The sequence below is a fragment of the Tenrec ecaudatus genome, chromosome 3 (genome assembly GCF_050624435.1).
Source record: "Tenrec ecaudatus isolate mTenEca1 chromosome 3, mTenEca1.hap1, whole genome shotgun sequence".
Classification (NCBI taxonomy): Eukaryota; Metazoa; Chordata; class Mammalia; order Afrosoricida; family Tenrecidae; genus Tenrec; species Tenrec ecaudatus.
This window is the reverse complement of record NC_134532.1, coordinates 44,150,317-44,294,495: the sequence shown is the minus strand read 5'-3', so window position 1 is coordinate 44,294,495 and position 144,179 is coordinate 44,150,317. Positions and strand designations below refer to the sequence as shown.

Here is a 144,179-nt window from a genome sequence, read left to right as displayed (position 1 = left end):
ACCTGAATCCTTATTTACCGGGTTTGCACTTAGTGATGAGAAACCAAGACAATAACTTCCAATGAAATGAACAAAACTTTCCTGTGAAATGAAATCATCCCCTCAAGAGGGGAGGTTAAATTACCTTGGTATGTAGTCTTTGTGTGTAAGTACTTCCATCATCATCTGCAGAGACAGTGACAAGAACACAGTTATCCGCAAATGGACAGTTACAAAATAGAATACATGGCTGTCTATTACTCTGTGAGAAAGAGAGTGAGAGGAAGTCAATGTGATCCCAACACAAAACTCCCTGCTGGGAAAGAGTTAAGCTGCAGGGGCGCTCAGGTTCCACAGATCACAGGATATGCCCTGAAGCAGGTGCAGATGGACAGTTTCAGGACTGGTTCCGGTTGGGGTCTGGGGACACTTCTCCATGTCACTGTTTTCCCCAAGGAATTTCTCTAATTGTATGGCTCCTGGTCTACCATTGATATCTATGAAGCAAAAAGTTGTAACAGGAGAAACTATTGCCCAATGCAAAGAACCAGTGTTTGATGAACCTTAGGAAATCAGGGATACATTTCCAAACTCATCGAGGGCACCTGGAGGCACTTGATGGTGAAAACAGTGAAGCACTGGAATACTAGTTGAAAGCTAGAAAACTGTTCTGTTGACCTGCTTCGGAAACAGCAGACTCGCTGTAGAGATCTCATTGTTTTACTCCAACTAGCACACTCTTGGAGTTACTGGCGGGAGTCAATAATGTGTAGTTAAGGGTCTGTAAGAGGTCAGAAAAGACTGACATTCACATCTGACCCTCTTCCCTTGAACACAGATGGGTCGTTGCTGGAGTCAACTATGACCTGGCATCCCTTTTTATCCTAGTCGGTTTTCTTTCTAGTTCAGCTGTGTTATCTCCTTTACGTTTGTTACACACTTTATGGTTCATGCTCTCAATGTAGACACATTCAAATTATCAAGACATCTGTACACATACACACACACAAATACTGTATGCTACTCTGAGTTGTTCCAGTTCAAACAGCACGGTATATTGTTTGTTTGTTTCAGTTTGTACTATTGTTGTTAGATGCCATCAAGTGGCTTCTGTGCATCAGAACAATGTACTGCCTGGACCTGGGCCATCTTCACCATCTGTGTTTGAGTCTGTTGTGGCAGCTACTGTGTCAATCCATCCCACTGGGGGCCTTATATTTCTTCACCACCGTATAGTTCACCAGTCATATGACATTCTCCAAGGACTGTTCGCTCTTGATCACATGTCCAAAGTACCGTATATACTTGAGTACCAGCCAAGCTTTACAGCACATTTTCAATGCAGTTTTTGTGGTAAAATTAGATGCATCCATGAATATTCGGGTCGGATTATACTCGAGTATATACATGGTACATTGGATGATGTCCTGCCATGCTCACCTCTACAGAGAATTCTGGCTGCACTAGTTCCAACACCAGTATGATTGTTTTTTCTAGGAATCTACTAGGTATTAAGTATTCATCACCATAATCATAATTCAAAGGTATCAAATATTTTCAGTTTTAACAATTTAAGGACAAGCAAAGACTTTTGCAGGTGTATATCATTTAAAATACTATGGCTGTGTCAGGTGCACATTATTCCTAAAGGTGACATCTTTATAATTTACACTGTAAAGATATCTTTTACAGTAGATTTACCAAATGCAATGTGCTTTCTAATTAAATTCCTTGTGGGCCACGGTAAAATCAAATCTTGAAGGACTTCATGGTTTGCTTTCTAGTGGCTGCATGAGTACACATATAAGTCACTGGAAATTCTAGTGTGGGAGGTGTTCTTTACCTCATTTGTTTTATTCATTCAATCATTTACTTATATGAAAGGCCTCAGAAATATTGATTTTTACACTTCACATTATGAACCAAAACTATGTTGTGTTTTGTTATTCGTTAAAGTTGTCCAACATTTTGTTGTATTGAGAACATTTGATTCCATTTCTCATTGGGCGTTTTCATTTATATAGTTTTCAATTATATTGTACATGTGCAATGATTTCATATTTTGAGCCTTATAGCCATAGAAAAGGAATTTGTAAGGCAGAGAGCATGGTGCTGTGTGCACTTATGTTGGCTTTAGGTTTACAGTCTTTGGTCACCTTAGAGTTATGTATGTTAGCATGGTGTCCCTGCCAACTTCAGAGAGTTGTCTCATACATATTTAATAATATCATTTTAAATTTGATTTCTATTGTAAGATCCCTAAGCTTTTATTTTTATTTTTCCAAAGCTAAGGCTGACTCATTATGTTGTGAAATTTTCAGTGCTTTTATGAATCAAAATGTCATATTTATGCTATGGTGGTAACAAGTAGAAAGATTTTGGTACTGCAAAAAAGTGCCTATGCCTCCCCGATTGAACACCATATTTCCTAATTACTGACAGTCACTGATCTGTTTGTCATACCTGTATAGGATTCTCTTTTTAACAATTTTATTTCAAAGCCATATGATAAATTCTGTTTTTTAAGGTCTACTTCAAGTTAAGATTTATCTAAACATTTCCATGGGTTGAAAGCTCTTTAAAATAACATTATTTGTATTTATTGTATCACAGACTGTTTATTTATTTATATGCTGAAGGCCACGCTGGTCATTTCAATCTGGGTTCACTGTGTATAGAGCTGCTATAATTCATTAGTGCACGGTTTCAGGGGGACATGTATTTTCAACTCATCGAGGCAACCACCTGGAAGCATGTTTCAGGATAAAATGGTAAAGCAATGAGAGGCTTTGTAAGACACTGTCTGATTGTCTCTCAAAGTAGCTGAACCACTTTACATTCCAGCAAATGAGTCACGAGAATCCCTTGTCCTGTGCTCACTTGCGAGAAAATGACTTTGTAAGGTTTGGAGATGGAAAACATTTTATTTATTAGGTCAGTAAAATAATCTTCTTGTTTCATTTTGAATTTTCCAAAATGAAATTATTTGAATTTGAGTAATATGCCCATGTATTTATTTTTAGTTAAATTCTTCTTGGTTTGCATATTTGATCAGATATTCTGGATATTTTATTTTTATTTTAAAAACGTATTTACATAAAAATAATTTGCCATATTAAATTAAAGTTAATTGACACAGATTCTGCAAACCTTTACCAAGTATGTTGCATGCTTTTCATTCTCTTTTAAGGGACTTTTTTCGCCACAGTTAGAATTTTTTAAATCTTGATCTACCCTCGTGATCAATCTTTTATTATGTGTCCGTGTTCTCATTGTGATGTATCTAAAAAAAACCCTCTCATTACAAAGTGTAAACTCATTCATATTTTCTAATTTTATAGTCTTATTTACATTTTGGTAAGTGGTCCATATTATTTTATTAGTATTATTGCTATTGTTATTATAGATGCTGTGAGGTATGTGCAGGACCTCATATTGTTGTTGGACTGGAAAGGGTGTGGGGCAGCCTGTCATAAGCAGAGACCAGGTTGATTTGAGACATTCTAGGTTTATTCCTGCTAGGGCTTACAGAAGGAAACGCCCAGTGGACTGCTTCACAAATCCAGTGAGAATCAAAGAAGTTATAGACCCCAAACTTCCTTTCAGGTTGCAGTGGGGGTTGGTTTACAAGTTTACAGTCATCAGAGGATAAAACGGAGCAAAGTTCACAGAAAGAATTTACATTTCCCCAAGGGATTACGACAGCATCAATTTCTGTCTTCATTACTCCAGGGACTGTCACACCATTACCCCCTAAGGTTTCAGTCTCCTTGCTCCTCTAAATGGTCATGCTTCCCCTTCCTGAATTAGGAGTATCTGGAATAATGAACAGGCTTTTAACTAAGTTTAAAAGGAATTTAATGGAGGGGAAGGAGCTGTTATGTTCTTGATCCCTTTTAACAAACTAAATCTCAACCAATTATGATACATTTTCACTGTTGATTAACAACATGCTACCACTTCCCCTTTCCTATATCAAGAGGGATTTAATTGCTCCAACTGTTCCATTCAGGAGAAGATGTGGAAGAGTGCGTATGCTCATTGTGCCTCATTTTGTACCCAAACCATTATACCACAATTGCATTGAGTTCAGTGTGTATTTAGTGATAATAATGTCAACCCAGGTATTCTGTCATGACCTTACTAAGAAATTAATCCTGCTTTTAAAACACAGAACCTGTAATTCATTTTCTGATAAAGTGATATTATGCCTTTTATTATTCACCTCTATGTCATTTTAATGCTCTCCCTGGTAATTAACATATCTAAAGTGCACAAGTGAATTTGTATAGCTCAATAAATTTTAGCTCTGTATACACGTAAGCTTTCTACTCCTGTGAAGATTTACAGTCTTGGAAACTCACAGGGGCAGTTCCACCTTGTCCCATTGGGTCACTATGAGACAAAATTGACTCGATGACAGAGAGTTATTTTTTTTATTAGCATGTATACAGTTCAGCACACACGGTCCCCATGCGTGTTTGACCACTCTCCACAACCTTACCCCATCCTGATTATCTTCATCTGATAATGGTATTAATCAAGCTCAGGGTGGAGTTACCTCACCTTACCACCTGTGGCAATGACCAGGTCACAACCCATGGGTGGATGATCTACATGAGCACCCCTAGCTGGCCACACCGGGGGATCCCTCTTCTTACTTATGAACTTTTGAGCAGAAGGAAGAACATTAACAAGGGTAGAAAATCGAATTAACCCAGAATTCTATTGAAGTTGAAGATGTTTGCTAATTTTCAAACACAACCTGTGAGTGGAACTCAGAGTGAGCCCAACACGAAGTTCCCATGCAGACAGGGCAAGTCTGGAGGGTGGTTATGATGCTTGAAGTATAGGAACCCACCTAACCGAGGGTGCAGAGGGCAAGATCACTATTATTGTTCATTGATACAGGGTTATTCTCACATAGCAAGGATTAACATAGAGCAGTGATTCCATTCCTATTTATTCCTTGAGTTTTCATAACTTGTATCCAATGATATTGCATTACATTTTATTAATTAAGATACCGTGCTTTCTCAAGCAAAACAATATTCTGGTTGTTAGTTTTCATTAAATCGGTTGTGAATAATAGTCTCTCTGTACAATACACTGAAACAGCGGTTTGTCCAGCACCATCCTCATAGTCTTTCCCATGTGTGAGAGCATTGTTGTAATCACAGTCAATCCATCTTGATGGCCCTGTCCTTTCCCAATATTAGTGCCTCCTGATAATATATCCAAAGTTTGTGTGACAAACTTGTCATCTTAACTTCCAATGAGAATTCCGGATGTGCTGCTTCTGAGACAGGCTTTTTTTAAATGATAGAAAATGAACTCTGATCATATGAGAAGGCTGCTTTGTAAAAAGAGGGACACACCTTGCTCCCTCCCCTGCTCCATTCAGAAATATACTATTTAACATGCTCATTGTTGTATGAATCTTACCATACAGATTGGCGACACTTTTGAAGACATTGGAGTCTATTGTATTCTGTTTAGCATGCTAATCCAGAGACCAGAAATATGGGTTTATTTACAAGTTCAGCCCTTTTGCATGCCTGGGAATACTTAACAGTCTGACTTTAGGCGAACACAAAGGGGTGATGATTCTGCTAGCATATACATATAACTTATATTAGGTTCGTTTAAATAATAAAATTAAAAACCATGAAAGGAAGGTCATCAGATGCCCCAATACTCTCAATATATCTTCAATTCTTTTTTTTTCATTCATCTACATTCCTTGTATGAATATACTGTATTATACTGTGCCAGAACTTTGTATGAATTTGTGTAAGTATAAGTTTTCCAAGATGTTGTCTCCTGGGTATTATGTGTGTTGAAGTTGTTGTTTTATTGTTAGGTGCTGTTCATTCAGGTCCAACTCATAACAATCATAGACACAAAAGAACAAAACACTGCCCAATTATGTGTCATCCTCAATATAATTCTTAAGTTTGACCCCATTATTACAGCCACTATGTCAGGCCATCTCAACGAGGGCCTTACTTTTTATCACTGTCCTCTACTTTGCCAAGTATGATATGTTATCTCACTCCCTTTTCCAAGGACTGGGTTCTCTTGATATCATGTCCAAAGGGAGTGAGGTAACATATCACCATCCTTGTTTCTAAGGAGCATTCTTGATTCATTCTTCCAAGAAAGATTTATTGGTTTCTTTGGCCAAATCAAAAGCAAACTCACTGCCATCATGTTAATGCTGACTCATAGCAAGTCCCTGTGGGTCCTTGTGGATATCCAAGACTGTAACTCTTTATAGGAGTAGAAAGTCCAGTCTTTCTCTTAAGGAGCCATTGCTGGTGGTGCAGGCGCACTGGTTAAGCATTAGGCTAAGATCACATGGTCGGTTCCTTTGACAGACCATGGTAATGCCAATATTCCTTGACAGCACCACAATCCAAATGCAATGTTTATAAATCCTATTTAGTCAAGGTTCAATTTTCATATGCATATGAAGCAATTGAAAATACCAAATACCATCATCTGAGTTATTCTTGGTATGATGATACCTAGCAGTACATTTGTTTTTGGCAAAGACATGTTTACCAAATATAGTAATATTTTTGGTCATTTGGAGGTTGTGTGACAACAATGGTATATTCACATGTGTAAATATAGACTAATGTAGGTGTCATGAATCAGAAGAGTTATGGCCTGGTTTGTAGTGAATATTTTAATTTATTATCTATTTATATACCTATTTACCCTCCTGTGGGTCCTACATGGTTTGTCTATCTCTCCCTCTCTTTGGATATCTCTATCTATCTATCACTGGAAATAAGAGTCCTTGATCTGTGGCTGCATAATGCTCCCTGAACAGAATGTATCCGGGTGAAACGAAGAGCTCAGGGAGAGGAAGTTATCATAAGGGCACTGCCAGCATCATTGTTTGAGTGAGAGGAGCAGGCCTAGGGACCTCGCTTTATCCTGTAGGCCTTTATGTACAAATGCACTTCCCACATGCAAATACCTCTTAGGCAGCCAGATGAAACCACAGCATGAACACACTTAAATTCTGACTCCTTCTCACCCTGGTGCGTGTTCCCTGGGTATCATGGATCTTATGGACATGAAGGTCAATCATGTGTGGGTTCTCCTATTTATCGTGGCAACTCCGGAAGGTGAGTGCTTCAGGGACTCATACATGAAGTCTGGGGATGCAGCATCTGACACATGACTCACTGGGATTCTCTTTATCCCCAGGTGTCCTGGCCCAGGTGCAGCTACAAGAGTCAAGCCCTGGACTGGTGAAGCCCTCACAGACCCTGTCTCTCACCTGTGTTGTCTCTGGATTTTCCTTAACAAGCAATGCAGTGAACTGGATCCGCCAGGCTCCAGGAAAGGGACTGGAGTGGGTCGGTGATATATGGAGTGGTGGGAGCACACACTATAATCCAGCTCTCCAGTCCCGAGTCAGCATCACCAGGGAAACCTCCAAAGGCCATGTTTATTTAAAACTGAGCTCCGTGAATCCTGAGGACACAGCTAGAGACACAGTGATGGGAAGTCAGTGTGAGCCCAGACACAAACCTCCTTGCAACAGGCCATGGTTTCAGCAGATGCAGGCAAATGAAGTGTTTTTCTCAGGATGCTTTCCTCTCAGAAGCTGTGGTTTCCCCACCTTGTCAGCACCTCTCTTGGGATCACCATGCACAGTGATTCTAGGGAACCTTCATATATCTGGACATGCCTTCTCTTCATTGGAATGGGCTTTGTCTATCTTTGAACATCTATCCAAAATCAGAGTGCACAGTAATATGGCTTGATGATATCTATTTTCAATTGACTATATTAACCAGTATCATTTATTATCAAAGCTAAAAATATTCCAAATATCAAAACTCATTATTCCTCTGTGGGTTTCTGAGACTGTAACTGTTACAGGAGTAAAAAGCCCCTTCTTTCTTCTGCGGTGCAGCTGGTGGTTTCTAACTGCTGACATGCAGCCCTCATCCCAAAGCATAACCACTCCATCACCAGTGATCCTTGTGGAAATATTAATGCAGGAAAATATTCTCATGTGATTCCAGATTTTTCTCCAAGCCATCAGATAGCTGGCCAATGTATCATTCCAGGGAATGCTCACGAATACACATTTATGTAACAATCTTAACTTAGAACTAGATACTCTTGCCCATGTTGGTATTGTTTGGTACCCTTGAGTTGGTTTCAACTCCCAGAGAGCCTATGTACCACAGGATGAAATACTGCCCAGAAGTGCACTATCCTCACAGTCATTCCTCTGTTGCACCCATCATTGCAGCCTGAGTGACAATCCACCTCCTTGAAAGTCTCTCCCTTGCTCATTGTCATTCTGCTTTACCAAGCACAAGACCATTCTCTGGGTACCAGGTCCTCATGATGACATCCCGCAATAAGTGAGATAAAGTCTTACGTGAATGCAAGAAATATTTAAGATGTGCTTAATCCAAGACAGACCTGCTTGTGCTTTAGGCAGCCCGTGATATATTTAATATTATTCTCTAACACCGTAACCCAAACGAACCAATTCTTGGATATTGCTTATAGGGTGTTTGGCCATTATTGGAGTCACTCTTAGTTTCCAGAACCACGGAAGGTGTTTCTGGTACTACAGACAGTGCCCTGGGTTGCTATTAAAATTTCACATCCAGGATTACTTTGAGTCTCTAACAGCCATCCTGTGCCCTAACCTTGGATGCTTACAGCTCTATAAATAGGTGACAAGACTTTTACTACCAATAATTAGCCAAGACACAGAGAACTTCAACATAAGAACGCTGATAAAAACAGTGTATTATGATATACATTTCCTTTTGCTAGGTGTGTTTCCCTCATAAAACATATACCCTAACCCCTTGCACTGTCATTCCACCTGGGAAGAATGCCATGTGTTATTTATTCATTTTTGATGGTGTTAAGTGATTCAGTTCTCGGTGATTCAATGGAGAACAGAACTAAATAATAGCTAGTTCAGCCACATAATCACCATTAATATTTTGAGCTCCTTATTACAGCCACTGAGTCAATACATCTCATGATGTGCCTCCTTCGTCACTGATTCCCCTGCTTTATCGTGGATGAAGTCTTTCTCAAGGGACTGGTGTCATGACAGCATGTCCGAAGTACAGGAAACAAGATCTCACTGTCCTTAATTCTGAGGGACTCTCTGCCTCTACTCCCTTCACAACAGATCTGTGTGTTTTATTGTCAGCCCACCCAGGCACTTTCAACATTCTTTGCAAGCACCATAAGTCAAAAGCCACCATTGTTTTCTATGGCCCTTATTATTCTTATTCCAGAGTTTATATTCATATAATAATATGGAAAACATCATGATGTGGGTTCTCAAAGTTATATTAAAAAAAAAAAACCTGTCATGTACGACTCTTGGTGTAGAAATAGAAAGAGACGTGATGCTGTGGCGGAAAAAGTATTATGTTGCTCAACACAAGATCCGGAATTCAATCCAGGCAATGGTTCCTCCTGAGTCAGGTGAGGTTGTCTATTCCTGTAAATATTTCCAGTCAGAGAAAGCCTAAGGAGCAGTTCTAATGAGCCTTATAGAGGTCCTGTGAGTCACAGTAGATGCACTTGCAGTGAGTTTCACTTTTGAGGATAAGACTGCCCATATTTCTATCTCAGTTGCTTGATTTACTAATTTTCCCTCAGTGTTGAAGAATATGTGGTCTGTTAATAGCTCTCAGACCTCACAATGAATAAATTAATGTGTGAATTAGTGGATGCATTTGTTCAAATTAAACAATGCAGGCACACTTTAACCTTGGTGATTTTATTATTGCAAATGTTGGGTTCTGGGGAGGCTACAAATTCAATGTATACCTGTGGGTCAGACACATCACTCCCATCTTTGACATCTGAGTGTCATCAAACTTGTTCAAGTACAGTCTTTGGGGACTCTTCCTTGTGGACCTGTGGATCATGCCCATTAACATGCTATTCAGTCCCCACCTCTTATACACCCCCTTTTGCCCCCAAATCACGGGATCAGAACCTACTGAATCAGGGACTCTTTGGCACAGAAATGTCTGCCTCTTTTCTCCTTTACCTTCTGATGATGCCGAGTGTCCCATCTGGCTGTGTCCTAAAGTTTCAATCCATTCATTTGCAAAGGGACAATATTTTTGAAATTGTCTTCTGAGATCTTCGACCTTGGATTAATTAAGTAGACTCTGTTGTCTGACCATTGACTGTGTATATAGATAAATCAATTCTGGTATCTTCTCTTGAAACTGGCTAATTCACACCCAGAAAACCTAAAACATAAGTGAGTCTTTGTTCTGGTGGACATATCTGGAGGAGTGTCTTAGGGATTCAGAGACAAAAGTCTAGAGATAATCCACTTGAAAATATGGCTCAGGATGATTGTCCTTTGTCCCATAGATTGATCTCAGGTGCAGTTATAGGGACTTCCCTCCCATGCCACCAGTTCTCAAACATTCAACTTCCTGCTGTTGAGTCGATTAAGATTCATAGCAGCCACCCAGGACAAATCATAACTGCCCCTTTGGATTTCTGAGAATACAACTTTTCAGCATAACAAAGCTGCATCTGTCTCCAGAGGAGTAGATGGTTGTCTTGAACTGTAGAACTTGCAATTAATAGTGTACTGTGCAATCCCCTACACAACAGTATCTCCAAGATATGGAGGGGTAGTTTTGACCGTGCTTATTCTGGGTCTATTTCATTTCTTTTAAAACTTGATGGGCAATTTATTTAAAAACTTAGAGAGTAATTACTATGTACTTAAAGAAAGGTGCTGGGATCTGAACCAGAATTCCATCACAATTATGGATCACTTTGGGTGTGTTTTTTTTTCTCACAAAGTTAAGAATTCCTGTTCATGAACATGACCCCTTTTTCTAATTAGGTGTGTATGTTTTGGTATCTTATAGTACTGCTTTTTTAATAGTTCTATTTGTATAATATTCTTGCTTCTATGCTTAGGTTTATTACTATTTATTTTACTTATAGTTGGCTATTGTAAATGGTAGCATTCTTGATAACCTTTTGAGAGCTTTCTCTATAGGTATGTGGGAATCAAACTTATTTTTCTATGCTGACTTTATAACCTGTGAAATTGCTTAACCTTTCAATTAGTTCCAATAATTTTCTACTAGGACTTTTGGGTTTTCTATGTTTAGAGTAATATAGTCAGCAATTATAGAGAGTTTTACTTCTTTGCTGCCATTTTGGATGCCTTTATTTTATATTATATGATTGATAGCTGTAGTTAAGGGTTATAGTACCATATGAAACAAGATTGGTATTAAATGGTATCCTTATATGGTTCCAATTTGAAAGGTGAATGCTTTTGTTTCCTCTCCATTGAGTGAAATGTTTGTCATTGACATTTCACTTTGCTGTTTTGAGTCCTATTAAATCTGCCTGAAATCACAGCAACACTAGAGAAAACAGAAAGGAGCATAGGTCTTACTTCATCCTCACAGTTGTCATGTATGAGGCCTTTGTTACAGTTACTGTGCCACTCTATGATATTAAAGGTCATCCTTATGCATTATCAAGCACAATATCTGGAAACATGTTCAAAGTCTTGAGATGAAGTAATCACACTCTTACTAGTTAGAATTAAGCATTATAATGTCAAACATTACGCTCACTGTCATGGGATTCACTTGGAATATCATGGCTTTCACACTCAGAGATGGAGGTGAGCTGGACTAGTGTGCAGCTGCATCATGATGTGAAACTTAAATTGGTCTGCTAACCTGCAGTAATGAGATAACTTTGTTCTGGAATGATCACACTCAAGTAATGCCATACCCATCTGCATGCAAAACTGAACTAATTCAAGGAACTCCCATGGCAAAATATTAGCTTGTCATGTGCTTGAATTCCTGGATCATATGGAAAATCAAGAATTATTTTTGAAAAAGCTTATTCTCCTCAGCAAATTCTGGCCCAGAGAGGTCAAGTGACCACCTACTTGTGCTTGAATTTCCCCCATTGACATATGCAGTTTAACCATACAGTAAATGAGTGGTGTCAACTCTAAGAATGGAGAAAAATGTTTGTGATCTTTGATATCAATGAGAACGAAATCTGAATGGGCATAACACTTTTAACATGTATAACTAGAGATAGTGCTAGTGATTTTATGGGCAATAATATGAAAAATATTCCAAATTCAGAAAATATGTGAGTGTCTGTAATAAATTCAAGGTTGTGATCCCTGAGCAGTTTGTGGGGAATCATAACTAAATCATAAATAGAGAGGAAGACTTTAGTTGTATGTGCTCAAATTTCAGGTGACCCAGAGTCCTTGGGTAAGGGACATTTAAAAATGGCTGTGCTTATTCCACAAATTTTGAGGACCTGTATGGACTTCATTTAATCCAGAGTGCCTTTAGGTCTCAACTCAACATATTTTGGTTCAAGATATGAAATACTGTCCTTGGCTCATATCCTTACTTTGCCCTATTAAACAATTATTTCCCACTCCCTTCTCTGATGTAACTTTTTACTTTAAGTCATGGCACTTGACAGGTTTTACACTCTTTGGAATTCTCATTGCCAAACAAAGGGTCTCTCTTCAGAATCTTGCAGTTCTTATAGAGTACAGAGTTACAACCTTGTCTTTTCTGGGGCTCAACTTTTCTGGGTAGCAGCTTCTTCTTACACTGAGGTTTTCCTTAGCCATCAGGCAGTGGGATGTAGTGATAGTGGTGCTTGTAAGAGCGGTGGGGTTTGTGATGATCATGGCCCAAATCTGGAAAAGACCTTGCTAATTCACATCAGTAGGAGGCCAATGCCTACTGGAGACATCCTGCCAGAGTCTCAGGGCATCTGTGCCTTAATAAAATAGAGTCCGAAGTGGAGGACATCTTCTAGACCCCGCATCTGGCTTATGACCACCTGACCTTAGGGATATGGACTGAAGTACACCCACCAACACTTGAGCATTTCCTCAAGCATTCAAGGGGTTTTGTTGGATGTTGTTGCAATTTACATTCAAGAAACACAAGGAAATATATGTAGGCAAGGAATAGGTGGGAAATGGTGCTGAATGACATCATGGAAGAGTTGGATATTTGAGGCATCATCAACCCCCAACTCCTTGGAATTGGTCTGGTATTAATATTACTAAAACATTTTATTACCACATAGGAAAATTGCCAAGGACTTTGAGGAGGTTGATTAAAAGTCATCCGTGCATAAAGAAAAATTGGGTTTTGGAGAGTGTGAGGTAATGGGAGATACTCTGGGGTGTACCTGCTGGTTCCAAGGAAACCTATACTGCCCAATCTCCAATGTACAGGATATATAAGAGCCTCAGTCAGGGCAGGAGCAATGAAGGGCTGGAGGGAGAGAATACTGGGCTCAGAAATGCTGGGATTTCCTTTGTCCATTCGCACATACCTTTTAGGTGAAGTGCTCTCTCATTGCAGACTAACACACAGATGAGTTCAAAAGAAGAATTACCCTACAATGGCTCAGAAGAAAAAAAGGAGCCTCTATTTATAAGCACAAGTCTCCCTGCTATGCAAATCATTCTTCAGGCACACGGTTAAAATCCCACAACTTGGGCACTGAAAGCTATCAGTTCTCTTCTGACAGGGCTGTCGATCTCTTGGGAAAGCACAGCTGAGGGCAAAAGATGCTGTTGCTATGTGTTCTCCTGTGCCTGGTGACAGTTCCCCAAGGTGAGGGTCTCAGATGTCGGTGTTGAGTCTATGGGGATGGTTGTGACTGCAAGTGACTGACAGAGATCAATTATCTTTATTTACAGAAGTCCTATCAGAGATGCAGCTTAAGGATTCAGGTCGAGGACTGGTGAAGCCCTCCCAGAAGCTGTCCCTCATTTGCACTGTCTCTGGTGTCTCCATCACAAGTAGGAGTTATGACTGGAGCTGGATCCACCAGACTCCTGGGAAGAGGCTGCAGTGGATGGGAAGCTTATGGTATAATGGTGGTACAAAATATAACCCGTCTTTCCAAAGCTGACTCTCCATCACCAGAGACACATCGAAGAATCAGTTCTTCCTGCAGCTGAGTTCTGTGGCTGCTGAGGACATGGCCCTTTATTACTGTACAAGGAACACAGTGAAGTGAAGTCAGTGTGAGCCCAAACACAAAACTCCCCTGCAGGGAAGACACTGGGCAGTAGGGGGCGTGTAACCCACTGAACATGGACACCCTGCCCTAGAGAAGCAGGCAGAGGTGAATGAAGGAGGATTTCCTGTTGGAATTAGGGCTTCCTCGCTCAGCTTTCAGCATCCCCAGAACAGGTTTCTCTTTTTTTGCCCCCTAAATGTTCTTCTCACTGCAGGCTTCGAAAGAGGAACTAGAATTCTCTGTTTGCAGTACAAATATTAAAAGTGACAATGATCCTCCATTGTCATCCTATGTGATTCATTTTCCTTCTTGACAAGCAGATTATCGTGGTCATTCTCACCTTGTTAGTCAAAGTATGTTGATGATGAAATACAGACATTTATAGATTCATGAGTAAAATGCATGATTTTAAAAGACCTGAGCTCATTGCTCTATTAAAGCCCAGGATAACACATCTCTGGATGTGTCTCTCTGCAATGTGCACTGTGGATACTGATTGATTAATATTCTTATGTCTGAGAAAATAATTGTAGTGACTTCTGATGCTAAACTTGTGACATGACTTTTGTGAAATTACTCTTTGGGGTCATAATGAAGCGAATACTCAATGGAAGGACAACTTTGATTCCAAAATAAAATAGCAGATGTGTCACAAGAAGAGGAAATGGCAGACCAATATCTCAGAATGCTCTTTAGAATTGAGAATAATGAGACTATTCACATATTTTGAACATGTTTTCAGGGCAACCAGTTCCTAGAGAAGAACATCCTCTATTGTAGAGTGTCAGCAAAATAGAAGAATACCCTGAATTAGATGCACAGACGGGGGTGGCTGCAAAAATGGTCTCAGACTTAGGATCCAATGAGGACGGTTCAGGACTTCTCAGTTTATGTATTTGTGCTGTTGTACACGGAGGCACGGAGCATAAAACTTACTCAAAAGTGATCAACAACATCCCTGATAATGAGTTGCAGGAATTGAGATAATTCTGTTAGCCAAGTGTGAATACCTAAAATATTACTATAATACACCTTTTCATATTTACTATTTAATATTTGATACATATACCATTCCTTATTAAGTTTACCTATACGTAGTTTAATATTTCCATTTTGATACACTTTTGCTTATTCTGGGTTTTAATACTTTCTGGATTTTTTTTTCATGTAGGGGTTTATACCTGTTGTATTTTGTCATTGTTGGTAGCCTTTTTGATTCCCTCTTATGTCTTTTTCTGTTTTTTGATTTATGAAACCCAAGATGGGTAAATCTACAGAGATAATAATTAGAATAAGGGTTCCCGGGGCCACAGTAAGGGAAATGGTGGTAAAATGGAGTGTGATTGGTAGATTTATGTGCCAATCTGGCCAATAGGAACATGTGGTATTAATAAGGTTGCAGTTTGATTGGAGAGCAAAGAGATAAATGGCTCAGAAAGGTCGCTGGTATCTCTCTTGCTTTCTGGTGATCAGACCAGTGTGTGGCTGCCTTAGCTTGTTCTCTTCCTCAACTCCTAAGCTACACTGCCTGTGGGGCTGACAACCTGTAGATCATGTCGCTAGAGCTTGAGTTTCCTTTGAGACTAGCTTCGCCACGTTGCTGTTGTAGACATCACTTGAGCTTGGGACTGTTGGAACTTGTCATCCTGATGATTGTTGTTCACCCACCCTGCTGTTTGCTGCCTGTGGCCAGACTGTCTGCATTGCTCTATGGAAGACTCAGCTCTCTGCTTCCTTGATCCTGGACCCAGTGGTCGTTGTGAGTTGAAGGCCTTCCAGTATATTATTTTTCCCATGGAAATGAATTGAACTGAGCCCTCTACACTGCTGTGTGGCCTAATTAACTGTTATATTCATACACACACACACACACACACACAATCATAAGTATCCTGGTTTTGTTTCTCTAGAGAACCCTGTCTAACACAGGGAGCTAATGTAAAGGATTTCAAGAAGGAAGAAAATGTTTTCAAACAGGTTGTGGTAGCAATTGTGAACACAGCTTGATAAGATTGAACGACAGAATGGTATGATGTCTAGATTTGATTCTAATAAAATGGTTTGAATGAGGGGAAAAAAAGAAAAGGTTTAAGGATCTTAGTTGCTGACAAAATGATTTAAAAGGTTTTTATTTTGTATACTTCTGAAAATAACTTCTTAAAATATTTCATATGAAAAATGTACTTAATATTGATAACATGCTGTTTCTAATACATATTTCATAATAAATTTTGCCAATTTCTCAGTTTAAAAAAGGCAGTGTCTGAAAATGAGGAGCAGCTCTATTCTGTCCTAGAGGGTCGCTATGAGTCAGAATTCACTCGCTGCTAGTGTGTTATGGTAATTGAGTTTCTCAATTTGTATCTTATTTTGGTTGCTGATCTCCATTAGTTTTTTTTCTGTGTATTCTGTATTTTGTCTAATCATAGTTAATATTATTGTCAGGAATTGCTCAATTCTTTCCATTATCCTGGTCTCCAAAGAAATTATTACATTCTGTTTTTATTTTAATTATGCCCTTTTTTTCTGTAACATCATTTATACTATTATTTATAATATTTTAATAACATGTTAATGGTTTTCCTTTTAAATATACATTTTATTGGTTGTTCTTCAATTTTTTATGTAACTTTATACAAATAAACTTATTTATCCTTCCAGTTGATTTATTCCTTTTTATATATCATTTTATTGGGGTCTTGAACAGCTCTTATAACAATCTATACATATATCCATTGTGTCAAGCACCTTTGTCCATATATTGCCATCATCATTTTCAAAACATATTCTTTCTACTTGAACCTTTGGTATCAGCTCATTTCCCACCCACTCCCACCCTCCCTCATGAAAACTTGATAGTTTATAATATTTTTTCATGCCTTACACCTAACGCTGTTTCCCTTCACCCACTTTTCTGCTTTTCGTCCCCCTGGGAGGGGATTATATGTAGATCATTGTGATCAGTCCCTCTTTCTCCGCCCCACCTCCCTGCTATCCTCCTGTGTCCCTACTCTTATTATTGGTCCTCAGGGTTTTATCTGTCTTGGATTCCCTGTGTTGTGAGCTCTTATCTGTAGCAGTGTACATGTTTTGGTCTACCAGGATTTGTAAGGTAGAACTGGGGTCATAATAGTGGGAGGGGAGAGCATTAAATAACTAGAGGAAAGTTCTATGTTTCATCGGAGCTATACTGCATCCTGACTGGGTCATCTCTTCCTTGTGAACCTGTGAGGGGATGTCCAATCTGTAGACAATTGGACATTCCCTTATTTTGTAATGTAAGGTCATCATAACAGTATATTTCTGTTGAACCAATTGAGAAGTCACCAGCAAAAGCACAGTTTACACAGAGGCGTTGGATGCAACAGTAGTTTGCTCTCACAGAGAAGAGATAGAGCTAGCTCCTCATCAGGAGTGGGCACAAATCTCCACAGTCAGTGGTTTCACCCTGGGGCCAGTGCAGGGATGGAGGTTTGCAAGCATCCCTCTTTTGTGCTGCAGTTGAAGAACTGTGTTCCCTCCACAACAGCAAAGATAAAGAAATGGGTTTATGCTATGAGCTCAAATCTTCAGGAAATAGTGAGTTTGTTTTGTTGTTGCTGCTGTTTTGTGTGTTCCATGTAATGTGCATAACAATCAGTTTGGGGACTGTTAGCATGGGTTCAGCCGAAGGTAGAGGGGGTAGGCTGTAGGACACCAGACACTAAGGAGTGTTTTTGAATACAGAAGCCCTGGAAAGGCAGTTATCCAGCAAGGTCATCATATCCCAGTAGCCAGACTGACAATTTTATGCTAATCATGTCTGGTTCTGTCATGGACTCCAGAGAAGGAGGCAACAGATTGTCAGCTTCCCCAATTTCCAATTCCTATTGGAGTTTATCTCAGGTATATTTTGTTGTTGCAGGTAACATTCTTGAATTTTTGTTTTATGTTTTTCTGTTTTACAGTAGATAAAACTTGGGATTGATAAACTTATAGAGAAAGCAAGTAGATTAAGGGTTTCGGTGGGTGGTGGCATGGGAGGACATAAACGGGAACTGAAGTCAAGGAATTCAAGAAGGAAGATGATGTTTTGAAACTGATTGTGGTAGCAATTGTACAATACTGCTTGATGTGAGTGAACTGTGGAATGATATGATATCTCTATTAGTACCCAATAAAATGGTTAGGGGGAAAATTAAATAAAGATTATTTATTCCATTGCTAGAAGTTTTTTGTAAATTCAAGTTCCTGGCTTATATCAAAATCTCTTTTACTGTTCATTATTTAAATGTTTGTTTGTTTGTTTTTTGAATGTTGTTATACTGGGATGAATTTCCATCAGTTTATGATTATGTGTGACTATCTGTCACTTATTTTTTCATGATACATATATGTAACAAAAGGCCATTTGCAAAATTCTTTTCATGCATAATTCAGTGACATTAGATTATCATTGTGTTAAACAATTACCAATATTTGCAAAGTTCCCTATCATACATATAACACAAACCCAGACAAAAGAATTCTGGCTTGATAATTTCCTCCTTGACATGGAATAAATAGCTATAAATCTAATACTTCAATTACTTTAAATAAAAGTCTGCTTCAAAAACTTTCCCTCCACCTTTGGAAAGAATAAAGCCTAAACTCTCTTCAATGTCTTTCAGTCAGATATCTTTTTTAATGAATACTTTGTTGTGGCATATCAAATCTATATAAATATCGATATCTATAGATCATACTTCCTTCCACTGCAACCAACTCAACCAATTCAGAGTGCTTGCAACCTTCAGTCCTTCACAAAGCTTTCACTGTGTGGGAGAGTCAGTGTGAGACCGGGCCTAAAACTAACCTCAAGAAGAAAGCTGTCCTGCAGGGGTGTTAGAGACCCACCCCCTCCTGGAGCAAGTGAAGAAAGAAGTGAGGACAGGAGCCTGGGTAAGGACTGCAGTGGCTGGTCAGCGAAAACTGCTGTGCTGAGCACTTTGGTAGCTCTACTGCCCATGGCAGGAAACTGGCTGAGAGAACTCCAGGGAACACCTCTGACAATGAGCACGAATGCTTTGGATCAGAGAAAATGTTTCTCTGTGGTCCCCAAAAGGTGGAAGACAGTGTAAGCTCATCGAATACCTATCCTGTGTGTGTGATGGGATGCTGTCAGCAGGGGGCTCTCAGAACACATCGAGCCCAACATACACCTGGGTACTACCATATATACTCGTCTATAAGCTGAGATTTTCAGCACAAAAATGTGCTGAAAACCTGGAGTTCGGCATATACATGGGTCAGTGGTACCCCAGTGAGGTGTAACATTTCGCTGCGCCCTTCACCCCCTGGTAACGGGATGAGCGCCCGTTATCGCGTGGGTGATTACCGTTTGTCCACTGTTCATTCAAAGCCGCGCTGACACTGGTCTTTGAATGTTTGTTTACTCACATTTAACCAATCACAGCTGTCCTAAGATATGGACAGCTCCAATTGGCAGAAGCACCCATACTGATTCAATTTCGCTGGCAGCTGAACTGGTAAGGATGTTTCTGTGGCTGTGCTTTGTCTCTCCCCTCTGGTGTCTATGCTAATTTACATCCTGCATGCCCCATCTACACAGACTCCCTCCCGCCCCTCCTACCATCTAACACATCGTGCAGGGGGTGGGGGGCAATACCATGAAAAATATTTTTCAAAGTCTTCTTTTATTATCCTATTAGATATGGATACTCTTCAACCAAAACAAAAACGCCAGTCATATGAGCCTGGTTTCAAAATGAAGGTTGTGTGAAGAGCAGAAGAGAGCAATAACAGTATTGCAAGTAGTGAATTCTATGTTGATGAAAAGCAAGTAAGGGAGTAGAGGAAAATGAAGGCTGACTTGAAACAGATTCCAAAGCTAAAAAAAAGCTCATTGTGGTTTAATGTCTTTTTGTGGGGCTCTAGAGAGTGAATTGCATAAATGGATTATGGAGTATCATCAAAATGGTTACTGTGTAACACGCATGGAAATCCACATACATGTTCTACAGATGGCTAAGGATGACAAATATAAAGCACCAGGCATTGAAAAATTTGTTGCATCAGCAGGATGGTGTACCCACTTCATGAATAGGTTTGGCCTACTATGTTTGAGACAAAGAACAAAGATTTCCCAGAAATTGTCACAAGACCTTGAAGAAAAAATTATGTCATTCCAGTCATTTATTATAAAACAAAGAAGGATTTATAACTTTGACCTGGCAGATATTGGGAATGTGGATGAAACTGCCATAACTATTTATCTTCCAAGCAACAGAACTGTGGCAAGTTTAGGAGAAAAAAAGACATTTTTCTCAAAACCACAGGAAATGAAAAAACAAACAAACACTTTACAGTTGTTCTATCATGTTTGGCTAATGGAACTAAGCTCCACCCTGTCATTATTTTTAAAAGGAAGACCTTGCCTAAGAAGATCAATTTCCCACCAAGAATTACTGAGCATACACATGTTAAAGGCTGGATGGATGAAGACGGAACAAAAAAAAATGCCTGGAAGAAATTTGGAACCGATGACCAGGAGCAGTCTTAAAGAAAAAGCCATCACTACTTGTTTGGGATATGTTCAGAGCCCAACTATCGGATGACATTAAAAAAAAATTGGCAAAATCTATTAAAGTTACTTTAGCTGTTATTCCAGGTGGGCTTACATCTGTACTGCAGCCTCTGGATGTATCTTTGAATAAGTCTTTTAAAGACCATGTGTGAAGGATGTGGCATGAATGGATGTCATCTGGCCAAACCTGACTAACAAAAGGAGGAAATCTCATGAAGCCTGACAGAGTTAAAAGCAAAGTGGGTACTAGATGCATGGGAAGACATTCCAGAAGATATGGTGTGATGTGCCTTTCAGAAATGTAGTATTAGTAATGCTAATGGCAGTGAAGACTGTGTTTAGTGTGAAAATGACAGCAGTGATGGTGATGACGGCGATCTCAGTGAGGACAGCGTCTATGATGACCTCACACCAGCTGAAGCTCTGCATTAGGATACGGATGATGATGAGGAATCCAGTTTTGAAGGATTTTAACTCTTTACATTTTAGCTAGGTTGCTGATTGAGCTCAGGGAATAGTACCCTTAAGGTATCATTGTTCATACCTTATTGTTTTTGTTGAACCTATTTTCCACTTACTATGTTGGTTTACTAAAATTAAATGACTTGTTGTCCTTTTATTTGTTTTTTACTTAAAATAAATATTTGAATACATTACCCCCACTGATGTCTCAGTTTTTAGTAATTTTATTTTCACTTGTTTTGATTATTGAAAGTCACCAATAGCTTCTGCATTTTCCAGCCTAGGCTTATACTCGAGTCAATCAGTTTTTCTGGTTTCCCAGGTAATTATTAGGTACCTCAGCTTATACTTGGGTCAGCTTATATTCGAGTATATACAGTAATTTTTCCTTTGGGGAGGAAAAATTAGCGTATTTCTGTGGTTTCTTTTAACACCTTAATCAACCTTGTTGTTAGGGTTTTTTGTTTGTTTTAATTCAATCTCTAATTCTGGATGAAAACTTCGAAGTACCCTTTACTCCTTTCCAAATATTCTGCAATATCCTAGGGGAAAGGAGCTTTAGGGATGACAGACAGGTGTTTCCCTTTGTGTTCAGATGTGTGAAGAGATTCAGGAAAGCCCGGCCTTGATTCCATTATGTTGTGATTATGTTAGAAAGGGTTCTCTAGATGAAAAAACAAACAAACAAACCAGAACATATGATTATACATCAATATCTATCTATTTCTCTCTATTTATATAACATAAGAAATAAACAGTTAATCTATAAAGCAGTGCAAATGGCTCAGTGCAACTCACTTCCCTACTGGCAGTCCTTCAAGTCTTGAGGGCCACAGGGTAGTCCTCTGTAGAGCAATTCAGATTATCTTGGCACAGGCAGCAAACAGCAAGGCAGTTGACAGGATCCAACAGTCCCAAGCTCAAGCGTTATTACTCCAGTAGTGTGGTGAAGCAGTTTTGAAGGAAACTCAAACTACAGCAACACAGTCCACAGGTTAGGTGTCCCACAGGTAGTGTAGCTTATAAATTGAAGCAGAGAGCAAGCTATGGCAACCACACACTGATCTGATCATCACAAAGCAAGAGACAAGAAAGGTGAGGCTCACCAAGACATTTACCTCTCTGCCCTTCAATTAATCCCACGTGTGTTCATTGGTCATGTTGGCACAATAAACCTACCTATCACAATGAGGATTTTCTCTATAATTTCACTATAGCATCTGGGTAATTATGATAGTAATGGATGTAAAGCAACATTAAACATAAAATATGAACAAATGTTCATATGATTGGTAAAGTGAAAACCTGAGAGAGAGGACTGTGTTCTCCCAAAGACAATATCCCCATCACCATGTAATTCCCAGAGCCAGGGGCCTCCATTGATCCCTTTTCAACTTTACATAACTATGTGCCTCCCACATGCAAATACCTAATATACAGCCATGTGAAACCACAGCACATGTACTTAAATTTTTATTCCTTCTCACCCTGGAGAGCATTTTTCTGGGCGTCATGAATCTTATCCACATGAACATGAATTATGTGTGGACTTTACTTTTTCTGGTGGAGACTCTGGGAGGTGAGTGCTTCAGGGATTCACACAGGAAGTCTGGGGATGCAGCATCTGAACACATGACCTACTGTTGCTCTTTTTATCTACAGGTGTCCTGGCTCAGGTCTAGTGACAAGAGTCAGACCCTGGACTGGTAAAGCCTTCACAGACACTGGCTCTCACTTGTGCTGTCTCCAGATTCTCTTTAACCAGCTCCGATGTCAGCTGGATCCGCCATGATTTCGGAAAGGGACTGGAATGGGTTGGTGATATACTGAGGGGTACTAGCACACACTATAATCCAGCTCTCCAGTCTCAAGTCAGCATAACTAGGGATACCTCCAAAAGTAAAGTTTATTTAAAACTGAGCTCTGCGAATCCTGAGAACACAGCCGTGTATTACTGTACTAGAGGCACAGTGATGGGAATTCAGTGTGAGCCCAGACACAAACCTCCCAGCAACAGGCCATGGTTTCAGTAGATGCAAGGGCTGAGGTCAGTGATACTTTCCTCTCAGAAGCTGTGGTTTCCCCACCTTGTCAGCACCTCTCTAGGGACACCATGCACAGACTCAAGAGAAGCTTCATGCCTCTGAACATGATTTATTTTCCTTGGAATGGGCTTTGTCTCTCTTTCACCATCTTCCAAAGACAGATTTCACAGTAATAGTAATTGATGAGATATCACTTTACAACTAGTTAGTTCAGGCAGGAGTCCTCAAACTACAGCCTGCAGGCCACATGTGGCCCACCGAGGACATTTATGTGGCCTGCCAGGTGTTTTTGCCCCATTTGTTTTTGACTTCAAAATAAGATATGTGCAGTGTGCATAGGAATTTGTTCTTGTTTTTTTAAACTATGGTCCAGCCTTCCAACGAGTCTGAGGGACAGTGAACTGGCCCCCTGTTTAAAAAGTTTGAGGACTCCTGTTTCAGGGTACCAACTAGTGCCATTTGTTGTCAAAGCTATAAATATTTCATGTAGAAAAAAATTCTCATGTGGAGTCCCAAATTGTCTCTATACCCTCAGATTTATCTTGAACCTTCTTGTAGTAAATAATCACAAATGTAGTTTTATGCAATCATTTTGGCTTAGAAGGCCCTAGAAAATATTGTCTATCTGAATATTGTTGTTTGAAAGCAAATAATAAGAAGATCCTCAGAAAAAGAAAATAAACTCACCCAAAAGTGAAAGAATGAAAGAACGCATACAAAGTATATAAATATATATATATATAAACATATAGACACGCATTCTAATATGACACAAGGATGGTGATACTTTATTCACATACTTTGGACATGTTGCCCAGAGAGGCCAGTCCCTGGAGAAGGCCATCATGAGGGCAGTGACAAGGAGGAAGGCCCTCCAGAAGATGGATTAACAATGGCTGCAACAATGAGATCAAACGTAAGAACAGTTGTGAGGACAGTGCAGGACTGGGCAGTGTTCTGTTCTTTTGTGCTTAGGGATGCTTTGAGTAGGAACCAGCTTGATGGCACCTATCAACAACAAATTCATAAACTGTGCTAAGTACTCTAGAATGTCCACCTTTTTTAGATTTTAAATAGAGAGGCTATCTACAGAGAAATCTATCTACTATAAAGATCGATAGACTGTCAAAATCCTATACAGGGTTGCTATGAGTTGGAGTATACTTTAGGGCAGTGGGTTAGATGTAAAAATATTGATAGACTGCCTTTTCCACTGAAAAGTAAATGTTATTTATTGGAAATCTATTAGGAGCCAGGTAATATTCTAGGCACCCTAGTCATCCAGGATGAAACAGTAAGTAAAGGGAAAAAAACTTCCTTTCCTCATGGATTGCCCATTGTAAATGCTCTTTATCACACTGAACATTATCAGTCCACTGTACAGCCCTCTAAGCTGCATAAAGTCTTAATTTTCAACCCAAATAAATTACTCAAGTTTGAAAACAAAACAAGAACAAATTATAAACCTAATATTTCCTGACAGTGTCCATTTATGTCTATGTAAGTCTCAAGTCAGTGTTTTCCTTTTTCGAACACTTTCTGAGGTACTCAAATCACATTCTTTTAAATGTTCTTTGCATTTGGGAGACAAAAGTAAGACTGAAGGAGTATATCAGGGGTGCAGAGTGCATGAAGTAAGCTTTCCTTACTTGCAGTCATTGGTACTTTCAATATCCTCCCCCCAAGCCATCATTTTCAGGTCATCGATTTTCCTGCAAACTTCCTACTCATTGTCTAGCTTTCACAGGCATATGAGGCAGTTGATCCTCAAGTGACATCACACAATATGTAACATAGGTTCTCAGAGCAGATGTATATATAAAGAAGACTTGGTGGTGAGTGGACTAAGCATTAGTTGCTAAACAAAAGGTTAGCGGTTCAAACCCAGCAGCTACTCCTTGGGAGTAAGTTTAAGTATTGTGTGCCAATAAATATGGAAAGTTCTGGAAACCTAAAGAACAGTTATATTCAGTTCTACGGGTTTGCTATGAGTCTGAATTGACACAATGGCGGTAGATTTACACTTTGAGGCAGAAGTTGTGTGTTTGCTTGATTGCTTGTGTGATTCATTCAGTGATTGTTTATTTTTTCTCCAGTGCAGAAAGTAATGGCATCCACCTTGATTCTCCTACCAACGATATCCCAGGTAAACACAGGCTAGAAATTGTGCATTTCTACTTGGTCTAGCATTTTAACTCAAGTAAATCAACCAACAAAAATGTGTAAGAATACAATTTAATAAATCCCCAATGTGAAATGTGAAGGCCCAAAGGTACACCAGTAGTGAATTTGCAGAAGGTCCTAAGTTGCTCTGGGTTTGTATCCTTGGTTTTCTTCTAGAATCACGTCCATGTGAAACACTGATATATGAGGTGCTAAAATCTAGGGGTCCGTGGTCTTTAAAAAGCCTGATCTGCAAAAGCAAAGTGGAGGAGAAATTAAAAAGTTGACGAAGAACGCTGAGGTCAGATGCCAAGATGAAAAAAAAACACACGATGAGTGAGACACATGCCAGTGGAGTGAAACAAAGAGGCAGCAGAAAGAAGGGTATGGAATGAACTGTTTTTTTGGGGGGAACAAAAGGCCAGGCAGGCAGGTCAGGAGGATCTGAAGCATGTCCATGCAGGGAGTGTCTCATCCAGATCAGGGGTCCCACATCCCAGCTCTACAAAGTGCCTTCAGCAGGTCAGGCACTCGGTGAGCATATTTTCACCGAATGAAACAGGAAAACTATAGTCCACGTGCTTTTGTGATACTCAAGAGCTACCAAGGCATTTGGAAAGGGAGACAAAGTGCCATTCCATTGCAACGTTGAAAAATGAAAAAACAGCACAGATGGTCACAGCAATGGGTGAGGGCTTGCAGCACAATATGACTTCTCTCCCACTGTGCATACGCATAGGGCTCTAACTCTACATTTTCCACTAGAAATATCAGACTACAGTGAATCTGATGCCACCCATCAATGCTGTATTTTCTGGAATCCAATGAAGCTCCCTCTGTCGTTATTCCATGTCAATGCAGAAAAACACACAGTGCCATTGATAAACTTTCCATCAGATTTATTATGTTGCACTTTTATTTTTCAACTTTTAGAAGGTAGAGAACAAAAATACACAGATGCTGCATTAGGCCAACTTGGGTTCAGGTGTTGTACTGTGGGCGCACACCTTGTAAAGGGAGAGCAGCTATGACAAAAGGTACTTGCTGACCAGATGTGTTGCCTCAACACACAACTGTGTCTACCTCTCTGGCTCAGCTGGTTCATTCCCATGACCTCTTACCACCACGTTAGTGAGGTAGCATGCCTTCTTCACTCTCACTGCTCCCTTCAAAAACCTAGAACCCCTGAAAGTGCTCTCTTTCTGAAAGACATCTGCCTCAAGGACGCATGGTGCAAAGAGTTACACATTATTGCAACGAGGAGAACTTGGAGTAACTAAAGTAACCTTACAGTATTTATAAACACAAGGGGCACATCATTTACTTATGTTATAATTGTAGTGATTGCCTACTACCCCCTGAATCCTCTTCATTGTCTTCTGATGAGTCATCCGATGAGCCACCAGTTAGCTTGCTGTCACTGGTCCTACTGCGCCACAGCAGGTTGCACTGCTCCCATGCAGCAGCCTCTTGGTTCTTTCCATGTGTTTTTGATTCCAATGATTTTAACCTTGTTAACTTGGCCAATGTGTTTGGTACTGGATTGCCAATATCCGGGCCAGCCAGGTGAAGGAAGATCATGCAGTGGTTAGTGGAGTCACTCTCATACACTTGGCCTGTGGTTGGCTTTTTACTCTCCGTGGATGCTAACTGAAACTCAGAAGAGCCCCTTCTCGGTTCCATCAATGAGTAAGACATTGAAGAAAGAACTGTACAGTCTACAACACCATCTTTAGGAACTCAGGGGCTCAGTTTTACAGAGCCATCTCCCTCCTTTACTATCTCTTGTTTGGATGATCTGAGTAGCACTTCAGATTCCAGGAAGTCTTGGACTTTCCTGCACTGCCTCCTCCATCTTCACTTCAGAATTGAGTTACATCGTAGAGCAGAGTCCAGGGAACTACAAAAAAGATGCAACAGGAAAGCCGCCTGCTCTTTGCTTTGGCATCGCCCTGTCCCTTCTGCACAGAACTGCCCCTTTAGGGTAAGAACTACCGCCCTGGTCTCAATTCTCTTGGCTACAGTGACCAGAGACTGGACTTGGAGGCCACCTTTACGCTCTCTTCCTCTGCAGATTCCCCTGTAGTGAGCGAGGAACACCATCGGAGCCTGCCAAAGAAAATCCTGCCACCTCCACTGACTTCACCACCACCAAGTCTCTTCACTCATCCACTCCGTCTGGAGAAATGTTCGTCATGGATTTTGTCTTCCTTGGATCCACAATCAAAGCTCATGGAAGCAGAAGTCAAGAGATCAAAATATATATTAAATGTGGTGAATATTCAATATTCTTCAGAGTATTGAAGAGCCAGAACCTCACTTTAAAGACTAAGGTGCACCTGAACTCCCCCAAAAGATTAGATAAAATAACTAATTCAGCATTCTATTGAAGTTGAAGTACATGTGATAATTCTTCAAACACCACTAGTGAATATTATTCAGGGTGAACCTAATACTCACCTTCGATGAAGAAGGGCCAGGTCTGTAGGGAGTTTTTAGGCTATTAGAAGAAAAAGGAAACCATCTAGCCTCAGGTGCAGTGGACAATTGTTGATTGCTCATGGAAAGTCATGGTAACCACTCACATAACAAGGGTTGACCTAAGGCAGTGATTCAATTCAATTGCTCCTCCAGGACTTCATTTCTGAATCTTCATTTTTTTTTCAAAATACCTACCATGACAGTCTTATTGATTAGGAATCACATTTCCTCAATACAAATGCTATTGTTACTATTGTCAGGTTTCATTGGTTTGGTTATAAATCATAGTGTTGCCATGTACAATAGAACAACACACTGCCTATTCCAGTGTCATCCTCACAGTCCTTGCTATACTCGATCTCATTGCTGCAATCACGGTGACAAGCCATCTAACAGTTAGAATCTGTACGCTACACAGCAGGCTGGGTTTTTTCTGTGTGCATTCGTCTATTGGTGTTAGAGCCTCTCTGTGGGTTTCTCAAAATAGCCTGTTACGAATGGGTGTCTACACTTTGTCCTCACTGCCCGTTTACTATTTCCCTGTCCCTAGTTGTTCTGCTCCATTCCAGCTGCAGGAAGCCCTCTGAGGACTGGCAAAACCTCCCAGATCCTCTCCCTAACCTGTACCGACTTCTCCACACACACCACGATCACTTAATATTACTGGAGCTGGAACAGCAGATACCTTTTGAAGGAGTCAGACTGACTGTTAACAATAGACCTTGGTTGTCGGAAGAAACTTCACTTCATTCCTGAAGAATTGACCCTCGATATCCAGAAGTGAGCCCACAAACTCCTTCTCTCTATAGTTAAAGTCTGTGACCACTGAAGACAAGACACTTTTACTGTATGGGATAGCGGAAGTCAGTGGTATCCAGACACAGACTACTGTAAGGAATAGGGCAGGGCTATACCAGAAAGGTGTGTGTACAGCGCACAGGACAAGTGACTCCCCTATGGCAGAAATAAGAGAGGAGATGTCACTTTGTAGTGAATGGGTGCTAAAAAGTTAAAGATGGCATTCTTTTTATTTTAACATTTTATTAGGGGCTCATACAACTCTTATCACAGTCCATACATATATATACATCAATTGTATAAAGCACATCTGTACAGTCTTTGCCCTAATCATTTTAAAGATGGCATTCTTAATGAACAACTCTGTAAAAAATTCATCAATGTCAAATAAAGGAGGACATATCTTGGAAGACCATGATAAGGATAATAATGTTCACCAACAAGAAACAGACACCAGAGCTATCTGTCATCATGTTCACATGAGGAGTAACCATCTGTGCGTCCACACTGAGGAGGAAGGATACATTCTGAACTCTCATGCCACAGAGGTTCTATTTTATGTATAATACTGTTTAAAAATGTAAAACATTATATCAAACATTGATAGCTTTTAACTATAGCAGCAGCAGTGCTTCTGAATCACGTGTATAAGCAGTCTTTATAAAAACCTCCATTTTCCTGTGAGGGTGCATCTGTTTCTTGGGTCATATGGAGAACCCCAACAAAGGTAGTCCACTCCTCTGCTACTAAGTGGAGGGCCACATGCTAATAGAGCTCTCTCTGTGTGCCAGTGAAACCTGTCCTGCTCCTTTCCTGGGAGCTCTGGGCATGAAGCCCCAGTACATTGGGCGTCTGCTCTTTCCATTTTCAGCTAACTCAGAGGACACATCATGAATTTTGGACAAAGTTGTGTTTATGTTTTGGCCATTCTACGTGGTAATAATTGAGGACAATGCTGTGTGGTTTTGTGTAGAATATTGGATGGGGTAGGCAGGGCAGTGACCTTATCACACTGTCTTTGTGATTGTAGGTGTCCAGTGTAAAGTGCAGCTGGTGAAATCTGGAGGTGACCTGAGAAAGCCTGGGGAATCTCTGAGACACTCCTGTGCAACTTCTGGATTCACCTTCAGTGACTATTAAATTAGTTGGATCCAGCAGTGTCCAGGACAGAGACTGGAACAGGTTGGTTTTATTAAAACTGCAACCAATGGTCAAACAACAGAGGATGCTTCATCTGTGAAAGGCAGATGATTCACTGTTTCTCTCCCCCCGCCCCATGATAGCATGTGCACCTCAGCCTCACTTGGTCTTCCACAGGGAGAGAGAGAGACCAGAGTTAAGGAGAGAAGGGAGGGGAAGGACGAAAAGGGGAAGGGGAACAGGGGAGTGAGGACCAGGGGAGGGGAAGGGGGTGCAGAGAGAGCTTTTATATTGCTAATCAAGTCTTATATATCTTTGGGGACATGCAAGCCTCCTAATTGCAGGTAAAGACCTATGTCACATGAAGGGGTTGCACTAATTGGACTACAGTAATGAATGGGGGGACGATCTAGGGGTAGCCACAAAATACGACGGGGAGGTATTGGGAGTACACATGTGACAAGATGGGTGGATCTTAGATTCAGAGAACCAGCTTAATTTTGGTTATCACTGAGCCAGTTTGACCTGTTCTCTTGCTCACTATTGAAACCATTATCAGTGGGGTGTGAACCCCACCAACAATGGAGCAGACTGCAGCCTGACTGCCTTCAGGGGGAATATCTCTGAGCATCTGACCTCCCACCATATGCTGGCAAATAGCCTCTAATGTTTGGCTTTCCAACTGAAGAGAATAAATGACAATTTATGAAAATGATACTTATGACACACTACCTTGACCAAATCAAACTAGAACCCTTAAAGTTTTATAAATACATAGATGGTATTAATAAATGCACAGTTGTATTTGTCCACACATTCATACATATTTTAGTGTAGCCAAGAAGAGGTATAGTTTATACAAGTGTTAGTCAAATAAATTCCACATTCTTGTGTTTATTCCAAATAAAACATGCTTAAACATTTCTCTGCTATCATTGGCTGTCTGTTGGCCATATTTTCTCAGTAACACACTTAACTTGGTTTCATTGGGTTGACTTAAAATACATCTGTTTGTGTGAGTCAGGAAACAAAGAAAGAAAGAGAAAGAAATAATGTAGGCCAACAGAAATTCTGTCTTCTGCACACTAGATACTTTTTAATTGGATCAAGCATCATAAAGAATATACTGAAAACTTCACAGGTGAGTCAAAGAGGGGGAAAAGTCAATTGGTACAAATGAAGAATCTGGATGACATGAAGTACTGGTGGAAGAAGTCTGTCGAGTTGCCATTGAGGAGATAACTAAGGAAGTTGGAATTTCACATGGTTCAGCATTTTCAATTATTTAGTCACAATTTTGGTTTCTTGATTGGTGCCAAAAAGCAATGCACAGGGATTGATGAGCTAAAAAATTGCTCCTGAAGAGCTGCTTTGTAGGAAATTGAAGTTAATGAAGCCAGTTTTGTGGAATGAAACTTAAGTATTGATAATTCTTTAATGTATCAAAATGATCCAGAGAGAGAGTTCCAATGAAAACAGTTAGATCTATAGGAATCATCTAGGTTGATATTCAAAGAATAATGGTCAATTCAGAATGTATGACAGTGATTTTGTGGATTCTAAAGGGCTAGTCTGGAATGAAATTCTCATAGAACAGAGAAAATCAAAAAGTATTATTATGAATAAGCTTCAAGAAAATGTAACATGGTATTAGTGAGAAAATGTCCTAGAATGTTGCACAAAGGATCTGTTTTTCTATCTATAATGACAATACACCAGCTCATTCTTCAAGAGTAAGAATGGTTGTCCATTGAGGATTTTGTTTAGAAACCTTAACAGTGGTTCTCAACTTTCTTAATGCCATGACCCTTTAATATAGTTCCTCACGTTGTAGTGATCCCCCAACCATAAAATTATTTTCGTTTTTACTTCATACTATAACTTTGCTACTCTTATGAATTGGCTGACCCCTATGAAAGGTCGCCCAACCCCAAAGGGATCCCGACCCTCAGGTTGAGAAATGCTGCCTTACACCATCCACATTAAAGAGCTGATCTTCCCCCTGCATATTTCTGTATTTTCCCAAAAGTCAGAGAACATCCCTTGAGTATTGTGGAACTTTCAGCATGACGTTCTGTAAATCAAGGAGCATAGAATATTTGGGGAAGGTTCATAACAATAGCTTTACATTTTGATTATTTTTTGTTTAGTGAAAATATCTAAGATAGTGGAGAAACGTATTTAACTACATTTGCGTATATGCATATATATGTATGCAATACCTATATCTTGGAGGAAGAACAAGATGGTGACCAAGCAGTACACATGGGAAGGACTCCACAAAGACCAGCGGAAAAGAACCAGGAGAGGGATATGCTACACTTCCAGAATGCAGGATTTTCAGCAGAAAGTTACATAACACAAATTTAATAAAAGATCAGCAACATTTGCTGATAGACTCCCCTTTGTCACCGGCCCTCAACAATAACCAACTGTGTGAAGATTCCCAAATTGCTAGAATTAATTTTCCTAGTCCAGGAGCTAGCTAGGATGGTGGAACTGCTGAGCTTCAGAAACATAGCTCTATGGAACTAGCTTGAGACCAACATAAGCACAAGTAGACTTGGCTTTCAACACAAGTCAATGGAGGTCTGGTCGGATGCCCTAGATGTCCTAAATCCCCAATAACCGAGATAGCACAACCTAACAGTGTAGTTACATAATCTGGTGTCACCTTTAGTCTAATAAGAGGAAAGAGGTGGAATTTAGCTTGTCAAATATGTCTCAGTTTGATGTCCTCATTTGGAGGGGCTATGGAGATAAACAGCTCACTAGAGGCCAGACACACTCTCTGCTTTGTCTTCCTGCAAGCAAGACATATGGAACCATGCTGATGGAGCAAGAGCGCTGAAGCTGGAGAAGCCACGTGGAGACCCATGCCAGTGCTGAGATGCTTCCACCACCACTGGATCCACAAGAATTTCTACCCACTGGCCTGGGATCTCCCTGCATTCAGTAACATTGCATGGATTCATAAGTCTAAAGAGGAATTTATGGACTAGTACTAAAATATGGGTTAATATCAGACTTATGGACTTGTTCTGAACTGGGCGGGGATGTTTTCTTAATGTACAATTGCTCTTTGATATAAAATTCTCTCTTACATGCATAGGAATGCTTCTGGATTTGTTTCTCTAGTCAACCCGGACTAACACAATACCCAAGAAGTGTGGCAATAACTCTACAGGGCAGCCTGCAATAGTCATAGATAGTGAATAGACTAACTCTCAGAAGCTGGGGAAGTTACAACTATTCCTCTTTCCAGGAGATACAGCTCTGCCCCTCCCTCCCCATCTTAAGATGCCGACCAAAAAAGCATGGATTAAAAAAATATTTCTATAGCAGTTAATACACACCTGGTTGATTAACAAGGTATTGTCCTCACAATACAAATAGAAATTGCAACAGTGGGTTTTAAAAGTATGGGCAGGGAATTTGGGCATATGACAAAGACTAAAAGGTTTAGGGCCAAGAAACTTCTCCTTGTTCACATACCTAGCTATTCATCAGTTGTCCCATAACTCCATCCCTGGTCAGCACCCCAAGCCACTCAGATAAACAACCTGCCCTTTGACTCGGTGTGGTAGTTACATAACCTGGTGTCAATTTTGTACTTGAGAGTATTAAGAGGGAAGGGTGGATTCTAGTCTGCCTAACATGTCATAGCCAATGAGGCCTCTGTGTGGGCAAGGCCTTCTCCTGAGGATTCTGGGAACTCCTGGATTTCATCTTTGAAGATGGGAGACATTCTCTCTCTCTTCACTCCCTGGGAAACAGCAGCTGACAAGATACATGGAACTATGCTAGTGCCCTATGCTGCAGAAGCCGTGTGGACACTCGTGCCAGTTCAGAGATTCTCACAATGTCATTGAATCCGCAAGATTTCACACCCACTGGCCTGCTATCTTCTTGCATTCGGCATCATTACATGTGTTTCCCGAGTCTGAAGAGGACGTTATAGACTGGTATCTGACATATGGGCTAATGTTGGACTTATGTACATATTCTGAACTGGGTTAAACCTCTCTCTTATACACATATGAGTGTCTATAAATTTGTTTCTTTAGTCTACCTGGATGAAAACAGTAGGCTATTGCTTCATTCCTCCCTACTAGACCAGCTAAGCAGGTGAAGGGTATAAAAGGCCCCCAAATGGATTTTTTAAGCTATGTATTTAATTTTTTTAAAATTTTTTTTACAAAACAACCTTATCACCTTCAAACTACTTGCCATTACACTTAATATATTTGTCAAATCTGATTCCATTTTTGGAAATACTTTTCAAATTTGTCCGTTGGGATTTCTGATACACCTCCCTCATTTTTTTCTTCACCTCTTCTATGTCATCAAATCGCTGCCCTCCTCAACTACCAACTAGGATTTTTTTTTCCCTTGGGATCACATGTTATGAAATCTTTTCAAAACCTCTAAATAGAAAGGGTAATTAAAGTCTGATCTGTTGGAATGAACTCCAAATGCACTATCCACCTCACAGTAAACAACAACAACAAATTTGATTTCACTTGATGAGCTTTCTTTGGTGTCTTCCACTGGTTCATATATCCTGATCAGGAAACATAATTTCAAAGCCACACACTGTACTCTTAAATTGGCCATCACAAATTCGAGGTTCAAGCAAAATTGCTTTCACGACAAAACTCACTGTGACCAGAAGGAATCTTCCCAGGAGACATCACTGGGTGAACTAACTCAATGCTTGCCTAATGGGGAAAAAAGTGCATATTACAAAAACTTTTCCCAGTGGAGCTTTTCCCGTTTCTTTTGGTTGTGTTTTGGGGTTTTTTTGGGGGGGAGGTACCCCCACAGACCCGTTCTTCCAGCCCTATTTAGTCACGTACATCATCCAGAAAAGAGAGAACCCCAACTACTCTGATCTTGTTTACTAGAGGTCTGTCATCTTTAGATATTTAACCTAAATCATAAAAATTCCGGAGTCTCAGCCATACCAGGTACCAAAACCATTTCACTAGTCTTAATATCAACCCTACTCTTACATATTATAACATCATCACACTACCAGACACTGTCCCCAACTGCTCAAAAACTCCTGATCCACACACCCTTAGCTTCCCCAAGGACAAGGTTTAGACAGCAGATGTTCTTTTGCTGGCATTGTTGTTGCTCTGTGTTCTATCATTCCTATAATCCCTCCAAATTTAAAACAAATTGTGCACTCTTCTTATAATTCATCCTTAATCAGGACTTCATTATGTGCTGGTATACGTAAGAACTGGGGGCGGGGGGTAATGTTAATTTACCTTTTTGCATTCACTTAAATTTTTTTTCCAGTTTTTGAACCCATCATCAATCCAGAAGTTAGCACCCACATCAGAGACAATGCTCCTGGGCAAAACTTAGAGCCCAAACAAACATATATAAAGAGTTCTCACGATTCTTATTCTAGTATCATTTTTTCTATTATTTTTTAAAACTTTACTTTTACCCTTTCCTTCTTTAATATTTAAATGTTGATTTCTTATCCCTTTTAACCTATCTTTTATTTGTCCCTTTCTTTTATTCCCTTCCAACATTTTCTTTCTATCTCATTCTAATGAAAATAAAATCTAACTCTATTCTTACAATTTATTATCTTTCCCCCTGATCTATTAGCATTACCCATTTTCTGGTCATAGCAACAAGTACATTTGGGAGACCTAATTTCCTTTCATTTAACCTACAAAATAACACTACAGGATCTCTCACTTTTTTTGCTTACTTTTTCTTTGTTTCTCCCTCCTCCAACACTTCGTCTTCTACATTTTAATCTACCCAAATAAAACCTAATCTAACACTCTCCCTCATACTGTTCATACTGTCCACTGCCCCTCTACTGTACTATCTAACAGAGTTAAACACACACACACACACACACACACACACACACACACACACAAGAAAGAGAAACAAACAACCAAATTCCAAACAGAACTAAATGCAATGTCTGAAATTGAACAGGCTATGGAATTACCAGAGAAATATATTAAAAGAATAATGATAGCACTCATACAACAGATGAAGGGAGAGACTGAGAGGAAAAGTAAAACAATAGAAAAAAGCTTGTAAGTTCACTATATACCACAGAATAAAAAATCAAACAAAATTAAACAATACAATAGCAGCATTACAAAACACTCTAAAAAGGAAGCAGAAGAGAAGAGAGAGAAACCTGAGTTAGTGGGCTTGAAGATAAATCTGTCGACTCCAAGTAAAATAAAATGCAAAAGAGAAATAGAAAAACTTTAAGAACAATGTAGGATGCAATCAAGAGGAACAACATATCTAATGGGAATCCAGAACAGGAAGGAAAAAATACATACAAACAAGGAATAGTATTAGAATTCCCTTAAGAAAATATTCCTCAATGTCTAAAGGATGAAATGATAATTATTCAGGAAGCCAAAAGAATTACAATCAGGAGAAACCCCAAATGGAAAACTACCCTGCACAACGTATTCACTATGTCTAATATCAATTGGTAAGAGAAGAAAATGTAAGTGAAGATAGCAACAACAACAAAAAAGAACAATTATATACAATGGGTCAAAATAGCATAACTTCAGATTTCTCAATGGAAACTATGCAGGCAAGAAGAAAATAGAGAAAAACTGTGAACTTACAATATTTTACCCAGCAAAAATATCACTCAAAGATGATGGAGAAATAAAAGCATTGTAAGAGAAGAAGAAATTCAAAAATTCACATATAGATTGTGATAAGAGTTGTATGAATCCCTAATAAAATGATATTTAAAAGAATTTAAAAGAATTCACAAGAACAAGACCACCACTCTGTTAAAAAAACAAACAAACCCAAAATCCAGTGAAATACTATGGCCATCAATAACACCATCACATTTATTTGAAACCAACATAAAGACAATTCCTAACAAAAATAAACATACCCAGAGCGACACTGAAAGCAATAAATTAATGTAGGAAAAACAATGAAACTATGAAAATACACATTAAAGACTCACACAAAACATTAACAAATGTAAAGAAAAATGTCGGTAACAAATATATACATGTCAAGAATCTCACTGAATGTCAATGGACTAAATTCACCCTTAAATGCATGTAAACCCCAAAGCTATCCACATCATCGATGAGAAAGCTGTAACAAATATAAGTATTCTATTGCAGCTCATGCAGAGACCACTAAGTACAATGAAAGAGGAACACACAGAGGAAGACAAGATAGATGACTAGAACATCTAGAATTACATCACTTATGCATAGTGAAATATTTTATCAGCAGATTAAAATGAGAGCCCACAAACTGGCATGGGGGTAAGGGGTTGCCAACAACATATCACACAAAGATATAATCTTCAAAATGTACAGAACTCTACAACAACTCAATAAGAAAATAACAAACTAACTAATTAAGAAGTGGGGAAAAGACATAAGTAGACATTTCTCCAAAATGAAGTACAGATGCTAACAAACACAAAAAATGGTTGTGATGACTAGTCATCAGGAAGATGCAAATTAAAACCTCAACAAGATACCACTTTATACCCATAATACTAGCCCAATTAAACAATAAGAAAACAAAACCCACAGGAAACAACAAATGCGGGAGATGTGTAGACGTTGGAACTAGTATTCAGTATAGTGGACTAGTAAATAAAGCACCATGGAAAATGATATGGCAGTATATACACAACTGGGAACGGAAATTCCATATGCCCCATCAATACTACTATTAAGTATATACCCCAACGAAATGAGACACAATATGTGTAATTGTATGCTTTCCCATATTCAAAGCAGCATAATTCACAATAGCAAAAACTGGAAGCAGACAAATGTCCCATAGTGGAAGCATGAATTAAGAAACTATGGTGTGTACACATAATGGAAAACAATGCATTCCTAAAAACAACAACAAAAACCAAAATAGTGCAAGGACAAGGAAGGACCTGGAAACAATTATGCTGAGCGATGTTGATCAATCACAAAAGGACAAATGTTGTATGAACCCAGTAATATAAGGAGAAATCCCAATTCAAAATATCTTAGAGATCAATTCCTAAACAAAAGTGCAGAAAGTTACCTACCAGCCATGAACCATACATCATCGCCCTTGTGTGCACTTTGTAAGAATCACCTCAAACAAGGAGACCTCACATTGGCTGGGTCACTCTGTCAAGAAAGGGGAAAAGGGGAAAGATTTTCCATTTGATGCTGTACAACAGTGAGAGAAGGCTCTGACAAATGAGCAGCCCCCCCACAGGAATGAAGGGAGAACCTTACCGGAACATCAAAGTAAGACCAGGGGACGGGGGCAACTACATTTGAAAGGAGGTGTTGATATTTTTGTTGCTGGGTTTGGTTGGTAAATGAGGAGGAGCAACCTCACTTAGTGAGGGATGCTAAACAATAATTGTTGGGAACCTAAGTGGTCAATAAACCTGATTTTATGTTCCAGGGTTGACACTAATATTATGTTTCTACCCAACCCTGGATGAACTATGCTATGGAGTAAACACTATGATGACTGTAGATGTTGGCCTTACAGGCCAAGGGCCACATCAGGAGGACTCAGAGTAGAAGCCCTACTGAATGCACTGAGCCATACCCCAAATCTACCTGTACCCTTGACTAAGGATTGAACTATTTTTAAGGCAGAGGAGGGAAAAACTGTGGAAATGTTGGTCATTGGACATCCCTGCTTAGTGGGTGTCCAATGCAGTGACACCGAGAACCACCAAATATTTAATACCTCAATGCGTTCCTTGCAATAATATGAACAGTTTTAATCTGATAGGCAAGTACCTGCACTTGTAACAATTGATAAAAGTAAATTTTCCCTAACACCAAGAATCATGCTCAGTGTAAGCAGAGGTCATTCAATTAAGAAATCTCTCTGTACAAAGCAACAACTCGTGGATAGCAACTCAAAGTTATATACTTGCATAAACCCCTCATATCAACAGTATCTTAAATTCTATGTCATTAGATAAATTATTGATGCTATCAATGCAATCACATCTGAGGGGGCTTTGTTTTACGCCTTTTTGTTGTTGTTGTTATTGGTGGTGGTGGTGGTGGTGGTAGTGGTGGTGGTGGTGGTCTTTTTGTCATAATATGACCACCAAAGTAAACCAGAGCAGATGGATTATAGGCTCCCACTTAACTCTATTCCCAATCCAAGAACAGTTAGTTCTGATAACAGGGCCTGCTCAATACTGACCTTAATGAAACAATCACTGAAGGTAAGGGAGCTACAGCAGTGTGGTGAAGAAAGCACATGGCGCCCAGCTATCAATTGGAATAGTGTCTGGGGTCTTAAAGGTTTGTATTCAAACAATCACTAATCTAAGTGAGGTGTCAACTAAGTCCACATGGATGAAGCACATGTGTGATGCAAAGATAACAAAATCCAAATATGGTGAGGGAAAAATAGCAAAGTTTAATTGTGAAAAACAAAACAAAAAAAATTATAGGAAAGTATGTAGGACAGTGGGGACCCCAAATCCATCTGTAAACCATCTAGTGAGAGTAAATCTCTGGCATATCCTCTTTAAACACAGGAAAGGGTCTAAAACAGTTTTACTATCAGCCAGAGATCATTGTAATCTTGATTATGGTCAATCAAACCATAGTACAATATGATACTTTTTCAGTTAACCTCTCTCTTGACTCAACATGAATTTGTGGTAGCTTCAAGTATTCCTCACTTTATCCACTACAGTAATTTCTTCTCTGGCTTTTAAGATGTTTTTTGGGGGGAGGGGCTTTTAAGATATTGTTGGTGGTATTTTCTTTATTAATCTTTATTTTTATCTTTATATTCTTTGTTTTGGTTTCTGTTGGGTTTCCCAGACTGTGAAGCACAGGAGTAGATGCATAGAAACAATAGGTAATGCAATGATTTAGGGGGGATGTGTGAAGGGGAGGCGGGGACAATGAGGGAATTGGGGGAGCATACAGTAAGTACAGGAGGGGGGAAGAAGCACTTGTAATGATTGTGATGATGTCTATGTAACTCATTTTAAAAGCAATTTATCTCTACATAGAAGCGTGTGATATTTGAATACTGTATGAAGAATATTGCTACTAAAACAAACAGATAGAAGCCAAACTTGACCAATGATTACCGTGGTTGAAAGAGAAAGCAATGTTGCTTAGGGATCATTGAGTTTAATGGTTGTGGATGAATTTGGAAAAGGATACGAATAATCATTGTACAACCTGAAACATTTTAATTAATGGCACTGAATTATACATATAGAAGTTGTGTAATTGGAGAATGTTTTGTTGTGTATATTTTTGCTACAATTACAAAACTTAATTCATGAATAATAATGAGTACAAGGAAGAAGAAAATGTTCTAAAATTGAAAGCGGTGATAACTTCACAACTATTCTTGACATGATTGAATTATTGAATTTTATGACATGTGGATGACATACTAATAAAACTGTTAGAATATTTATCCCTATCAATATCTGTCATATCTATCTATCTATCATTTATCTATCACTATCAGTATGGTAGTTACATAATTTCAAGTCAAATTGAAAATATATAATGTGGTGAAATCTAGCCTGTCACTGAGGTCACAGATTGATGGTACCTCTATGTGGGAATGGTTTTCTCATAGGAAGGAACATTGGAACCCACCCCCACCCCCAACTCTGTGTCTTCATCTTTATGCTGTAGAGACATTGGATCCACAAGAGTTTGCACCTACCATCATGTGATATTCCTGCATTCAGCATCATTGCATGTGGCTGCATGAGTCCAAAGAAGAACTATGGAATAGTATCGTACTCATGGACTTGAGTTGGACTGGGCTGGGATGTTTCTGTCAATATGTAATTACTTCTTCATATAAATCTATTTCTTACACATATTTGAGTGACTGGTTTGAATTCTCTAGACAACCAGGCCTAACACAAGCAATCTCTCTGTCAATTTGTCAATCTATCGTCTATCTACCTAGCACTTATGCCTTAACAGAAAAAACAAGTGTGCACCATACTGTTAGAGATTACGGGAATCAAGAACATTACAAAGATTATAAATGATAGGTAATCATCACAGCAACCAAATAGCTTCAACATTAAAAATAGTACCTAAAAACAATTAGTCTCCTGTCACTTTTATTTATTGAGTTTTAAGAACTTGGTTCATATTTTGTATATAAGGCCATTATCTCAGTTGGTTTCTACAAATATACCCTTTCCATGACTTTTGCTTTATATTTCTTAGAAGTGTCTTTCATAGAGCCCATAACCCAATGTCATTGAGTCTCTTCTGACTCATAGCCATGCTCTACAAATTTCGTGACTGTAAATATTTATGGGAAGAGAACAGAAAAACTTGATTTATCACACGGACAGTTTTTCAGTTAGCAGTCCAATGACTATGACACACAGATGACACCAATATGAAGATATATTGAGCACTCACTGATGGATACAAATGATTAGAGCCTTCAATGTGGTTTATATTTCATTATATAGAAATATTTAGTCCTCTCAAGTAGTTCCAAAAAATGTCATGAAAAAACAAGAAAATACTGCAGTCACAGAATTCATTTCACCTAAATTCACAATCAATATCAATATAAGAAGCAGGCAAGAAATACAAGGTAAAAGAAATTTCTTTAAAAAATCATTAAATATTTTAATGTCATTGTTGGGACTACGGTATGTCTTACCCCAGCCATGTCATTCTCTATCACCTAATATGGAAAATAAATCTTGACAATGAATTTTAAAAGACCAATGAAAACTTAATGTATATTTGAATGATGGTATTGGCAAAGATTACTGAATACACCGTAGGTTTCAAGAACTAACAAATCTGTTTTGTACTCCTGAGAATTTCCATAGAAGTAAAGATGAAGATAATTTGTTTGGTTTACTTTTGTTTTAGAGGAATAGGGTCCCCAATTTTTTTACAGAATTTATAGACCTGTGGAGATAAAACTATCTGCTTTTATGACTCCCATGTTCACAGCTCAACATGGTGAATTTATGTCACATAGTTCAACAACTAATCATTTCCCTTATGTCAATAGTTCTATCATTTTAAGTAGATTATAAAGGTATAGAGAGTATATATACACAGGCACACACACTTAATCTAATTCTTCGGAAATCTTCTGGTATGTGACATTTCTTAATAGTTCATCAGCTTCTATTGCAAGTTGGCACTTCAGAGAACACAAAGGTCAGTTTGAGAAATTATTTAAACACTGAAATTTGTGCGTGTAGTATAGTTTAAATGAAATATATATATCATTTAAACAATGTATATAATTTAAACTAACTTTCATTTTGTTCCTTGTCTTTCTCAAGGCGCACAGAAGCTACATTGGGAGGACACTCAGGAGAAAAAGCAGTGGTCCAGGTGTGCTGGAACAAGATTTTTGTCTTTAGTTATCACTTAGCTCTCATGCTACAGCCTCGAGTAGCAAGAGAGGTGAATGTATGAGAGTACCATCTTCACTCATCCATTAGATTCTCATGGAGACACTGAATGTGGACAGGGATGAGACTGTCTTCTTCACATAATGTCTTAATCACAGTCATGAAATAACCAAGTAGGTATACTTTTAAGCTGTAAAGAATTATTCATGATTTCTCTACAATAGTAGAAAAGTGGAATAAATATGATTGCCCTTTCATTGGGCCCATATTACTCTACAAATTCCAAATTGGAAAGTACTGAGAGCAACTGGATTAAATGACTGACCAAATATCACCCTGTGGCTTGGGGCAGTGGGAAAGAAATCCATGCCATTGAGTGTAAAGCTCAAGGTGTTGATTTCCATAGTCCAGGGAGAACTTTTCAGCTTATTAAGAATATTTGTAGCCCCCAGAGGAATTTATTTCAGTGGACAGCACTGAAGCTGCAGGTCAAGAAGGACATGTCTGAGCAGAGAACACAGGAGCAAATTAAGGGGGAGGAAGAGAGATAGTGGAACACATCCTGGCCCACCAGGTCTGGAGGACAATATTCCCGCTCAGAGCAGCCAATCCACAGAGAAGACCATATGTCTGGCCCCACTATGAGACACAACATCCCTCACAGACTCATAGCCCTACAGGGGACAACACTGGAGACACAGTGTGGGAATTTCACCCAATCTGGTCCCCCAACAAACGGAGGCAAAACACTAAGGTTGTGTAACAGAACAGCAAGGGGAACAGAGCAACAAAGTGCCCAGGGAATACCAAAAACAGACTTTGGGGTCAGGGCTTGGCACCCCATCAGACTTGACCAGAAAATACTCCTAAAGGCCAACAAACAGTCCTTGAATTAACCACAGGCTTTCTTTTGTTGTTGTTTTGTCATTGGATATTTTATTGTTGTTGTTTGTTCTTTTGTTACTTTGTTTTGCTTTGTCTTGTTTTTGTGCATGTTGTTATCTCCACATGTCTGTCTAAATAAGATAGGCAGGATGAACAATCTGGTGGAGAAAACAATGGGACTGACAGTTCCAGGGGGACATGGAAGACGTGGAGGTGGGGGGAAAGGTATTGGGGTTAACAAATCCAGGGCAAAGGGAACAACAAAGTGATCCAAATTGGTGGTGAGGAGGGTGTCGGAAGCCTGGTAAGGCATGATTAAGGGTAATGTGGCTGAGAAGAATTACTGAAACCCAAATGAAGGCTGAGCATGATAGTGGGACAGGAGGAAAGTTAAAGAAAATAGAGGAAAGAGCTAGGAGGCAAAGGGCACTTCTAGAGGTCTAAATAAAGGCACATGCATATGTAAATATATTTTTATATGAGGATAGGAAAATACATCTATGTGCATATATTTATAGGTTTAGTATTAAGGAGCAGATGGACATTGGGGCCTACACTCAAGTACTTCCTCAATGCAAGAATACTATGTTCTGTTAAACTGGCATTCCGTGATGCTCACCTTCTTGATATGATCACTGAAGACAAAGCAGGTGAATAAAAAAATGTGGTGAAGAAAGCTGATGGAGCACGGCTATAAAAACATATAGCATCCAGGGTCTTAAAGACTTGGAGGTAAACAATCAGCCATCAAGATCAGAAGCAACAAATCCCACATGTAAGAAGCACCTCAGCCTGTATGATCATGAAGTGCCAAAGGGATCAGGTATCAGACATCAAAGAACAAAAAATCATACCACTGGGTGTTTACCTTCCCAGTATGATCACTGAAGACAAATGGGTGCATAAGCAAAAGTGGTGAAGAAAGATGATGGTGTCCATTTATCACAAGACACAGAATCTAGGCTCTTAAAGGCTTGAAAGTAAACAAGCTGCCACCTAGCTCAAAAGCAACAAAGCCCACATACAAGAAGCACACAAGCCTGTGTTATCACTAGGCGTCGTAGGGATCAGTTATCAGGCATCATCGGAACAAAAAAATCATATCATTATGAATGAGGGGGAGAGCGGAGTGGAAACCCAAAACCTATCTGTAGGCAATTGAACATCCCCTTATGGAAGGGTCACAGGGAGGAGAAGAGCCAGTCAGGGTGCAGTGTAGTAACAATGAAACATACAACTTTCCTCTAGTTCCTAAAAGTTTCCTTCCCCTACTCCCCTACCCCCACTATCATGATTCCAATTCTACCTTACAAATCTGGCTAGACCAGTAGATATACACTGGTACAGACAGGAATTACAAACACAGGGAATCCAGGACAGTTAATCCCTTCAGGACCAGTGTTGAGAGGTGATACTGGGAGGGTGGAGGGAAGGTGGGATGGAAAGGATTACAAGGATCTACATGTAACCTCCTCCCTGGTGACTAACAACCCTAACATAGGTTAAGGGAGACATAAGACAGTGTCAGATATGACTAAATAATTATAATTTACAAATTATTAAAGGTTCATGAGGGAGGGGGTAGAAGAGAGGGAGGGGAACAAAATGAGGAGCTGATACCAAGGGCTCAAGCAGAAAGCAAATGTCTTGAGAATGATGATGGCAACGTATGTACAATGTGATTGAAACAATGGATAGATGTATGGGTTGCTATAAGAGTTGTATTAGCCCCCAATAAAATGACTAAATAAATTAAATGTAATTAGGAAAAAAAGAGTATTTTTAGCATGCGCAATAAGAACATTCAATTCAGAGGGATACTGTCATTAGGTTTACACTTCAGATTTCATGATCTCTGTCATGAACTTATCTGAGACAATCATGATCATCACATTTAGAGATGAAGGTGACCTGGACTAGTCGGCAGATACACATAGTCTGGGATTTAAGGTGGTCAGACAACCCCCAGCAGCAGATGGCATAAGATGGCACTTTGTTGAAAAGACCAGTATCAAGTGATGCCATTCCAGCCTATATGTGAAAAAAGAACCAAGCCTGCAATGTCTAAATGACACACACAAATATGACTGTGTTTAAGTATCTGGATATTGATAAAATATATGGCTCTTTCTGTCAAAGCAGTTACTTATTCCCCTCAACAGCATCTGGCTCAGAGAAGTCCAGGTGAATTTGGTTTAAATTTGGTTAGTTGTGATATAATACAGTGGTTATAACCAAGCAGAAAATGAGTTAGGGAGACCAACTCTAACTCTGGACCATTTTTGAGACCTAGGATATGAAAAAGAGAAATGAAAAGGGAAGCACTGTTGGAAATTAGCTTTAAAACGCTTGTTTTGAGTTGCTACTTCTTAATTGTCAATAATATGAACAATTTTCCATAAAGCTCAATCTGTGAGTTTGGGTAAGCAGCAATTAGAGTGCTGTGTCCAGAGCATAAATGGAGATACTGAATTTGGGGATGCTGACATTTCAGATGTACCAGCGTCACTTGTGTAAAGGGCATTTAAAACAGTGTCCATGGTCATTCTCCAAATGCTGAGGCCCTGTTGCCTGTGGGAAGTGCAGGCCTACATTAGAATCCAGAGTCTCTATTCAGTCTTCAGCAGGTGTCTTTCCATTGAAGATGTGACTTACTGTTTTGGGTCCTCATTCCTACTCTGCCCCTTCTGAGAGAGATGCTGGCCGCAGTACCCGCCTCCTATGAAGGCATGAAAGGGCTGGGGCCACACAGGGTGCTGAGGGAGATTCCAGCTGGAACACCTGCCTCCTATGCTGGCTACAAGGGCTGGGGTGGCAGGCTTAAAAGCTGGCACTGGTGACCGCACAGGGCACCCCATGCTTTGATTGGAGAGATGGCTCTTGTGGGGATCCCAAAACCGTGTCCTAGTCTCCCTAGGAGGAGGGAACAGTGGTCTTTTGAGCTGCAGGCACTGTGAACAGCACAGGCTCCACAGCAATGTGGGGCTAGCCTGAAAGGGCAGCAGTGGCTCCAACAGGACACAGAGGTCAATGGTGCCCACCTTCCACACTGGGAGGAGAGCGCCGCAGCAGGCAGGCTCAGAGTTCCCAGCTGCTGGCACTGCAAACCCCACAGTGCACAGGGGTGGACAAAGTCGGCTCTGCTGGGAACACAAAGTCATGTAGCTACCCTTCCTAATAGGCAGGAACAGTCACTGTTTGGCCAGCACTATGAACAGTGTAGGGTCCGGGCTCAGAGGAACATGCCTTGGTGGGCAGGTTTAGCACTCCCAGCGGTTGGTACTGGATACTCCATGGTGCACCAGGGCAGAAAGGGCTGGCTCTGGCACAGGGTCTGGGCTATGATGGCAGCCCACTCTACTGGGAGGAATGCACTGAGGTGAGGCAGGCTTAGCGTTCCAGGACACGGGCACAAGGCTCTGCAGTGCTGGGAGCCAGCCTGAAGTGGCTCCCCTGGAAAGGCAATGCAGTAGGCAGAAGTGAGATTGCCTCCAGCCATGGGCTCATACCTGCGGGAAGTGCTTCCCAAGCAGTGAGTGGAGAGACAGTTAAGCTGATGGATGGGCAAATGGGGTGCTGGTGGAGAGGTTTCAGGCAGCAATGTGGGTGAATCATCCAATGCGGAGGTTGCCCAGGCAGCCACTGGAAGAATGCAGGTGACTTAAGGGCCCTGGGTGAATGGAGGGAGGGACCCCAGCTCAAGGGCAGATCGCTGCCACATGGAGAGAGGGAAACTGTGGAAAAGGCAAACATCTCTCCTAGTGGGGTCCCATGAGTAGGCAACTGCTATCGGGGTTCCCGCCACGGCTGCGTGTCTTGGCAGAGCAGCCAAGCGACTCTAGGTGTGGAGTCCAGGTCTGGGGGTGGAGTGAGGCTACAGCTGGTCTCTGCCACGGTGGAGGAAGCCTGATGACCTGAGATGTCCCAAGAATGGAATCCTGACTAACCGAGGCCCTGACTCAGAACAAATGCATGGGTTGGGGGTACAGTTCTGTACCAGGGGGATCTTTCACTCACCTACTCTTTCCACTCGGCTAACTGGAAAACAAACCCACCTTTTTCAAAAGAGCCCTCAGAGTGTGTGGCTCACCTGGTGTGCCATCATCCCTCTCCTACTCATGTACATTTAAGAAGCAGAAATGAGGTGACGTTCACAGCATGAAAACAAAGAAAAGCATTAAACAAAGGCAACAGGTAACTGTGGAACCAGAAATGTTTTGTCACGTTTGTTCTTTCAATGTGTTGGCAATGCTCCAAAAGCAATTGGCAAGTAAATTCAACCTTAAGATTAAAAGGAGCAGTATCACATGTACCATAACTTGTAATACGAAAATCAAATTTAAAAGGAAGTGGACACAAGACCGATATAACATTAATAATTTGATGGATTTTTTTAAATCCTTCATGAACATAGGTTTATTATGCCTACAAGTAACAAATAATCAAGGGCAGGCATGCAGAATTGTCTTCCTAGTTAAATGAGACTTTTTCTAACAAATGTATCAAATGCAGTTTCTTCCATAACAGTGGAATGTGTGCAATGCTTTCTTGACACAGTGGGCCTGGATGACTGTTCTGCACTCTCCCGCGGCATTTCTCTTACTACTCTGAGAGAACAAAATAGATCTTATCAACATTGTGCCCAAGACAGATAAAAAGAAAGTCTAGTGAACATTTTCCTGACACTGATTAAATACTTTGATTATCAAGATCTCTGTATTATTTTCAGGCATGAATTATTTGCAAAACAACCTTTTCCCTGAAATGTTTAGTTAACACAGTAAGGCCCTGTGGCATAGATGGTACACACTGTGCCGCGGACTGCAACATCAGTTGTTTGATATCAACCCAGCTTAGGGGGAGAAAGATGAAGCTTTGAATACCTTTTAATCATGGAGACTCTTCTTCTGGCACTGTATTAGATAACACTCCATTATGATTCATGTTTTTCAGTTTATATTCCAGTAGTGGAACAACTCTTCATTACTGCTGATCTGCTAAGTTTTAAAGTTCCACAGATACCTGTTCACCAGGGGGTAATACTGGTAGTGATTGAAATACTTGTTCGGTAGACTGTAATATGTAAAAATTTGTGATCATGGGAAACCTACAATATAATTGTCCCAGAGACAAAATTAATTGAATTGTCATATTTAACGAGGTATTCCTCCTATCCCTTTGCCAATTGACTGGACAACAACTGGGTATATTTGGTATATAAGGAATTATTTTAGAATAATGAAGCTTTTCTTAGCAATTATAGCTAGGTTTGTGAAGGTCTCCACCATCACATCTCTGTAGAGTTGCTTCTGAGAATCATCCAGCAATGCCCATTCTTCTGGGGAAAAATCCAGAGCCACATTCTGAACAGTCACTGAATCCTAAAATAACCCACAGGATCTGCTTCATTTGAGGACTAAGCAGTCAAATATGTGTGAACAGAAAAATGAGGCATATAATCCTGAGAAATTTTCTTTATATTGTGATTTGACACATGGTTATGGGTTTTATAAGGTCTACCGTAGGGTTTGCCCATTATTCTAGTCATATATATTCACTTCTCCAAAAGTTTCATCTCATCCTATAGACTTATCAATATGAAGAACCTTCAATATTTTTTGTGAAAAATATACATTACCTTTAATTCCATTTTTTCATACTCACTGTGTAAAGTCTCAAGTTTTTAAAATAATAAGCTTATCACTGCTCACATGGACTTCTAAAATCGAGGGTACAACCTAACTCTAAGAGTTTATAATATTTCAGCAATTCTCCACTATAAACAACATATTCCATTATATCTCTCTCTTTCTATTTCTCTTCCTATATCTCCCTGTGGTATGTGAGAGATAGGTGGGGGTGTATTTATGGAGAGGAGGTAAAACACGTTCCACAGTGATCTCTCTCTTTCTATTAATATATATATACACACATATATTTATAGAAAATAAGTGAATGTTGAAATATTAACAATTAAAAATACTGCAAGACTGGCATCTTATTGGTCTTCCAGATTTTTTTTTGCTTCCCATTAACCACTTCATGAAATAGCATATGATTAACAACTGAAAGGCTTCAATATATAATTCAAATGTGCTCTGAAGTATTCCAGCTAAACGTGTCTTGAGTAATTGACTGAATACCAATGAATATGTTTAATCAAACACATGCAAATCTTGAAATGGTCTATGCTCTCGAATTTGGAAAACAAGTATTTGTCCATAGACTGGTGGTTCTCCATATTGTTGTGCATTAAAAAAAAAGGAGATATTTAAATAGATGTGAAATTTTTCAAACAATATTTTATGACACACATGCAAAATTCTGCTGAAACTAATACAAAATAGAGCTGCAATACTAGATCAACAGAACTGCTTGGCACTCAAGTAAATGGAAAACAACTTCTGGAATCAGAACTTATGATATTATGGGTGATATCAAATGGTTCCAGTAAAAGATTGGATTAAGAGTATACCATACCAATATTCCCCTGTCTTCTTGTCTTTATGGTAATTGTTACAGTAGGGAAAAAGGGAAGCTATTCAAAGAGAACAATGGGATGCTGCAAATTTTAAAATCAGGAAATGCCCAGTCTATATTTAATAATTTTTGAAAAAATCATCTAAACATTAAACATATGGATAGGAGACAATCACTTTAAAAAGCTGTGAAGTAGAAACTGATCTTTCTGGTTGAAAGTGAGGAGAATGTGAAGAAATAACTAATGAAGGTCAAATATTATAACATTGAGCATCATTATAACAACACACACAATTGAATTATTCAGCAACCCCAGCAGAGTTTGAGCATGATTTGAAATCAAGATTTATGTATTACTGAATCCATCATCATTATCCTTGGAACCAGCTATCAAGAACTCAAATCACCTATTTAATTGGGCAATCTTCTGCCAAGGGCCTACTTAAAGTGCAGAAAGCAAAGGTGCCATTTTAGGACTAAGGTGAGCTTGGCTCAATCCATGATATTTTCATCACCCCATATGCACGTTTTCAAATGGGCAATCAATCAGAAAAAATGTAAATTAATTCGTGTGAATTTTATGATATTGGTGCAGAATGTTGAGTATACCACAGACAGCAAGAAGAATAAACAAATCTATCATGGACAATGGAGCAATGGTAGTACAGTGAGCTAACTGCTGGGTCAGTACTTTGAAAGTATCAGTCATTTCACTTGAGAAAGACAAAGTTTCTATGCCCATACATACTTACAGTGCAAGAAACCTCCGGGGCAGTTCTACCCACAACTTTAAAGCTACTCTGTTTTGGAATCACTTCTTTGGCAGTGAGTTTGTATTTTTTTTTATTTTGGTCTCTAGGAATAAGTACAGGACAAATGGTATTAAAAATCAAAGATGATGAGGTATCATCCTCAATACATGGTACATGTTATGAATGGGATCCTCTGAAGAAAGAGACACAATTGTTTGATTTTTGAAAACAGTCAAGAAAAATAAAACCACCTTCAGTGGCTGTGTTTTTAATAACAGTACAATAATGGTGTTAATTATGTAAGGCAAGGTAAAGACACTGCAAGCCTAGGCAGGATTTCATTCTGTTGTACAAAGGGGCATTACCAGTGAGGAATGTTTTTACAGGGCTTACAATCACCATAGATAAATATAAAGAACAGGAATTCCCACTTATTGACCAAATGGACACATTTCATTCAGACTCATTCTTTTGATGAGGCCATGAGTAGATATGTCCAACAGTGTAAGAGCCAAATCTACCATCTCTAAAAATCTAAAGAAAATATTTCACTGGCTGATGGAATAAAGAAAACTGTAGTGAAGAAGCAATGGTCACTTTGAATGAGCTAAGAATTCATGTCCTTTGGTAGACCTTTATATCTAGACTCTACTCAGGAATTTTATTGCATATTTCCAAAAACCAAGGCCCAAACTGGGATGCTGATACCTTATAAAAGAAGCCTCAAGGCACATAAGGAAGACCATCACAGTTATTAGTGCTTGGAACCACATATGCATTTGATAGTAATAGACTGCTTCATAAAACTCCATCCCTTGACCCCCGCCCATCATATTTTTACCTTATAATCTAACCTCAGGTTTCCAGTGATTTTTATCTGACCTTACTCTGTATAATGAAAATGCCCTAGGTTTCTGTAGAACTCACCATTTTGTAGTACAGCTTCTGGAAGAAAAATCAATGCACTCTCTAAATAGCAAGCAGAGACACTAGGAAATTTGGAGTCAGGTGAATGGATTTGGTTCACAACCGTCCAGAATTTGGTTCACAGCCGTCCAGAAGTTCAAATCCTTGTGATGCTTAAGTGTGCAAGACAGCACTCCCATGTTTCTGGCTCCATAGACAAGACTGTATTTTGTTATGTGTGGCCAATCTGCAACCTGAAAAAGAAGAGGAGTGATCACTTAGGTATGTCAGAGTGTTGGCTTGAACTTCTTGCCCTAAGAGAGACCACCCTGAGCCCCTGAGCTGAAGATTAGGATCCAAACAGAGGTATTTGTTGTAAAGACAGGGCCCACGCTATGCTAATAATGTCCATTCTTCTCTTCGTCAGGTCCCCTTCATTGACATTCATGTAATAGAAGCAGGTATTTCCTAGCCTCAGAGGATGAATGGATTCCAGGTGTTCCCAAAAGGCAATTATGACCCTGGATTATTGTATAGCCTTGGGAGTTCAATGCTTAAGTTGAGTGTTGACCTAGGTTTTGAATGGTTGACTTCGAAGAGGAACCCACACACTTTAATTTGTTATCAAAATAGGTGAATTTTCAGGAAGAATCTGAAAATTTCAAGCCAAGTCAGTAAACTCATTGCTATAATATTCTTATGCTAGTTTTATTGCTATAAAAACATTTACAATGTACTTTAAAATTTTACAGAATTATGAGGTGTGATCAATGATTTCAGTGCTGATACTATCTGTGTACCTTTCTAACAACAATTTCTTCCCCTTTACATTTTTTTATCCTTTCCCCTGATTATCTCACTATAACACCCACATCTCACCCATAGTTTTGGACATCTAGGGAGAGATAAAAAGCTAGTATCTTGGCACAACTTGTGAAACTTGCTCAACCAGGAGCCCGGAGGGGTAGGAACACAAAACGAATGTGGTGGGAAGAGGCTAAGCTGTGATAAATTAGAGAGACATTAGCCTGACATGGCTAGTCGGATATCCTCCTTTGATGTCACTGACATTGCCCTTTTCAACCCTCAGAGAGTTTCTTAGTCAGGGAGTTGTGAAGTGGCAGTTATTTGACAGGGGTGTATGTTTGTGCCCCTATAAAAATAGTATGCAAGTCAGGTTACTAGAAAAATACACAATTTATCTTTGACTCTGTCATATCTAGTTGTTATAAATATTTGGAATATAAGGCTCACCATTCCCCTAGGCATTAAGTCCAGGTTTCAATCTCAGAGCTCTGAGGCAGGCTGGTTAAAGAACAAGGTTGGACGTACTTGATCAACATTCTTTCTTTTAAAAAAAATCATTTTATTATGGGCTCATACAACTCTTATCACAATCCGTACATACATCCATTGTGTAAAGCACATTTATACATTTGCTGTCCTCATTATTCTCAAAACATTTGCTCTTCACCCAAGCCTCTGGCATCAGATCCTCATTTTTCCCCTCCCTGCCCACTCCCCACTCCATCAGGAACACTTGATAATTTATAAATTATAATTTTGTCATAACTTGCTTTGTCCCATGTCTCCCTTCACCCACTTTTCTGTTGTCTGCCCCCCAGGAAGGAGGTCACATGTAGATCCTTGAAATCAGTTCCCCCTTTCCAACCCACCCTCCCAATTCCCTCCCAGTATTGCCACTCACACCACTGGTCCTGAGGTGATCATCCGCCCTGGATTCCCTGTGTTTCCAGTTCTTATCTGTACCAGTGTACATCATCTGGTCTAGCCAGGTTTGCAAGCCCATTTGTAGGCCACTGGACATCCCCTTACAGAAGGGTCTTTGGGAGGAGACAGGCCAGTCAGGGTGCAATGTAGAAACAATGAAAAATAGAACTTTTCTCTAGTTCCAAAAACCTTCCTCTCACCCCCCTCCACTGTCATGATCTGAATCCTACCTTGATCAACATTCTTAATCTAAGCTTGAGTAATTTTAACTCCTTCCAGGAAAGGTTAGTTTATGAACACCCCCCCCCCCAAAAAAAAAAAGCACTCTAAATGGTGATAGTAACAGTCAAGAGATCAACAGCTACATTGCATTGGATGTATCAGGGGAACAACACCTTTTTACAGTGCTGGAAAGATATTACCTTGAGGAAGAAAGCTAATGGTACCTTATTATCAAAAGATATAGCATCTGGGGTCTTAAAGGCTTGAAGATAAACAAGTGGCCATCTAGCTGAGACGTATCAGCCCACATGGAAGAAGTACACTAGTCAGTCTGAACAAGAGGTGCAAAAGGGACCAGTTATCAGACATCAAAGAACTAAAAATCCTATCAGTGGGTTCACACCTTCCTGATATGATCAATGAAGGCAAACGTGTGCATAAGCAAATGTGGTGAAGAAAGCTGATCTTGCCCGGCTATCAAAAGATATAGCATCTGGGGTCTTAAAGGCTCGAAGATAGAAAAGTAGCCATCTAGTTCAGAAGCAACAAAGCCCACATGGAAGAATATCAGCCTGTGTGACCACGAGCTGTAGAAAGGATCAGGTATCACGCATCAAGAAACAAAAAATCATATCATTGTTAATGTGGGTGAGTGCAGAGGGCACACTCAAAGCCCATCGGTAGCCAACCGGACACCCTCTTACTGAAGGATTGTGGGGAGGAGATGAGCCAGTCAGGGTGCAGGGTAGCAACGATGAAACATATAACTTTCCTCTAGTTCTTAAATGCTTGCCCCCCCTCACTATCATGATCTACCTTACAAATCTGGATTGGCCAATTCTACCTTACAAATCTGACTAGACCAAAGGATGTACATTGGTACACATATCAACTAGAAACACAGGAAATCCAGGACAAATGACTCCTTCAGGACCAGTGATGAGAGTGGCAATGCCTGGAGCGTGGAGGGAATGTGAGGTAGAAAAGGGCAACTGATTACAAGAATCTATGTATAGCCTCCTCCCTGGGGGGGTAGACAGCAAAGAAGAGGGCAGTGGGAGACATCAGACAGTCGCTGTGAAAGCTTGGCCACCACATGCCACTTATCCCTGTGGGAACTTTTCTGACACCTCCTGCTTAAAAGTCAATAGGTCAGAAGGATCACAAGTCTACGCTTTCATGGTCTGTATTCGTACTGAAAATCAAGATCAAGCTAGCCTTTTCACTGCCTCTCCACAAGAGTTTCTGTCCTCCCTGAGCTCGCCTTAGGACACCTGTGTTACCTTTTCCAGGTGTACCGTCCCAGTCAAACAACCCAGCTGACCCCGCTAAGTCCCTGCCCCATGGAGGGGCCCCAAAAGGATGCAGCTATGGCTCAGTGGAAGCACAGCAAGAAATGTCAGCGGAGGAAGGAGGCCTACTCTGTGTATTTGCACAAGGTGCTCAAGGAAGTCCACACGGACTCCAGCATCCAGGGTCATGGGCATCGTGAACTTGTTGAACAATGCCACCTTCATGTACATCACCCACATCATCTAAACTCCATATTCCAAACTACTTGGCAATCACCGCCTGGGACATTCAGATGGCTGTGCACCTGCTACTACCAGGACAGCTGGACAAGCACGCCATGGCCAAGGGCACCAAGGCCATTGCCCACTACACTAGCTCCAAGTAAATTGTCCTTCAGCCTCACAACGTTCAAATCCCAAGGGCCCGTTTCAGGGCCACTTCCATTTGCATCTCAGAGAAAAAAATCAAAAACGTGGGCACTACCTAGTGTTTGGTTTGCTTGTTTCGCTTTGGTTTTTGACTCATGCATAGTTTATTTAGTTCGTTAGTTTACATGATGGAGACCTTCTTTTTTTTTTAATACCTTTTGGGGAACTTAATACACATATCCCACAATTCAACAATTCAAACATCTCAAGAAGAATTGTACAATTTGAACAACAATCAATTGAACATTGTCTTTTTTCCCACCATGATTAAATCACCTTTAAATGACTTCTGTCATCACCATAGTTCTAGTGCTCGGTTCCCGTCTTCCTTCATTGTTTGCTCCCCAAAACGCCTCCCCTTCCCCAACTCAGACCCCACCTACCACCCACCCCAACCAGACATCCCCTACAAACCCTCCCATCATTTCTTATCTGTAGGCAGCCACTGCTGTGCTTCACAAACTGAGAAACCCAACAAAAAACATAACAAACTGAAACAAATTTTAGTGGAAAGGAAAAAAAAACAGTAAGATATAGATAAAAATATAAACATGGAGTAATAAAAATGCCACTATCAATATTTTAAAGCCAGCAAAGACGTTTCTGTCACAGACCAGCAAGAGATCTTGCCCCTAGAACAGACTCTGGTCGGGTCCAGTGGGAGGTCAGCAGAACAAGACACCGGGGCTCACCTTTGAGCTGAGGAGGAGCAAGGAATCTAGGGGAGGATGCGTCCCTGTGTGGAAAGAAACAAGGGAGGGGAATTAGGAGACCCGCAAAGAGAGAAACAGGGAACCCTGAAGCTCAAAACCCCAGGTGGGATCCCTTTTCTCCAACAGGGACTCCCACCATGAACCCCAACCATCCCGAAAGCGGGGAAATAGGACCGACCTCAGGGACACCGGCCCACCTCTCACCAAGAGAAGTGCCGGCAGGGTTCCTGGGGGGAGAGAAAAGGCGCTTGCACCCTAGTCAGCTGGACTAAAATGGCCTCTGCCCACATACATTTTCCGGGGCCCAGTGCCTCCCACCTGGGAGGGCCACTAAAGGGGTGGTCAGGCTGTGGGCGCTTCTCTGGCAGTGAGAGCAGAGAACGGACAGCAGCTTTCTTGCTCTGAGATATAGTTTCAGCTAAGACACCTCCTCTTCTGGCCCTTTCTGAGTGTGACCTGGGGTGGGAGGAGCTGGCGGGGTCAGGGAGGAGTAGGATCTCTGCCTTCACTTCCTCTCAAGGAAGCTCTTCCCCGCCCATTTCTGCTGAGGCAGCAACACAGGTGCCTGGTGATGGGGTGGGTGGGGCCTGACTGGCCTGGGGTGGGGCTGAGGGAGGGGCCAAGGAGAGGTGGTCCGCACCAGAGTGCCCACAGCTGTGGCTGAGACTGCAGCTGCAAAGACTCATATAACAAAGGCCAAGGCAGCAGTACTTTCCCTCATAGCAGACACAGTGCATGGGTGACGTGGGTGAAATAAAATCATGTACGTTGGGTGTGTAAGCCTGTGATCAGATTCCCTGGATGTGCACCCTCCTAACTACATGGAAACACCCAACAATCCAATCCTGCAAGGTATTAATGGGGGTCAAGCGATAACTAAGGCCCTTGCTAAACCTTGTGGTAACGAATTATTCTGCAACCTAAAGCACTGTAGTGTTTGACTGATTTTAAGGAAAAGAGAAGTATCTAGCATGCACATCTAGGTAAGTTATATGTCAGTTTAACAAAATTTAAAAATAAAAATTAAGCAAGAGCACTGAAAAGGGTATGGAAGAACGTAGAATATAGAATGGTTGTTAAACTTGCCTGTCCTTAGAGTTGGAATTTGTACTATCTCCTTGTTTGATTTTGTCATGAAGCTTTGGGGACAGTTAAACATGAGAGTTATGTTCTTCTATGGTGCTTATTATGATTCATGCACTCCGCTAATTTAATTTAAAATCCCTTGTGTTTCAATCGGTCCAAGAGGTCAAGTCTATGGACCGTGGGGAAGGCTTTTCCAAGTTGAGTTATTTTAAATTTAAATTTGTTTCCTGCAAGGAACTCTTGGCTGCCAGGACTCTCAGAACAAGTGTTTATGGGAAAGATGAAAGTGAAGTATTTTCCCGACTAACTTGCATCCATAAGGATTGTGCTTCTTTTATGCCTGATATACTTGGGAATTCCTTTATGAAAGTTCAAGTCATATTCCAAAGTCGCTGGCTGAAAATGGAGATAGGAGAATAGTAACACTGTGTTACATTTCCAAATATGGTCAGATAGTTCCACAGAATGTACAGAAAACTGTCACCTGACTTAATCAGGAATGCACAAACGCCACTTATCAGCCAATATTTTCTGAATAAAACTGATTTATGTTCCAAGTTCTGATGGAGCCATCTTATCAATAGATCTTGGGAGGTAGTCTAGATTTTCCAACTAAAGGGCGAATTCTCTGGAAATACCTGTTGTGTTAGACTGGGTTAACTAGAGAAAAAAATCCAGGGTCATTCAAATATATGTAAGAAAGAGATTTACAGCAATGACTAATAGGTAACAAGAAAATGTTACACCACAATCCAGATCAATCATAAGTCCGATATTAGCCCTCATGTCTGATACTGGTCCATAATTTCCTCCTCAGATTCACACAGCACATGCAACGATGAGGAATGCAGGAAGACCATAGGCCAGTGAGTGAAAAATCTTTTGTATCAAATTGTGGTAGAAGCATTTAGGGCTGGTGTGGGTTTCCATGTGGCTCTTCCAGCTCTCCAAGTGACTCTATAGCAGGAAGGTGAAGCAGAAAGAGAGGGTAGCCCAGCTCCAGGGAAAAAGAGTGGAAGTTTGCAGGCTCTACATGAGAAGGTCATGCCCCCAGGAGGCATCATCAGGTTGTGACCTGATTAACAGGCTAACCTCCACTCCTACAGTTATTTATCAAGTTGAAATGAAACTATGTAGCTACCACACCTGCTTTCATGTGAGTTTTCTGTTTCCATGGATAAATCTTTAATTTCCCTTTCCCCTACCCCCGCCATAAAAACCTTATTGTCATCAAGTCAGTGCAGATTCAGATAGATACTATAGGACAGGGTAGAACTTCCCTGGTGAGTTTCCAAGAATGAAAATCTTTACTGGAGTAGAACGCACATTCGTTCTCCTGTGGTGTTATAGGTGATTCCAAAGTGCTATTCTTAAAGTTAGCAGCCCAACTTATACCCTCCTCACAAACAGGGGTTTGTTCATTCATTGTAGATCCACCCCACCCACTATAGCATGCAATGAGAACCCAAAAGTTTCCCTCGTTTATACAAGCTACTTCCCATTGGGTTGCTGACCTACAGTTAGTGTTTGATCAGCAGAAGGAGATGTGCCCAGCCACCGCTACCAAATGCTCCAAAAGGATCCCATTAGAAAGTCCTGGAGAGAGTGGGGAAAAAATATGGACCCAAACTCAGACTCACAAAAGAGACCCTCAAGGAAATGGCCTTTGGTCACTTTCATGTCCGGAACTGAACTCACCCCCTGCTAGGCTACCCCATCATGTAAGTAAGATCAAGGACAGGATTTAGCAGATAGGGAAGAAGGGAATCACGAAAGTATTGAACAAATATTGTCTGACTCGGTTTCTAATATTTACAAGTATTTTTTTCATGTAGCTCCATTATCATTATTGGTCTACAGTTTTTGGAAGTATCATTATCTGATACTGGTATCAGTTATTACCGGTCTCATAGAATGTGTTATTAAGTCTTCTCTCTCAACCATTGTTATGTTTTTACCCAATTAACTTGAGTTCAAATAAAAATGCAGCAAAATGGCAAGTTGTTAGAACAAAGTATTCTTGTGTAGTAGAAATCCAAAGTCCATCCACTTCCTCAATGTATGGCCATACAAATATATGTACATAATCCAATACCTCTATTTTGTGATTTAATATATTCACATATGTACACCGTTATGTTTTTACCTCTATCCATATCTTTGCTTCCTAGATCTTTTCTGTATTTCTTTTTACATTCCCCCCGTCCTACCATCATACTCACCCCTTTTCTGCCTCTTAGTAATGCCTCTCAGCTAAATTGCTATTGCTCTAACACCCCCAGGATGTCTAAGTCCTCTTCATTATTCATTTAATTCCATAGTTGTTCCCTTATCTGTGGAATTGTTTGATCACCACTACCTCTCTCCACTCTTCTCCCCCAAGGCCCTCCAGAACAATTGGTCCAGTTGCTTCCCATGCCTCTATGGGTAGGCAAAACAACTAAATGTAGACAAAACAAAAAGAAATGTTGATTTTAAAAGGGGTGGGGGGAAACTAGGGCAAAAAAAACCCTCAAACATGAAAGCATATATAATCCTAGGTCTGTCCGCTGACCTTTATGACTATCTCCCCACCAGTCCTGGGGATTTCTGGAAACTGCTCCTCCTAGTCTGGAGTTTATTTTTGCAGCTACTCAGGGGCTTTATGGCTGGGCTTGGCTCCCGTTGCAGACCTGTTCTGCTCCCTTATTGGTTCACACCACTGTGGAGGGAGGTGAGGGTCAGATCAGGCTCATTACACACCATGTATCACCAGTATGGTTCTCTGGCAATGTACTCTCCAGCTAGGGGACATCATGTCTCAAGCTGATGTTGGCCTTAGTCTTCTCTGTGTTTCCGGGCGGAGTTTTGCAAACAATGGTTATAAAAAATTTTACCATTCATTGTTAATCCCATTCATTTTAACATCTCCTAATAAGATACATATAATTAAAAAGACATACTTGAGCTAAAAATTCTTTTTAATTAATTTATAATTAATTTGCTTTCATTGACAATTATGCCTTGCGACGATGGTGTAGTGCTCTCTTGGCATTCATAAATTAAAAATGTGAAAAAATTTATGCATTCCACACAGAATGGAGAAAGAAAGAGAGAGAGGGAAGAGAGTGAAAAAGAGAGACAGAGAGAGAGATAATATATAAAATTTAAGGGGTGGTTCTGGGTGAACAATGCACAATCAAGTTTGACGAGAGTTAATTTACTGATGAATAAACCTTGTTTGATAAATGAGATTAAGAGAAAAAAGTGACATCAAATATTACATTTTATAAGGCAACAAACACACAGATCATGATGCTAAGCTCTGGGTTTTGGGTGAGCCCTTATTTTATATGAAATATTATTCATGGTCTCTCACTTCACTTGGCCTTTGGATTTTCTGCGTACATTTGATGTTCTTATTTGCTAATATTTTCATGTGTGCACCTGTGTGTCTGTGTTTGCAAGGTGTTCCTATAGCTCCAAGTGTTTCCTAAGAACACCTCCTACAGCAACTTCACCCAATACACGCCGGGTTTATTCTGCCTTCATCTGGACCAGTGGTTCTCAACCTGTGATTGCAAACCCTTTAGGAGTAGAAGGACCCTTTCACAGGGTTCACCTGATTCATAACAGTCGCAGAATGACAGTTATGATGTAACAATGAAAATAATTTTATGTTTGGACTACAACACGATGAACTGTAAGAAAGGGTTGTGGCCTTAGGAAGGTTAAGAACCCCTGATTTTCTGCACTCACCAAAGGATGGATATTCCAATAAGAAAGGCTCCTGGAGTATAAATTTCACTGATTTAATAATGATGCTGAAGTAATTAAAGGTGATTACCCTTTAATCAGTCTTTCGCATTCCTTCCTTTATTTCCAACTCCTGCTAAGGATCTAGGTGAGCCTGGACGCAGATAATTGAAAGTGCTGAAATTCGGGCGGATTTGGATTTCAGATCAGGCTGTGCTGTGTTGATCATCCTTGCTTGGGTATTTTGTGCTTCCTGGAAGGTAAGAGTACCTGGAACCTGGGCATGGGGACCTATTACACGCCAGGTACCCTCAGCTAGTAGGTATGTAAGACAGGCTCAGGGATGAACATAGCCTTTTGCCTCAGGAAGCCCCTGTGGTTGAGCTCAATGATATTCAGCCTGTGCTAACACGCTGACTCTGAAACCTTCACTAATGGCTTCTTAGTTGCTGATTTGTCCACATCCGGGTCTCACTTTCATTCCAAGGTATATTTAGATATCCACACGCCCAAGGTGCCTGGTCAGGATTTAACCGATGAAGTCAGCATGGGGTTTGCCACTGTTGTTATCACGAGTGACTCTTGTAGGACTTACTTCTCCAAGAGTGGAGAGCCCAGTGTGCGCTGAGAGGGAGTTCCTGGCACTGGACCCAAAGTACGTCCCTGGGAATAACATCTTTACACTTAAGGGGTGAAGCTGCAGCTCATTGAAGGATGTCTTGTGAGATTAAGTGGTTGCTTTTCTGAAAACTCAGTCACAGACTCAAATATTTTAGGGTATTACATCTTCCTCAAAGCCGTTAATTCTGAGGGAAATGTCAAATGTTGTGAAAAATGGAGATCATGGTTCCAATATAAGTACTTTTAATTTGATACCACCTCCATCTCTTGTGACATGAAGGTCCCTAAGAAAGAGGGAATGGAGGGAGTCAAAGGTAGAATATCCATTAATTTATTTGTTTTATTAAACACAGTTTCACGACATCTTTGAGGGAGATACCAGGATACATTGTGACCTACAAATTAGTAAGTACAATTTCGCTCTTGGTCACCTGGTTATTGTATAACACATATGTGCATATGTCTAATAGCAGAGAAGACTCCTTGAGTGTAGGACACAGTAGAGCAGAGGACCACAAATGTCTTGGGCTAGCTCTTGGTCGTACGCGCTTTTGTCATATTTAAACATTTATATATTCCTTCATTTTGCCAAATTTCATGAACCATTTGTAAAAGTTAACTGAAAACAGAGGATGTGTTGGTGTCTCCTAATTTTGCATGTCTACCTCTGGCAGTCCCTTACATTTAGGTAAAATGTGGGAGGGGAGACAGATCCACACACATAATTAGCAGCATGAGTTTTTTTAGTGTGTTAGGTTTGGTGCCTAGCTTAGGGTTTTAGTGTACTAAAGACTGAGTCTGTACTTAATGATCAGAAGTCAGGTCCTGAGATTAATCAATGTTCCTGCTTCAAGAACAAGAATCAAGGGATGGAATTAGGAGTTAATTGTGATGATTTGTGATTCAGGTGTTAGTGGGCAGATTAAAAGTCATTATATTTAGAAAGTTTCTGCCTAACAGATTATGTTTTGAGTTGATTAGGAGCATATATGTTAAGGTATAATGATGTAGAGGTACTGTTTAAGCATTGGAGTTTTCGGGGGTAGTTTCTGTATTTGAGATTTAGGGTCGTAAGGTTAGGATTAAGTTGATAGACTATAGTCCAGGTTGTGACTCTGATGCAAAGAAGTGGAATAACTGCATTAGGTTAGATTTAGTGTGCATGGTTATTGGATTTGTTAAGCACATGTTAACTTTGTTGTGGCATCAGGTGATGCGCAGGGTGTTTGTAGTTCTGTAGGATGAGTGACTTTTCAGCTAGTTCTCAATGTGTTGTAAGTATACTCAGCAGGTTTACGTATAAGGGTTAATAGTTTTGGAGATGGTGATTAGCAGTGAATGTGTAGGGATTGAAGTACAAAGTTAATATGTGCTGAAATGTAGCCCAAAACATTTTTTCAGTTTATCAGCAATAGTATTTATGATATATTTAGAATCATTTATGCATAAAATCATCATTTTTTAAGTAAATTTAAGGATAGTTTCTTGGCCTTTCGGGGAGTTTTCCAGTCCAGTCTGTTGGGGCACCATTCAATGGCCCCAAAGTCCAGCTTCAGCATTCCCTGGGGATCTTGCCGCTCCATTCCCTTGCTGTCCGCTTCAAGCCCCCAGTGCTTCGCCTTGGTGTGGTGGGATCAGATCGGGCACAATTCCCACACTGTGTCTCCGGTGCTGTCTCCCCGCAGGGCCATGGGTGAGTGAGGGACGTCATGACTCAAGTGGGCCTGGCCATGTGGCCCTCTCTGTGGAGTGGCTGCCCTAATTGGGGTCATCATCCTCAGGGCCTGGTGGGCCAGGATATGCTCCACTCTCTCCCACTCCTCCTTCATCCACTCCCGTGTGCTCTGACCAGATACGTTCCTCTTCCGGAGCTGCAGACTCAATGCTGTCGCATGAAATAAATTCTTCTGGGGGGAGGGGCAGGCATCCACCCAATATTTGGTACCTTGGCAAGACCCCCAGACCTGTGCATCCACTTAACTAACTGGAAACACCCAACCATAATACTGCAAGGTGTTATTGGGGCTGAAGCAAGAACTAAGGCCCTTGCTAAACCTTTGTGGTAATGATACATTCTGTGACCTAAACCACAGTCGTGCGTGACTGATTTTTAGGAAAAGAGATGTAGCAAGCATACACCTCAAGGACCAGCCCCCCAGACCACCCCTGTCTCGCCACTCCATACCAGAGTGCTACACTCACACTTTGGGGCACTGGGTGGAATCACATCCCTCTTTCCCAGTGGAGATACAAACAATACCCTCCCCTTGGACGGGTCAATGCCCCATACCCCCTCCACCATCTCTTCCTTATTTTCATCCTTTATTTTTTTCCTTTTCCCATCTCCTCCCTAGTTGTATGCCATGTGAATCCCTGAATTTCATCTGGTTCCTGCCATACTACACAGTCCTCACCCCAAGAAGGTTTGTATACAATAGCTTTTTCACTATGCCTGTATTTCATTTTTCTATTTAATGCTTACCTCAGCGGGCTCATGTTGTACTTCTCCTTTTGTGCCTGACTTACTTCACTTAGCATGCCTTCCTCCAGTTCTTCCCATGCCGCTATGTGCTTCATACGTTAATCACTGCTTTTTAGCAATGTGTCGTACTCCATTGAATGCATATACCACAGATTTTTTTATCCAATCATCAGTTGATGGAAATTTGGGTTGCTTCCAAGTCCTTGCCATTGTGAACTGTGCCGCAATGAACATTGAAGCACAGATGTCTGGCCTTGGTCTGTTCCTTGCCTCTTCTGTGTATATGTCCAGTAGGGGGATTGCTGGGTCATATGGTAACTCTATTTCCATCTGTTCTCCATATCACCAGATCGATTTCCATAGTGGTCGTACATACTTACAAGTCCACCAGCAGTGAATGAGAGTTCCTGTCTTCCCACAGCCCCTCTAACGCTTGCTGCTCTCTGTTTTTTTGAATTAGGCTACTTTTGAGGGTGTTAGGTGGTACCTCATTGTTGTTTTACTTTGCATTTCTCTTATGGCTAAAGATCGGGAACATTTTCTCATATTTTTGTTGGTCATTCTGATTTCTACCCCTGTGAAACTTTTGTTCAAGTCCTTTGTCCACCTCTCAGGTGGGCAATTAGTTTTTTTTTTTCTTTTCAGAAGCTAGCAGAGTATTGTAGATTTTAGTAATAAGGCCTTTGTCTGATTTGTCATTGCTAAAGATGTTTTCCCAGTTCTTGGACTCTCTTATAACTCTCTTGGCGAATTCTTTTGATGTACACAGGTGTTTTATCTTCAGGATATCCCATTTGTCAAATTGTGCCTCCTCTGTTTGTGTCCTTCCCTATTTCTGATAACCTATGTATTCCCTGTGCCAAAGTTCCCAAGTTCGGTCCCAATTCCCTCATTGATGGCCCTAATAGTTTGGTTTAACTTCAAGGTCAATGATCCACCTTGAGTTTATTCTTGTGCATGGAGTGAGATAAGTGTCTTGCTTCATTTTTCTGCAGGTAAATATCCATTTTTTCCGGCACCACTTTTTAAAGAGGGAATCTGCTTTCCATTTGATATGTTTGTGACCCTTATCAAAGATCAGTTGCCTGTATGCTGATGATTTTATTTCTGGGTTTTCAGTTCTTTTCCATTGGTCTGAGTATCTGTCATTGTACCATGTGGTTTTGACAACTTTGGCTGTATAGTATATGCTGAAGTCAGGTAAATCAAGCCCTTTTTTTGAGGAGTTCTCTGCTAATGCTAGGGTTTTTTTTTTAGTCAGGTATATCCCTAGATATTTCTATTTGTATTTGGCTATTGTGAAAGGTACCACCTTTTAAAGTCTTCCCTTCTGTGGTCTTATCTGATGTGTATAACAGTCTGATGGACTTTTGTTGATCTTGTATCCTGCCACTTTGCCAAACTCCTCTATTGCTTCTAGTACTCCCCTTGTGGAACTTTTGGGATTTTTCCATATATAAAATCATATCATCTGCAAATAACGATAGTTTCACCTCTTCCTTCCCCAGACGAATGCCTTTGATGTCTCTTCTTTGCCTTATACTGTTAGCTAAAACCTCCAGTACGATATTAAATAAGAGTGGGGACAAGGGCATCCTTGCCTGGTCCCCCTTTTCAGTGGGAATGTGTTCATCTTTTCTCCATTGACTACCATGTTAGCTGTTGGTTTTTCATATTTAGCTTCCATTGTCTTCAGGAACTTTCCTTCCATTCCTATCTTCGCAAGTGTCTTAAACAGGAATTGGTGTTGGATGTTGTTGAATGCTTTTTCTGCATCTATCGATATTATCATGTGGTTCTTATAATTTTTCATGTCAGTGTGACTAATAATACTAATGGTCTTTTGTATGTTGAATCATCCCTGCATCCCTGGTATGAATCCAACTTGGTCATGGTGAAATATTTGTTTTATATTTTTTTGTATTCTGTTGCCTAGTATTTTGTTAAGGATTTTTGCATCGATGTTCATTAGGAATATTTATCTGTAGTTCTCGATTCTTGTGGGATCCTTGCCCGGTTTTGATATCAGAGTTATACTAGCTTCATAGAAAGAGTTCGGGAGTTTGGCATCTTTTTATAAGCTCTGGAAGATTTTGTTTAGGATTGGTGTTCGTTTTTTCTATAGTTTATTTTTTATAGTTTTCTTATTTTCCCTCTCCTGAATCTCAGCCCTGATTTTTATAATTTCTTTTCTTTTGCTATTAGTAGGAATGTCCTGCTGACTCTGCTCTAGTTGTAACTTTTGTCTCCAGCATATCAGTCCTGACTCTCTCTTCCTTTCTCAGGTGTGCATGTATTGCTGTGAAAATTCCTCTGAAGACTGCCTTTGCTGTGTCCCATAACTTTTGACACAAAATGTGCTCATTCTCGTTGGTTTCTTGAAATTTCCTGATTTCATCTCAAATTTGCGCCAGTACACACTCCATTTACATTAGAGAGTTATTCATCCTCCAATTGTTTGCTCTTGTTTTCTTTGTCTTCCTTTGTTGATTTCCAGACTTATGACACAGTGGTCAGAGCGAGAGATGTGTATTATTTCAATGTGCTTAAATTTATGTAGATTTGCCTTATGCTCCAGCATATGGTCTATCTTCGAATATGTGCCATTGGGACTTGAAAATAACATGAATTTTTTTGTTTTGTTATTGGATGAAAAGCACTGTAAATATCTATCAGGTCAAATTTTCTAATTGTGGAGTTTAGCTCTCTAGCTTCCTTGTTGAGTTTCTTTCCCTGTGATCTATCTTTCTCGGGAAGTGGTGTGGTGAAGTCACCAACTATAATTGTCGAGTCTATAATTTCTTTTTTAATTTTTCAGTGTTTGGTTGACGTATTCAACGGGTCTCTCATTCGGGGAATATATGTTTACAATGCTTAGTGGTTCTTCGCCTACCACTCCCTTGAGCATTATATAGTGTCCATCCTTATCTCTTTTTTGGTTTGCACTTGGAGGTCAATTTCATCCGAGATTAGAATTGCAACCCCTGCTTTTTCTGTATTGCTGATGGCTTTGTAGGACTCCTCCAGCCTTTGATTCTCAGCCGATTTTTGTCTGTAGTTTTGAGATGTGTCTCCTGTGGGCAGCAGATTGATGGGTTGTGTTTTCTAAGCCAGTCTGCTAATCTCAGTCTTTTAATGCCTGAGTTCAGGCCATTGATATTCAGGTTTATTATCTCCATCTGAGGACTCTGTGATGTCATCTTATACCTTTTGTGTTGGGAGTTTTCACACTTTCCTTTATCATTAGTGTGCTGTGCATGTGTGTGACTGTCATTCTTGACTTCTTTCCATCCTTAAGCCAATGTTATCTTGAAGTCTGTTTTCTCTTTGTTGCCCTCTGGGTGAGGTTTTCTATGTGTCGGTCTCATATATATGCTTGGTGAGTGTTGCTCTTCTGCCCATACTGGGTCAGCAAGGATCTTTTGTATGGCTGGGTTTCTTCTAACGTATTCTTTGAGTTATTCCTTGTCTGGGAAGACTCTTACTTCTCCATCGATCTTGATCAATAATTTGGCTGGGTAGAGTATTCTTGGGTTTGCATTGTTTTCCTTCAATTTTTGGAATATCTTACTCCACTCTATCCTTTTCTTCATAGTTTCTGCTGATAGGTCTGAGCATATTCTTATTTGGGAAGATTTATATGTGATCGCTTCTTTTTCCCTAGATGCTCCCCTTTCTGATTTTCTCCTTTTCCTCAAAGTTGGATAGTTTACCTATTATATGCCTTGGTGACTTCTTTTTTGGGATGTAGTCTAGCTGGTGCTCTTTCAGCCTCTAGAATGGTTGCCTGGTTTTCACTCATTATGCTGGGGAAGCTTTCCTCCAAGAATTATCTCACTATTGTTTCAGATGACTTCTTTGTTGTGTCTTCCTCTGGTAAGACAATAATTCTAATATTGTTCTGCTTCATAGCATCAGTCATAACTCTTAAGTTTTCTTCAGTTTCTCTGATGATCTTATTAGATTTTTGTCTGTGTTTGTTAAAGTCTTCTTGGCTGTCCTCCAAGTCATTGATGCGGATCTCTGATTCCTCCATCGCTTCTCAAAGTCCGAGAGGCTGCTACTGGTTTCTGTTATCTCCTCCCTAAGCTCCTGTATTTACCTTTGGTTTATGGCTTTTACTTCTTGCATTATTTTATCGATTTTCTGTATTGTTTCCCTCATATCCTATATGACTCCAAGTAGCATCCTGAAATTTTCTTTCTGTGGCAGCTCCATGTCTGCTTCTTCTATGCATGTCATTATGTTAAGACATCTTCTGCCATTGCCCTTTGTTTCTTACATTTTTATGTTGAGGTCTTTGGGGCTGATGGCTGTTTGCATTGTGTTGTTTTAGAGGAGCCAGATACCATTTTCCAGAGAGTCGGAGGGCACTGGCTCTCTCTGGGAGACTTGTAAGAATGTATCTTCGAAGTGCCTATAGGTTATTTCACTATGGAATTAACCTACCACTTTATCCTCCTGTGGCTTCCCTATCATGATAGTGTCCCAGAAGGCTGGTGGGTTGCCTGATATGGTGAGCAGAAGTTCCTGTAACAGCTTGGAATGTTGATGAGTGTTGGTTGAGCTGCCTTATGCCCCCAGGTACACAGGCCACAGGCAGGAATTCTCCAGTGAGAAGTTGGGCAGAATTTCCCAAGGAAGGAAAGAGGACCTTTTCCTAGCCTTGGACAAGCTACACAGGTTGGAGCTCACCTATCTGGGTGTGGTACAGTCTTAAATGCCCTAGGCCAAAGCAGTGTTCTGGAGGTCCAGCAGTGGAGTGTGAGAGAACAGGAAAGAGACAAAGAGGAGGAAAAAAATTTTAAAAGGCTGTTTAGACTGTGCGAGGAATATTGGGAAGAGAGGGAAACAAAAGCAACTATGCAGCTGAGTCCCACTCCACACCCATGGAGCTGCAAGGCTTTAGTCCCTCTGCAGCCCTCAAAGACCAGGGGGGAGAGAGATCAGAGATGTAAACAAAAGAAACAATGTAGCTGAATCCTGATCCCTGCCAGTGGAGCTGCGAGGGTTTGGGTTTAGTCCCTTCCCAGACGCAGTGGTGGCAAGCTGTGGCTGTGCTGTGAAAAAGCCCCTGCACAGCCTTCTAGGGCTGTGGAGGCACAGAGAATAGAAATGTAAACAGAAGCAACAGTGTAGCTGAACCCTGATCCCTACAGGTGGAGCTGCACGGGTCCTGTCCAAGCCCTGAGGCAGGCGAAAGCATACTGTGGGTGTGTTGAGACCAATCCCCACTACAGGCTCCAGATGGTCCCTGCACCAGCAGATACAGTGGCGGGGGCCAAGGTCAAGCCCCAACAAGTTTCCACTGAGCTAAGCCAAAAGCCCCAGCCCTCAAAACCCCATGAGTCTCTGCCTACTTACATTTATGATGTACCTCCTGTGTTCCAGCAGTGGTGAATTTCCCTCTAAGCAACTCTCCTTGGCTGGATTCTACGGAGTCCCTCTGGTATGTGTCCAAATCATCTTTTTTTTTTTTTATCGATAGAAGAATTTGCCTTTTTGCTTCCCTACCAAAAAATGTCTTTTTTTTTGGAATCCTAGGCTCATCCACTGCCTTGCTACAGCTCCATCCCAGACGCAGCCTAGCTTGCCCTGGAGCTGCAGCAGGGGCCGCACAGCCCAGCCTGGTGTTTCTGCCGAGGCTGAGCCGCCGCCACCCCCACACTCAGCCCGCCCTCAGCATTCGGCCCACAGAAGTGGCCCCTGCCTGAACGCAGTTCGCTGCCCTCACCAGGCTCAGAGAGCCTCGGACACGAGCTGAGCTCAGGGAGGATGTCAGGCTCCAGGGTATCACAGAGCAGCAAAAGAAAGACCGAGAAGAAATCTGACACTTGGGAAGAAGCGAAATTTCTGGTGGGTTCCATGGCGGTCATGAATGACATGCGAAAGCAGAGAACTTTGTGTGATGTGATTCTCGTGGTCCAGGAAAGAGAGATCCCTGCTCATCGTGTGGTCCTGGCTGCAGCCAGCCCAGTTTTTAATGTCATGTTCACAACTGGCATGCTCGAATCAAAATCCTCTGAAGTAGAACTCAAAGATGCAAACCCTGACGTTATTGAACACTTGGTGGAATTTGCTTACACGGCTAGGGTTTCTGTGAATACCAACAATGTGCAGTCTCTGTTGGATGCCGCAAACCAGTACCAGATGGAAACTGTGAAGAACATGTGTGTTGATTTTTTGAAAGAGCAAGTGGATGCTTCAAATTGTCTCGGTCTAAGCATTCTAGCAGAGCGTCTAGACTGTCCTGAGTTGAAAGCCACTGCAGATGCCTTTATTGACCATAATTTCCCTGACGTTTCCAAAACTGAGGAGTTTCTCCACCTTGATGCTGAGTTAGTAACAAGTCTACTCAACCAGGACTCCCTGACAGTGAGTGCAGAGGAGGAGGTTTATGATGCTGCCGTCAGGTGGCTGAGACATGATGTGCCGAATCGCCAGCCTTTTATGGTGGATGTCCTCGCTAAAGTCAGATTTCCTCTGATCTCAAAATATTTCTTATGTAAAACCATCCTAGTTGAACCACTCATTCAAGACAACCCTGAGTGCCTTAAGATGGTGATGAGTGGAATGCGGTACCATCTACTGTCTCCTGAGGATCGGAAAGAACTGGCAGATGGAACAAGGCCTCGAAGACAACGGTCTTGTAGATATTTTAAGCCAAATTTGGGAAAAGGTGCATATGGCACACGATCCTGAAGTGAGAATGTAACTTCAGAAATGTCATTTGATACGTGTTTTTCTCTTTAAAATTACCTGTGTTGATAACCATTTTGTATATCCAGCCACATGTTTTTGGTCTTCAAGTAGAACAGTTTAAATAACTGAAGAATTGACTCCTAATTTTCAAAAAAAGTCTCATTCAATAAAGTATGTTATTCCCTGAAGCCAGCATTATTAGAATTCCATCATAATATGTTCAGTATTTATATTAAATGTGCCCACCCCTCCCTTATTTTTGTTATAAAACTTTGTCTTGGAAATATTTTGCCATTTACTAGGACCTATCTATATTTTTTCATATTAATTATTTCTAATATAATAAATTCAGAGGCAGCTTTTGTTAGAAATTATTTACTTTGCCTCATCCAAAGTGAACAGTAGTTTATAGGCTGATGTAAGTAGGCTACTTATAAATAGGATTGCTTGGTAATTATTTTTAAATTCTTTACTTGGCATTGTTCAGAAATGTTGGAATGATATTAGCTGTCATTCAATGAGACCCGCCCATAGCTGCCCTATACCTGCCACGAATGGTGACGTTTCCTTATTATTATTAAATTGATTTCCTTCAGAGAACATTTTCAGTAGTAACATGTAATTATCCAGAATTAAGTCAATATACTTTTGTTGAGCTAATAAACTTATACACTATTATCTCTATATATTCCTTGGATTTAAATGATGACAGGAGTAAATTTGTATTAATTACTGGCTGAAAAATGATAGAAAGAAAATCTTAATCTTTTTTCGAATATTGTCAAGAAATGACTTCTTCTATTTTAAAGGTGAATTATACCATTCCGAGGATGCCAGGGAATAGAGAAGAACTTTTAATCTATGAAAAGAGGATAACTGAGTTTCAAATAGTTCACTGAGAAATTTAATTAAAAATAACCAGATTTCTTTTTTTTCCACAACTTTTGGAAGATTGCTTTATGATCCTGAGGGAAAGAGAAGGGTGAGTATGTTGGGCAGAAATATATTAACCATTGTGCATTACAAGGAAGGTTCACCATTGCCATTTCGGTGTTCTAATTGGAAAATTCTCCTTAGAGATGATAGACTATTTCTTGTGTTCCTCATTTTAAGTGGGAGCTCCTCTTTTGGCTTGATATCTCTGCATAATTTAGGCGATGGGTTCCGTGGTCTTTTGTGTTCACTGTAGTTTGACAAAATGGCAGGCAATTCTTAGGCCTGGTACACTCTTGATAGATTCTTATATAGAAAACCTAGATTTTTATTTTATTTTCCCTCTTACCATACCTATAGATGTTTGGGATGTATTTCTCTTATTGATAATGGTGAGTTGGGTATTTCTCAAATTACTGACATTCACATGTGAGACAACTTCCAATTCTGTTTAAGACCGATGCCTCTATCATTTTCTGGTTTAGTTCCTCACAAGTGTTCATGCCCAAATGCAGTTAGTGCAGTCTGAGGCTGAGGTGCAGAAGCCAGGAGAGTAGGTGAAGGTGTCCTGTAGGACTTCTGGATACACCTTTACCAGCTACGGTATGAATTAGGTGTGATGAGCACCAGGAAAAGGCTATCAGTGGATGGGCTGGATCAATACTCACATTGGGAAGTCAACATATGCCCTGGGCTTTGCACAGGCCTAGAAGACATCTCCTCGGATGCGACATTCAGCACAGTTTATCTACAGATTGACAGCCTGAACTCCAAAACACTGCCAACTATTCCTATGTGAGACACACGCTGTAGAAATCCACATCCTGAGAGCGTCAGGACACCTGAGGGGAGGGCAGCTGTACTCTCTGAGGCAGGGACTTGGAATATTTAGTTGAATCTTCTCTTTGTTTACTGGTTATGAACTTAGAGATGAGAAAAAAAGAAAATTACTTCCTGTGAAATTAGCATTACAATACCATGAAATTAAATCAGCCCCTCTAGGGGGGAGGATAAGTAATACCTTGCTGTGTAGCCTTTCCTTAGCTCTCTGTATAAATACTTCCATTTCTGTACTGACAATTATGCAGACTCCATGAAGGGTTAATTTACCACCTCCAGAGACAATGACAAAAACACAGTTTATTGGCAAATAAAATGTTGGAAAATTGAAAGCAAGGCCATCTAGCACTCTGTGAGAAAACAGGGAAGGGGAGTCAGCGTGATCCCAGACACAGACTCCTTGCTGGGAGAGACATGGGCCACAGGATCCACTCATAATCCACAGATCACAGGACACACCCCAGGAGCAGGTGCAGATGCACGGTTTCAGGGCTGGCTTCTTGTTGTGGTCTGGGGATGCATCTCCATTACACTGTTTCCCCCAACGAATTTGTCTATTTTTATGACAAAGGAATGCAAGATTAATGTATAGGAAATATTTTAAATCAGGCCTATTACATGTAGGATGTACAATAATGGAATTGAAACCTCAACAGCAGAAAGTGAGGAGGAAGGAGCACATAAAATATAACTTTTATTTATTGGTGTTATACCTCACTTATTTGTATGTTAAAGTTTACAGCAAATGCATTTTTCAAGTACTGTTTGAAAATAGTTGTATTGGTTGGATTTCCTTGAAGACGGATATGATCTTTTCACAGACAGTACTGCATTCCATGATGGGTTTAGCAAGATCCTTTCTGACAATGAATGCCATCCCCTTCTATTCATTGTGTTGTTCCTGGCATAGTAAATCTTATGACTTCCTGATCAACTTGCAATACCAATTAATTCCATTTAAGCTCACTAATGCCAAGGATATCAAGCAAACGTCAAGCATCCCATTTCATCTTTGACCCCTTACAGTTTTCCTCAATTGACAGTATGCGACTGACCAGGCTTGATCATCAGAAGATTTTTGGAGCTGTTTCGCATTACCTTGAGACATGTCCTATAAGCAAATGAAGATCCTGAAGGCTCCACTCCCAGAGGCTTTACCCAAATTACGTCCTCATGGCTGACTCCCCTCCAACAATCCAGCTCCACTTCAGTCACATTTTGAGTGCCCTCGAACATGAGGGGCCCGTCCTCTGTCAGTAGCTTCAATGATTTCCCAATTCCTTTCCATAGGCTGTCAGTATTTAACAATAGTTCAAAAGTATGCATAAGATTTTCAAAGCTTCTTCCGCTGTAGAAGGTACTGGGATCCTTCTAAATTGTCCAGTCTTAGTCTGGAAGCATTGATGAAATCTGTTCACTTTGGGTGACCCTGCTGGCATTTGATATAACAGTGACATATCTTCCAGAATCTCAGCAACACACAAGCCACCACAGTATGATGAATTAACAGACAGGTGCTAAGAATATAACATTATTACTTCCAAATATATCATACAAATTCTGGCTAATATTTTAAATGCAATAAATAAGTAATAGCAGAACTCTACCAAATAGTGGAGTAATTCAATTTAATATTTTCAATTATGGTCTTCACAATTAAATAAAAAGCCATGAGGACATCGAAAATTTAATAAGTAAACAAACAAATAAATGGGTCTAGCAAACTAGAATCAGTGACCAATACATAGAATACTCAACCAAAACCAAAATATATTCCTCCAGTTAAGTTTGGATTTATTTCAGAAATAAAGTTAAGCATGAAATGAATAGAAACAGAAACATAGATAATAAAAATTCAGATAGATGAGAAATGCGAAATATGGACTGGCTATTTAGAGAAAATTGACAGCTAAATCGATAGTTCAGCAGATTGATAGACCATTTCATAGATTTATGATAGATAGATAGATAGATAGATAGATAGATCGATAGATAGATAGATAGGAAAATTGTATAGATGAATGACAGAGAAAGAGAAACGCATTCAACAGACACCAGTGTCATTGTGCATTCAAGTTCAGGGATTTGGGCTGAGTCCAGGCAGATGGTGTTCAGAGAACACTCTTGTCTATCCTAGGATAAATTGAAGACTAAATGCACAAACTACTACATGAGGTGTGTCATAAGGGTAAGGATCTTATAAAACAATGATTCACTCTTCAAGAGATTATCTCAAGTACCTGGGTCCCCACAGCAGGAATAAATCACCTATTTGATGCGTGTGGTGATGCAGATAAAAGTAGGTCAGGGAAGCTATGTGAGACCAGATTGTGAGCACCACGAGTGGAATGTTGGTATGTATTGCTAAGGTCTCAGGACAAACAGGCACATGAACCAGATTCAAGACTCAGTGCACGGGGAACAAGATACATGTTTCCTAGCAGCATTTGGGCTTTCCCTACCCCATTTTCCCTTGTGTCATGATTTTTAGTCCTCTTCCTGTCTCTGAGAACTGATATTTAGATGTTTTTTAGCATAACTCTCAACTCTAGTGAACAGAAGGAAGAGAATGAAGCGTGGAATTAGGACATCTTCCCTCGGTCCTTGTTCTTTTCTTGGGAGACCCCGAGTGCATAACCCACGACCTGAGGTGCTCTCTCCACATCAGAGGAGAACTGAAGGGAAACGTTTTAATATTATTTTCTATTTTTATCTTTACACTTTCTTGTGGATTGCATGAAGGTGTATCGAGAAGATTAATGTTCATTCAACTATTCATACACTCTTGTTTCATTTTATAGACTGCAATACACACAAACTCCTGTTAAAATTACCCTTTCTTTCCAAGCATTCTAAATTTTCCCCTGGATAAATGTTGCCCTTTTAATCGCAGAAGTTTGATTATTCTAAGGTAATTGTATCTCCCCAGGTCTATTGCTCCCTGGTAGATCTGTGGATTATTTGACTGGAAGTTTTTCCAAGGGGTGAGTTCAGTCCCACACCTGAAGGGATGCTGACAGCCATATCCTCGGGACTTCCACAAGTCTACCCAACCAGTAAGCATTGTGTTTTTATTTTTCTTTTCTTGTGTGTGTGTGTGCATGTGTATTCTTTCACTTTTTATCCCACTCTGCCCAAGACCTTCTAATGCTACCTTTTACAGCGAAGTGGGTACTGATAGCAAGGCACCACCTATTTCTTCTGGTCATAGAGTTCAGGAGACTCGTATCCGTGATTCATTACAGCATTAGATGAATGGTGTCCATGTGTCTTCAATGATCATCACTCTGGAATGGGAGAAACAATTAGCTGCACCTCATGTGGTTTAAAGTCCCCTGTCACAACTCTCAAAACCCAGATGTAGGGCTTTTCTTTGTGGGCTGTTATGCCAACAGTTCTTGGTGTTCTCTGTCCTCCAAGGCCTCCTCCTCAGAGAGAAAAGGTAACCCACTGATGGTTTTCTTTAGTTTAGATCAGAGTACATCAAAGAAATGTTTAGACAGATTATGGAACTACTGAAGGTGAAATATTCCCCATTTTGGACTTTTAACTTCTCTTGTGAACAGAGTTCCACTGTCAGAGAGATGGTAACAAGGGCCAGGTTGACCATGAGTATTCAGAGTGACAGACTCATCTTTTGCTTTAATCTGCACAGATTTGTCTGGCACTCGGAGTAAAGCTGACATTTCCTGAGATTCTTTTCCTCTCCTCAGGCAGCAGAAAGCACAGGGCAGACCTGGGCACTAGGACACACCTGAGAGTCTACTGAAAAGGGACCATTCGGGAGATAAGATTTTCCGTGTCTTCACTAAGGAGACAGAGGTACTTTCTATCCTGGACATAGTTCCCTGCAGACAGTAAGGAGGGACCGTCTGTGAGGGCCCAGGCTCCTCAGGCTGCAGCTTCACACCGGGTTTCAAACCACTGTCACCTGAGGGTGGACTGAGAGATGCACTGAGTGGAGAGCCACAGTTCAATATACTTTCCGGGGTTAACGTGCCAATGCCTGTGTGTTTGTGTCTTTTTGTGTGTGTTGTGTGATGTTATTAGGATCAGGTTCTGTCCCTCTCAACAGTCCCAAGACCCACACCCCCGCCTGCCTTGAGTGTCCAGTGTTATGAGGCTGGAGGAGTCTGACATGGACATGGCAGAAATATGCAAAGTGGAAAACATCCATTTTAGACTAACAGGCTACCTCCACAGGGAAAACTCCCTCATCACCCAGCTGGGGACCACAGTGTGATTACTTTCCATTCTCCTTGCAAGATGGGGTTCAGCCACCCTAACTCTCCTCATTACTCTTCTCCCAGGTCAGGATCGCCACAGGGTCTGAGAAGAATGGAGGGGAGTGTGTGAAGAGGAAATCTCTTATCTCTGAATCCTATTTCCACAGGTGTCTGTGCCCAGTTGCAGCTGGTACAGTCTGGGGCAGAGGTGAAGAGACCTGGAGAATCTTTAAGGATCTCTTGTAAGACATCTGAGTTCAGCTTTACTAGCTACTATTTGCACTGGATTAGGCATACACCTGGAATACGCTTGGAATGGATAGGAAGAATTTATCCTGAAAACTCTCAAACAAAGTACAACCCATCCTTCCAAGGAAAAGTTAGCATCTCCACAGACAACTCCATCAGCACCATGTCACTGCAGTGGAGCAGGCTGAAGTACTCAGACACAACCATGTATTACAGTGCAAGACACACAGTGAGAGAAAACACTTCCTGAGAGGGGCAGAAACCCTCAGACAGAAGTCTCAGAGGCACCTCTCAGTTCGGCAGAAGAGGAAAAGCTGTCTTCTGTCTCCTAGAGAGTGAGAACATGAGATCATGTCACGGGCCTCTGACATGACAGGGAGGCATCTCCCCACATGGGGGCACTGATTCTTTTTATTGGATTAGACTCCCCTGGGGTTGCCCAGTCTGTGACAGCTGAATAACAGCAGTGCTGTAGAGCAGAGGAGGTAAGGTTTTGCTTGAAATTGTCAGAGTTCAGCCATTGCTTCCCTTGAAGTATGAGCAGGTGCATTGTCTTACAGGAGAGAAAAACCTCAGCTCAAATATCCTGGCCTTTTTCTCACCAACCATTCCCAGTATTATTAGAACTTCTTCCTGATAAGTAGCCGCAATCACCTCATGTGTTCATTTGTTTGTCTTCTAACTTAATTCACCTGCCTGCATTCAAATTGATTTGGAGAGAGCTTTATGAAACTCTCCTGGTGGAGCGGTGGTGCTGTGGCATTAGAAAACTGCTCATGGATCCCAGACCTTACACCAGTCAGTGACACTCATAGGGAAATACTTGGTATAGTTTCCTGGTTATAAAATGACCTCCTCAGAAGGAGACTCGAGCCTGCTGAGCCAGGATGTACTTGGTTCAGAAATGATTGCCTCCTTCCTTCCCCTTTCTCCTGAAGATGCTGGTCCTACCATGCAGTCAGTGTCAGGGAGAGAGTATTTTGGGTTGATTAGATTCAGGCAGCACCCAGAGAGAGACCATGGTGTACAGGGATCTCCTACTTGTGGTCACTGTAGTGCTAAACTTGACCCTGCCAGGAAACATTTCTACCTAGCCCTGACCTCTGTAAGCACTGAGGACACATCTGTGTATTACAGTGCAGGTGGACACAGACAGGGCAGTCAGTGTGGCCCTCACAGGACAGCTCTGGGGATGGACTGCATGGGACTTTTTGACCAGCAAGGGGCATTCAAGACAAACAACAAGCCCAGGATGCAGGAGCAGGTACATTGCTGAGCACAGGTGGGGCTTTCTGCTGTGTCTTGAGTTGGTTTTATTCCCACCGTTCTCAAAGAGATTCAGGGGAAACTCTATTTACAATTGCAGGTGTGCATTAATATCTCCTAAATTGTAACAAGAAATGTTCACCGACATCAAGTTGACTTTCTACCCAAAGTCACCTTATAGCATAGGCTCGAACTACCTCTGTAAACGGTATTTGCATAGAAGTGGCTTGTCTTGACATCTAGGGGTAAATATGGTGGCCAAGTGAAAAGGAGGGGTGGGTAAGAAAAGGAAAATAAGAGATGTGTGGCGGGGATATAGGGCACAGGCCCACCCCAGGGGGGGTACTGTTTTTGTCTTCACAGGGAAAGAGGGACCAGACTCAAATCCAGTGTTCTGGGATGTGAATGCATCCTGATGGCATGGAGTGGGGAGACAGAGGTGGGGCCTGAGGGCTCCGTCCCAATACCAGCTACATGGACAACTGCCTCCCCTTCCCAGAAGAATGTACTTTAGAGGATGGCACTAAAGCTGCAGCTAGGGGAGAGGGACATGTCTGATCAGAGCACACGGGAGCAAATGAATGGGGAGGAAGAGTGGAGCACATCCTGGCACACCAGGCCTGGAGGATGATATGCCTGCTCTGAACAGCCAATGCACAGAATGAACTATATGGCCAGCCCCACTATGAGACATGACTTCCCTCATGGATTCATGGACCTATGGGGACAACACTGGAGACTCAGTGTCAGGATTGGGGGGAGCAGAGCAGGGAGCTCCCAAGGAGGTACAAAGGCTAAGATTGCAGCCAGAGCATGGCACCCCATTTGACTCGATTGGAGGAAGTGCCTACAGGTAAAAAATCAGACCTTGGTTATTTATAGGTTTTTCTTTCTTTTTAAATTTTCTCTTTTTGTTTTAGTTAATTTATTCTTTTATGAGTCATTGGTTTTCTTTTTGTTGTCATAATTGTGTTCTGTGTTGTCACTTTGTCTTGCTATGCCTTTTTTTGGTGTGCATATTATTATCTTTGCCGATCTAACTAGATAAGATAGGCAGGATGAACAGTCTGGAGGAAAAAACAACGGGACCTATGGTTCTGGGAGAACATGGGAGAGGGGGAAGCTGGGGTAAGAAGGTGATGTTGGGGTAAGGGAAATGTAACCAAGAGAAATGACTGAAACCCAAATGAAGACTGAGCATGATAGTGGGACAAGAGGAAAGTAAAGGGAAATAGAGGAAAGAACTAGGAGACAAGGGCTATTCATAGAGGTCTAAATACAGGCATGTACATATGTAAATATTTTATATATGATGATGGGGAAATAGCTCTATGTGCATATTTTTATATGTTTAGGATTAAGGTAGCAGATGGACATTGAGCCTCCACTCAAGTACGTACTCAATTTAAGAACACTTTGTTCTATTACATTGGCATTCCATGATGGACACCTTCCCTACATGATCACTGAAGACAAATATGTGCAAAAGCAAAAGTTCTGAAGAAAGCTGATGGTGCCCAGCTATCAGAAGATATAGCATCTGAGGTCTTAAAGGCTTGAAGATAAACAAGCAGCCATCTAGTGCAGAAGCATCAAATCCCACATGGAAGAAGCGCACAAGCCTGTGTGACCAGGAGGTGTTGAAGGGATGAGGTATCAGACAGCAAAGAACAAAAAGTCATATCAGTGGGTGCCATATTCCCGATATAATCACTGAAGACAACTGTATGCATAAACAAATGTGGTGAAGAGAGCAGATGGTGCCTGGCTATCAAAAGATACCACGTCTGAGGTCTTAAAGGCTTGAAGGTAAACAAGGTGTCAACTAGCTCAGAAGCATCAAAGCCCACTTGAAAGAAATACACCAGCCTTTATTACCACAAGGTGTAGAAAGGACCAGGTATCAGACATCAAACAACAAAAAATCCTATCAGTGGGTGGCCACCTTCCTGATATGATCGCTGAAGACAAATGTGTGCATGAGCAAATGTGGTGAAGAAAGCTGAAGGTGCCCAGCTATCAAAAGATATACTGTCTGAGATTTTAAAGGTTTGAAGATAAACAAGGGGCCATCTAGCTCAGAAGTACAAAGCCCATATGGACGAAGCACACCATCCCACGTGACGACTAGGTGTTGAAAGGATCAGGTGTCAGGCATCAAGGAACAAAAATTCGCATCATTGTAAATGAGAGTGAGTGCAGAGTTGGAGACACAAAGCCCATCTGTAGGGAACTGGACATCCCCTTACTGAATGATCATGGGGAGGAGATGAGTCAGTCATGTTGCAGGGTAGAAATGATGAAACACAACTTTCCACAAAGAAAATACAAATATAGTCCACAAAATAAGTGATATGAAAGTGGCAAGTGTATGCCCTGTTGATAGTGGAAAATGTGTGAGTCCAGGAGCGGAGTGTGTGGGGTGATCAGGTAGTCTCACTGAGTTCCTGCTGTCATCAGAGACATTGTATTTTATTCACTGCACAGCGTGGTGTCTGTTAACAACTTTCCATCCTCTGCTGTCTGAAAAGTAATGACTTTCTAAATTTCTAGTATTGTGATGAAGGTAAAACAAATTTATTTTGTTTTTTACTTGACATTTAATTTTAGAAGTGTGACTATTTCTCAGAAAGTGAACTTTTGCATAGATGCTATCTGTTTCTGAAAGTTAGTGCAAATTTATATCACAAGTAGAGAAATTTTTAATTAATAAATCTTTTTATTGGGGCTCATAAAACTATTATCACAATCCATACATACATCAATTTAGCAAAGCACTCTTATACATTTGTTGCACTCATCATTCTCAAAATTCACCTTCCATTTGGGTTCCTGGAATCAGCTCGGTTTCCCTTTTTCCCCCTCCCACTCTCCCCCCCTTGCTCTCCCCTTCCCCCTGGTCCCTTAATAGTTTATAAATAATTATTATATCTTATCTTACACTGCCCAGCGTCTCCCCTCACCCACCTCCCCATTGCCCATCTCCCAGAGAGGAGGTTACACATAGATCTCCAAGATTGATTCTCCCTTTCTACACCCCCTTCCCTCCTGGTGTTGCCACTCCTACCGCAGGTGTTGAGGGGTTCGTCCATCCTAGATTCCCTGTGTTTCCAGATCCCTACTGCACTGCTGTACATCCTCTGGTATAACCAGGTCCGCAAGGTAGAATTGAGGTCATGATCATTGGGAGGGGAGGAAGCATTCAGGAACTAGAGGAAGGTTTTGAGTTTCATTGTTGCTACACTGAACCCTGAGTGGCCCATCTCCTCCACACTACCCCTCTGGAAGGTGTGTCCAGCTGTCTACAGATGGGCATTGGGTCCCCATCATGCACTCCCCCTCTTTCACAGTGATGTGATTCTCACCACCACCCCACCTTTGTTGTTGGAGACATGATCTCCTCTGCCCTTCATGATCACCTATGTTGGTGTGCTGCTTCCATGTGGGCTTGGTTGCTTCTGGGATAGATGGCCGCTTGTTTGCTTTCAAGCTTTAAGCCCCCAGAAGCTATATCTCTCAGTAGCCGGGCACCATCAGCCTTCTTCACCACACTTGGTTATGCACACTTTCATCTTCAGCGCTTATGTGAGCAAGGTGATCACACAATGATTGTTTTTGTTCCTTGGTCTGCTACATGGTCCATTCAACACCTTGTATTCGCTTAGGCTGTGTGCTTCTTCTCTGTGGGCTTTGTTGCTTCTGAGCTAGATGGCCGCTTATTTGCCTTCAAGCCTTTAAGACCCCAGACACTATATCTTTTTGATAGCCGGACACCATCAGCTTTCTTCACCACGTTTGCTTACACACACGTCTGTCTTCAGTGATCATGTCGGGAAGGTGGGTATCCTGCAATGACTGCTTAGCAGGGCGTGGTGCTATTGTATTGGGGGATTAGATAGAGCATGTTTTTCTAGGAGGTGTCTGTGAATGGTCAAAGCACAGCCCAGCATTTCTGAGTCAAGTATTCTCTCCCTCCAGCCCTTCATTGCTCCTTCCCTGACTGAGGCTCCCGTGTATCCTGTGCATCAGAGACTGGGCAGTATAGAGTTCCTTGAAACCATCAGGTTCACCCCACAGTGTCCTCATTACCCCACACTCTCCAAACACATTGCTTTTTTATACACTGATGCCACTTAATCAACCTCCTCAATGTCCTTGGTCATTTTCATATGTGGTAAATATATGTTTTAGAAGAATTAATACTAGATCTGTCCCAAGGAGTTAGGGATTGATGATCCGACAAATATCCACCTCTTCCATGATGCCATCCAGTGCCATTTTCCACCCAATCCTCCCTTGAGCCTATTTCCTCATGTTTCTGGGCTCTCTGAATTGTTGCAATGTCCAACAGAACCTAAGATCAGGCAGCGGTAAGCTCGACCAGAAGCTGTCCTTTTCTCCTGTCCCTGTATTTGATTAATGCACAGATGCCCTGAGGCCTCTGACAGGATGTCTGCAGTAGGCATTGGTCTCCTACAAATGTTCATCAGTCAGGTTTCTCCCCACCTTGGCCATGATCATCACAAACCCCACCTCTCTTACAAGTGACACCATCACTGCATCCCAGTGCCTGATGGCTAAGGAAAACCTCAGTGTAAGTAAAGTGATTCAAGTGTCATCGTGTTTCAGGCAAGAAGTTGCCAACTAGAAAAGTTGGTCCCCAGACAAGACATGGTTTTAGCTCTGTGGCCTCTAAGAAATGCACGATTTGAAGAGAGACCTTTGTTTGGCAGGAATGTTCAGAAGAGTGCAAACCAGTCAGGTGTCATGACTTCACGTATAGAGATACAGCAGAGCAGGGAGGGGGAAAGAGTTGTTTAATAGACAGGGCAACATAAGAGTAAGATCCCCAAAGAGTATTTCAGACCATACACCGGTTTGAGACACAAAGGCACTCTGGATTAAATGAGGCCCATTCAGGTCCTTAAATTTTAGGAAGGAGCATAGACAGTTTTAAATATTCTTTACTCAGAGGACTCTGGCTCACCTGAAATTTGAGCATTTACAATCAAAGTCTGACTCTCTTTTTGTGCTTTAGGCATGACCCCTTGAGAACTGCAGGGATCCCAATCTTGAATTTATTACCCAACTCACAGATTGTCTGATTATGAAGTTGTTTGCATATTATTGATTATGAACTCAGTAACACAATCTTTAAACATGCATTTTTAATGTTCAATTCACATTAAGATTTCTTTCTCATAAATATCCACCCTGACAATCATTTTCTCCAGTCTTACAGTTGACACCACTCATTTATTGAATTATTAAACTGTCTGTAGATCTCTAAATTAATATTTCTTTTCCCAATGTGGAAATCCAAGCACAAGTTGGTGGTCACCTGGGCTTTTTAGAGCCAGAATTTGCTGAGGATAATAAGCAAAAGTTTTGGAAAAAATACTCATGAGGTTCACTAAAATTCAGGATTTAAAGCATATGATATGATGCTATTTTTCAGTTGGAGATCATTGGAATCATTCAGTTTCCACATACAGACGGGTATGGCATTACGTGAACCTGGTCATCCCAGCACACACTCATCTCATAACATGTGATGCTGCTGGTTGGCAGGACAATTTAAGGATCACACTGTGATGTAGCTGCACACTAGTCCAGGTCACCTCCATCTCTGAATGTGAATGCCATGATTGTCTAAGTTAATCCTATGATGGTGGTTAGTATAACCCTTCTTAAGTGAAAAATCTGTTGACATTATCCCTGTGCACATAACTTGCTCACTAATAATGCTACCCATATGCTGAATGAGCTCATAAATTCTCACTGCACTCTGAAGAAGCAACACATTGATCTCTAGATTCAGATGTTCTGGCCACTAAGTAATCCCAACATTCTGAAATGTGGAAATGATAGAATGTATGGCTCCACAGTCAGGGTGTGATGTAGCAACATTGATATATTCAGCTTTCCTCTAGTTCCTAAATGCTTCCTTCTCCCCACTATCATGATCCCAATTCTACCTTACAAATCTGGCTAGACCAGAGGATGCACACTGGTACAGATAGGAACTGGAAAAGCAGGGAAACCAGGGTGGATGATCCCTTCAGGACCAGTGGTGTGAGTGGCCTCACTGGGAGGGTGGAAGGAGAGTGGGTTGGAAAGGGGGAACCAGTTACAAGGATCTACATGTAATCTCCTCTCTGGGGGATGGACAACAGAAAAGTGGGTGAAGGGAGATGTCAGACAGGGCAAGATATAACAAAATAATAATTTATAAATTATCAATGGTTTATGAAGGAGGGGTCAGGGAGGGAGGGGAAATGAGGAGCTGATGCCAGGGGCTTAGGTGATGAGCAAATGTTTTGAGAATGATGAGGGCAATGAATGCATAAATGTGCTTTACACAATTGATGTTTGTATGGATTGCCATAAGAGTTGTATGAGCCCCCAATAAAACGATTAAGAAAAAGAAAGTATGGCTCCAAGGAAAATAAAAATGTATCTTCTCCAGTTATGGACTGTTGTACAATAAAATTTGCAGTACAGTAAATATAAAACTCAAGCTCAAAATTACAATGACTTATTTTTTGTTTTGTTTTTCTGATATTATGACTGAGAAATAGCATGAAGGAGAAGGTTTCATCTCGGAACCCATGTCGTGCCTGTTTGAAAATCTTCATGAATGATCGTGACCCTTCTGCCAAGAAGGCACTTTCATAGGTCTGACAAGCTGCCCTGGCTGGAGGCCTGGAATACATCTAGGGCTGAGGGTCATGCACTTGTTCTAGCACCTTGATCTCTCCTTTTGACTCAGCTTCCTCCCAGCATGGTGCATAGGTGTCTCCTGAAAACTGAAGTAAAGTAAAATTTAAATTATATTAATTATTGAATTATATTTGTATTAAAATTAAATAATTAAACACAACTGTTTAAATTAATATGTGTCTATAAAATTCTGACACATGCATTTTAAAATGTTTATGAGGGGTGCGGACAATTTGCAATCAAAATAAAGCAAATAGTAGGCAAGCGGTTTGCTCAAGAGAATCACCTCCCCTTAATCTACACAAGGCAGCACAAAGCTCCAGGCCCTCAAATGTGTCCTCCCAAACCCATCCCCTTATTTTTCATGATTCCCATCCAGTGTCTGAGGATGTCAAGGGGATTAATAGAAGCCGGCGTTTGAGATACACAGGACAGGTCTGATTCACAACTATGGCTTGAGGACACTGTGTTGTGCTTGCTGGTTCCTCCTGGACTGAGCTAACTTTAAGGAAATCCCATCCACCCTCGTCTTCCAATACCCTTACTGGGAACAGATTTGCATCATAGCTGAGAGATCCCTCATCTTTTCCTTGTCCCCTCTGTGCGTATCTGACGCCATATGTGTCCTTCTGCTCTTTGGAAATGGGAGCCTGTTTCCTCCTCTTATAATGCAAATTTTCCAATTCAGCGGTTGATACAAATCCTCACATCCAGAGAAGCTCCAAGGAAAACTGTAAGATAGAGAGGAACCCAGACACTGACAGGAATCCAGCTCTGAACTCCCCTCCACACTGTCTGCCAGGACTGAGCCTTGTGGCCGAGCATCAGCAATACCTGAAGTGCTAACCTCCCTGTAGGGAGGTTTGTGTACAGACTCTTATACATTCCCTTTTCTGTGTCTCCATTATTGAAATAGAAGATAGTGTTATCAATGTTGAGGCTGTCCATTTGAAGATGCAAAATGTTCTTGGCTTTTTCTCTAGTGACTGTCACTCAGCTATTCACAGTGTGCAGGTAGGATATGGAATAACTATTACTTCAGATCATGGAACTGGCTGATGACATCCATGCCATCACTGCTTGGGATGGGTCCACAGGTTGGACAGGAGAATCTCAGAGGGGCCCTAGTCTGCCTCAAGGCTCCCAGAGCCACCAGCTGCATTGGAGGCATGCAAACACAAATACATCCTGATCAGGAAGACCATCACACACTGTTTCACTCTCTTGTTCAACACATGTTCTTTTCCTTTTTAATATTGCAACAAGAGAATCTCAGATTAGCAAAAATTCCACTCTGACTTATGTATAATCATGCCTTTCCAGTGAATCGGGAGACCTGGGCATCCTATGGGGTGTGTCCTCTCTCCTAGAGTTGAAGGGCTGGGCTAGTCTGGTTTTCATCAGCAGAATAGCATGTGTGTGTGTGTGTGTGTGTGCCATTTATTATAAAAGTAGCTGAGGGGCAGATATGAGTGTCCTGGAGGAAGTAGCTGACAACTAAATTTGTGGGAAAATATGATTTCTTATTATCTCAGGTAGCTGTAATGGTTAAGTCACCCAGAGACCAATAGAAACAGATGACACCATATGACTCCCTCGCCCCCAGAATATAGCCCCTCTCATCCATAATATACAAATACCAAGATGTACAAGCTAAAGACTCCCAAACAGGAAGTTATGGTCATATGTGATAAACTATAGCAACTGAGGGGGAAACAGATGAGGATAAAACAGAAGAAGATCTATCCTGGAAGGGGTTCAGGAACTTCTCCTGGGCTTAAATTGCCCCTGAAGGAGAAACATGGATGTTTGTAAGACCACACCTCAGGACTAGTTCACAATGTTCCTCTAAGAATAATGCAGGCAAAAGGTCAGTTAATCACCTCTCGCTTTAGCAAAGCTCCAGATAAAACTTACAATCACCACATATAATAACCCTGGAATCCACCTGAGAGTGCTGAAAAGGCAAGTGCAGGTTTTGTTTTTCCCCCTGTAAGACCAATACCAAGAGAGAAAGGAAAACAACAGAGCATCACCAGATGCTGAATGTCTTTGGCATCCAGAACAAAGAGAACTTCCATTCCCTCCTCTGATCTTGGTTTTACCATTTGAAATCATTCGATCATACCCTGAGACCCATGACTTTAGAATAGCAATCACATGTGCCTCCCATACCGGGGATTTTCAGCTTTAAGTTCAACAGAGTAGTTTGGTTCCTTTGAGAACACCATCACAGGAAACTATGAAATTGAAGTAACCCTGGGACGATGCTGAATGTCAGAGGCTATTTCCCAACTCCTGCCACCTGAGAAGTGTCCAAATTTGTGTGGAGCCTCCACTGCAGGTGTTTCTTGTTTGTTTTGTTTTTGCTTCATTGTTTTCTGTGTGTGTGTGTGTGTGATTGTCTAGGTTCACTCATGTCTATGTCTTAATGTGCTTTGTGGTCTCTGTAGTATTTTTTAGAAATGTACAGCATTCTATTGTGTGTATGTATCAACATTTCTATCTTTTGAATAAATGATTGTCAGGAAACCTCACAAAGTGATGAAAGAATATACTGTTAAATTTTCAGCAATAATGTTAACACTTAATAGTTACCTTTTCCCAGTCTCCCATTTCCCCTTAGTCTGATTGGAAAGTATTTATCTGAATGTCATGAGAACTCTGATGCAGGGACCCCTGGAAGAATTACCTCTTGTCCCTACAGCAGTCTGTTTATTGCTGTCAGACAGACCATATTCTCCCATTACAATATACTATTTGAATTCACAGATACCAGGAGTAGGCACAGAATTAATATTTTTAAATTAGAGAGAGATTCCCTAAAGGAACTGAGATTTAGCAGAAACTGCAGATTCCCACAGGAAACAAGCCTTGACGCTCCAGCTGCACCTGCTTCTGGCTCTGAGTCCTGTGCTCTGTGGGTCCTGAGCACCAACTGGAGACCAGTCTCCTCCCTGCAGGGGAGGTTTGTGTCTGGGCTCTCACTGACTTCCCCCCATTATGTGTCTCTTTCACAGTAATACATGGCCTTGTCCCGAGGTTTCAGGCTGTCCATTTGAATATAGCGTGTGTTCTGGGTGTTGTCTCTGGAGATGGTGAATTGACCCTTCATGGAGTCAGTGTAGTATGTACCACCACCAGTATTAATACCTGAGACCCACTGCAGACCCTTTCCTTGAGCCTGGGGGACCCAATTCATGCCATGGCTATAGAAGTTGAATCCGGAAGCTACACAGGAGATTTTCAGAGCCTCCCAAGGATCCCCAGGATTTCTTACATCACCCCCAGACTCTACCAGCTGCACCCCTGACTGAACACCTGCAAACAGAGAGGCACCGTGATTAGATGACACACAGATGAACTAAATCACTCACCATTGCGCGCGCGCACACACACACACACACACACACACAGCAGGGTACAGCACAATTACCAGGTAAAATGGCCAAAATGAAAGCCAAGGATGCTGCAAATCCATGATGTGTCTCTAGACTAACTCCTGGGCACAAAATGGTAACAGCAAGGACTCCAGAGACTGGACTGTCCTCTGCAATCTCCCACATCATGGGCTGTGGCTGGTTTATCAGCAGACAGGGAGCTGCATTTGTATGTCCCCTGATATTTAGAAGCGGATGAGTAGAGATTATGGGAAAGAGTTCTCCCTCAAACGCAGAGAAACACAAGCTCTCTCAATAGAGGACAGAGCTCTTAAACAGGTTCTTTTTCAAGCATTGCTTTCATTGTTATACACTATTGATTTTCTAAGAAATTAACTTTCAAGTCAGAAGCTGTATATGGCAGACACAACAGCCTTTGCCATCTGAGAGTCCACAATGCATCCCCTCTCGTTCCGCTCAAGAGCTGGATATGTATGATGACAGTGAGAAGCTCTAGTATCCGTTTCTTGTGTGGGGACATTATAAGATTCTTTTTCACCTTTCAAGGAATTTCCCCAATTCAGTGATATTTTTAACTGTTTTCATGAAGCTATTCATAAAACATGTCCATAAAACCTGTGGAATGGTTTCTCTTCTCTGGTTTCTGACTGGGAGATTCCCGTCCCCTTTCTTTGTCATGAGCAGGAAACTGGATCTTTATATCTTTAATTCGTCTTCTCCATTTTCATTTAGTTGGCTTACTTATTGTGTGCCTCTTGTTTAATTTACGTGAGTTTTTATATTTATTAATTCCTACACACCCACCCCTGACCTGCTAACCTGTGATATGGCATGCTCATCTGTTTCCATCTAATGCTTAGATGAAAACTGAGGCAATTAATTCCAGAGTTGAATTTCTACATCATACTGACGTTTGTGGCTATGAATCCCCCATGAAGTTCTCTTCAGTTGAATCCCACAGTTTGTTTTGTTGTGCTTTCATTTTTGTTCATTCTTTTTTGTTGTTGTTATAAACGTTTTATTAGGGGCTCATACAACTCTTATCACAGTTCATACATATACATACATTAATTGTATAAAGCACATCTGTACATTCTTTGCCCTAATCATTATCTTTTCTTTCTTTCTTTTTTTTCCCTTTTCTTTTTTTACATTTTATTAGGGACTCATACAACTCTTATCACAATCCATACATATACATACATCAATTGTATAAAGCACATCCATACATTCCACGCCCCAATCACTCTCAAAGCATTTGCTCTCCACTTAAGCCCTTTGCATCAGGTCCTCTTTTTTTTCCCTCCCTCCCGCTCCCCCCTCCCTCATGTTCCCTTTGTAATTTATACATCGCTATTTTGTCATAATCTTGCTCTATCCGGAGTCTCCCTTCCCCCCTTCTCTGCCGTCCCTCTCCCAGGGAGGAGGTCACATGTGGATCCCTGTAATCAGTTCCCCCTTTCCAACCCACTCACCCTACACTCTCCCAGAATCGCCCCTCACACCCTTGGTCCTGAAGGTATCATCCACCCTGGATTCCCTGTGCCTCCAGCCCTCATATGTACCAGTGTACAACCTCTGCCCTATCCAGCCCTGCAAGGTAGAATTCGGATCATGGTAGTTGGGGGGAGGTAGCATCCAGGACCAGGATCTGAGGAAAAGCTGTGCTCTTCGTCGGTACTACCTTGCACCCTGTCTGACCCATCTCCTCTCCTAAACACCTCTATGAGGGGATCTCCAGTGGCCGACACTTGGGCCTTGGGTCTCCACTCTGCACTTCCCCCTTCATTCAATGTGGTATATATATATATATACACACACACATATTCTTTTTTTTTTTTTTTTGCATGATGCCTTATACCTGGTCCCTTTGGCACCTCGTGATCGCACTGGCTGGTGTGCTTCTTCCATATGGGCTTTTTTGCTTCTGAGCTAGATGGCCACTTGTTTATCTTCAAGCCTTTAAGACCCCAGACACTATCTCTTTTGATAGCCGGGCACCATCAGCTTTCTTCACCACATTTGCTTATGTACCCATTTGTCTTCAGCGATCCTATCATGGAGGTGTGCAGCCAATGATATGATGATTTTTTGTTCTTTGATGCCTGATAACTGATCCCTTTGGTATCACTCGCTCACTCAGGCTGGTGTGTTCTTCCATGTGGGCTTTGTTGCTTCTGAGCTAGATGGCCGCTTGTTTATCTTCAAGCCTTTAAGACCCCAGTCACTATCTCTTTTGATAGCCGGGCACCATCAGCTTTCTTCACCACATTTACTTGTTCACCCACTTTGGCTTCAGCAGTTGTGTCGGGAGAGTGAGCATCATAGAGTACCAATTTAATAAATGAAAGTATTCATGCATTGAGGGAGTGCTTGAGTAGAGGCCCAAGGTCCTTCCGCCACCTTAATATTAAACCTATAAATGTAGACAATTAGATCTATTTCCCCATCCTCATATATATGTTTGCATGTACACGTCTTTGTCTAGACCTCCGTAAATGCCCCTGACTCCCAGCTCCTTCCTCCCTCTCCCTTGACTTTCCTCCTGCCCCACCACCATGCTCCGTCCCCACCTGGGCTACAGCTATACCTCTTCTCTATGCAACCTTACTCTTGATCGTTCCCCATCAGGCCTGTCATTCCCCCCTCACTACCATTTTGGGTCCCATGTTGTTCCCTTGTCCCTGTGTGTATTAACACCACTTCCTTACCCTCCTCCCCCTCCCCCACCCGGATCTGTCTGTACCCCCGGAACTGTCTGGCCTATTGTTTTTCCTCCAGATAGTTCATCCAGCCTGTCCTATTCAGACAGACCTGTGGAGACACTAACATGCATGAAAACAAGACAGAGGAAAACAAAGCAACAGTATACAACCAGACAATAAAACAACAAAACCAAACCACTGACAAAGAACAAAACAAAACACTTCACAAAAGAAAGGCTTGTAGTTCATTCAAGGATCGTTTGCTGGCCCTTAGGAGCGTTTTCCAGTGCAGTCTGTTGGGGCACAACGCCCTGGCCCCAAAGTCCACTTTCAGCATTCCCTGGGGACCTTGCCACTCCATTCCCTTGCTGTTCCACTGTACTCCCCCAGTGCTTTGCCTCGGTGTGGTGGGATCAGGTCAGGTGCAATTCCCACACTGTGTCTCCGGTGCTGTCCCTTGTATCGCCCTTAGTCACTGAGGGGCATCATGTCTCATAGTAGGGCCAGCCATGTTGTTCTCTCTGTGGACTGGCTGCTCTACTCAGGAACATCATCCTCACGTTCTCGTGGGCCAGGCTGTGTTCCACTGTCTCCTCCTGCCCCTTCATCTGCTCCCATGTGCTCTGATCAGATATGTCCATCTCCCAGAGCTGCAGAATCAATGTCATCCTTTGAAACAAATTATTTTCGGGGTAGGGGCAGGAATCCACTTAATTTTTGGTGCAGAGCCCTACTCCACGCCGGGATATTGCGTTCACACCTTGCGGCACTGGGTTGAAGTCTGGTCCCACTTTCCCAGTGGAGATGTAAACAATACCCTCCCCTTGGGTGGATTAGTGCCCCATGACCCCACTTCCCTTTTCTTCCTTATATTCATCCTTTTATTTTCCTTTCCCCACCTCCTCCACTGTTGTCTACCATGTGCATCCCTGGTTTTGATCTGGTCTCTGCCATACTACACAGTCTTCACCCCAGAAATGTTTGTATACAGTAGCTTTTTCCCCTATGCAATTTTTGCATTAAAAAATTTTTTTTAATTTAAATTTTTTTCATTTTTGTTCATTCTGACACAGTCATCCAACGCATTAAATACGTGTTATAGCTATCAGTGATAAAAAATTTATATTTGCATGTAAAACATGCTAATTTATATTTGCATATAAAACTTTGTGTATGCATGAAGTGTACAAATGAATGACTATTTCATTATCTGTAGTGTTTGGTAATAAACATTAAGGAAGAGGAGTTAATTGGAGAACCTAATTTGAAGGGAATGGAAATCCTAGATGATGACAGGAAGCTCCTTGGCATTGGCCCCAGAAGTCTTGCCCTGGTGCTTCCACAACCCACGTGGTCCCTGTAGACCAATGCCATCCATGCAGGAACATTTGTGTTTGTGACAGCACTGAGTCCTCTCACTGTTTTCCCTCACACAGTGATGGACAACTGGGCCCTCTGGTCATTGAGTTCAGATGCAGGAGAATTGCCTGTGGATATTCTTCTGGAGCTTGAGCATCAGTTCCTTAGGGGTGGGAAGGGGGTTTTCTGCTACTACAATACAGTGCTAACAATTAGTCCAACCTCATCTGCAGGCTGTGGCACTTCAAGTTCTGGCAATACGGAGTCATGAGACACAGCTAAGCTTAGGTAAAGGATCCGTGAGGGATTCATCACTCCTGGGCCCAAATCTTGGACCACCAGCAAGGGGAAAATAATCGCTGATGACAAGTAACGGAAACCTCATTATGACAATTCATTTTTAAAATCGACACTAGAGACAAGTGACCACTAGAAAGAAGAATGTCCACAGGAAATTCATTATGATGGACAAGGCCTGGTGTCCTAGAGAAGCCTCTCCATGAGGATAAGTTTTTCTCTAGGTTTGAGATTTTGCCTGGAAATTGATCATGTGTTCTGTATATTAGAAGCCCCAGGAATAAAGTAGAGAAGTTCCCAGTCTTCTCAGAAACCACAAAGAGAAAGTCTGACCCCATCATCTCCTTTGTGATAAAACCAACGCCACACTCACTGCCATGAAGTTGATTCTGACTCATAGAGATTCTGTATTATGTTGAAAAAAACACACAGCAAAAGGAAATGTGTAACAAGTTAACAGAACGAGTCTTGATGAGAAACAGACAGAGGGTGCATGAAAGTGAATGGGGTCTGTTTTACTTGGTTCAAGCCAGGACTGAGTCAGAAGATTCCTCAGGGTAAACTCCTGGAAAACATGTGGATGTGGTTTACAGTTTTAGACAAGTGTGTCAATAAGTAAATGCATAGGAGTATGGATGTGAAACAGATTTCCCAGGGACCAGGGACAGTCATGAATATTCATTAGAGTGAGGTTATGATTCTTAACAAGATAGGGTGAATTGTACTTCTTGGTTCCAAATGCCTTCTAATTCTGTCTGGTGATGTCTTTGCCTTCTAATTCTGTCTGGTGATGTCTTTATGGTGATTTACCATTCCTTAAACAAAATCCTTCTGATCCATCTGATTTGTGACCAGAAGATTGGGAATGTCTTTTATGGACATGTTCGCCTGGCCAGTTTTGGTCAAAGTGGATACTCATTTGGTGTAATGCGACATTGTTCTGTGAGGAAATGACTCAACAGAGACAGGCATCAGGAACAAAAGGCAGAATGATTATAGGCCATGAAGGAGGTATCCCAACATCACGTGGCAACATCACATACCGTAAGGGGAGGTTCCACGGTCAAGCTGTGGAATTTACATGATTGCACAAAGTTAAATTGATTGGGGAGTGGTCTCAAACAGAATGTCCAATGTACATATTTACTAACATTTTTATCTGGAATGTGGATATGCCCCCACTAGCAAAGTAAAAAATCTGGTAGGAAATTGGAAACACAGGGAATCCAGGACAGATGAATCCTTCAGGATCAGTGGTGAGAATAGTGATACTGGGAGGATGGAGGGTAGGTGGGGTAGAAAGGGGAACCAATTATAAAGATCTACATACAAGCCCCTCCTTGGGGGATGTACAACAGAAAATGAGTGAAGGAAGACTTTGGACAGTTTAAGACATGATAAAATAATAATAATTTTTAAATTATCACAGATTCATGAAGGAAGGGGTGAGAAGGGAGGGGAAATGAAGAGCTGGTGGGAGTTGTAATAGCCCCCAATAAAATGATTACAAAACAAAACAAAACAAAACAAGGAGATATAAATCTTGAAGTTAAAATAATGGAGTCTTCCAATTACTGAGATAAAATAAAAAGAGAGAGAGAGAGATCTGGAAACAAAAGTCCAATTACGAGTTGGAATGCTCAAGAGCATCATCATCTTAAAGCAATGTCTACAAAGTTCTCCTTGACAAGTTTCAGGGAGACAGATTTTGATTGTCAATATTATGTATGTCCTCCTTGGATACTAGCATTCAGTAAATATTTGTGCTCTTCCTTCCTTCCCTGTTTTGTTAATTGGCATACTTGGGGTAGCCTCGTGAATCAACTGGGCTGCATAAACAAAATTAAATCTGTAAAGCAGATTTTGAAGTGCCTCCCCACCCCGAAAATGCTGCTGTGGGTTACCAAACCAGTAAATTCTTAAAAGATCCAAAAGTCTTATCTTTCTCTAAAGAGAAGACTAGTTGATGTAGACTGCCTACCTGATGGTTAGAAACATACATATAAACCACTAAATGAACAGAACTCAGAAAATAAACTATAGTGTGATTATGGGCAGTGCATGCTGTATATATAAATTTAAACACCTCTCATATCCTCTCCCTTGGATCATTGGACAAGCTGTGACATTTACAGGTGTACACAGGGCTAATATGTTTGGGGAGTTATCTAAATTTATATTGAGTCTAAAAATTACCCCTTAAATCATTTCCTCTGTGACTGCCTCATTGGCCACTCACCCCACACACTGAGGCTTGCCCTGCTTTTCCAGTGGCTGCCTCCATGCTGATGGTAAACAAGCCATGAAACCACCTTCCTGGCTGCGTCCTAGCTCGTTTGCCATCAGGAGGGTGAGTGAGGTTTGTGGAATAATGTCCTAGGGGGAGAGGCGTATTCAATGGAAACAGGTAAGGCATTTTCTTGGTTGTATAACCTTTTAAGAATACTAACAACCTATAAAGAATACGCAAAACTCTGATAACCTGAATTCTGAGAACAGTGTAGTACTAGGTCTGGACCAGACAGACATAAGTAGAAGAAACAGAGAAGAATGGGTAAATGGAGATTGTGTTAGTCTGGGTATTTTAGAGGAACAACTCCACAGAAACTCATGTATAAGAGAGAATTTTATATAAAGGGTAAGTGCACATCAAGAAAACATCCCAACCCAGAGCTGCCCAATCCCACAAGTCCAACATTAACCCATTAACCCATAAGTTCAACACCAATCCACAAAGTCATCCTCTCACAAAACACACACTATGACGCCGACTGCAGGAAGAAAGCCGAGTCAGTGAATGTGTAAGCATCTCAGTGCTGGCAGGGGTCTCCACACAGCTGCTCCAGCACCCAGGGCTGCATTGGGGTAGCTCCATGTGGTTCTTGCAGGAAGTCACCCTTGAAAGCTGAAGCAGGGAACTTCAAAAGCAGCTGCACCCTGGTGCAACCATCAGAAAGCAAGAGGTCCGAGAAATAGAGAGACTCACCGAGCCATTTATTCCACCACTCTTCAGATAACCCCACATGTGTTTATTGGACAGGTTGGCACAATAAACTAACTACCTCAGAGATGTAGAAGACAAATTCTGGAGACTGTATCTTAGCTGTGCTGGGGTTCAATACCTAATTCATCACCTAATAGATAGCACTCCCTTGTGTTCAAGGCTTCATCCTATCAATGAGATACTGGGTATTCAAGTCATAACAGGAGAACCTCCTTCTTAAGCAACCAGGGTTTTATAGCTGTGCTCAGGGATACTGATGTTGATAGAGAAGACAGTGGCAACAATTCCTTTTACTTAGGCACAGGACACAGAGGCCTGGCCCCAGTATTCATAGCACTGCCTGGGACATATAAGGTATTCAGATGCATTCAAAACAGCAATCTGTGTAAGTGTTGAGGTAAAAATAAATTAGAGATGGAAAACAAGCTGATTCCAGGAACCCAAGTGGAAAGCAAATTTTGAGAATGACGAGGGCAACGAATGTATAAGGGTGCTTTGCTCAATTGATGTATGTATGGCTTGTGATAAGAGTTGTATGAGCCCCAATAAAAAGATGTATTCAATTAAAAAAATAGAGACTACATTCTGATCCAGATAATCAGTTCAGGATACTGTAAGATGTAGTTACTTTGTCCTTAAGGGATTGTCCTTGAAAAATATAGTCAGAACTCTCAAATCCCGAGTTTTGTTATTGTTTTTGCTAATTTGTTTGTTTTAATATAGAATTGGCTTAATACCTGAGTTGGTGTTTCCCAAAGGCCTTAGACAGAACAACTCATTAATTTTCAGGGTACAACTGCAATTGTTCTCTAAAGCAGTTTGTTTCACCATTCACACTGTGATGGTTCCTTGGCCATTGATTCTGCCCCACTTAGAGCCTCACACTGTGTTTCCCATGGCTGGCTCCATGGTGATAGTGAACATGCCATGAGCCAGTTTTTGCTGCCTCATGCTAGCCTCCCTGCCCCCAGGAAGCCCAGGGACAGGTTGAGGAATGGGTGTAGTCAATGAGACAAAGTAAGGAGCTTTAATAGTCACACATAATTAAGAATCATTTGATGCCCTGACAGAATCACTGTGATGTGGCCCTGTGAGTGACACAGACACACTGTCTTACCCATCACCCATTGTACTACTTCATCTCACTGCAGAGAGCAGCCAACAGACAGAAGAGAAGCAGCGTGGACTCCTTGCGTGTTTGGAAACCCTTTCTGACAAACTCTCCAGTCAAGCACGGGTAGTGACGATACTCCACACACAGGATGAATTTCTTCTTGACTCTGGCATGTCTGCATTGGGGAGCTGCAGATTGCAAGGTGGAGTCGTCCTATGATTGGAGAGTGGGTTCCTTTGGGACATTTCTGTGAAAAAAAATAGAGAAAATCCCCCATTCCTACTGAATAGAGAGAATAGTTAATCCTACAGAGGTTTCAGAAGGTGTCTGTTGATCCTGATGCCAAGTTGCACCCTATTAATCCCTTAATAGACCACTCATTTGAAAGTATGGATCATGGGTTTGGTACCTATTGGTTGCATTATTGATTCCATGAAAACTAGAAGCTGAATATATTAGTGAAAACCATCCTCAGCAAGGAATGGACCAACTTGGAAGAAAATAAATGTTTCATGAGAAAGGGTAGGAACAGGTGATATGCCAGCAGTGGCCCTGAAGGGGGAGCAGAAACACTTGGAACATTCATTGCAGACCCAGGCTCATCAGGCTAGCCTAGAATGAAGCTCCAACAAAGGACTGAGCAATGCTCTTTGGTCCAATGTTCACCACAACAAAACCATCATCAAGAAAAGATCACTGTAGGGTGCATCACTGAAAGATAAGGGCAAATTCTCTCTGGAGAGATCACACAGTGAAATTCAAGCCATAATATGTCCCATTAAGCTGCTTGGTCTAAGAAACACCTCAGTTTTTCCTCTTAACATTCTCTGAATTGATCAATGCACACACATCACATGTCACCCCATTTCTTTATGTTTCCAGTGGGGAAAGAATGATCTCTTTCAGCAGAACTGCCACATAGACTTTCCTCGCCTGAACTCTTTACTCCAACTACATCTTCAGGGTGGACTCTACTTTGAAAAGTGATTCCATAGTCTCATATTGTGAGCCTTTAATCTGCTGACACTGCATCACACAATGTTGCTGCGATTCATAAATTCTCAGTGGTTTAGTTTTCAGCAGAGGACTGTGTCTTTTTCTTAGCTTGAACGCTCTGATACCATCTGTCCAGCATGTGTGGATGACTTGAAATACCAATTGCAGAGCTTAGAGAATCACAGCAAGGTCACAGAACATGTAAAAAGACACCTAGATGGGTTCTCTATATCAATGTCTCTCTGTGTAGGTGTGTGTGTGTGTGTGTGTGTGTGTTTGAAGGAAAATAATTTTGACCTTTATTTGCTGATGTGTGACAACTGATATTGAGAATCACAGAGGAGAAATTGTATGTGATGTCACAGTGAGAGGATTGCAATTAATGAGAGGAAATTAAATGTGTATGAATTATTGAATGCAAACCTGATAATCCAGAATGTAAAACTTTAGAAAATAAAACACCATTTATTTATTATTGTTTTATTGTTAATTAAGTCTAGGTTTATATTTCAGTGCATTATTTTGTATCCAGTAACTTAAGCAACTTTTCATAACTCCCAGTAGTTTGGCTTTCCCCCTCTCCCCACCCCTCTCTGTCTTCAACACTATTATCTTCCCCTTCAGTTAATGGCTGACTACCCTCTACACTACTGTTTCTCCTTCACCCGCAACCCCCCACAAAGTCTCCACTTCCTCCCAACAAAGTCAGTAACAAAAAGAAACAAGAATAAAGTGTCACAACCTGTAATGCTTATGGTCTTGAACTTACAACTTACTCATTCTCCAGTTCAAGTGGGAGGAAAACCAAAGCCCCAGGCAGGAAACACCTCACCACACGTGCCTGCTCCTGAGCATGGTCCTTGTGCTAGTGGGGCATGAGCATCCCCTGTGGCCCATCCTTCACTGTAAGTGAGGTTTTTGTCTGGGTTTACACTGAACAGACTTCACTGTGTCTCTTGCACAGTAATACACAGCTGTGTCCTCTTGTTTCAGTCCATTCATTTGCAAATAGGTGATGCTTTTGGCATTATCTCTTGAAATGGTGAATCTGCCTTTCACAGATGAAGCGTACTCTGTTGTTTGACCATTGGCTGCATTTCTAATTAAGCCAACCCACTCCGGTCTCTGTCCTGGAAACTGCCGGATCCAACTAATATAATAGTCACTGAAGGTGAATCCAGAAGTTGCACAGGAGAGGGTCAGAGACCCGCCAGGTTTTATCAGGTCACCTCCAGATTCCGCCAGCTGCACCTCACACTGGACACCTGTAAATACAGAGACACAGTGATAATATCACACAAATACACGTGCGTACACACATACACACCCACACAATTATACACACAACCACACAACAGTGTCCTCTTTTTTTAAAAAAAGAGAAGTTTCCTCAATTATTACCATGAATAATGGCCAGCATAAACACCCAACTCAATGCAAAACCCATGATGAGTTAGTCCTCTGGTTTAGCTCACAACGGAAACAACAGACTCTAGACACGGAGGCTTCCCTCCAGGAGCTCCCAGGGCAGGGCCTGTGCAGGTTTATCAGCTCACAGAGAGAGCTGCATTTGCATGTCCCTCCCCTTATAAGCAGAGCAGTGAGTTCAATGGCCCAGCGTTCTCCTTGTGACTCTGAGCAACAGAAGAACCCTCACAGGAGAATGGAGCTTTAATAAAACTTGTTTACATGCATGGCAAAGAGGCATAGCTCCTGCTATAGTTAAATGCATTCATATTTAATGAACTTTTAATTCATAAACACTATTCTACCTAAACATGAACCTTTGTGGAATGAGACTTCTGAATGCAGCCTTTCTCCTTCTTCCTTCCCCCTCAATATTTGGAAACCGGGGTGTTACTGCTCATTGGAACATGATGACAGTAGACAGCTTTGTTATTGTTTCTTGTTGATGAACATTTTTGGTTTATTATCTTTCAAGATATTTCCTCATTTCATTGACACTGATAGTCTTTTGGCATAAAGTTGTTCGTACAATATGACCATTTTATATTATTAATACCCACTCACTACGAAGTTATATCTCCTCTCTGGTTTCTGAAATAAGGGATTTATGACCACTGTGCTCCACGCAGGTGTAGTGGCTTGCATAGGCCTGCCATATTCCTATGCAATAAATTGTGTCTGGGATCCTACTGACTTCCCTTTACTCTGCCTCCCATGCAGTAGAAGTGGCTTGTTCCCAGTAGTCATAGAATTGGAGTACAGAGAGAAGTATCATGTGGACTTGTTTCTGAAGCTCAAGAATCAACTCCTTAGAGATGGGCCATGTGTATCTTTCTTTCTCTCTTTTTCTGCTGTCAAGGTATACTGTTAAGAGCTCCTCGAAATCCTTCAAAAGGAATCGGCAAATCCAGCTCCAGTGATATGGACTGATTATGGTGTCACTAGAGACAGCACAGGTTTGGAAGAAGGTATTTGAAGGTTTCACTACTCCTCAGACAGAATCCTGCATCTGTACCTGTGACAGGACAACTAGGGACAGGGAAAACAATCAGTTATGTAAAATAATAAACACCTCATTCACAGCAACTCATTTTTGGAAACTAGACACGCACAGCAAGAATATAACACCAACAGAAGAATACACACAGGAAACCCAGAATGCTGGGTAAATACAGAGGCAAAATGGTAGGTCAACACTCGCATTGCAACAATGAGATAATTAATAAGCTTTCCTTTATTTTTTTAAATAACTGTTGGGGTGGGTGGAATTTGTTTATTTTGTTGTTGCTGCTGTTGTTTTTATTGATTTTTGATTGAACTTTTGTCGTAATATGACTACCAAAGTAAATCAGAGTAGTTAATAACCAGTGGACAAGCAGATAGATTCTAGGCTCCCATGTAATTATAGCTCCAATCCAAGAGCTGGTAGTTCTTATAACATGGACCTTCTCAATACTCGCCTTCATGAAGAGATCACTGAAGATAAGTTGATACAGCAAAGTGTTGTGAAGAAGGCAGATGGTGCAGGGATATCAATTATAATTGTGTCTGGGGCTTAAAGGCTTGTATTCAAACAAGTTGTAATCTAAGTTAGAAGTCAACTAAATCCACATCGAAGAAGCCCAGCAGCCCATGTGAACCAAAGATGACTATAACAAAATTCAAAAATGATTAAAGGAATTATGAGAGATTAAATTGGGAATACTTAATTTGTAGAAGCACACAAGGAGTGGATGCATAGAAACAAGAAGTGATTCAATGGTTATTGGGAGCACAGATGGGCTGGGAGGGTGAAGGGAATTGGCGAGCAAACAATGGAAGCAGGAGTAAGGAGGGAGCATTAAAATGACTGGTGATGATGTATACACAGCTCTTCAAAAATATGACTTGATGATGGAAGTGTATGATATGCAAATATTATATCAAGAGAATGACTAAAGAAAGAGAAAGAAATAAACCAAACAACCTATGGTTAGGATGGGTGAAGCAGTTTCTGAAGGGGCACTGATCTTATGTTAATGGTGGTGGAATTGTTTTGAAGGATATCAATAGTGGTTGTAACATTTATAGTATAATCACTGGCACTGAATTATAAATGCGTAAATAGTTGAATTGGACAAAGTTTTGTTGTGCATAGCTTTGCCAGAATTAATAAATAATAATAATTACACGAATAAGAATGAGTACAAGACAGAAGAAAATGTTCTAAAATTGATTCTGGTAACAACTGTACAACTCTTCTTGGTTGCATTATTGAATTATATGATACTGGATTGTGTTAAGCTGGGTTGAATAAGGAAAAAAACGCAGAGACACATATGTATAGTAATTATACATGAAGCGAACATCCCAGGCCAGTTCAGATTAAGTTCTAAGGCCCTTCTAGTCCCTAAGTCCCACTACAGACCCAATCAGCCACATGCAGCAATGCAGGAGGCTCACATGCGGATAGTGCAAAGTCTCATAGATACGATGGTGGTGGACATCTCCAGGGCTCTGGCTGCCATCAGCATGTTTTGAAGTAGCTCGTCACCAGGAGATTGAAGCTGAGACTGTGTGGCTGCCTACAGAGACAAAGAGAAAGAGGCCAGCCTTGGAGAGCCATTTTTCTCCGTTGCCCTCTAATGAAGCTGCAACCTCATTGACAGGCTAAACTGCGCCCACATGTTCCTATGGGAGTCATGTTGGCATAAAAAACACCCTATTACATGGATGAAGTGCCAAAAATCTGTTGAAAAATGAAAACTACATCTTGCTTGGTAAAGGGCAAGTGATAAAAGCAAGCCTTCAAGGTGCTTTATTGACAGCGACTTCTACAATGAACTTGACAATAGCAAGTGTGTGGGTGATGCAGGACCACACAGCTATTCTTCTGTTGTACACAGGGGGCTCTGAGACACAGTCAACTTGAGGGCATCTAACAAAATAAAGTAAGAACACCCCAAACAAGGGATTTCCTCTAGGAAACAAGAGGGGTGGAGAGGAAGCCTGAGAGGAAGCCCCTCTGTCACGCCCTCTGCATAGGTTCCTGGAGAGGAACTCTGCTCTGGTCCTGAGCACCACCTGCTGCACATTCCTTCCGTGCCTCCTGGGAGAGGTTTGTGACTGAGCTCACGGTGTCTTTCTGTCACTGTGCCTCTAGCACAATAATACACGGCTGTGTCCTCAGTGGTCACGGAAGGCAGTTGCAGGAAGAACTGGTTCTTGGCTGTGTCCGCAGTGATAGAGATCCGGCCCTGGAAAGCTGGGTTATAGCTTGTGCTCCCTGTCCAGTATCCCATCCACTCTAGTCCTCTCTGAGGATGCTGGCGGATCCAGTTCCAGTAGTAACTACTGGTGACAGAGTCACCAGAGACGGAGCAGGTGAGAGACAGCGTCTCTGAGGGCCTGGGCCAGACTCCCGAAGTGTAGGCTTTGACAGGACACCTAGGGACAAGAAGAGTCATGGTGAATAATGCCCTCCCATGCAAGGGGCTGTGATTCATGGATCCATGACCTAAAGACACTCACCTAGAGTGATTGCCAGCAGGCAGAGCAGGGTCCACAGTGTTTGCATGGCCATCTGGACAATGAATACCACAAAAGTGTCTCAGTGGAGGATGGTTATTTCTCTGATATCCACCAGGGAGATTTGTATATGGGGCCCAGTGGGAGGATACAGTAGGCTAAAACATGGACATTCTCCCTGGCATCCTAGAGACAGAAGCTAAATTCAAGGAAACCACCAGACCTCATCTAAGTTGCTCTGTTTCTAGTGGTGACTAATACAGCCTGTGATCTGTGATCGTGTGGGGGTTCCTGCCATGCATACTATGACCTGACACAGGGACATAAGAGGGTTTCGTGAAGTGGAACATGTGTAGGACAGGGTCCATTTCACACAGAAGAGGTCACCACACCTCTCCATGGTGCATCCTGGCAGAAGTGGAGGGAAGAATGTGGGAACAGGAATCTCTTTGGGGAACAAAGAGAGAAAACGAAAAGCTGAGAGGAAGGAAGGTTGGGTCACAGGTGGAGATTCTCTTGATGTTCAGGATTCTGAGTGATTTAACTTGTCTGTACACCCTAATGGAATACACTGTATGTGGCAGTAGTGTGTATTATCATGCAGAACATTCATTTTTTGAAATAGAGTGTCTTTCATCTGGTTGGCATTGAATTGCCAAACATAAATTCAGCCGTTCAAACCTGACAGATGCCCCATTGCATACGATGAGGCTGTATTTTCCCTCAAAGAGTTACAAACACTCCCAAAGCCTAACTGGGGTCAATTATGAATCAGAATGCACACAGTGGTAGTAGCTTTTCATTTGTGTGTGTGTAATTTTCCATTAATGTGTTCGTTATTTTCACATAGAAAAAGATGGAAAAACTTAAATATTCTTAGACCTGTGGAAGACAATATTTTATTTCAAATTATAAGTTCCATTACTTATTTTTATTCAAAATTTAAATGCCTGTAGAATCTGTTTGTGTGTGTGTGTGTGTGTGTGTGTGTGTGTACAGGAGCAATTTATATGCTAGAATTAATTTTTGTTCTTTCTATAAAATTTCCCTTCACAAAATCCATTTGCAGTGCCCTTTCATGAATTAAGCCTCCAGTGAATTCCTCTGACCATAATCCAGGCATGTGAATAGCCTTCTTATCAGACAGAGAGCATTGTAAAGTCAGTTAAAGCAGTTTAGTTTAGATAAAATATAATATCTTACAATTTTATCTTATTTTGACACATTTTAAGTTGCTTGGGTTAAAAAAATAAGGGAAGGGGAAATTCACGTTGATTAAGTTTCCAATGAATTCCCTGTGACCATAGACCAGGGATGTGAAGAGTCTTGCTATCATGCAGGTGCATTGAAACGTAGATTAGTGAAGATGCACTTAGGTTAAAAGTTAACACTTTATCATTTGCTCTCCCTTTTAACCCATTTTAATTTTATACCCATTTTCAATTTTTGTCAATTGAGGGTATTTCTCTGTATTACTTTGTTGTTGGGTGATATAAAATGTTTTTTGTAAAGATTTGAGTATGAAATCCAGGATAGGAAAATCTAGAGACAGTAACTGGATTAAAAGTATTTTTGGCAGTATGGTATGGTAAGTTGAGGGAAAATTGGGAGTTGAATATATTTAATACAAGAGAGAAGACAGTATTCTAAAATTTATTATGGTGATAATTGTGCAGCTCCTCTTAATTTAATTAAACCACTGAAATATGTGATTTATAACCTTTTAAAAATATGAACAAAATAAGATAATGTCAAACTATCAAAAAGAATCGTGTTGGGGATCTGAAATACTTGTCTACCAGCAATCAGCCAGCTGATTGAAGCATCAATTAATTCTCTTTGGAAGATGCACAACAGTCAGTGTGATCTAAAGATTTTAAGTAACTAAATCCAAATTTAGAGGAGGGAAGAGTATCAGAGCTTAAATTGTGAAGACCCATCTTCCAAAAGGTTATAGATGATTGATTTTGGAGCCGAGAGTCTATTTGAAAGATGCTGACACGGATTCAGCTTAAGGCGAATCTCTCGGATAATCGATCAGATCAGAGATGTGAATAGCTATGCTATCATATAAAGAGGATTGAAAAGTTGACTGTGGAAGATATGGTTAGGTTTAAATGTAACACCCTATCATTTGCTCTCCTTTTTGACCCTTCTAAAGCTGTTTCCATTTTAAATATTATATTTTCTCTTTTCAATTGAGATTATCCTGTTTTGTTTCATCATTGTTCTTGTTTTTTTGTTTCTTGAACTCTTTCCTTTTTTTGTATGATCTTACATATATGAAATATATGATAGGTAAATCTATAGAGGCAGTAACCAGGCTATTAATTACTTAATGCCATGTTGGAGGGTGAGAACATGGGAGAATTTGGTAGCTAACAATGGATACATTCTGACATACAAAAATTTGAAATGGATTTTGGTGATGAGTGCAAAATCTTAATATGAAATAATCAAAGCTGGCATATGCATCACATATTAAAGACTGATACAGATTTTACAACTTTTATACAACTCTCCTTAATGTTATCTTGTCTGATAGTGCAGTACGTATCACTCTTTTAGTTTTTGAAGACACTTTAGAGATTACGTGTAGAGGGTATGGGGTAGGATGCAGATCTTCAAGCTTCCCTCAACCACAGGTGAATTCATCCTTATTTCTAGGATCTTGGAACAATTTCTACTGTATTTGATCCCCAAGTTTTACATTATCTACATTAACAGCTAATGCTCGGTGTTGTACCCCAGCATTGACACAAGATCATGAGCTCAACTGTGTCAAGTCCCCAAGAGGATGACCACCATGTTCTCACAGGTCACTTCCTATAAGAGGTAGCATCAAAGCTTAGAGGAGGACACAGGGCAGACAGTAAGAATGATTCCGTGTGTTATTAAAATATAATATCTACAAGAACTCGCAGGAAGAGTTCTATCACAGAAGAGTGCTTAGACAGGGTTATCAGGTTGGAGGATGCTGAGAGCACACACTGGACTCAGAGGTGGAGTATGATCCTGCCCTCTTCCTTTCTGCACAGAGCAAAATGCCTCTGACCTTTCCTTGAACACTTTTCCCTAAGTCAGTGAGCATGACGGGAGGAAGCTGAATCTGTTGTCTGCTCACTCCCTTTTTCATCCAGCCTTCTCATGGAAGAACTGTGCCAGGTAATCTCAGGATATTTTACATTTCTGCCTTCTGCCTCTATGGTCAGCATCCCTGGCTTTTATTCTGGCTTCTCATATGGTGAGATGCACCATGTCCTGCTGTAAATGAGGATGACTATATAAGAGTTAAGTTTCATGGGTGAATTCAAGGAACTTGCGTTAGGATGGTATGAAGTAGATATGAGAGCTGAATTCTTTGAAAGACTGTGTATGTTGCATTTAAATCTCATATCTGTCTGAGACCCAGGATGACTCACAGGGGCCACTGCCTCCAATTGATATTTGTTCAGAAATGATCTAATCTGTGGTATGCGGATGACTTGGTGCTTAAGACTGTCATTGGATTCTGCTACATCTGCAGTGAGGCATGGTAATGTGATAAATGGCCATCTAGATCTTGTCATGAGGGACAGTAAGATCCTCAGGTTCATTCCAAGTAGATGGCAACAAGGCTATCTAAGCATAAATGATTCTAAATATATCATAAATACTATAGCTGATAAACAGAAAAATGTTGTCGGCTACATTTCAGCCCACGATATTAACTTGGTACTTCAATCCCTACGCATTCACTGCTAATCACCATCTTCCAAACCATTAACCTTTATACGTTAATGTGCTCAGTATCCTTCCAACACACTGATAACAAGCTGAAAAGCCACTCATCCTCCAGAACTTCTACTAACACCCTGAGCATCGCCTGGTGCCTCAACAAAGTTAACATGTGCTTAACAAATCCAATGAGCATGCACACTAAATCTAACCTAATGCATTCATTCCAATTCTTTGAATCAGAGTCTATCAACTTAATCCTAACCTTATGACCCTAAATCTCAAATTCAGAAACTACCCTGAAAACTCTAATCCTTAAACAGTATCTCTACATCATTATACCTTTACATATACGCCCTTAATCAACTCAAAACATAATCTGTTAGGCAGAAACGTTCTAAACACAATGACCATTAATCTGTCCACCAACCTGAAACTCAATCGTCACAATTAACTCCTATTCTATCCCTTGATTCTTATTCTTGTACCAGGAACACTGATTAATCTCAGGAACTTGATTCCAATCTTAAGCACAGACTCTGCCTCTAGGACACTAAAACCCTAAGCTAAGCATCAAACCTAACACACCGAAATAACTCATGCTGCTAATTATGTGTGTAGATCTGTCTCCTCTCCCAGATTTTACCTAAATGTAAGAGACTGCGAGAGGTAGACATGCAAAATTAGGAAACACCAACACATCCTCTGTTTTCAGTTAACTTTTACAAATGGTTCATGAAATTTGGCAAAATGAAGGGATATATAAATGTTTAAATATGACAAAAAGCATTATGACCAAGATCTATCACAGGACTTTTGTGTTGCTCAGCTCTACTGCGTCCTGCACTCAAGGAGTCTTCTCTGCTATTAGACATATGCAGGGATGTGTTACCCAATAACCAAGGTGACCAAGAACTCAATTGTACTTACTCACTAATTTGTAGGTCACAATGTATCCTGGTTTCTCCCTCAAAGATGTCGTGAAATCGTGTTTAATGAAACAAAAAAATGACTGGTTATTCTACCTTTGATCCCCTCCATTCCCTCTTTCCCGGGGACCCTCATGTCACTAGAGATGAAGGTCGTATCAAATTAAAAGTGCTTATATTGGAACCATGATCTCCATTTTTCACAACATTGGACTTTTCCCACAGACTTAAGGGCTCTGAGGAAGATGTAGTACACCCTTCTAACCCTAAAATATTTGGGTCTGTGACAGCTTGAGTTTCCAGTAATCCAACCAGTTAACCTCACAAGACATACTTCAAGTAGGAGCTGCAGCTTCACCCCTTAAGTGTAAAGATGTTATTCCCAGGGACATACTGTGGGTCCAGTGCCAGGAACGACCTCTCAGCGCACACTGGGCTCTCCACTCTTGGAGAAGTAAGTCCTACAAGAGTCACTCGTGATAACAACAGTAGGCACACCCCATGCTGACTTAATCGGTTATATCCTGACCAGGCACCCTGGGCGTGTGGATATCTAAATATACCCTGGAATGAAAGTGAGGCCTGGATGTGGACAAATCAGCGACTAAGAAGCCATTAGTGGAGGTTTCAGAGTCAGAGTGTTAGCACAGGCTGAATATCGTTGAGCTCAACCCCAGGGCCTTCCGGAGGCAAAAGGCTATGTTCCTCCCTGAGCCTGTCTTCCATACCTACTGGCTGAGGGTACCTGGCGTGGAATAGGTCCCCATGCCCAGGTTCCAGGTACTTTTACCTTTCACGAAGCACAAAACATCCAAGCAAGGACAATCCACTGTCTTTCCACACAGCACAGCCTGATCTGAAATCAAAATCTGCCCCAATTTCAGCACCTTGAATTATCTGCATCCAGGCTCCTCCTGGATCCTGAGCAGGAGCTGGAAATAAAGGAGGGAAGGTGAGAGGCTGATTAAAGGGTTATCACCTGTTATTACTTCAGCATCATTTTTAAATAGATGTAATTTATACTCCAGGAGCCTTTCTTATTGGAAGATCCATCATCTGGTTAGTCCAGAAAATCAGGAGTTCTCAACCTTCCTAAGGCAACGACCCTTTAATACAGTGTCTCATGTTGCGGTGATGCCCAAACTTAAAATTATTTTCATTGCTACTTCATTACTATCATTTTGCTACTGTTATGCATCAGGAGAACCATGTGAAAGGGACGCTCGACCCCTAAAGGGGTCGCGACCCACAGGTTGAGAACCGCTGGTCCAGAAGAAAGCAGAATAAACCTGGGATGGATTGGTTGAAGTTGCTGTGGGAGGTATTCTTAGGAAACACATGGCAGCTCTGGGAACACCTTGCACACACAGACACATGCACACAGGTGAACACATGAAAATATTAGCAAACAAGAACCTAAAATGTATGCAGAGAGAATTCAAAAGCCAAGTAAAATAAGAGACCATGTATAATATTTAACTTACAATAAGGGCTCACCCAAAAACCCAGAGCTAAGCATCATGAGCTGCGTGTTTGTTGCATTTATAAAATTTAATACTTGGTGACACTTTTTTGCCAGTTAATCTCATTTATCAAACGATGTTTTTTCAACAGAACATAAACTCTTGTCAAACTTCATTGTGCATTGTTCAACCATAAACACCCCTTAAATATTGTAAATTCTCTCTCTCTCTCTCTCTCCTCTCTCTTTTTCTCCTTTCAGTGTAGACTGCTTAAATTTTTTCACGTTTGTAATTTTTGAATACAAAGAGGGCCCTACACCATTGCCACAGGGAATAATTACCAATGAAAGCAAATTAATTAATTATGAATATTGTTTAGCTTAATTATGTCTCCTTAATTATGTGTGTTTTATTTGGAGATATTAGAATGAATGGGATTAACAATGAATGGAAACTTTTTTGTCATCATTATTTGCAAAAATCTGCCCGGGCACACAGAGAAGACAATAAGGCCAACATCAACTTGAGAAATGATGTCCACTTGCTGGAGAGTACATCGTCAGAGGACCACGCTGGGGATACATGGTGTGGAGTGAGCCTGGTCTGACCTCCACCTCCCTCCACAGTGGGGTGAACCAATAAGGGAACAGAATAGGTCAGCATTGGGAGTAAAGCCAAGCCATAAAGCCCCTGAGGAGCCACAAAAATAGACTTCAGGCTAGGAGAGGCAGTTCCCAGAACCCCCTAGGACCGGTGAGGAGATAGTCATAAAGGTCAGCTGACAGACCTGGGATTATGTATGTTTTTAGGTTTGGGGTATTTTTTGGCTAGGTCCCCCTCCCCCTTTTCAATTCAATCTTCTCTTTTTGTTTTGTTTCAGCTTTTGTTCTTTTGCCTACATATATAGGCATGGGAAGCAACTGGACCAATAGTTCTGGAGGGCTTTTGGAGAAGAGGGGATGAAGGGAGGGAGTGGTGATCAAACAATTCCATAGATAGGGGAACAACTAGGGAATTAAATCAATAATGAGGAAGACTTAGAGATCCTGGGGCTGTTGGAGCAATAGCAATTTAGCTGAAAGGCATTTCTAAGAGGTAGAAAAGGGGTGAGTGTGATGGTAGGACCGGGGGAATGTAAAACAAAATAGAGAAAAGATCTAGGAAGCAAAGTTATGGATAGAGGTATAAACATAAGAGTGTACATATATAAATATATTAATTCATAAAATAGAAGTATTGGCCTATGTATATATATTCGTATGGCCATACATTGAGGAAGTGGATGGACTTTGGGCTTCTGCTCCAGACCTCCCTCAACACAAGAACACTGTGTTCTAATAACATGGCATTTTACTGTATTGTTATTTAAGTTCAAGTTAATTGGGTACAAACATAACAATGGTTGAGAGAGAACAATAACACATTCTATGAGTCCAGTAATATTCTGATACCAATGTCAGATAATGATACTTCAAGAAAACTGTAGACCAACATTGATAATGGAGCTACATGAAAAAGTTTTTTTTTTAAATATTAGGAACTGAGTCAGATATGTAACATGTTGTCTGACTCAGTTCCCAAATAACTTAAACTTAAATAACAATACAATAAAATGGTATTTATTCATAACTGTCAGACTCTGCACCTTTAAACGTTTTACAATTAGGCTAGAAGTGTCTCATGGAATTTTATTTAATCATTTTTATTAAATATTTTATTGGGGCCCTTACACTTCTTATCACAATTCATATATTCATCCATTGTTTCAAGCAGATTTGTACAGGAATTAAAAAGACTAACTATAGCATTGACCACACATGCTAATGCTCCTGAGAAGTGAGGATGGTGACATGTTTTCTCATGTATTTTGAATATGTTATCAGGAGGGATCCATCCTGGGAAAATGATATCATGGCTGGTAACGTAAAAGGGCAATTGAAAAGAGGAAGACCCTTGTGAGGGACTGGATCATTGGCTGCATCAATGGGCTCAAACATAAAAACCACCCTGAGATGGAGCAGGACTTGCAGTGCTTCATCTGATTGTACCTAGGTTCTCTGTGAACTGGAACCTACTTGAGGGCAATTAGCAACAACAACAACACACTATCCACTTTGTCCAAGATTCTCCTGTTTTCATTCTTCCCCCTGAGCTAAATCCTGTCCTTGATCTTACTTACATGTCTGGTTAGCCTAGCAGGGGGTGAATTCCGTTCCGGGCATGAAAGTGACCAAAGGCCATTTCCTTGAGGGTCTCTTTTGTGAGTGGGAGTTTGGGTCCACATTTTCTCCCAATCTCTCCAGGACTTTCTAATGGGATCCTTTTGGAGCACTTGGTAGCGGTGCCTGGGCCCATCTCGTTCTGCTGATCAATCACTAATTTTAAGTGAGCAACCCAATGGGAGTGGCTTGTGTAACTAAGGGAACCTTTTGGACTCTAGTTGCATGTTATTGTGGGTGGCTCTACAATGAATGAACAAACCCCTGTTTGTGAAGAGGGTAGAAGTTGGACTGATACTTTAAGACTAGCAGTTTGGAACCACATATAACACCACAGGAGAACAAATGAGTGTTCTACTCCAGCAAAGATATCCATTCTTGGAAACTCACCAGGGAAGTTCTCCCCTGTCCTATAGTATCTATGTGAGTCTGCACTGACTCGATGACAATGAGGTGTTTATGGTGGGACCTGGGGAAAAGGAAATTAATGATTTATCCACAGAAACAAGAAACCTCACATGAAAGCATGTGTGGAAGCTACATAGTTTCATTTCAACTTGGTAAATAAGTGTAGGGGCAGAGGTTAGCCTGTCAATCAGATCACAACCTGATGATGCCTCCTGGTTGGCATGACTTTCACATGTAGATTCTGGGAACTTCCTCTCTTTTTCCCTGGAGTTGGGCTACCCTCTTTCTGCTTCACCTTCCTGCTCTTGATTCACTTGGAGAGCTGGAAGAGCCACATGGAGACCCATGGAAGTGCTTCTACCACAATTGGATACATAAGACTTTTCACCCACTGGCCTGTGGTCTTCCTGCATTCGTCATCATTGCATGTGCTGTGTGAGTCTGAAGAGGAAATTATGGACTAGTATCAGACATATGGGCTTATATCAGACTTTTAGAGTTGATCTGGACTGGGATGTAATGTTTTCTTGTTTATCTATTAGTCGTTGATATAAATCTTTCTTACACATATTTAAATGACCCTGGGTTTGTTGTTTCTCTAGTCTATCCAGTATAACGCAGCAAGTATTTCCAGTGAAGTCACCCTTTAGTTGCAAAATCTAGGCTAAGTTTCCCAAGATTTAAGGATAAGCTGGCTCCAGCAGAACTGGGAACATAAATCAGTTTAATTTAGAAAATATTGGCTGATAAGTGACGTTTGTGGATTCCTGATAAAGTCAGGTGACAGTTTTCTGTACTGTCTGGGGAACTATGTGACCATATTGGGAAACGTAACAGAGTGTTGCCATTCTCCTATCTCCATTTTAAGCCAGGAACTTTGGAATCTGATGTGAACGTTCATAAAGGAATTCCCAAGTATGACAGGCATGAAAGAAGCACAATCTTTATGGATGCAAGTTAATCAGGAAATAGTCCACTTTGTTCTTTCCCAAAAACACTTGTTCTGAGAGTCTGGGCAGCCAAGCGTTACTTGCAGGAAGCAAATTTAAATTTCAGATCACTCAACTTGGCAAAGTCTTCCCCACTGTCCATACACAACCTCTTGGACCGATAGAAACTTGAGTGAGTGATACATTAAATTAGCAGAGTACATGAATCATAAGCACCATAGAAGAACATAACTCTCATATTTAACTGTCCCCAAAGCTTCCTGGTGAAATCAAACAAGAAGATAGTACAAATTCCAGCTCTTAGGACAGGCAAGCTTAACAACCATCCTCCCATGCACGGTCCTCCATTCCCTTTCACTGCTCCTGCTTAAGATTTATTTTAAAATTTTGTTAAACTGACGTATAACTTACCTAGACGTGCATTCTAGGTACTTCTCTTTTCCTAAAAATCAGTCATACACGATGGTGCTGTAGGTCGCAGAATGGACTGTCACCATAAAGGTTAAGCAAGGACCCTTTGTTCTTGCTTCAGCCCCATTAACACCTTGGCAGGATTGGATGGTTGGGTGTTTCCAGTTAGTTAGGAGGATGGACATCCGGGGAATCTGATCACAGGCTTACACACCCAGCGTACATGGTTCTATTTCACCCATGTCACCCATGCACGCTCTCTGCTATGGGGGAAAGTACTGGAGCCTTGGCCATTGTTATCTGAGTCTTTGCAGCTGCAGTCTCAGCCACAGCTGTGGGCCCTTTGGCGCCGACTGCCTCTGTCTGGCTCCTCCCCGAGCCCCGCCCCAGGCCTGCCAGGCCCAGACCCCCTCACCAGGCTCTGGTGTTGGTGCAGCAGCAGAAATGGGCTGGGAAAGAGCTGCCTTGGGAGGAGGTGAAGGTAGAGACCCTACTCCTCCCTGAACATGCCAGCTCCTCCCCCTCCGGGTCACGCCCAAAAAGGGCTGGAAGTGGCTGTGTCTTAGCCAGAACAGTAGCTCACAGGGAGGATCCCACTGTCCCATGCTCTGTTCCTGCTGCCAGAGAAGCGCCCACAGCCTGAGCACCCTGTTGCCGGCGCTCCCAGGTGGGAGGCGCTGGGCTCTGGGACATGTATGTGGGCGCAGGCTATTTTAGTCCAGCTGACTAGGGTGCAAGCGCCCTTTCTCTCCCCCAGGAACCCTGCCAGCGCTTCTCTTGGTGAGAGGTGGGCGGGTGTCCCCGAGTCCATCCTATTTCCCCGCTTTCGGATTGGTTGGGGTTCATGGTGGGAGTCCCTGTTGGAGAAATGGGATCCTGCTGGGTTTGGGGCTTCGGGTGCCCTGATTCTCTCTTTGTGGGTCTCCTAACCCCCCTCCCTCGTTTCCTTCCACACAGTGATGCCTCCTCCCGAGACTCCTTGTGCCTCCTCAGCTCAAAGGTGAGCCCCGGGTCTTGTTCTGCTGACCTCCCTCTGGACCCGACCAGAGTCTGTTCTAGGTGTAAGATCTCTTGCTGGTCAGTGACAGAAGCGTCTTCCCTGGCTTTAAAATATTGGTCGCAGCCCCTTTTTTCTTACTCCATGCTTCGATTTTTATCTATATATTACTATGGTTTTAAAAATCATTCCCATTTCATTTCCTTTCTATTCTTTATTGTTTCAGTTGGGTTCAGTTTGTGAAGCACAGAAGGGCCAGATGCCTAGAGATGAAATAAGATGCGAGGGTTTGTAAGGATGTCTGGGTGGGATCGGTGTGGGTGGCAGGCGGAGATGGGGATGGTGAGAGGACTTGGGGAGTAAGAATGTAGAATGGAGGGGAATGAGCACTAGAACTGAAGGTGACTAACACAAGTCTTTTTAAAGCTGATTTAATGATGATGGGAAAATAGACAAGGTGAAATCGATTGCGATAATGATTGTGCAATTCTTGAGATGGCTGAACTATGGAATTGTGGGATTACGTGAGCTATGTGGATTAAGTGCCCCAAAAAGTGTTTTATAAAAGAAGAAAGAAAGAAGCTCTCCATCACAAAAGCAATCTAACTAAACTATGCACAGAAGAACCAAAAACCAAACTGAAATAAAGAAACCCAAAACAAGGTAATGCTAAATGGAAGTGACCCTGAAATGGGCCTTTGGGCTTTGAACGGTGTGAGGCTGAAGGACAATTTACTTGGGCCTGCTGTAGTGGGCGATGGCCCTGGTGCCCTCAGCCACAGCTGCTTGGAGAGGTGTCCAGGCAGCAGCAGGTGCACAGTTGCCAGGATGTCCCAGGATTTGATAGTCGAGCAGTTTGGAATGAAAATATAATGTCTACAAGAATTCTCAGGAAGAGTCATTTCTATCTCTGAAGGGTGCTTAGACAGGGCCATCAGGTTGGAGGATGCTGAGAGCACACACTGGTCTCAGAGGTGGAGGGTGATCCTCCCCTCTTCCTTTCTGCACAGAGGAAAATGCCTCTCCCCTTTCCTTGAACACTTTTCCCTAAGTCAGTGAGGATCAGGGGAGGAAGCTGAATCTGTGTTCTCCTCACTCCCTTTTTCATCCAGCTTTCTCATGGAAGAACTGTGCCAGGAAACCCCAGAATATTTTACATTTCTGACGTCTGTCTCTAGGGTCAGCATCCTGGCCCTTCTGGCTTCTCATACGACGAGATGCCCCAGGTCCTGCTGTAAATGAGGCTGACTATACATGAGGCAGGTTTCATAGGAGAATTCAAGGATATTGTTAGGATGGCATGGAGTAGATTTGAGAGCTGAATTCTTTGCAAGACTTTGTATGTTGCATTTAAATCTCATATCTGTCTCTGACCCAGGAAGACACACAGGTGCCACTGCCTCCAATTGATAGGTGTTAAGAAGGGATCTATTCTATGGTACACTGATGACTGGGTGCTCAAAGCTGGTATTGGGTTCTGCTACTTGTGAAGTGAGACATGGTAATGTGATAAATTGCCACCTAGATTTTGCCATGAGGGGCAATAAGATCCTCAGATTCATTCCAGGGAGATGGCAACCAGGCTTGCAATTCTTAGTAGGAATGGGTGAGTGCATCTCTATAAAAACCTTAATAGGATACTTAAATGTAGTGCGTGTGTGTGTGTGTGTGTGTGTGTATGTGTGCGTGTGTGTGAATTTTCAGTGTTTCCTTTCTTTCTACAGATATTCTATCCGAGTCTGTTGTTGCTCTTTTTCTTGACACCATGGGTTTGTTGGTTTATTCAGCATTTGGATACTCTATTTTGTTTTGCAGATGTTTCTCAAATATTTGTAACATTAGTGGTATAGTCATGTAGAATAATGCGTTTTAAAAATAGGGTAGAATTTTTTAAATAATTTTATGATTTTGTAACTTGTAGAAAGATCTGAAATAAAGGTTTCCTTTATTATTGACGAACATGCTTGTGCTAGCCGGGAGCCAACACCACTCTACTTGCCACCACTCCAGATGCCGAACCTCCCGCCAGTCATTTTGCATTCCTATACTGTGAGGCTCCACTGGGACTTGCTTCACTAACCTGTGTTACTGGCCTCCACTATACTTCACCACCTCCTGTTCCCACTGCCTGCTTCTTTGGCCTTGGGCTAGTGGCCACGTGAGTTGGAAGGACTGAAGGTTGTGTGTGTGTGTGTTCTACCGAGAATGTATTATCTTACCTCACTACTAGTTCTAATGCATGCTTAAAGACTTGCTTTTCTTTTTCATATTGTAGAATGAAATCATACATGTATAAACTGGAATTACACTAGGGGTACCTTTTAATGTAACATTATAAGGTTGCAAACAATCAACCTCATAATGTGCAACATTCATATGCATATGAGGCAAGTGAAATGATCAGGGCTTGGTCATCAAAGTAACCTTAGTCCTCACAGGAACGTCCTTGTTTGCAGTACTCACAGATATCTTGTGCAACAGACTCACCTCATGGAACTCGTCTTTTGATCTCTTGAGTGCTATTTCCATAATCACTGATAGGAATAAAGTGTGGATGAAATTTCTTTGTTTTCACTTTTTGTATTATTTGCTCAAAAGGTTTTTTCCATAAATAATTTTTTCAATGGTCAAAAAAAAGTCCTTTAGAGCTGCCCTAGAATTTGAACTTTTAGTCTTCATATATTCAATCAAACACATTCCTATTCTTAAATACTCTTTATTTTTCATATCAAGTTGAAGAATTTTTCAGACACTTAGATGGCATTCATGTCAAAGTCCATTTTATGAGAAAGAGTCATAGTTCTCTAAGTAAATGTCAACATAAAAACAAAATAATTTTTACCTTCATCATAACACTAGCAAATTAGAAAGTCATACTTTTTAGCCTACTAAGGCTGCGATATTGTAAATCCATACCACCTTGTGCAGTGAGTAAACATACACTCTGTTGAGAGCTGGAAGCCAGTGGAACTGCCTGACCACCCCACACCCTCAGCCTCATGGACTTACGCATTTTCAACTATTGACATGAAATAAGCTTACCACTTTGCTATCCCTTATTTTTTGGATTATATTCATGTTCTATTTTTGTGGCAGATTTTCACCTTCCACAGGCACCAACTTTTGGGGGTTTTACTATATTTGTTTCTTTTCTTCGAAATTGAGAGACAATAGTACAATCCCACATCAGAGGATTTGAACCACTGACCTTGAGGTTAAAAGCCCAATAATTAGCTTTCAACATCATCACGCCCGTTTATTTTTCCGTTCCATGGGCCAGTCTCACAGGTTATTATGATGTTACTCTCATGCAAACTGAAGGTTTGTTTATATAACAAACATCATATTTTCTATTTTGAAGTAATTAATTTGAATCTAAGAAAAAAACCCTGCAGATCACATGACAGAATTACATAAGAACAAAACTTTATGCAAATATTTTTTACAGGCGTAGTTCAAGCCCATCTGAGAAGGTCATTTTTGGTCGCCATCAACTCGATGACGGTGAGAGTTTCTTTCTTACAGTTTAGTAGAAGCTTATACACTTTCTATGATTGTAGATAATGATCCCCCAGAAGTTCTTTGAGAGCAGTGGGAACAAAATCAGATAAAGTGAAAGCAGAAAGCCGCATCTGTGCTCAGCTCTGCACCTGCTCCTGCTCCTGCTCCTGGGCCTGTGCTGTTAGTCCTGAGCGCCCCCTGCTGGTCTCAGCGCCCCAGGCTGTCGTGCAGGATAGTGTGTTAGGGCCACCCTGCCTTCCTTGTCTGTGTCCACCTACACTGTAACACACAGATGTGTCCTCAGTGCTCTCAGAGGTCACAGATAGGTAGAGCTGATTTTTGGAAGGATCAAGGTCACTACCATAGTGACCAATAGTAAGAGGTCTCCATATGCGATACCCTCTCCCTGGGTGCTGCCTGATCCAATCCCAAATACCCTCTCTCTGACACCGACCCCATGGTACGACCAGCCCAGGGGGAGGAAGGAGATAGACATTTCTGAACTAAGGTCGCCCTGGCTCAGCAGGCTCCAGAGTCTCCTTGTGGTAAGGCCACTTTTAACCAGGAAACTATACCAAGCATTTTCCTAGGAGTGTAACTGACTGGTATAAGGTCTGGGATCCATGAGCAATTTGCTAAGGTCACAGCGCCACTGCTCCACCAGGAGATTTCTACAAAGCACTTTCCTGAATCAAGTTGAATGCAGGCAGGCGAGTCAAGTACAAAAGCGAGCAAATGAACATACAGAGTGATCATGGCTACTATGATTACACTAGATCTTAGCCAAAAGGCTGAGAAGCGATGATCGGCTACTTTTAAGGAAAAAGTTCTGAAAATACTGGGGGGAAATTTTGTGAGAAAAAGGTCAGGAAATTTGAGCTGAGGATTAACCCCCCACCAAAACCACCACCTTATTACAACAATGCACCTGCTCATTCTTCAAGGGCAGCAAGGGCTGAACTCTGAGAATTTCATGAAGAAAATTTACTTCATCTGCTCTTTAGTCCTGAAGTTATTCAAAAGTCACAGTGACCACTATAGAGAACCCCGATCCAGTAAGAGGTATCAGTGCCCCCATGTGGGGAGATGTTTCCTTGTCGTGTCAGTAGCCTGTGTTCTTGTTCTCCCTCCCGAGTGTCCTCTGATCCTGAGCTGAGAGATGCCTCCGAGAATCCTGCTCTGCAGCTGCATCAGGCAGAGGGTTTCTGCCCCTCTCAGGAAGGGGTTTCTCTCACTGTGTCTCTTGCACAGTAATACATGGCCATGCCTGAGTCCTGCAGGCTGCTCAACTGCAGGGACATGGTGCTGATGGAGTTGTCTGTGGATATGGTGACTTTTCCTTGGAAGGATGGGTTGTACTTGGTTTCAGAGTCACTAGGATAAATTATTCCTATCCATGTCAAGCCCTTTCCAGGTGTCTGCCTAAACCAGCCGATCCAGCTTCCAGTAAAGCTGTACCCAGATGTCTTACAGAAGATCCTCAAAGACTCCCCGGGTCTCTTCACCTCTGCACCAGCTGCACCTGAGCACACACACCTGTGGAGATAGGATTCAGAGATCAGAGATTCCCTCTACACACACACACACACACACACACACACACTCCATTCATCTCAAACCCTGTGGTGATCCTGACCTGGCAGAAGAGCAGTGAGGTGATCTAGGGGAAAGACCCCATCTTGCAAGGAGAATGGAAAGGAATCACACTGTGATCCCCAGCTGGGTGATGAGGGAGCTTCCCCTGTGGAGGTACCCTGTGGGTCTTCCACTTGCATATTTCTGCCCTGCCCTCCAAGTCAGACGCCTCCAGCCTCACAACCCTGGAAACCCAAGGCAGGGGGAGGTGCAGGTCTTGGGACTGCTGGGAGGGACAGGGCCTGATCCTAATAACATCACACAACACACACACACACACATGCACATGCACATTGGTATTGGCACCTTGATCCCGGACAGTATTGAACTGTGCCTCTCCACTCAGTGCATCTCTCAGTCCACACTTGGGGGAGAGTGTTTGAAACCCATTGTGACCAATGAGCCCTCACAAACGGTCCCTTCTTACTGTCTCTGGGGAATTATGTCCAGGAGAGAAAGTACCTCTGTCTCCTCAGAGAAAACTGAAGACTCTGATGTCCCTGATGGTCCCTTCTCAGTAGACCTCTCAGGTGTGTCCAGCGCCCAGGTCTGCCCTGTGATTCCTGCTGCCTGAGGGGAGGAAACAAATCTCAGGGAATGTCAGCTTTACTCGGAGTTTCAGACAATCTGTGCAGATTAAAGCCAAAGATGGGTGTGTCACTCTGAATACTCATGGTCATCCTGGCCATTGTCACTGTCTCTCTGACAGAGGAGCTCTGTTCATAAGAGAAGTTAAAAGTCCAACATGCAGAATATTTCAGTTTCATCAGTTTTTTTCCGGTCTCCTCTATTAACTTTAATCACATTTTCAACATGCAGCCAAGAATGAAGCTTTGACAGTAAGTCATACCATTACAGAGACAAGCATTGTCAATTTTCTGCAGGGACAACTCTGAGATGACATGAGAAATTTGGATATTTACTTTATGCCTTTACTCCCTGTAGAACCATAAAAATATTAAAAATAGAGATCCATACATTGAATTCACTTGTCACAAATGATTGAAGTTACTGCCTTTAATTTTAGTTATTGCAAAAAAAACCCCAGACAGTTCTTTAATTAGACTGCTGCTCATAGGTTTTTGAAGATCACAGTGGTGACAGGATTGGTACATTTTGCCATCATGCATCTGCTTATGAGAACAAACATTAACAGTACAAAGGATTTACCTGTAACACAGGTCATTTGCCTTGTGGGCAGACACTCTGGGTTATTCGCAGCCAGCATCCTCATGTGGCTCCAGAGGGACTGTTGGCAGATCTTGCTGAGTTCTCCTTAAACAGTTGAAACCCAGACATGATTTACCATAAAGCTAACCCACAGCGAAGCAGTCACAAACACGAGGGAAATACTATGGGCAAAATTATGGTGCTTGTTAGGCTAAAAGTCAAAATATATTTCTGATAAGCTTTTCCTTCTGAGAATATTTAAGAGGTGAAAATATTAAGTACTAGAAGGTTGCAAAACTTAGCAAATGTGTGCTCTTGTCATTCAGTGAGATCAATGGCAGGATGCTCCCTTGAAACATGTGGAACACTTTCCTGTAGCCACTTCGAAGACCAACAGGACTACCTATTGCCATAGTTGAGACAATGATGTCATTCCCATTTTCCTTAAATATTAACTGCTCCAACGACAGTTGTTTTTGTTTATATTACCCATAGAATAACCCTTTATACTTTTTCTTACACCCTGGGAGTTATGGCAAACCTCTTTTAAACCACAATAATAAACTTCCATCAATTCTGTTTTACTTTACTAAGACATCTATACTTACAATTCTCTGACCTAATCAATGAAATCCAATTCTGATTAACAGAGTTAATTTATCCTGATTTTCCTCCTCTTACTGCCTGTTTAGGTAATCACATGTAGATGCTTAAAACTAAAAGATATATCCTTCTTCTTCTATAGGAAATTGTTGAAGTTACTGCCAGAGGATGGGCCCCTCAGGTTCGAGGGCACTCAAAATGTGACTGAAGAGAGGTTGATTTCTTGGAGGGGAGTCGTCCATGAGGACGTGATTTGGGTAAAGCCTCTGGGAGTGGAGACATCAGGTTCTTCATTTGCTGATGCGGCATGCCTTAAGGTAAAGAGAAACAGCTGCAAATGTTTTCTCAATACCAGAACTTGGAATTTGCATACTATGAATTTAGGAAAATTGAAAGTAGTCAAAAATAAAATGGAATGCATGAATATCAGTATCCTCAGCATTAGTAAGCTTAAATGGACTGGTTGGTATTGGCCAATTTGAATCAGATAATCATCGGATTTACTATGCTAAGAATAGCACAGTCAAGAGAATGGCATGGCACTCATTGTCAGAAAGGATCTTGCTAAACCCATCATGAAATATAGTACTGTTTGTGATAAGATTATATCCGCCTTCAAGGAAATACAATCAATACAACTATTATCAAACATTACTTTAACAATGCATTTGTTACCAACTTTAACATACAAATAAGTAAGGTATAACACTAATAAATAAATATTAATTTTATTTGCTCCTTTACCACCACTTTCTGCTGTTGAGATTTAAATTCCATTATTATACATCATACATTCAATAGATCTGATTCTACATATTTCTTATGCATTAATATTATATTCCTATTTTAAATAAACCATTTTATTTATATCCAGAAATTAATACATGCAAAGCTATTGGATTTACCCATGCTGTTATTGGAAATGGCCACACACACACACACATTCTTTTTTCATGGGCATTTAGAGTATTTGTTTAGTGCTCATGGAGAGAAAAATAAATCCCCTTTTCATCTTTCATGTTACGTCTGCCCGGTGTCCACTACATTTAAAAAAATAATCTTCTAATTATAAGCTATGTGCTTTACTGTACCTTTTAATCTTCAAGAGTGAATTTACTAGCCATTTATTGTTTGAACATTGTCAAAGCACTGAAACAACAAAATGGGACCGAGAAAGCTCTCAGGTTTGATACATTGTTTGAATTTTTTTATAAAAATAATTATCTGAAATATAATCACTACCCTATAGAAAATTAACAAATGAAAAAGTCACAGCAGTCTCCAATTCTTGCTGCCTCAAACCATTTTACATTTGCTTGATACACCTTTCCCGGCTCTTTGCAGTGATCTGTGTGCACAGGAAAGAAACCTTTTCCCAGTGCTGACGGGCTCCTAGCTCATCTGAGGAGGAGTAGCTTATGAATGGTTTTAAGGAGGAAAAGCCTAATTTACTAATGGGATGAATTCAAGATAAAAACATTATGAAGTTTTATAAAGACTGTATTCACAGGGGAAATTCTTTCTGGGGTTAAGAGGAAACCACAGGTCCTCAGAAGATACTGGGCATTTTTTCTTATCCTGCTCCTAGAGCTGGCTCATACAGCAAACACAACCAAGCCATCTTAGTTTCCTGAGGCCTTCTGCAGGGGAAGTTTATGTCTATGCCTCCTGTTACATGTGTCTCTCACACAGTAGTATACAGCCATGTCCTCTGCTCTTAGATTGCTCATCTGCAGATACATCATGCTCTTGCCATTATCGCTGGAGATAGAGAATCAGCCCCTCACAGTTTCTGTATAGATTTTAGTATTTCCATGAGGACTAACAGCAGCCACCCACTGTGGCCCCTTCCCTGAGAGCTGGCAAAACCAATTCATCCAGAAGCTGCTAAAAGTGAATCCGGAGGCAGCACAAGAGAGTCTCAGAGAACCCCCAAGTGGTCTCAGGTCTCCACCAGATACCACCAGCTTCATCTCACACTGGACACCTGCAAACACAGAAAACACATGCGTTTAAAAGCCTATACCAATCTCTCTGATCCTCTCAGACTCCCAAATCTATGTTCATATTTTTCAAAATCATTTCCTTGTAATATTGCAAGAATAAAAAACCCATCGCAGCTCAGGCGCCATAGTGAGAGTCCTGGCTTGGTGCTGGCTTCTGAATGGAGTAATCTCAGACACTGGGCTGAGCTTTCCTTAAAATCACAGTCAGCAGCAGAGAGAGCAGGCTGCATGTCCTTCTCTAGATAGCCGATCAGCCATCGGTTAGTGCAGTGTCTGCCAGAAGGATCAGCGTGTGAAGAATGAGAGTTAATGGAAATCTGTGGCAGAAGTCCATTTGCATTGGGATATTAGGACATAGTTGTACTATAAACTTCTCTTCACGAAGTGTTACCAACAAATGTGAGTTCGTGTTCTGATCCTGGTCCATCTGGGACACTAATAAACCCTCTAGCCTCAATTTCTAGTGCTCACCAACTAGATTACTTTTCTTCTTTCTCTCAGCCTATCTTTAAGCACACATGGATGAGTTCTGAGCTAAGAGTCCTTGCTGAGCCTCACTTGCTCTGGCCTAACACAGAGTTGTAACTGAGTGTTATGGACACTAGGACAGATTCCATGGCTCGTGTTCTGAGGAAGGAAGCACTAAGCCACTCCAGTGACTGACTGGAGAACCTCTCATTAGGAAAACACACAAGGTAGAGCATAAGGATACATTAATGGTGTTTACTGCTTTATCTTTGGGGAACAAAGAACCCAAACAAACAACAAGAAATAAAGACAACAACAATAATGCATCCTGGCAATTCTGACTCATAGAGTGTATATAACAGGGAAGAACTTCTTCCTAGAGTTTCTGAGGCTATAAATCTCTATGGGATGTGATCACATCATCCTTATCTCACAGATTAGTTGGTGGGCTGGATCCAAACATCACACTTCATTTAGAAGAGGTGAGGTGGAAACAGACAGAGAAGGAAAGAAAGAGGGATGAAGGGAGAGAGAGAAAAAAAACAGTCTTTTTTGTTAATTGATGTTCAACTCCCCCCCCACACACAATTTTGGGGTTAATTAGGGAAATTGACAAGTTAAAATTGACGTGCTTAGCACACAATGGTTCAGTCAAGACATACAATTCTACCAATGCAACAGAGCTTTATACTATAAAAATAAGTCAGTGAAAGTGGATAAATTTCATCCATGGAAATGAAGAAAGGTAGCACATTTTTGTCTGTTTACTTGGATTACAGTTTCACTCAGATAATTAGAGCTATTCATCTTTCCATGTTTCATCTAATCCTCATACAGTGGATTTCCCTGCCGTGGTTTTCACGCCCTCAGGATGTGGTTATCACACTGTGTCTCTTGCACAGTAATACATGGCTGTGTCCTCAGAGCTCAGACTGATCAGCTCCATGAACGCTGTGTCTCATCAGGGAGTCTGCCCTGGAACTTTGGTCCATAGTTTATACTACCACTTTGAGGTTAACTCTTTCAAGTCAAGGAAGAGGTTGACCAGCAACCTGTTGCACGCAGTGCATACATTTGTCCATGAAAGTATGTCTGGAAGCCTGGCAGGAGACCTTCACAGAGGCCCCCGGCTTCTTCATCTCAGTGCCAGACTGCACTAGTTGGACCTGCGGGTGGATGGCTGCAAAGAGGAGACAGGAACATAAGAAGCATAATTCTTCAAGTTCCACCACACTCTCCTAGGAACTGGGTGTGCATTTCCTGCAGTCACAGCTGTCGAAAGAGATTCCCCAGCACCACTCCATAGTGAGGGGGCTCTGTCCTCAGAGGAGTCTGTGTACGAGAAAAGTTCTTATTGAGTGAAGTTGTGGAGGTCAGAGACACATCTGTATTTGCCTGAATAGACTTTATATTATTTGCATATTCAAAAGCCAGAGTATGTTATAGCTCAAGGCCTGCAGAGCTGAGAAGAAGAAATGAATCACAGAGAACACGAGTCTACAGGGTGCTGAAGGCACAGACCAAATCTCTGTGGAACGTGTTCCTCTGCATCGTCCCCAAACACTACACAGAGAGAATTCTTCTCACTGAAAGGACCCAACACTAACAAGGTCTGTCCATTCTTGTGACCACACCTTTAGTGGTGCAGACACCACTTGAAAACATTTTGGGTCCATCAAGAGTTCTGATGCTGAACAGGTGTATAGTTTTTACCCTCGTCCCCTCCAGCATAAGCAGCTAACTGGTAACTCTGGGTAAAAGGCAGTTGATGCGCCATGGGAGGGCCTGACAGGATCCCGACTGCTATGAAATCTACACCTGAATTCAAGGCAGTTCCTCCCGGGCTGTGCAGTAAAAACGACTTTTTCTGACCACTCTTTTGATGAATGATCCAAACCTGCGCATCTGATATCAATGATCATATTAATTGCAAAATTGACAGGCCCAGAGCCATTTCCATGAGTGGTTTTGTGTTAACATATGCTCTTCGTTCCATATTTCAGACAGTAGAATTCCGGGGTATGTATGTATTTTTAGTGAGTTTCTATATGCTCCACCTTTGCTAATTGTTTTCTGATGAACCTGGACTCATGCCCATGCCACTACCTCTGATCCACCACTTCTCTCTTCAACACACAGTCCAGGTCCTGTCACCAAGGCGTGACATCTGAATATCTTATGTTTAAAAGCTGTTTGTCTGATGATGTGCTTGAATCATTTAATTAATGTACCTTCTGGACCCCTGCTCCTTAGTAGATACATATCTGTATGTATGCATAATTAGTCCCATGGAAGCCCTACTAAGTGGAGTCGGGTTTAAGTTCTAAGTCGTGATATCATCACAGGCACCTGGAGGAGTAGTGCTGAAAGAAAGGCTGAGATCCACTTATTCCTTAGAAAAACAGATGGAGAAGAATCCCAAGATGCAGCAGAAAACCAGCCCTGAACCTTCAGCGGCACCTGCTCTAAGTCGGAGTCTTTGCCGGTGGGTCTTGAGCACCGCCTTGAGACCAGTCTTCTCGATACAGCAGCGATTAGCGTCTGGGCTCTCATTGATTTGCCGTGTGTATCTTGCACAGTAGTAGATGGCCGTGTCCTCAATTTTCAGTTTGTCCGTTGGAAAGTACACTATGTTCTTGGATCTGTCTCTGGAGGTGGCGAATCCACCCTCAACAGAGTCAGTGTAGGCTATGTAACTACTACCATCACCACTAATGCCTGCTACCCACTGCAGGCCCTTCCCTGGAGCCTGGCAGCCCCGTGGCATGCCGCAGCTATTGAAAGTGAACTCAGAGGCTGCACAGGAGAGTATCAGAGAATCCCCCCAGGCTTTCTGTACAGCCCCCAACTCCACCAGCTGCACCTCACACTGTACACTTGCAAACACAGATTGATTAGGGAAACCCTCACACACACACCCACTGGTGCTCAGTGAGGGCCAGTAACACACTCTTGCTCTCCTGAAAAGACCTGTTAATACCCAATTCAGGGAAACCCAGCCCAGCACAGATGCGGTGATGTCTTGATGTGCGCAGTCCTGATCACTGAATGGGGGCCCCTGAGAATTGCGGAGCTGTGGCGTCTCTTCCAGGGATGTAGGGTGAGGGCTGGGATGATTTGAATAGCAGAGGACAGGAGTCGATTTGCATGCACTTCATTTCTATAGCAGTAAGTGACGTTGCATGTATTCTGGGAAGATCATTCCAAGAGCAGGGAAGAATATTCTAGGTATCCTGCTGAACCCTACAAATATACACATTGGTATGCTAAAAGGCAGGTCAGTTATTGAAACCCAGTTTCTCCTTAGGACAAAGATAAGGCTTTCTATTCCCATTAGAATTTATGGCCTCAGAAACCTACAAGGAGAGGTGCTCTGTCTTATGCATTCGCTAGCAGACATAATTGAGTTGATGGAGCCGCCAGCCTACAGTTAGTAGCCGCTCACACACCTCCTGTGGCTCTACAGCATAACTGAGCTACCCACTGTCCCTAGAAATGCCCCTTTGTCAGTGTGGTGCACATTCCTTTATCGAGACACTTGAGCATTCCCAGTAGAATAAGACATTTTAATGGACAAACGTTCCTCGTGAAATTCTGCTGTAAATTACCTTCTGGAGAAGGAGACCCACATCCTGAAAGGACACCCTCCCCTTCTCTTCTGAACCTTCCCTGTGACGATTCCCTTCAGCTGGATGTGTCAGTGCCTCTTGGAATCTCTCCCCTTCCCTGCAGAGAGCTTGGGCGCATCTCGTTACCTCCTACCCACACGGCCTCTGCAGATGAAGACCTTTAAGGAACTGAGTTAACATTAGGAGTTGTATAGAGGGTTCTTTGCCAATTCACACAACCCATGGGATAGGTTCGGGCGAGTCTTCCATAAGCTGGAAGAAAGTAATATTTCTTATTTGCCATTCATCCAAATATAGGTATTATGTCATATTATATGCTTCTTGCTGGTGATGGGATACTTTGGGGCTTTATTTCAAGTCTCAAAACTTCAATTTCCCCAGATTTCATAGTAATGGACATCTACCACTTACTTCAGGAATGTAAAAGAACAACAAAAACACGGAAAATCAACATTTTATTTCACAATAGCTATTTGGGTTGGGAGACACACAGACAAAATTTCTCTGTCTTCTGAACAAAGGATTCAGAGGGAGAAAAATGGACTGTGCTGAGAGAAGCACTTGTAGATGAGAACTTCAAGGCGTTCTTTGACCACTGGCCATTCCGGGAGGGGATTTCATCTCATCCCAACGTTGGATATGTTTCCCCCCCTGTCCTTCCGGAAAGAACCAGGGCTTTTCATTTTCAGAATCTTCTCTTCAGGAAATTAAGACATGAGGATATTGGTTGCTGAGGAGTCCCTGGAGAGGTTCTGAACTTGGGAGCATTGGGGAACTCTGACACAAGAGGACACAAACACCCAGCACCCCCTGCACCGGCTCCTGTGGAAAAACTTGTATCCCATGTATTGTGAGCTCCCTCTGCTGCCCAGGGTCCTCTTGGCTTCCTGTCACTTGAGATGTGGGAACACATCCCTTTCACTGTGTCTCCTGGTGCTTCTCTTACAGAGTCACAAATGGCAGTGTCCACAGGGTTCAGACTGCTCAGGTCAGATATCACCAGCTGCTTGGACTTGTCCTGCTGGTAATGGTTAGATGTGGGAAGGCTGGGTTGTGGCTAGCACACTGATCAGTAGCACGGTTTGCTGTGTAATATGGTTTTGTTTCCCAGGTTCTGATCAATTCAGAGGTGATAGCTGCTGCAGTGGAAGTTAGACACAGCAGTAAGCTACTCTGAGAACACTTTCCTACCACATGACTGGATTCTCACAGCTGCAACTGGGATGTCACACCTGTTGCTGCTGCTGCTGCTGCTGTTGTTAGGTGCCATTGAGTCGGTTCTGACCCACAACAGTTCTATGAATGACAGAATAATTGTTCCTTTCCTAGAGTCCATTGGCGACCTTCTGAACTAGAGAAAGAAAATGAACCCAGAGAAAAACAGCTTGCAGACTGATACTGAGAACAATGTGCTTATCTCTGTGTAAGGAGTAGGATTGACTCTGAAACCCTTCTGCTTTTGCAACATTCTGGCACTGAACTAGACACCCTTCTGGGTGAAAAGTGTATTCACTGAAGAATCTCACTAAGGTCTGCGGAATGAGTATGACCTTTCAATAGCAACTAGCCAGGCCTCTTTCTCGAGACGTCGCTGGGTGAATTGAACCAGCGACTTTACAGCTAAACTCGTAAACTTTGTGCAATCCAGACACTCCATGTGCTATGAATCTCATGGGAAAATTCCCTCCGGTCTCCATGAATTTCATTAGAGAGCTTATGGTGGGGACCGACACCTCACAGAGTTACTTCCCCTGCAGTGCAGACAGGCGGATGTTTCACATGTGAGAATATCTTTCAGTTGACATTTAAAGTCAAGCATATCAGGGAAAGGCACTGAATCATAAAAGTAGATTTCTTTGAGGACACTGTGAGATGGAGAAGAAACATGGAGCACAAAGTACAGCTGCACCTGCTCCTGGGTCTCTGTTCTGTTCTCTATGTGTCCTGAGTGCCCCTGGAGACCACGCCCACTCCCTGCAGGGGAGATTTGTGTCTGGCTCTCACTGACTTCCTCTCACTGTGCGTCTTACACAGTAATACACAGCGGTGTCCTCAGTAATCGCGGAGCTCGGTCACAGGGAGAACTCGTTCTTGGATATGTCTGGGTTGATGGCTAGATGATCTTTGAGAGATGGCAAATAATCTCTGTACTACTTTGAGCAGTAGTAGTATGTCACTGCCATCTATTCAAGACCCCTCCCAGGGTGCTGCCTGATGCAGTTCCAACCAGAATTGCTGCTGGAGACTGAGTCACCAGTGATGGTGTAGTTGCAGGCCACTGTCTGTGAAGGTCTCACCATCTGAGGGGCTGACTCCTTTAGGTGTACCTGGAATAGAGCACTTGGGGACAAAAGAAAAAAGTACAGTAAATACCCCCCATATAACTGAATATATTGTAACCTATTCTATCTCCCTGGCTATGACCTGATGGGAGACCCAGCACCATCAGGAGGAGGAGGAAGGAGACAGACATTTCTGAAGTAAGGTCGCCCTAGCTAAGCAGACTCTGGAGCCCCTGGTGGGGAAGTTGCATTCAAACATTAAACCATGACTACTATTTGCCTATAAGTGTCACTGACTTGTATAAAATCTGAGGACCATGAACAGCTGCACAAGAAGGTTTCTCCAGAGGTGGTTCCTGAAGCCACTCGGAGGCAGGCAGGTGGAAGGGCTGGAAGCAAAGGTACTCACAGCTTGAGTTCGGAGCTTCCACCGATCCCAATGTCTATAACCTTCAATGAAGGAGAGTTTCATTGCACTAGTACACATATTTGAATGACCCTGGATTTGCATCTCTAGTCTGCCCTGTCAGGGGAAGCCAGCCTCTAACACATCACTATGGGTCCAGCAGGCGCAATTGTACAGCGATAATAAGTAAGGATTATAGTAAAGTTATAGAGAGCATGAGAGATAGAAGGGAAATATAGAAATAAATGAAGTCAGACACGATTCATGGCAGCATGCTCCCCTCAGCCCTGCTTGGTGGTCTGTGAGGAGGGAGAGAACCTCTTTAATGCTAGCCCAGGCTTTTTATATTATCTGGGGACATGCAAGCCCCCTAATCACAGCTGAGTACAAATGTCACAGAAAGGGGTTGTGCTATAGGTAATACAATAATGAGAGGGGATAGTCTAGGGACATACACGCAATAATAAGAGGAGGGATTGGAGGTAACATGCGATAAGATGGGCAGATAACTTAACTTTGGATGTCATAGAGTCAGTTTGGCCTGTTCCCTGACTCAACTGATAGAGATCATTATTTGTAGGGTGAGAAAGCTTGGTCGCAGGTCTCAGGGAGGAATAGTTTATTGTTCCCAGTAGCAAGGAGTGAGGCCTGCGATATAGTCTGGTGACTATATGCCCTGGAGACCTACCCTGTAGTCTGGGGACTAACTTCCCTCAGGGAGGATGTCTGTAAGCTTCTGACCGCTCCCCACACTACCCAGTCTAACACAGCAGGCATTTCCAGAGAAGTCGCCCTTTAATTGCAAAACCTTGGCTAAGTTTCCCAAGATTTAAGGATAAGGTGGCTCCATCAGAACTAGGAACATAAATCAGTTTAATTCAGTAAATATTTGCTGATAAGTGACATTTGTGGATTCCTGATAAAGTCGGGTGACAGTTTTCTGTAGTCTGGGAAACTATGTGACCATATTGGGAAATGTAACAGAGTTGATAGTTGATAGTTTTCCTATCAACATTTTCAGCCAGCAACATTTGAATCTGACTTGAGCTTGCATAAAGGAATTCCCAAGTATAACAGGCATAAAAGAAGCACAATTCTTATGGATGCAAGTTAATCAGTAAATGCTTCACTTTTTCTTTCCCAAAAACACTTGTTCTGAGGGTCCTGGCAGCAAGGGTTACTTGTAGGAAGCAAATTTAAATTTCAGACCATTCAACTTGGAAAACTCACCCCAAACACTGTCCATACATTTGACCCCTTGGACTGATAGGACCTCGAGTGAGTGATAAATTAGCAGCGTGCATAAATCATGATAAGCCTCAATGAAGAAAACAACTCTCGTGTTCAACTGTCCCCAAAGTTTCCGGGCAGAATTAAACATGAAGATAGTACAAATTCCAACTCTAAGGACAGGCAAGTTTAACAACCATTCTCCCATCCACGTTCCTCCATTCCCTTTTCAATGCTCCTGCTTACATTTTATTTTAAAATTTTGTTAAACTGACATATAACTTACCCAGACGTGCATGCTAGGTACTTCTCTTTTCCTGAAAATCAGTCATACACGACAGTGCTTTAGGTCACAGAATGGACTGTCACCACAAAGGTTAAGCAAGGCCCTTAGTCCTTGCTTCAGCCCCATTAACACCTTGGCAGGATTGGATGGTTGGGTGTTTCCAGTTTGTTAGGAGGATGCACATCCACACCCAACGTACATGGTTCTATCTCACCCATGTCACCCATGCACTCCCTCTGCAAAGGGCCAAATTACTGGTTCCTCAGTCATTGTTATCTGAGTCTTTGCCTCTGGAGTCACAGTCACGGGTGTGGGCCCTTTGGTGTGGACCGCCTCTCTCTGGCTCCTCCCTGAGCCCCGCCCCAGGCCCGCTAGGCCCCGCCCACCCCGTCACCAGGCGCCTTGTGTTGGCGCCTCAGCAGAAATGGGCAGGGAAAGAACTGCCTTGAGAGGAAGTGAAGGCAGACCCCTACCCCTCTCTGACCCCGCCAGCTCCTCCCACCCCACGTCACGCCCAGACAGGGCCGGAAGTGGCGGTGTCTTATTCTGAACTGCAGCTCACAGCGAGGGTTCCACTATTGATGTTCTGCTTGCGGTTTAAAGAAGTGCCCACAACCAGAGCACCCTGTTGCCGGCGCTCCCACCTCTGGGCTCTGGGACATGTGTGTGGGCGGAGGACATTTTAGTCCAGCTGACTAGGGTGCAAGCGCCCTTTCTCTCCCCCAGGAGCCCTGCCAGCGCTTCTCTTGGTGAGAGGTGGGCGGGTTTCCAGGAGGCCGTCCTATTTCCCCGCTTTCGGATTGGTTGGGGTTCATGGTGGGAGTCCCTGTTGGAGAAAGGGGATCCCGGCTGGTGTTTGGGGCTTTGTGGTTCCCTGATTCTCTCTTTGCGGGTCTAACCCCCCTCTCTCGTTTCCTTCCACACAGCGATGCCTCCTCCCGAGACTCCTTGCGCCTCCTCAGCTCAAAGGTGAGCCCCGGGGTCTTGTTCTGCTGACCTCCCTCTGGACCCGACCAGAGTCTGTTCTAGGCCCAAGATTTCTTGTTGGTCCGTGACAGAAATGTCTTCCCTGGCTTTAAAATATTGCTCGCGGCCTTTTTTTTCTTACCCCTTGTTTCAAATTTCATCTATATATTACTAAGGTTTTTAAAACCATTCCCATTTCCTTTTCTTTCTATTCTTTATTGCTTCTGTTGTGTTCAGTTTGTGAAGCACAGAAGGGGTGGATGTCTGGAGATGAAGTAACATGTGAGGGTTTGTAAGGATGTCTGGGTGGGGTCGGGGTGGGTGGCTGGCGGAGTTGGAGAGGGTGAGGGGACTTGGGGAATAAAGAAGGATGGAGGGGACTGAACACTAGAACTGAAGGTGACTAATAAGCCTTTTTAAAGGCGATTTAATCATGGTGGGAAAATAGACAATATGAAATCAATTGTCGTAATGATTGTGCAATGCTTAAGATGGCTGAACTGTGGGATTATGTGGGATATGTGGATTCAGTGTCCCAAAGAGTGTTAAAAAAAGAAAGATCTCCATCATAAAAGCAATCTAACAAAACTATGCACAGAAGAATGGAAAATCAAAGTGAAACAACGGAACCAAAAACAAGGTAATGCTAAAGTGATCGACCTCTATTTTGGGAATGAAATGGGTCCTTGTATTTTAAACGTTGTGAGCCTGAAGGACAATTTACTTTACCAGAGAGCAGCGAGAGCTGGCCAGCCTGCCTACAGGGCAACAGCGTGCGCACAGTCGCCAGGATGTTCCAAGCTTTGATAGTCGAGCAGTTTGGAATGTGCCAGTTGAGATGCCTGGTAGGCGATGAGCCCACAGTTGTCATTGATCAACGAGTGCACGACGCCCATGGCACTGAATGAGATGCTGGAGTCTGAGTGGACCTACTGGAGCACCTTGTGCACATACACAGTGTAGGCCTCCTTGCTGCTGCACTGGCATTTCTTGCTGTGCTCCCTCTGAGCCTTAGCTGCAGTCTCCATGGGGCCCCTCCCCGGGGCAGGCAGGGACTTATCAGGGGCAGGTGGGTTGTTTGACTGGGACAGTACACCTGGCAAAGGTAATGTAGGTGTCCTAAGGCAAGCTGAGGGAGGACAGAAACCTCCCCTGGAGCAGAAGAGCTAAAGCTTGCTGGATTTTGATTTTCAGCAATACAGAGTGTGAAAGCAGGACCTCTACATACCTCTAACTGTCACGCGCTCAGTCTCGCCAGCAAGAAGGGTGCGTCACAACAGGATTCTTCCACAGGCGTTTAATGCGGGTTCGATTTGCAGATGCGGAAAAAGACCCCGAAGCCCTAAAATACTGCTGCTTATATGCGCTCTATGGGGATGTGCTGTGCATTGTTTGGTGCGTTCGCCAGAACCCTTATTAGCATACTCCAGGGTGGAGTTATGACTACGTCATCTAAGCAGTGCGCATGCTCTAAGTGGTTGTTTACCACTTAACTGGGCCACCGCCCTGACTGCCCGGCGCCATCTTGTAATGGCGGCCAGAGCTGCGGCTTCCTACATCTAACCTTTTGGGTTTTCAGCAGGTATTGTTGGAAAAGTTACCACAGGGATAACTGGCTTGTGGTGGCCAAGTTTCATAGTGATGTCACTTTTTAATCCTTCAATGTCAGAATGATTTGATCTGATCTTCCCTGTAAGATGAGGGTGGAGGGTGAGGGGCAGGGGTAGAGGGGAGAGGAGGAAGGACAGAGGAGAGGAAGGAGGAGAGAGGGAGAGATTGGAGCGGCCTCCACACTCCCTAATGGCACATAGCCTGGATTCCCAGGCTGCCCCCTGCCCGAAAAGGTGGGTAGACCAGCCACTGAGTGGGGACTTAATTGTTTTTCGCGACACTACTTAGGTGTCAACAAGGAGGTTCTGCTGGGAAAACAGGTCGGAGATGCTCACATTGTGCACTGTGTGTCAGCATGCCGGTTGGATCCCTGGCCCGCTGTCGGCGCTCTCCAATCCTGAGGTACCCAGGCTCTCCCTCCTGTTCTCACAAACTTTTGAATAGTTGAGTTGGATTCCATTTTACTTTCTTAGATCTTATCATTGTTTCAAAATATTTCACAAAAAAAATCTATTTTCAATTCCATTATTTTACTTACGGGATTTCGGTGTGTACATACGTGCATGTGTGTGTACCCTGCACACGTTTTTGTAATATCCTTTTGGATCACCACTAAGGAGGTCGACCAGTAGTCTTGTTCGGGCTAAATGTGTGCTACCTGCCAAGTGTATATATAAATCCGCTCGTCCTGCTTCTTCCCGTCTTAGCCCTGCAGGCAGGCTGGCCAGCTCTCGCTGCTCTCTGGCTAACAGCATCACCTCCTCCTCCTCTTCTGTTTAGGAGGGTATCGGTGTGTTGGAAAGATGCCTAGCATCTTAGTATGTAAGGGGTAATGGTTTGGGAGTTGGATATTAGCAGTTAATCATTAGGGATTTAAGTACCAAGTTATTTTTGTGTGTTGAAATGTAGCCTACAACTTTTTTACATTTACTAGCTATAGTATTTATCACCTATTTGGCATATTTGTATATGAAATCATAAATTTATGATGAAGTTTTTCTTTTATTAATTCTTTTTTTCTGATTAATCTAGCTAGTACAATTTTTAATATGAGTGGTGAAAATGGACATGTATGTTTATGCTGATTCTGAGGTGGGGTGAATTTTTTTCTCTTTCTCCTACATGTGACATTTGCAATGTTTTTTTTCCCCCATTAATGTATATTAGCATATTGGGTTTGACCTATTTAATGTTAGATTTGTAGATTTTTGTTTTTAACATGAAAAGCGTTTGACTTTGTTTAGTATGTATTCTGTGTCTGTTTAGATAATTGACTTTTTCCCCTTCAGTAAGCATATTTGAGTGTTTTATTTTCTTGTGCTAAATCAATTTTGGGATGAATTAAAATTAATCATGATACACACTTAATTTAATATATTGTCTGTCTCAGTTTCCTATTTTTAAAGTAACTTTTTCATTCAGATCCTTTATCAACACTGGTCTACAATTTTTAAGTATCATTATCTTTCATTGGTATCAGGTTATTTCTGGTCTCATAGAAGGTGTTACTAAGTGCTCTCTCAAAAGTATTGTTATGTTGGAACCCAATAAGTTTAACTTAAACAACAAAACAGTAAAAACAAGTGTTTATTCATCTTATGTGAGTACTCTAGCTGCCAGAATTTTTAGTTTTCATCTACCGTACAGTTAGGCTGGAAGTTTCCCATGAAATTTTATTTTGATTCAATTGATTATAAACCTAAGCATCCTGAAATCCAGTGAGTAACTATTGTCAGTCCCTTGCTCTGCTGGATCCTCTGATCTTCTAGCCGAATTCTCAGTGTACAGGACTACATTATTTACAGTTTCCTTGAAAGACAAATAGCTACTCACAACTTAGAGAGTGTGCTGCCCTTAGACTAGAGCCCATGGTCGTGAAAATACTCTGCCATCTGGCATGCTGTGAGGCCCTTAGAGAACTGCCTTCAGCTCACCAAAAGAATGGATTAATGAGGGGTAGAAATGCCTCAGTGATTTTTTTGTCACCTTGCTTGTTCAAATTTTATTAACTGAAGCAATCTCTTCCCTTTTTTAATGAGATAAATAATATCTTTTGTAAATATAACAACACACTAATGTCTTTGTGTTTGTGCTGGGTGTATATTTGTGGTTTCTGAGACTGTTGTCATATCAGCTGCCATTGAGTCAATGCCATCTCACAGTGACCCATTGCACAACAAAACGAAACACCGTATTCTCCTGTGCCATCCTCACAATTGAGGATGAATGCATGTTTTTTAAAAATAATTTATTTTAATTCATTTTATTAGGGGCTTGTACAGTTTGTATTACAGTCCATGCATACATCCATTGTGTTAAGCACACTTGTACATATGTTGGTATAATCATTTTCAAAACATTTTCTTTCCAATTGAGCCCTTGGTATCAGCTCTTTATTTTTTTCCTCCCTCATGAAGTCTTGATAATTTATAAATTTTTATTGCTTTTTCATGTCTTATAGTTACTGATCTCTCCACCCACTTCTCTATTATCCATCCCCCTGAGAAGGGGTTATATGTAGATCATTGTGTACATTTCCCCTTCACCCCCCCCCCACCTACCCCTTACCCTCCTGATATTGCTACTCTCATTATTGGTCCTGAATGGGTTTTATCTGCCCTTGATTCCCTGTGTTTCCAGCTCTTATCAGTACCCGTGTGCATTCTCTGGTGTAGCCAGATTCGTACGTTAGCTTTGGGGTCATGATAGTGGGGGGGGGGGTTAGGGGAGCAGTAAAGAAGTAGAGAAAAGTTGTATGTTTCATCGGTGCTATACTGCACCCTAACTGGCTCGTTTAATCCTTTTGACCCTTTCTGATATTTTCGTTTATTGTCCCAACCTGGCCAATAGGAACATGGTATGAATAATGTTGCAGTTTGATTGGAGGGCAAAGAGATAAATGGCTAGGCAAACCCCACCTTTCTCTCTCTCTCTCTCTCTCTCTCTCTCTCTCTCTCTCTCTCTCTCTCTCTCTGTCTCTTCTGATCAGATCAGGGTGCGCCTGCTAGTTCTCTGCCACAACTTGTGAGCTACTCTAACAGTTGGGCTGTCAACCTGTGAATCATGTCGCTAGAACTTCAGATTCCTTTGAGAAGTGCTTCGTCATGTTGCTGGTGTATACATCACTTGATCTTGGGACTGTTGGATCCTATCATCTTGCTTACTGTTGATGACCTGCCCTTCTGTTTGCTGCCTGTGTCCAGACTGCCTGCATTGCCCTACATAAGACTCACCTGTCTGCTTCCTTGACCATGGACCCAGTGGTTTTCATGAGTTGAAGGGCATCCAGTATATTAAATGTTTCACAGAAGTGAGTTGAACTGAGCAATCTGTACAGCTGTGTGGACTAATTAGGTGCTATATTCTTTTGTGCTTTATATGTATATCCATTTTATATAATACATAATAATATATAATGGTTATATATATCATTATATATTGTATATATAATAGCTGTATACAGCACATAAATATATAAACATATACATATATACACACACACACGTATATATATTTTCACAAGTGTCCTGGTTTTGTTTCTGTATAAAACACCCTTCTGTAAGGGGGTGTCCACTTGCCTACAGATGGGCTGTATGTCTCACTCCACACTCCCTATCTTTCATATTGATAGGATTTTTTATTTTGTGTCTCTGATGCCTGATACCTGATCCCATTGATGCCTCATGATCACACGGGTTTGTGTGCTTCTTCCATGTGGACTTTGTTACTTCTAAGCTAGATGGGCTTTAGGACCCCAGATATTATTCTTTTGATAGCCAGACAGCATCAACTTTCTGCACCATATTTGCTTATGCACCATTTTGTCTTAATCTATTGTGTCAGGAAGCTGAGCATCACGGAGTGCCAGGTTATTAGAACAAAGTCTGATTTCATTGAGGGAGTACTGGAATAGAGGTCCAATGTCCATCTGCTACCTTAATACTTAGTATTTAAATATATGTTCATAGATTTATTTCCCTTTCGTCATATATATATTTATATTTAAATATGTAAATGACTGTATTTAGAACTCTATAAATGCTCTTTGTCTCCTAGTTCTTTCCTCTATTTCCTTTTACTTTCCTCTTGTCCCACTATCATGTTTGGCCTTCATCAGTTTTGAGTAATTCCTCTCATTACATTGCTCTTGATCATGCCCTACCAGGCATCCTACACTATCCTCAACGTCGATTTTAGATTACTTATTGTGCCCTTGACCCCAGGTTAATACCACTTCCTTTCCCCCCGCTTCCCCATCTCCTGTATCCCCCCAGAACCATCAGCCCCATTTTTTTCTCTTCTGGTGTGTTTACCCTGCCTATCTTATCTAGATACACATGCATAGACAATAGGAAACACAAACACAAGACAGAGCAAAAAATAAAAACAACCATCAGAGAAAAAGAGAAAAGACTAGATATCATTCCAGGTTTGTTAGTTGACTATTAAGAGTATTTTACTGCTGGTTGAGTCTGATGTGGTACCATGCCTTGGCCACACAGTCTAAATTTTCTGTATTCCCCAGGGACTTCATTGCTTTGCTCCCCTTGCTGCTCTGTTGCATGCCCTTAGTGTTTGGCCCCAGTGTGGTGGAGTCAGATCGAGCACATTTTCCACACTGTGCCACTAGTGTTGTCCCTCATGGCACTATTGGTCATTGAGGGATGTCATGTCTTGTGGTGTTGCTGGCCCTATGGTCCTCTCTGTGCATTGGCCAATTTGAGCAGGAATATCATCCTTAGGGTTTGGTGGGCTGTGATGTGAGGGTGAACAAATTGTCACAGTCACTTTGTTAATCCATTTAGTACAGAAATTAATGTTTTTCACTGCCTTTCATCTTTTCCAAACAGAATATCCTTTTCAAGGAATGATCTTTTCTGATATATGTCCAAAGTATATAATATGAACTCTCACCGTCCTTACCTCTAAGTAGCACTCTGTCATTACTTCTTCCAAGACAGACTTGTTTGTCCTTTGCCTGTTCATGGCAGCTGGGATATTCTTGACCAGAACTACAATTCTAATGCATTCGTTGTTCTTCAGCCTTTCTTTGTCCATTTTTCAAGTGCTCATGAATCAATTGAAAATAGCATGTTTTTTTCAGGTGAACCCAGTCCTCTTTTTACCCCAATATTCTAAAGAGACATTGTTCATCAGATTCATCTAATGCAATGTAACTATTGATCTCTTGACTGTTTCTTTCAGTATTCAGGGTTTTTGTTTGTTTGGTCTTTTTTCCATAAGCTAACCATTTTTCTGGAAGAAGTTAAAATGAACTCAACTTTAGATTAAGAATTTTGATAAAGGAGGGGCTGTTGGAGCCAGCCAACTAGTCAAACAGTCCTGAAAGGGGTAGTGAGGATTAAGGGAAAAAGGAGAGAGAAAAGTATTGGGAATGCAACAGTGAATACTGAAGCCTCGAGTTTATTTTACATACTCTTTTTATCCAAGCAGATACAACCGGGGTTAATTATCTCATTGTTAAGCAAGTGCATTTGATACACTTAGCAACTCTATCTTCTGCCAAGCTAGACATCCTTGAGAAAATTAAACAACCTATCTCCCCAGACCTTGCATACTTTCTTATTCTTGTTGTTAACAGTCCATCCTAAATGTAAAGTTACAGAAGAAATTAGCAAACACTGACACATAGGTCATGAGACTTCTCATTAGTTTCAAGGCTGAGTCTTAATGACCTTCAACATCTCCCCCTATTTTATTTACTGAAGACGTCTTTACTGAAAACGTCGGCATATGACTGTGCCTGTCTTAGGTTGTCGGTTCCTCAAATCGCCCTTACCCGTCATCAGTCACAGTCCTGCTGGCGACTATGACCTGTCTTAATTTGGGAGACTCCGACTTGATCTTACGTGTCTCTGACTAACCAGCCTCTGCCTTACACCCCTGTTTGGGGAGGTGGAAAATTGTTCAGGTGTACTTCATGAAGCTTTGTTGTTAAGGCCAATGATTCAACCATAAACCTGCACAGTATCATAGGGAGTATCCATAAGATCAACAATACACACACTCCCGCTGTGGCTAGAGACATAAGCATGTGAGGTAGGTCTCTGAGATTTCCTAATGAAGGGAAAGCATCTCGATAATGCTGGAGCCAATCCTCAGCAAGCTTAGCGGCATCAAAATCAAGAGACTTAGCGTCATTAATGGCTAATGATTCTTGATGCAGGTGTAATAAATCTAAAGACTCATTAGCATTATGCTATATACCTTGAAGATGATTCTTCACTTTAATCCAGCTATACTGACTGCTGTTGTACTATTTAGGTGTAACACAGATCCATGTATGTACAGCATGACATTGTGGACTAGACCTGGCCTTAAGCCCCTGCACCTCGTCTCCTAAATATATGACCATGTCATAAAGAGCATTTACTTTTTGTTCTAACTTCCTGTCTATATCTTCTTGAGTACCCAACACATTAGTCACATTTTTGGATAATTCATTTACACAGTGGGCAGTTTGTATGATTTGTGAAAGTACAATTGCTGCAGTAGTAGCAGTAGCACCTAAACTTAATATATCTAAAACACTTGCTATAAGCAAACCTACAAAACGCTTCGGTCTGGTTAATGCTTTTCAATCTCTTCTAATACCTGTAACCCTCTTTCTGAATACCAAGGCCCAGTAATATTCACTGGTAGCATAACAAAAGAAGGTTGATACAAAATGGCGATGACAATACCTTCAGGGAACCAGGTAATACAATTAGACAAATTGCAGTTATTACAAGACCTGTTAAACTTAGAATCATCATGATATATAGTATATAGTGTTCTTACTATTGTCTCTGGAGATGGTGAATTGGCCCTTCGGAGAGTCTGTGTGGCTTTTCCTACCAACACTATTAATGTATGAAACCCACTTCCGCCTATTCTCTGGGGCAGACCCTGTGCATATTATAAATACAGACAGTGAATGCAGAGACAGCAGAGGAGAGTCTCAGAGAAGCCTCAGGCTGCCTAAAGTCTCCTTCAGATTCCATAGCTCCACCTCACAGTGGACACCTGCAAACACACAGACATCCTGATCATGAAAATCATAACATATTCACTGCCTCTCACTCACGCCCCCACATACACACTTTCTCTCCATCAAAGCACCTTTTGAAATTCCAAAAAGGGAAATTGAGCTCAATATAGAGTCCATGGTGACTTGATGTGTTCAGTCCTGAATGTTGGCACATGGGAATTCCAGAGTTGGAACACCTTTCCAAGAGCTTCAGAGTTGGGACTTGGATAGTTTTCATCAGCTAGGGAGGTGTCTATTTGCATACCTTTTGCCTATATAGTCATAAGTAATGTTGAATGACGTATAAGAGAGTCACTCCAAGAGTAGCTAAGGATGTTCTAGACATCTTGGAGAGCTCTGCGTGTGGAGTTCATTATGCGATGGGCTGCTAAATGCAAGGTCATTCATTTTAAATCTCCAATGGCTCTGCAGGGGAAAGAATGCTGTCCAAACCCATGAAGGTTTACAGATGCAGAACCCTAGAAGGGCAGTCCTATGCTATCCTATAGTGTTGTTATGAGAAAGAATTGACTTAATGGAAATGTCAACCTACAGTTAGAGACACTTTCTTGAAATGTGCACCTGTCCTCCCCACCTATTTGTGTGGTGCTTATTCTTTTATTTATGCAGTTAAATATTCCCCGTAGAAATATATATTTAATCTGACACAAGTTTCCCTTGTCTAATTCTATTTTAAATTATCTTTTGGAAAAGGAAATTCATATGCTAAAAGTAAACCCTCCCCAGCCCCTTCTAGGTCTTCCCTAATTGTCCCCTAGAGCTGAATATGACAGTGGCTCCTGAGTCTTGCTCCTTCCCTGCTGGTTTGTCTTGCCTTAAATCAAAATTTCCTTCTCTTCACAAAGTTTTTGCACACCAAGAATTTTAAGGTACCATGTTAAACTTAGAAGTTCTGTAAATGCTGATGGTCTCTACATCTCCCAGAAAAGCCAATGCTGTTTGTGAATTGGCATAACACATCGGGAGGTTTCCAGGGCATCTTCCAAAATCTAGAGGAAGTCTCCCATGGTTGAGGAGTTGATTGTGCTTTCCAAATCTAGGTATTATGCTTTACAATACTGATGCTTTCTTTTTTATTAAATACTTATATTGGGGGCTCTTATGGCTCTTATCACCATCCATGCATTTGTCCATTGTCAAGCTCATTTGTACATATGCTTCCATCATCATGTTCAAAGCGTTTGCTTTCTACTTGAGCCCTTGATATCTCCTCATTTTCCCATCCCTCTCCCACTCTTCTTCCTTCATGAACCTTGATATATTATAAATTATAATTTTCATATTTTACATTGTCCTCTGTCTCCCTTCACCCACTTTTCTGTTGTTTGTCCCACTGGGAGGGAGTTATATGTCAATCCTTCCCCTTTCTACTCCCACTTCCCATTATCTTCTTGGTATCCCTATTCTCATTATTGGTCCTGAGGGGTTTATCTGTCCTGGATTCCCTGTGTTGCGAGATCTTATCTTTAGCAGTGTACGTGTTCTGGTCTTGTTAGATTTGTGAGGTTGAATTGAGATCATGACAGTGGGGGTAGAAGCATTAAAGAATTAGAGGAAAGTTGTTTGTTTCATCGGTGCTGTAGTGCACTCTGACTGGCTCTTCTCCTTGCGACCCTTCTGTAAGAGGATTTCCAATTGTCTATAGATGGGCTTGGGGTCTCCACTGCACATTCTTCTTCATTCAGATAGATATGATTTTTTTGTTCTGGGTCTTTGATGCCTGATACATGATTACATGGACACCTCATGAGCACACAGGCTGGTGTGCTTTTTCCATGTGGGCATTTTTGCTTCTCAGCTACATGTCTGTTTGTTTATCTTCAAGCATTTAAGACGGCAGACACTATATCTTTTGATAGCCATGAACCATCAACTTTCTTCACCACATTTGCTCATGCACCCAATTAGTCTACCACCATAGTATTGGGAAAGTGAGCATCACAGAATGCAGGGTTTTAGAACAAAGAGTTCTTGCATTTTGGGAGTACTTGAGTTGAGGCCCATTTACCATTTTCAACCTTAATACCTAACATATAAATATAAGTACGCAATCTATTTCCCTACCATTACATATAAATATATTTACAAAGGTACTTGCCTTTATTTAGACCTCTATACATGCCCTTTGCCTCCTAATTTTTCTTCCTTTTACTTTCATCTTGTCCCACTACCATGTTCAGCCTTCATTCTGATTTCAGTAATTCCTCTCAGTTACCTTGCCCTTGGTAACTTCCTACCAGTCCTCCCATCCCCTTCCTCAACTGGTTTCGAACCACTCATTTTTCCCTTTTACCTGGGTTGGCCAACACCTCCTCCCTTCTCCTACCTCCCACACTCTCATGTCCCTCTGGGACCATTGGTCCCATTATTTTCTTCTCACATTTTTTGTTCAGCCTATCTTATCTAGGTGGACCTGCAGATATAATAATATGTGCATACAAATGCAGATGGCTTTGACAGCACACAAGTGGCATATAAGAACATGCCACTGATAGCAGCAACACTGACATGCTGACAAACAAAAAAGCCACTGACAAACAAAATTTAAAAGATAAAAAAAACAATAAGAACAAAAAAATTCTCTTAGTAGGTCAAGGTCTGTTTTATGACCTTTAAGAGTGTTTTCTGGATGTATCTGGTCGGGTGCCACGTTCTGGCCCCAAAGTCTATCCTTTATAGTCCCCCAGGATCTCCTTTTCCTGCTTCCCCCGCCGCTCCATTACACGCCCCCAGTGATGGCCTCAGTGTGGTGGGTTCAGCTCAGTCGTACATCCCCCACTGTGTCTCAGGTGCTGTCCCGTGTAGGGCCAAGGTTCGTTTCAGTTCCCTGCTTGATGGTCATAATGGTTTGGGGTTTAACTTCTAGGTCTGTGATCCACCTTGCGTTTATTCTTGTGCGAGGGGTGAGGTAAACTTCTTGCTTCATCTTTCTACATGTGGATATCCATTTTTTCCAGCACACTTGTTAAAAAGGGTATCTGCTTCCCACTTGATGTTTTTGGGACCTTTGTTGAAGATCAGTTGTCTATATGCTGACTATTTTACTCTTGGATTTTCTATTCTTTTCTACTGGTCTCAGTGTCTGTCGTTGTGCCAGCACCATGCTGTTTTGACCACTGTAGCTGAGTAATAGGCATTAAAATTGGGTAGAATGAGTCCACCAACTGTGTCCTTCTTCTTGAGGAGTTCGCTGCTAGTTGTGGGTTTCTTACCACTGCATATGAAATTGGTGGTCAGTTTTTCAATTCTTTGAAGAAGGTTGATGGCATTTGAATTAGTATAGCATTGAACTTGTAAAGTGCTTTAGGTAGGACTGTCATCTTTACTATGTTGAGCCTTCCTATCCATGAGCAGGGAAGGTTCTTCCATTTGTGGAGGTCAATTTTGGTTTCCTGGAATAGGGTTTTAAAGTTTTCTTTACATAGGTCTTTAGTATTTTTTGTTAAATATATTCCTAGATATTTCAGTTTGTTCTTAGCTACTGTGAAGGTTACTTCCTTCTTAATCCCCTCTTCCATAGCCCTGTTCAATGTGTATAAAATACCTACCGACTTCTCTTTATTGATCTTGTAACCTGGTACTCTTCCATATTCCTCTGCACTGTAAGTATTCCAGTTGTGGAGCTTTTGGTGTTCTCAATATACAGGATTATGTCGTCTGCAGGTAGCGATAGTTTCATCTCCTCTTCTCATATTTGGATTCCTTTGATGTCCTTCTGCTGTCTTACTGTTGTTAGCCAGAACTTCCAAAACTATATTGAATACAATTGGAGACAGGGGGCATCCTTGTCTTGTACCCCTTTTCAGTGGGATTGTTCTCATCTTTTCTCTATTGACTATGATGTTGGTCATTTGTCTTTCATAGATAGCTTATATAATCTTGAGAACTTACCTTCCAATCTTATCTTCATGAGTGTCTTGATTAGGAATGGGTGCTGGATATTGTCAAATGCTTTTTCCTGAATTTATGGATATTATAT

General features: G+C 41.5%; 1 pseudogene; it reads left to right on the top strand.

Annotated features, from left to right (window-relative positions):
- Positions 1–69,248: 69,248 nt before the first annotated feature.
- Positions 69,249–70,175, top strand: LOC142442247 (kelch-like protein 7 pseudogene; annotated as a pseudogene).
- Positions 70,176–144,179: the final 74,004 nt, after the last annotated feature.